The sequence below is a fragment of the Xyrauchen texanus genome, chromosome 7 (assembly GCF_025860055.1).
Source record: "Xyrauchen texanus isolate HMW12.3.18 chromosome 7, RBS_HiC_50CHRs, whole genome shotgun sequence".
In the NCBI taxonomy this organism is placed as follows: domain Eukaryota; kingdom Metazoa; phylum Chordata; class Actinopteri; order Cypriniformes; family Catostomidae; genus Xyrauchen; species Xyrauchen texanus.
In genome coordinates, this window is record NC_068282.1 from 19,328,205 (window position 1) to 19,450,100 (window position 121,896).

Sequence of the window (121,896 nt, forward strand, 5' to 3'; positions counted from 1 at the left end):
CAGAGAACAGAGTTTACAACAGCATCCATGATGTTTTTGTTTCTCATGAACTTTTGATTTCCTTAAAGATGGTAAAGAAGGATTTCCCAGAACTGCATTTATACTGCATTGAATAGTAATATTTAATAAAATGGCAGATTTACATCTTCAAAATAATTTTAACTCTAATTTTATAATTTTAACTTGCTGCTTTTAAATGTATGTAGAAAACTTATGTCTTCTGCACACAGTAGTGTAGTCTATGGCATACACAGACATATGGAGTTTGGTCACCTATCTTTCTTGGGATTTCGCGTATGCCCACCTAAAATAAGTGATGATACATATGGCCGCCAGAACAATGAGTAGGCTTTTGACCCAGAACATTTTCAATCAACTAACGTGATGCCACAGCACTGTTGAGTGAATTGTGTTTTTATTTTAAGTGTAGGCCTACAGAGATTCTCCCTAATTGCGCACTTAGCTGCGGGAGGCGGAATCGCAACTGATGGCACAGGCAAGACAGAGTCCGACAAAGCTGTTCCACCAATCAGAACGTTAATTTCAGACGTGATTGAATTTTTGCTAACCAATAATATTTTCTGTTTCAGCAGGACATGTACAGCATCTAATCCTGATGCTCAAGCATCCCTGGAGTCACCATAATTTGCACTGTAAAATTATTTCCCTGCTAAACGTAAATATAAATATAGGCTATACATTTAATTTAACTTATGCAATTAAACTTTTGTAAAATTACTGCATTTTATTTCAAACTTGCTAGTTTTTGATACCCTTTGCAGATGATGGACTTCATTTGCAACCGTGTCCCGTAATTAATTTTTTTTTGCCTTTTACTACTGTCAGTGGTGCCTTTCTCTCATGATATCAAATCATTTTTATTTATATTTCTAAGTAGGAAAACAATTTCACTATACACAGAATCACACATTATAGTAAAAAAATTAAGAAGAATATGAAGACTGGTAGGCTTAAACTGTATCCAAAAAAAAATCATGAGGAGAGGTGGTCATTGCCACATGAAGGGACCATGAAAGTGGTTTGGCTTTTAGCAGTGTTCATCGCCATAGTAACTAACGCTCCACAGTAACCTGGTCCGGGGCAGGTTATGTTCTGGATTCGAGTTTTCAGATTGAAGTTTGACCAATCAGCTATGAGCAAAGAAACATAGGTGACATAAATAATTCCCAGCTTCTGTTCTCTGTTGCAATGGCTTCACCTTTTCTTCCAAATCCTGTGGACATCTCCACGCAAATTGTTAGCTGAGCACTTCAGAGAGAAAGTTTTTAGGGACAGACAAAATCCCCTTGACTTTCCTGATACTTACTTGTATGAAAGATACAGATTTTCCATGGAAGGAATGTCTTATCTTTGCGAACTTCTTGAGCCGCACATAACAAATGTGACTCGAAGCCATGGACTTACTGTACCGCAAATGTTATGCATTGCGTTGCGTTTTTTTGCAAGTGGAACATACTTGTATGCAGTCGGTGATGCAGAGAATCTATGGAAAAACACAGTGTGTCGAATCATTCGCAAGGTGGTCCTCGCACTGCAGGGGTACATAAATAGCTTTATTGTGTTCTCTGGACATTTAACAACCATGTCCATAAAAGAGGGCTTTTGTAAAATTACCGGTAAGATATATTGATAGGGTGACATGAACAAATTTAACCTTTCACATTCAGTTGTTTTTTTTCTTCAAAAAGCAGATTTCACTTAGAGCACTTGTATTGTAACACAAATGTAATATACAATAGTCTACAGTAGCTACATGTTAAGAATGGTTTTAAATATGTAGCCTATTTTTTGGTTTTATTATTCCTATGATAGGATTCCCTAGAGTCATTGGAGCAATAGACTGCACACATGTTGCCATCTCCACAGCTCTAGGAGAACATGAGGTGGATTATGTGAACAGAAAGTCCTTTCACAGCCTTAATGTTCAGGTAGGGCTGTGAGATGATTTTTATTTGCAATTTAGATCAATCTTTAAATTAATAGTAACTAACAGATAGGACAATGATTTACTGTACATTTCATCTGCAGATGACTTCATGATCACAAGTCTATAATAAAGGTTTGTGGTAAATACCCACCACTTTGAATTATATTTTTATATTTTGTCTTGATCTGCTGCCAAGAACGTTTGGAGTTGGGGTTGCATCTAAAAAACAATGAATATCAATCTTTCTTAGGATGTCATGCCAATACATTCACATTTTACATACACACACACACACACACACACACACACATACATATATATATATATATATACACACACACACACACACACACACACACACACACACACACACACACACACACAAATGTTTTATATATTAACATGAATAAACACATTTTCATTTAATTTAAAACATTTTTAATATGATTATTTACATCATTTTACATTAATGGCCTATAGAATGTATTTGTTCAACTTACGCATTAACGCAATCAGCAATCTTCCTCCAAGATTGTTCTCTTGCTTTGGCAGCAGAGACGGTGTTACTGTGCGCTTGAAAGACATTTCTATATTCTTTGTATTTCTGAATAATAATCTCTGGCTCCTCCGCAGAAAAATATATAGCTCTCGCTCTATCCATATCGAACGCTATTGGTTGTTCGGTGCCGACGTCACTCTTTTATGTGCACGTGCCTGTGGAGTAATCATAGTTTAAGGATCAAAGCCTGAGTTGACAAAGTTGATGATCTGCGTCATGGTACCAATAAAGCCTGATTGCATCGGTTTGGTTTTGTGAACTCTAAACCAATCCTGCAACCCTGAGTTTGTTCAACTACCATCATGGTACAGGCCCCAGGACATGAGAATACACATACACCAGTCCCTTATTTATGTGAAATTCAATTGGCAGTAGCCAATGAGCTTCAGTCATTGATCAATCATTCAAATTAGTACAATTAGTCGCAAAACAGTGAGTACATCAATATCCACATAATACAATGATCAATCAACAACAATATATATTTACAAAAATTCCAAAAACACACTTTACACAAAAAGTATCATGCACTCAAATATTTTTATTTTATTTTTTGTCTAAATTAATACTGGGACAAGACAAACAAGTAAAAACTCACAAAATTACCCCAGATGATGCACAATATGTAGAGGGATTGAGTCCACTAAATTATCAAAAAACCTTGGTAAATCCTAAACAACTCATAAAAAGTTAAATCCATTTCACCATTTATACCCAGATAAACTGTGGCATGAAATGAGTGGATCCAAAAAGACTCCCTTTGTAGTAAATGTTTTAATCTAATTAACCATGATAAATTATTTTAATCAGACACGTTTAGTTTCAGGCAAGGGGGCCTTCAAATATTGTCTTGGTGGGGGGCCTTGGGGCCAAAAAGGTTCAGAACCATGGCAGTAACTTGCAACTTGCACTTGGCTATTCTCTAGCACATCTAGCAATGCACTACAGAAAGAAAATGGACAAGAATATAAACTTTAGGCAATTCCAAGGTCTAACAAAATGCCCCATACTGAATAATATCTACACAACTCAGAGTATTGCATTAAATTTAAAGGCTATACTTAGTTTCCGAGTAATTTCTCAATGTACACTGGACCTTCTATTATTAATGTATTTTTATTTATTTACTCCCCTTTACTCCCCAATTTGGAATTCCCAATGCGCTCTAAATCCTTGTGGTGGCGTAGTGACTCGCCTCAATCTAGGTGGCTGTATGTGAATCTCAGTTGCCTACATGTCTGAGACTGTCAATCCACACATCTTTTCACATGGCTTGTTGAGCACATTACCATGGAGACACAGCATGTGTGGAGGATTCACACTATTCTCCGTGGCATCCACGCACAACTCACCACACGCCCCATTGAGATCAATAACATCTCGGGTTACATGTGTAACCCTTGTTCCCTGAAAAAAGCGGAACGAGATGCTGCGCTGCTAAGCGCTATGGGGAACAATCCTAGTCATGACCGAGCTGTGAATAATGTGTGTAACACGTCAATGAACATTGACCGGAATTTATAGCCTCGGCTGAAGTAATCATTAGATGCACCTGAGGCCAGGCTATAAATGGATGAGTCACCAGGTGTCATCAGATACTTCTATTTGAGCTGAGATGTCGACTCAAGGGCATAAGAGCCCGGAGTGCAGAACATCCAAACTATAAAAGTCCAATGAATGTGTGCGGAGAGGACCACCTGCCGCATCACAAACTTGTTTAGGCATGGGCTGAGATGTCGACTCAAGGACATAAGAGTCTGGAGTAGCAAAGCATCTAACCCATAAAGTTCGATGAATGTGTGCGAAGAGAACCCTATCGCAACACAAACTCATAGAGGGGACTGGGCAACTCGGGGAGAAGTAGAGGAGACATTGCACTATCAACAGAAGAGCCAGACATGAAAGGTTTCACAATTCGGGCCAAGGATGAGAAGGTCCTCCCTGTTCAGAATCACCCAAGGCGAGCCGTCGAGGAGACGTATTAACTCCGAGAAACATATCCTGTTCGGCCAGCGCAGCGCCATTAAAAGGAGACAAGACCCTTGCTGGTGAACATTGCCAAGACTCCCGGGAGCAGAGAAACCGGGGAAAGAAATGCATACAGACGCATTCTGGGTCATGTATGTGTCTTAACGTCCAGACCCAAGGGCATTGTGCTATTGTCACAATTGACTGACATAAAGTGTTGAAGGTGGATCTAGAACCTGGGTCTCCCAGTTAGAGTAAGCTATTTCTCTAACTATTTCTCTAAAGCTATTTCTCGACAGTCTGTAGAAGACCCATGTGCAGAAGCAAAAAGCAAACTAGGAGGCTCAGATAACTCAAAAGTAGGCAGTATTTACTTGATTGCAGTTCTCAGATACAAACAGAAAAGCAGTCATAGCTTTACAAAACCAAACATAAAGTAAGCCCAATGGCAACATAAGAACAGCACTTAACTCTTCTAGAACTCAGGAAATCCATAGATGGTGGGCTCAAGACTGAACACAGCTCAATGAAAACTGCCAACTTAAATAGGGCAAAATACAGGTGGAACACATTAACCTGATTAGCAGTCATAACTAAAGAGTTCACAGCAGGTGGTGCCACCTAGTGGCTGGGAGTGTAATTTCAGGAGGGAGCAGACAGCTCACCCTAGTGGCTTGGAGTGTCATTGCAAGAGGGATCAGACAGTGTTTCCTAGTGGCTTGGAGAGTCATTGCAGGAGGAGTCTTACAGAAGCCCCTCTTCCGTTGGCTACGGTTGGAATCCAGACAGTGGAACTCTCTGATAAGGTCTGGATCTAAGATGTCCCCAGCTGGCACCCAAGACTGCTCTTCTGGGCCATAACCCTCCCAGTCCACTAGGTATTGGACTCTTCCATGGACCCGACGAGAATCCAGCAGTCGACGGACAGTGTACACTGGCTGCCCACCAACGATCTGGGGTAATGTGGGGGGCTTCTTGGCTGTGGACAGAGGAGAGCAAACAACAGGCTTCAAACGTGAGATGTGAAAAGTGGGGTGGATGCGCATAGACCTGGGTAGGAGTAGCCGGTATGACACAGGGTTGATCTTCCTAAGGATCTTAAAAGGACCAATGAATCGTGGGGCCAGTTTCCGAGACTCTAGGTGAAGTGGAAGATCCTTAGTTGACAACCACACCCTCTGACCCTAACGTAGGGATGGCCCGATTCTACGGCGCCGGTTGGTCTGTTTCTGTTGCCGTTGCGATGCTCGAACTAAGGCTGTACGCCAGGCCTGGCGGCACCTCTGGACTAATTGGTTTGCGGCTGGTACCTGGACGTCAAGTTCCTGCTCAGGAAACAAAGATGGGGAGAACCCAAATTGACATTCAAAAGGAGACATGCCCAAGGATGAATGGTGTAGAGTGTTCTGAGCAAACTCAGCCCAGATCAGGCGGGAACTCCAGGTGCTTTGGTTATTGGAGACCAGACACCTGAGAGTCTTCTCAATCTCCTGGTTGACCCGCTCTGTCTGCCCATTAGACTGAGGGTGGAACCCTGAAGACAGACTGATGGACGCTCCAATAAGACGGCCAAAAGCCTTCCAAAACCGAGAGGTAAATTGCGCCCCCCGGTCAGAGACCCGTGGATTCTGAAGACATGCTGCATCATGAGGTCTGCTGTCTGACAAGCTGTGGGGATCTTAGGCAGAGGTATGAGATGACATGCTTTTGAGAACCGGTCTACCACCACCAAGATGACTGTTACCTTGCAATTTAGGAAGTCCAGTAACAAAGTCCAAGGAGATGTGAGACCATGGACGTCGCGGGATGGGTAAAGGGTGAAGAAGACCCTGAGGGTGGGCCTTAGGTTCTTTATTTTGGGCACATACAAAACAGCCAGACACAAATTCTCTGACATCCGCTTGCATACTGGGCCACCAGAACCGTGTCTGGATACGCTTCAAAGTTCTTGTAACTCCAGGGTGACCCGAAAGAAGAGATGCATGTCCCCACTGCAACACATCAGATCGTACAACATTAGGAACAAAAAGGCGACCTGGGGGGCCATTACCTGGGTCGGGCTGTTGTCGTTGAGCCTTCTTTACCGCCACCTCTACTCCCCACTGAACACCTGCCAACACCTTGGAGCCTGGGATAATGGGCTCGGGTCTGTCCTCCACCTCTGGCGTATCAAACTGTCTCGAAAGGGCATCGGGCTTAGAATTCTTAGAGCCTGGTCGATAAGAGAGGATGAACTCGAAGCGATTAAAAAAGAGAGCCCATCGGGCCTGCCGTGGATTCAACCTTTAAGCCTCCCGGATGTATGTGAGGTTTTTGTGGTTGGTCCAAATGATGAATGGGTGTTTGGCCCCCTCCAGCCAGTGTCTCCATTCCTGGAGCGCTGACTTCACTGCCAGCAACTCCCGATCACCAATATCATAGTTCTTTTCTGCTGAGGTGAGTCGACGTGAAAAAAAGGCACAAGGATGAAGCTTACTGTCCCCTGTGGCCCTTTGGGACAGTAAGCTTCCAACAGCTCCCACTCCAAAATCTGATGCATCCACTCCCACTACAAAGGGCAACTCTGGATCGGGGAGGGTCAGAATGGGTGCAGAGGTGAATCTTTGCTTGAGCAGCTCAAATGCTTGATTAGCTCTTTCAGTCCATTCAAATTGCCTTGAGGTCTTTTTGGTAAGGGCTGTAAGGGGTTCTGCAATAGAGCTGAAATTCCATATAAATCTCCTATAAAAATTTGCAAAACCAAGAAAGCGCTGTACCTGTTTTACAGAGAATGGCTGGGGCCAGTTCAGGACCGCATAGGTCTTGCCAGGATCCATCTGAATGCTGCCATTGGAGACAATGAACCCAAGGAAGGAGACAGTTGGTACATGAAACATACATTTCTCCACCTTCACAAAGAGGTTGTTCTTTAACAGTTGAGACAAAACCTGCCGGACATGCTGGACATGATCTTGGTAACAACGGGAGAAGATTAAGATGTCATCAAGATAAACAAACACAAATTGGTCAAGCATCTCTCGTAGAACATCATTAATAAATGCCTGGAAGACAGCTGGGGCATTGACTAGGCCAAAGGGCACTACCTTATATTCATAGTGACCAGTTGGGGTGTTGAATGCAGTCTTCCACTCATCCCCGGCTCGGATCCTAACTAGGTGGTAGGCATTCCGAAGGTCCAGTTTGGTAAATATAGTTGCACCTTGAAGGAGCTCAAAGGTTGTAGTCATCAACAGCAGTGGGTAGCGATTATTTACGGTGATACAATTTAAACCCTGGTAATCAATACATGGCCGGAGACTGCCATCCTTCTTACCCACAAAGAAAAAACCGGCTCCTGCTGGTGAGGTTGAAGGGCAGATGAATCCACTGTCAAGTGCCTTGTTGATATATTCTTCCATAGATGCTCTCTCTGGGGCAGACAGAGAAAATAGTCTCCCTCGAGGTGGGCAAGTGCCAGGGTGCAGTTCAATGGCACAGTCATAGGGTCTATGGGGTGGAAGAGAAGCAGCACGTTCCTTGCTGAACACTTCACCGAGGTCTGCATAATCCTGGGGGACACGGGATGACTCAGGAGAGGCAGCAAGATCACTGGAAGCTACTTGTCTCAGCCCAGAAATAGCCAGCATCTCTGTGGATAGAACTGATGACTCAGGTATTGTAGTAAAGGTCATCTGTGGCTCAGGAGAATGACAGAGAGACAAGCCAGACACACAGCAGTTAGGACCCCACTAACTTATCTGGTTGGAAGACCAATCAATTTGTGGATTATGCAAAACTAGCCAAGGATATCCAAGGATCAAAGGGAATTCGGGAGAATTAATTAAAAAGAACTGTATCACTTCTCTATGAGAACCCACTTGTAAGTGGAGGAATGTGGTGCACTGGCTTACCTGGCCAGAACCTAGGGGCCTCCCATCCAATGCAGTAACAGTCAGAGGATCATTGAGAGGGACGGGCTGCATCTTTAACTGTGAGGCTAGTGTAAAGTCCATGAAATTCCCTGCAGCACCAGAGTCTATGAAAGCCATGAGATCATGAAGTTCATTGCCCCAGGACAGTTTGACATTAATGGAAAGACCCGAAGCTGCTGGTCGGGGGTAGGTGATTACTCTCGTCCCAGGCCCCCTCTTCTTTGGCAAGAGCTGCCTTTTCCCCGCCAGTCTAGGGCAGTTAGCTCGGAAGTGACCGGACTCACCGCAATACAGGCAGCAATTCTCTCTCATCCGTCTCTCCCTCTCTGCCTGTGACAACTGGGTTCTCCCCAGCTGCATTGGCTCCTCAGAACACCCGACCAGTGAAGGAGGCTCCATAGAACCAGTGAAGGTGTTAAACTCGGGCAGACGAGTCTCACAGCGACGTTCACCTTGTCGATCCCGGATGCGGTTGTCCAGTCTGATGGCAACATCGATCAGAGACTCCATATCAGGGGCTGGGTCTCTGTATGCAACTCATCCTTTAATTCATGTGATAGGGCACGGTGGAAAGCAGCTTTCAGGGCTCGCTGATCCCACTCACTCTCTGCAGCTATGGTGTGGAACTCTATAGCAAACTCTGCAGCACTGCGTCTTCCTTGTGAAAGTTGAAGCAGTCAATGATCAACCTCTGCTCCACTTACCGGGTGGTGGAATACTTTCCTCATCTCTGATATGAAGAGGTCACTGCTGGTCGTGAGAGGAGACTGCTGCTCCCAGAGAGCTGTAGCCCAATCCAACGCTTTTCCTATGAGAAGGGTTGTCATATATGCCACTCTGCTGCTCCCTGTAGGGAAACTGTTAGGTTGCAATTGGAAAGCAAGGGTAAAAGGTCCTCAGGAGAAAGCCATGTGTCCCTCAGTTGGTACCCTTAGGGGCCAAACATGAAAAATTCCACAATTCGGGACAGGGATGAAATATTGCCCTGTGCCTGAGATAGAAGATCCTTCCTGTTCGGAATCCCCCAAGGCAAGCCATCGAGGGAAGAGATTATCTCCGAGAACCAAGCCCTGTTTGGCCAGCGCGGTGCTATCAGTAAGAGGTAAAAACCCTTGCTGGCGAACTCTGGGCAACTACTACCTTTGGATGGAGTTCTTAACTCCCCCGTTGGTATTTTCTGTCTGGACAGTAAATCTGCTCCCACATACGGGCATCCAGGGATATAACTGACCTGAGTGACAGGAGCTTTCCCTGGGCCCTAAGGAGATTCCGACACATCAAAAATACAGCTGACAAGAACGTGGGTCTCCTTGATGATTTATGTAAGAGGCTACCGCTGTATTGTCCACCTGCACCAAGACATGGCAGCCTCAGGAGGAGGTATTTCAGGGCCAGAAATACAGCCATCAACCCGAGATAGTGACTGTGACAACCGAGCTGACGACCCTCCTATCCCCTTAAGCTGGATGACCACTTAAGGCCGCTACCCTGCCCGTCAGGGAGGAGTCTGTTATTAGCAGCCTGTGACAACAAGACGCACCTAGAGTGGGACCCAAGGCAGAAAACCGGTGTCTGAACCACATAGAAAGGGAACGAATCCTGAGGCACGTAACCCTTATTAGCCTAGTGGTTTTGGCCCTTGGAAGAAATCCCCTGGCTTTGGGCCACAACAAAAACAGTCTCATGAGCAGAAGGTCCAGAGGGATCACAGAGGACGCGGTCGCCCTGAGACCTGGAAATCGTTGATACTGATAACAGTGCAACCTTGACCTAGCCTGACTTTGATCAGGGTGATCTGAATGGACTCAATCCTAGCGGGAGACAGTTGTGCCCACATTGTGATTGAACTCCATACGATGCCCCGATAGACAGTGTTCTGAGTGGGAGAGAGGACCCTTTCCTTGGCATTGAGCCTCAACCCCAGAGAAACAGATGAGCTAAGACGATGTCCCTGTGCTGAACTGCCAGTTCCTGGAACTGCGCTAGAATCAGCCAGTCGTCTACATAATTCAGATTGCAGATGCCCCAGAGTCGCAAGGAGCCAGCGCTACATCATGCATTGTGAATGTGCGGGTAAAAAGGGCTAGGCCGAGTGAAAGAACCTGACACTGGAAGACTTCGCCCCTGGAAGCGAACCTCAGGAACTTTCCATGTTGTGGCACAACTTCTAAATGAAGTATAGAAGTGCATCATAAGATCGATGGTGACCAGCCAAACGAGTTGTAGAGCTTGAGACACGACCGTCTTGATAGGCATCATCTAGGACTTGAACACCCACAGGCAGTTCAAGCTTTAAGATCTAAGCCAGATGCCACCCCTCACCCTCCATGGGAAACGGGAAGTATTTAGTGTAATAACCTAACTCTCTCTCTGGAAGGGGAACACATACCATGGCCCCTTTAACCAGGAGATTTGAGGTTTTTGGGGGGTTTACATAAAAAAGAAATCCGGTTTACGGAAGTGAAAACACGCCGTTGAAACATGGAAAAGCGGTGAGTGAATTAAATCCTGATGCCCTTATAAGACCCACAGAAAATAATATATCTGGCAGAAGTGTCCACACTGCCAGGATCTCTGAGATGGGTATTAGATTTTAACACTTCCTGTTGAGGGGTTGTCGAGTGTTTCGTGTCCTGAATAAAATGCTGGAACAGCGAAAACACCCAATTTTGACGGAAGCCTCTGCAACCCGAAACACCAAGAGGTGGCAGGAATGGGGGGGCTTCGAGGGGGTACCGGGAGGGGTGAAGTGAAGCACGCGCCCTGTCCCGAGGGGAGCTACCCCCTAATCTAGGCGCAAGACCATCAGGGTTTTCTCTTACTAGAAATTATAGTCCTGAGGTCTTGCTTGTATTGGGGAGACTGTCCCCAATACCTTGGAGGAGGAGCACGACTTGCCACACTTTGCTTTTGAGCCTCCCTTCAGACAGGACCAAGGCAGGTCTGAGGCTTGCTCGTCAAGCGCAGAACCCACACTCAGGTCGTCAGCCTCGTACGCCTGTAAAACAGCATAGTGTGCAGAGCAGCACCAGCCTGACCTGCTACTTGATAAGCCCTTCCCACTAAAGTGGAGGTTGTCCTACAAGGCTTTGAGGGGAGAGAGGGCTTCTTAAGTGACGATGCCGAGCCCGGTGAGAGATAGCCAGCAAGCATCTCTCCGACCGGCGGCATCACTGAATACCCCCGTGCCTCAGCACCCACGATAGTTGAATATATTGACGTCGAGGGTATGTGAACACGGGAAGAATTTTTTTTTTTGGGGGGTTCCTCCATGAGCAAGAAAGCTCTTCATGGAGGTTATCAAAGAAGGGAAGGGACTCATGAGGCATTCCCTTTCTTAGACTGGAAGATAAAATCTATCCCCTAATTTGGAGGGTTTGGGGGTCTCTTTTTCACGTGGCCAGTCCAACTGGAGTCTGGCAACCGCATGAGTAACAACATCGACCAATTCCTCCATAGACTTTTTATCACGGATGGAAAGCTCGGAGGCAGGAAGAGAATCGAGATCATCCTCATGATGCAAAGAAGCATCAGACCAGCTTGGTTTGGGGAGAGAGAGCGAGAGAAAGGGTTAAACTCGTCTCTTGCTCCTCAGCCAAATCCATGCAAGAGCCCCACGAACCATCTATTTAGTCTTATTTTTTCGTGAGTTCTGACTCCCGGAAGCAAGCAAGCGAGTAAAAACTGATGCATCGTATGCGGCTTTCAGTCATTCTCTCTTTATATATATATATATATATATATATATATATATATATATATATATATATATATATATTCTAAACAGAAGAGAAAAGGTTCACTGCCTAACAAATTCTAACTCCTAACAGAGGAAAGAAAGTTTTGACAGGGTTTGTGAAACACACAGCCACAGAATTGCTCTGAAAAAAAAGAGTTTCTGACGACACCTGGTGACGCATCCATTTATAGCCTGGCCTCAGGTGCATCTAATGATTACATCAGCTGAGGCTATATATTCCGGTCAATGTTCATTGACATGTTACACACATTATTCACAGCTCGGTCACAACTAGGATTGTTCCCCATAGCGCTTAGCAGCGCAGCATCGTATTGAAGCTTTTTGTAAAGGGAACTACATTATAGTGACCACGAGGAGGTTACCCCATGTGACTCTACCCTCCCTTGCAACTGGGTCAATTTGGTTGCTTAGGAGAACTGGCTGGAGTCACTCCATATGCCCTGGATTCGAACTCACGACTCCAGGGGCAGTAGTCAGGTAGTCTTTACTCGCTGAGCTACCCAGGCCCCCTGGGAAGCTATTATTAAGCAGAAATATGCTATTTGATTTTAGGTGAAAAATAAAAGGACATTGGAATAACGTTTGCCAATGAAAGTGCCTCTCAATAGAAGAGATGGTTGAGAGAGGTAGAAGAGCTGCACAGTTCAATGGTTTGAAATGATTAATGAGTTCCCCTCTACAGTGGGCTCTGCTCGACAACACTATTTCCCTTGTGAAGACAAATTCCTGGATGTTTTTGCTGTGTCTGCTGGCTAATATATTCAATGTGTTAACCCATCATTTAGGTTCATTGTGAAACACATCACATTCAGTGTTGGGCCCACAGCTGTACGAGTGAGAGACTAATGTGGTTTCTTTGACTCCTATCTTTTCTTTTTTTTTTTTTTGTGTGAAGATAGTGATTTTACTGTCTCTAACCCACCTAGCATCACCCCACTTCAGTGCTCCCACAGGGAATATTGAACCATTCAGAGAGATGATTAGGATTCTATAGTTCATTAGAACTAGGGAATGTGAGCAATGTTTCAAAACCTAGTGAGCTGTCTCGCTGCCTACTTCCTACATAAGCAGCTGCCTAGTGTTAGCATGTTGCTAACCTTACAACACTACACCCAATTGGGTAAAATAATCTAATGGGAGTGTACCTATAATGCTTTGAAGCAGCTCACTAGTTTTTGACATCATGTAAACATGATGTTTAGTTCCATACCTGTAAAACCATTACCAGGTTAGAGAACTGAAGCCTATCAACCATATTTTTATTTATTTTTTGTCCCCTTGTAACCTCATAAAGCTGTCATCAGACGACAGAATACAAGTCATTGCAGCTCCAGGGATGGTCAAATCTGATTTTCATTGTATCTTTTTTATGGTTTGGACATGATATAATAAAAATTGTGTCTATAAATGACAGCAGATCCTAATCCATCTTACCTCTGTTTTCAGTAACTTTTTATCCATAAGTCTACACTTTGAAAAAGTGAAACACTTTGTTAGACTATACTAAGCTGCTCAATCATTAAGTCGTTGTTGATTTGTTCCAGAAGCTTTCCCTCTGCTTTCCCACTAAAAATGTAAAGAAAGCATATCCAAACCTATCTACCCGAAAAACCATGCATAACAATAAATCAGTGATAATCATTTACATTTCTTGTAGATCTCCCTCATGGTGGTGCTTTAAGTTTCTATGCAATGGTAAGTTAGACTTTAGCTACACCCATTATCTACTAGAACAAATGTCAAGCATTTAACAGCCAGTGGAACAGTAAACTTAATGGTAGCTCTGTGTTTGTATCCTTTAATTAAAACAATTGCACAGTGAAAAGTATATTTTAATGAATGCATGTGAACTCTCTTTGGCATGTAATAAATCCCCATTAAGGGCTTCTAGCCCTAAGGCTGACAATCATGCATTTGCAGCCACCACAATCAACCTCCACTGATTCTAAAACCTGCTCATTATTAAAATACATTACTTATGATAATCCCAATGGCTTCAAATTCAGTGAACACTCAGCATTAAACTTTAAGCTGTAATTTTTTTTAAAAATACAGTGGTTGCAGTCCCTTAGGGGAAAGATCTGTCTCCAATCCCATTGTAAATTAAGCACACCTAGCAGCTTGATTTGGTATAATAAGGAATTATAGGATGAATGTGCCAACTGTAAACACTGATAGGGTCACAGAGTGACTAGTATTCTGCAGTTTATAAAGCTCATGCTCAGGATTGTATCAATACAATCTGCACAGTGAATGTGGGCTTTAGACACATCAGAGAACCATGCTAAGAGCTGTTCTGTTATTTAAAACAGAATACTTTAGTCTCAAAGCAATTTCACTTGTTCAACTTGTTCAAAAGCAGATTACATCAGGAATACTGAGCAGTGCTATTCCACATGTTTGTACTGTTTGGGATTTTTAGCTTAGTTTTACAATTTAGTTTTGTTTTCATTAGTTTTAATTATATGACTGTTTCTGTGTAACTTTTTTTCTAGTTTTCTAGTTTAGTTTCAGATAAAATTTTAGAAAGGATTTTTGGGATGCCAAATTTAATGCCCTAACTGATAAGATTTAAATATGTTTAATGCTGTTAAATGTCTTTGTTAACACAGTTAGTATTTGTGGCAGCGGGGGCATGGCCATTCATCCGGAGAGAAAGTGGTAAGGGTACACACCTGAGCACTTTAATGTCTAACACCTGTTTCTGGTTGAAGTAAGCACTGGGGAGAGTGATAAAAGGAGAGGGAACGCAGGTAAAAGCCAAACCAGAAAGAGATGCAGCAGAGGGCAGTTGTGTGTGTGACCCTGATTTAAGGCTGAAAAGACCCGAGTTTTTAGTTCAAAGTACCCAAGTCCCACTTCCTCATTCCCTCGAATTTAACTTTGTTACACTGGTGCCAAAACCCGGGAGCTTGGAGGAAGTACACACCGGCATGGAGTCCTCGCTGTTGGTGGAAATCATTCAATCTCTCGCCAGCATGCATCATTCATATCATCAGGCCCTGCTTGAACTTCGCAAGGATTAGGATTGCCGGTTCAGGAGGTGCTCCAAGCTCAAGCAGAGGTCTGGAGCTTACTGTACAATGAGAAAGCCCCAGCTGCGACCCCAGACACAGCAGCCCCCATGCCTTCAGTCGCCATAATGAAAATGGGGGCAGAAGATGATCTGGAGGTATTACTGAACTTGTCTGAGAGAATAGCAGAGATCTGGAGGTGGCAGCCAGACTCATTTCATTGTTGTCCGGAAAAGCTTGGCTCGTGGCGTAACATCTACCAACGGCGAATCTCCTGGTGTATGATGATATGAAGAAGACCATCTTGCAGCAGGTCTGCTTCAGCCCCGAACAACACCAACAATGGTTTTACTCAATGAAGCTTGACGTTTGTGGCCACCCATTTGCCTTAACAGCTCTGTGACACCTGCTGAAAATGGCTGCTGACGGAGGACTGCAACACAAAGGAAGTCATCGATCTGGTGGTACAGGAACAGATTGTCCTTCATCTGCCAAAAGGAATGGAGTGGGTCCAGTGCCACCCACTCTCTCTTCCCTCGCTCCCTCTTTCCCCTCCTCTCTCTCCTCTCACACTCTCTCTCACTCTGGCCCTTTTCTCCATCCTATCCCGGTTCCCCAGAAATGCAGGAATGTCCCTCCAAAGCCGGCTCCCATTTCGCAGGGTGTTTCCCTGCCGTCAGTGCCCTCTGTATCTCTTCTCTCTCCCCCTCCAATGACTGAACCCGTGATTGCAGGTGCAGACGTAACACCTGGGCCGACCCCACTCCATGGGTTTCCCCGATTGAGCTGGAGCATATAGTACAGAATTACGCTGAGTGTCAAGAGGAGTAAATATCAAGCCTTGGTGGATACTGGCTGCAATCAGACCACTATGCACCAATGTTTGGTTCAAGACGAGGCTTTGGGAAAAAGTTAAAGGGTGAATGTGAGGTGTTTGCATGGGGATATTCACATTTATCATGTAGTGTCACTCATTAAATTTCGGGGGCAAAAAGCATAGAGTGGAAGCTGCGGTTAGTTTCAGACTCACCCATCCACTAATTCCGGGGAATTATTGGCCAGAATTTAAGACACTTTAAGACTATTAAAAGGAATATGTTTAAATGGGTCCTGTGAGAAAATTATTAGATGTGAGATGTGCAATGCCTTGGCGGGGGAGGCAGTGCCGGTGCGGTCTTTGTCAACTCCACGTCAAAATGACATAAGGGAGGGGGAGGCCCCTCTAGTCCATAGAGGATTCCCAGAAGGGGAATTCACTCTGGAGCAGTCAAGAGATGAAACCCTTAGATGGTCTACTGCTCCAGCCAAACATTGCAATTTCATATCTGTATTTTTCAATTATCAAGGATCGGTAGTATCAAATGATGTAGATCGTTCAGACAAAGGAGGATACAATCCAACTGTTTAATACCACAGAGCCGTCTGGAAATGTTTTTCCAGACGGCTCATTACAATCAGATATCGGGTCACATAGGGCAGGAAAAGACACTGAACCGACTAATGGCCCGTTTCTTTTGTCCAGGCATTCACAGGGATGTTCACAGTTGGTATGCGGCATGCCTTGAATTTTACCTGTTGAATCTTCCGGCTACACCAAGAGCGCCATTGCACCCTCTTCCATTAATTGAGGTCCCCTTCGAAAGAACTGGCATGGACCTCGTCGGGCTATTAGAGAGGACAGCATCAGTCTTTCTAGTGGATTATGCAACATAATATCTGGAAGCAGTGCCTCTGCATAACATCTTAGCATGTAGTATTGTGGAGGCACTCTTCAGAATAATATCCTGTCTAGGAATTCCGAAAGAAATCCTCATTAATTAGGGCACTACGCTCATGTCGTGTACACTACGCGAACAATACAATTTTTGGGGTATTAAATTGATTCATACCAGTATTTACCACCCACAGACAGATGGGTTGGTTGAGCGGTTTAATAAAACCATAAAAAATATAATTTGTAAGTTTGCTAGAAATTGGGACAATTTGCAGTTTGAGAGGTCCCATAAGTCTCCACAGGGTTTTCCCCATTCGAGCTGTTGTATGGGCATCGACCGTGCAGTGTGCTTGACATCATGCTGGAAGCTTAGGAGGAGGGACCTTCAATTTAATTCAGTACGATCTTGATCTTAGAGAAAAACTCCATACTTTTGGACAACTAACACAGGAGAATTTGCTCCAAGCTCAAGAATGTCAAAGCCAACTTTATGACAGGGCACCCAAACCTGAGTTATCTGTCCCTTGCGGTCACACGTCATGCACGTAGGAGAGATCTGCATTATTAGGTAAGTCAGACAGATAATCGTCATGTCATCGTGACAGAGAAAAACAAAGGGCAACAGTGAAACAAGACAAGGTAATAAAAGAAACTACAAAGGACTACAAAAACCAAAACAGGAAACAGGAGCTAAACTAAACTTAAACATAAAAGCACAAAACAAAAGACAACAGTGAACATGGCACAAAGGTTCTTTTAGTGACCATTAACTTGTAGACTGTTGGAGCCTGGCTAGTGATTTAGTGTGAAGGCAGCGAAAGGGGGGGATTTTATGACCAGATGAGCAGATCGAGCATCTTGATAATGTCCAAACATTATAGTGTAGCCTATCTGAAACTAAAATTATTCTGTCGTAATTTAATTTAATTTAGCTTGTTCAGGTATCATTCAAATCTATTTTAATGTACTTTTTTTTTTTTCATTTTTTTTTATTTCAATTATTTTTATTTTAGTGAATGAAAATGTTTTCATTTTAGTTTTTGTTAATGATAACGCTATATGATCATTTGTTTTACAATCTATTTTTATTAAACTGCTAGCTTTCAAACTCTTTCCATGTCAGTAAGAAGCATATATTTTTCTTGTTTGACATCATGTCCTCTCCTGTCCTCGGTCACATTTTCCTGAAGGCTGTAAGGCCGAGGGTGAAGAGTACTGACCCTGAGCAACCCATCCTCAATTCTCCTGACCTTCACTCAATGGACCTGATCCTATAGCAGCTCCTTGTTGTCATCATACTTCACTATATGGCATGAAAAAATTGTGTCAGGCCTTTGCTTGAGAAGATTACAAACTGGCTCAAAATGGTACTGGACATTTTTTTAATCTTGGCAGTGCTGCCAATTCCCTAGTTGCAGTAGCACAGAGCAGAGAACAAAAAGCATTCCTCTGCCAAACAGTGCAATTTCATCCTTCAGACTCTCCACTCTCCCAGAATGTGTACATAAGGAAATGAATGTACATAATTATGGTCAATAATAAAAGTACTCTGTGCTTTCTTAAAAGCAAGCAATGCCAAGGAAAAGAAACTGAATAAAAGGAAGGTGAAAAAAGCAATGCATACTTTCTAATTCAGGAGGGGGAATGGACACTATTACACCTCTGTTGGTCCAAGTGTTTAAACCCGAAAATAATTTGATTCCATCATCAATATTGAAGCTATTTTTGTAATAGGGTTTTACTCACATACTGATGGTAATAGTCCATATCTATCTAAAAGCTTTCACAGACCCAGCTCGGCAAAACACAGTGTACTTCCATTCACAAAGCATAATCATTAATGCAGCCCAGAGAAATGTGAGTGTGAGTTTGGTCCCTTGACTTTCTCTATGGTGTTGAATTGTTTATGACCTTTAGCTATAGTTGGAAAGTAGCACTTAAAGCATCCCATTTGATTAGGCATGTGTATGTCTCTCTTCCTTTTTTATTTACTACTCTTAAGTAGTCAAAAGCATAATGGCTTATTAATCAGGGCTAAAAGTTCTGAGAGGCAAGTAGTGCTGTATGTGTCAAAAGAGATGACAGGTAAGTGTAACTGAGTTTAAGCGTAATAGTAAATGCAGTATATGTCTCTTTAGGAGACTTGAGCAGGAGTGCAAAACAGGATGCATTTAAGAAGTGATACATGAAACAAACCAGCCCTATTTTGTGTTTATGTCGGCTAAAAGTCAATGAACTACATTATTAAAAGTGTCAGTCATAATGGAGGACCATGTATGATATACTGTACAGTATGTGCTATTATAATGTATATTTAGGTATTGTTGAGGGAACTAATGGTTTAGGTTTGTAACAATATTCTGTGAATGTCCAAATGGTTGAAGACCACTTCTGTAAGCATTCCCTCACTCACTCAACATTGTGTTGATATAGTGACACTAGGGGTTGCTCTTGAGATCCCCAAACACCTCTGATCTTTGAGAAATGGCCGATGGGATTTGGCGAGTGGAATTTGCAGACCACTCCCCCGGACATACGTGTATAAAAGGAGCTGGCTCGAAAAACAACTCATTTCGATTTTTTCTTCGGAGCTGAGCAGTGTTGAGAAGCGAGTTCCACTGCCGTACCATTCACCTCACAGACTGAAGAGTGTATGCTGTTGGATATACGCCGCATTTCAGCGGATTTCTCCCCCTCTGCAGGATTGATACAGAGTACACCCCTAGACGCTTCGACAACTAAGAGAGTATATATTCTTGCACACAAGATAGTATATTTCCTCTAAAAGAGTATGCACTGATGAACAGCATCTTTTTAAAGATGCCTTTCCGACTGTGTGTAATTCCTGGATGCGGTCACTATCTCTCCACCTCTGACGGCGACGAGCGCTGCCTCACGTGTCTGGGCCGTAGTTACGTTGAGGCAGCATTCATGGATGGCTCGTGTTCTCATTGCGGGAACATGACCATGGCAATGTTGTGGTTGCAGCTTTCCTTCTTTTGAGGGAAAGCCACTCCAGCCGCTCCCTGCCCCAGGACTTCAACCTACAGGTACAAGGCTGTATCAACTGCCTCGAGTTGCTGGTGGAATTGTTGGCCCTGTAGAGGCTTTTGCCATTGATCCAGTGCAAGCACGTGTTGGTCAAGATGGACAACATGGTGATGGTGGTGTATATAAACTGCCTTGGTGGCTTATGCTCACGCATTGCAACTCTCTCGTCACATGTTGATGCTATCAGGACAGTTGATGCTCAGGGGAGAATGGAGACTCCAATCCCAGGTGGTCCAGCTGATTTGGTGTCGATTCGGCAAAGCACAGGTAGACCTGTTTGCTTCCCGGGAATCCTTACTCTTCCCTCTCCAGTATTCTCTGAACAAGGCTCCCCTTGACACAGACACACTGGTGCACAGCTTGCAACAGTGGCTGCACAAGTATGCATTCCCCACAATGAGCCTACTTGCACATCATTTGTGTAAGGTCAGGGAGGACGAGGAACATGTCACCCTTGTGGTGCTGTACTGGCCCACCCAGACTTGGTTCTCACGCTCTTTGCGACAGCCCTCCCTGGCAAGTTCCCCTGAGGCAGGACCTCCTCTCTCAGAGATGGGGCGCCACCTGGCATCTGCACCCAGATCTCTGGAATCTCCATGTCTGACCCCTTGATGGGAGGTGGAACATCTAAGTGGCCTACCACCGGCGGTAGTACACACGATCACTCAGGCCAGGGCTCCCTCTATGAGGCAGCTATATACCTTGAAGTGGAGTTTGTTCGCAAGTTAGTGTTCTTCCCGATGTCCCCTCCACCTTGAAGATGTCTGTGGACCAATGAGGCGGTCTCATTGAAGGCTTCCCTCCTGACTGTGCTCATGTCTAATTTGGTGGGCAGCGACAAGGGAACATTGTCTCCAAAAGAGGCTTGCACACTAGTGCCCCTCTAGCAGACATCTGCAGGGTAGTGGGCTGGGCAACACCCATTACCTAACAAAAAGATTTTGTAATTTCCGGGTTGAGCACGTTTCGTCCATTGCATTGTTAGGTATGAACAGGTAAGTATGTGGGGCAGCTGGACAGGTGCACCACTTGCATAAAGTGCCTTTCCCCTCTGGGAGGGGAAGACATGCGCTTTTTTCCCCATGCGAGTCCACAAGTCGGTGGACCCTGAATTTCCTTCCTCCCTAGCCCTGTGGCTGGAGAATTCAGTGGAGGAATTCGTAGCCAGGCCAAATATGTGTGCCAGGATGCCCTGTAGTGGGGTGTGCTCCACATGTGCTTGGTACCTCTGGTAACCCCCTGTGATGTATTTTCCATGGTACGGTTTCTCTGTTGGTACATCTGCATCTCCCTTGGGAAGAGCTCCTTGACGATGAACTCATCATCACATGCAGGTGTAGTATGGCAATCTACAGTATATGTGCTTCGTCTTCACGTTTGTTCACTAACTGAAATGAGGAACTGTTGGACTTTATTTATTTGTTTGTTTATTTATAGTTTTTCACTGCTCATTTACCTGGTCCATTATTTAATCATATTAATAATCTCCTACTTCTGTACCAGCACTTATATGGTTTAGTAAACTGTAAATTGAATCCTCTAAAAAGAGTATAATTTTTCTCTAAAAGAGTAACACTTTTGGCATTGAATGTCTTTTTAAAGGCGAGTCTTTTTGAAGATGCCTTTCCGCCTGTGTGTATTTCCTGAATGCAGCAGATATCTCTCCGCCTCTGACGGTCATAGCCGCTGCCTCGTGTGTCTGGGTCGCGATCACACTGAGGCAACGTTTGTGGATGGTTCTTGTTCTCACTGCGAGAACTTGACCTTGGCAACGTTGTGGTCGCCCCCTGTGGCGCACCTTCCTCCCACGGGATGGAGGTCGACTGGGCTGGCGATGGAGGTGATTTGGAGAGTTCAGCGGGCATGGCCAGGTAAAACCCCACAAACCACCCACCCCCAGCATGTTCGTTTTTTTATGTCCAGGTCCGAGATGAGACCGGCTCGCCCCACGGCCAGTCTGATGTCTCCTTTGGACCCCCAGGGCTGGATGATGACATCTCTGCTGCATTGGAGAGCAACGCGGCTTCTGGCGTGGAGGACTCGACTGGGCTGCCACCTTTGAGGCCAACATGCAGGCCAACATACTTGCCCAGGCCGCCATGAGTGTGGGGCTGGACTGGAACCCTCCATCCTCCCCTCAACCCTTGCGGCTAGATGATTGGTTCATCGGGTCAGGGCGCAGCTCACTCTGCACTTGTCCTGATCCCAACGTGCTGCAGGAGCTGCGCTCAGCAACTGACCTCACCCTCCGGGCAACGAAGGTCACAGCGCAGGCACTCGTACAAGCAATGGCCACCCTCGTGGTCCAGGAACGACATCTGTGGCTGAACATGTGCTTTCTCAATGCACCCATCTCCCAGCTCAGACTTTTCGGTGACACCGTCAAGGTCTTCACCAAGCAGTTCTTGGTGGTAAAGAAGCAGACAGAGGCAATCCAGCATATCATGCCTCGGTGCCGTTCCAACTCGAGCCTACCCATGTCTGCTCGCCAAGGGTGTCCCCCTGTTGCTGCAAGGCAACAGGCAGTTCCGCCTCAACCTGGGCTCAGCTCTCAGCCCCCGCATAGAGCGCCCTGCAGGAGAAAGAAGTCCCCCGCCTCCCAAACCTCGTTGAGGACCCGCAAGGCTCCCAAACATTCCTGAGGCGGATGACCCAAGGAACGAGATGGTCATCTGGAGCTGGTGGTCTCTTTACTCCGGTGGAGCGCTGGGTGGAGAATCCTTGGTTTCCTTCTTTTTCTTTGCCGCAGCCCGATTCTTTCAATAAAAGAAAAATGTCCTCATTCCTTGGGTCACCTAGCCAGTACACACACATGCCGTTCTCACGGCAGTCCGGCACAAAACAAATACAGTCAAAGAATATGCGGCCACTTGGACACAGACCTCTCGCCTCCACGCCAGCAACTGTATCATGCGCAGACCCCTGGCCAGCCGGTTCTGACGAGTCCAGAGAATGTCTCCACAGGACCTCGTCCTCCGTCACAAACCCACACCATGCCGGGTACACAGAGCGAGGTAAGTGCTTTTGAGCTTTTTTCAGCACAGGCGCCCCGAGACGTGACTCTGCCTCCCGACACAACACTATCTGCTCCCCACTGCTGCAAAGCCCTACCAGGTACGTCAAACATAATAGTCCCCTTAGTGCCCCTCGCACTGTACCCTTACGCATGGCTTTCGCTTTCCATCCCATCACGCTGGCTGGCAAGGACCGTCCGACTCGGCTATGCGATTCAGTTTGCCAGGTGTGAGAAATATGAAATTGTACATGCTGTTCTGCTCCGTGTGTGTGTGTGCTTCTGACCTTCCATGTGTGTTCAGTTGACCCCAGATGCAGGCTGCAGTGAGCATGATAGTGAGTCAATATATTTAGCAACTGCTGACCGTTTTTTGTTTTCCTCTTTATCATGTTCTGCATACTTATTTCTGTGATCTGATTAAGGTCACACCCATCCACAGTCAACTGTAACGTAATCACGGCTGGAACATCTGAATATGGCCTCTACACCCACTTTCTCCCCCTTGACCCTAGGCCTTGTTACCGCTTTCCCATTGGCTGTTTATTGTCTCATGAAAATATAAATTACATGCCTGCTCTAATAAACATTGAGTAGATTGAATACAGACCGATTGTTTGCGTGTCATTCTTTCTACTTCCTTCGCAAAGTCTCCAGAGACTCAGACTCATGACTGCACCTCACTGGGCACGAACATAGAAAGACGGGACCGGGGAATTGGAGATCGAGACTAGATCCGAAATATTCCTAACACCAGGTGCCTGCCCCGCTTTAGTGGCATCCGTTTCACTTCGGTGCATGATGATAATCTTGTCAACACCCTGCGGGCAGAAATCACAACCCTGTTACACAAATGCGCGATAGAGCCTGTCCCTCCAACCGAGATGAAAAAGGGTTTCTACAGCCCTTACTTCATTGTACCTAAGAAAGGCGGTGGTTTGCGGCCAATCTTGGACCTGCGAGTTCTCAAATGGCCCTTACACAGATTTCCGTTCAAGATGCTCACGCAGAGACATATCCTAACATGTTTTCGGCGTCAAGATTGGTTCGCAGTGGTAGACCTGAAGGATGCGTACATCCACGTCTCGAATTTGCCCCGACACAGACCCTTCCTACAGTTTGCATTCAGGGCAGGGCGCACCAGTACAAGGTCCTCCCCTTTGGCTTGTCCCTTTCCCCTCGTGTCTTCACGAAGGTCGCAGAGACAGCCCTTTCCCCCACTCAGGGAAACGGGATTCTTGATACTCAATTACCTCGGTGACTAGCTCACTCTCGAGAGTCACTGTGCGCCAACAGGGACCAGGTGCTCAGGCACCTCAGCCGGTTAGGGCTTCAGGTCAACTGGGAAAAGAGCAAGCTCACCCCGGTTCAGAGCATCTCTTTTCTCTGCATGGAATTAAACTCAGTCTCAAAGACAGCGCGCCCCTCAAACCCTCCAAACTGGGGTTGGGGGCGCCAAACTGGGGTTGGGCACGCAGCCGCCGGTTCCTGGACAAGGCCCCAACTGCATTGGCACATCAACTGCCTGGAGTTGCTGACTGTAGTCCTTGTCATCTGCTGATTCAGGGCAAGCACCTTTTTATCCGTTCAGACAGCACCACAATGGTTGCATACATAAATCACATACCGCCTTTTCTTTTGGTTTAATTTGTCCAACTCACTGTATATCAGGCGGTATGTGCTCTCATCAAATGTCGCAACTCGCCTGCCATCTCCTGGCCATCTCCATCTCTGGAGTCAGCAGCGACTGGAGTCACGGCGCGGCGCGCCACTCATATCCCGGGCAGCCTCAACACGACAGCGGACGTGCTGTCACAACAGGCCGTGCTCAGTGAAGAGTGGAGGCTCCACCCCCAGGTGGTCCAGCTGATTTGGGACTGTTTTGGAAAAGCACATGTAGACCTGTTAGTTTCACAGGAGAACTCCCACTGCCCGCTCTGGTACTCCTTGTCGGAGTCTCCCCTCAGGACAGAGGTGCTGGCACTCAGCTGGCCCGGGGACTGCGTAAATATGCATTTCTCCCAGTGAGCCTACATGCACAGGTGCTGTGCAAGGTCAGGGAGGATGAAGAACAGGTCCTCATAGTGACCCCTTAGTGACAAACTTTGTTCTCAGACCTTACACTCCTCATGACAGCACCTCCCTGGCACATTCCTCTGAGGAAGGACCTCCTTTCTCAGGGACGGGGCACCCTCTGGAATCCAAGGCCAGACATCTGGAATCTCCATGTCTGGCCCTTGGACGAGTCGCGGAAGATCTAAAGTGTCCTACCACCTGGTGTCATAGGCACGATCAAACATGCCAGAGCTCCCTCTACCAGGCAGCTCTTAAATGGCGTCTGTTCACAGCTGGTGCTCTTCCTGATCAGAAGACCCACAGAAATGCGTTGTCAGGTCAGTGCACTCATTTCTGCACAGGAGGTTGGAGATGCGGTTGTTCCCCTCCACCATGAAGGTGTTGTAGCCTCCATACCGGCCCACCACGATGCAGTGGACCGTCCCCGATGCTTGTAATAGCGTTAGATGGCCCCATCCGCTTCTAACAGCCCTATGGTGAAAATAGAGAAAAAGCCACGGCTGACTCGGCTTGCTCAAATGCTTGGCATGTCGCTTTGCTCCCCCCTCAAGAGAAAGAGGGAGGCCGAGAACCTAAAAAATGTATGACGTTTTTATGGGGCGTTGGGTAAGGTTATGTGCAGCCTGGCAGTGGCTGCTCCTTTAGCACGCAACAGCTTGCTTGCACCCACATCAGGAGTTCACGTAACAAGGTTCAGTGTCATGGCGTTATTGGATAGGGATCCCAAGTGTCACTTCACCGATATAACATAGAGTGAGTGACAGAAGGGTAAAGTCTAGGTTACTGTCATAACCCCATTCCCTGATGGAGGGAACGAGATGTTGTGTCCCTCTTGCCACAACACCGTACCAACCACTGTAACGGCCGAACCTTATTCTCGGCTCCTCAGTGAAAAACCTGACTAAACAGATGCACGATTTCTTCCTTTTATACCCGTATGTCCAGGGGAGGAAAATGCAAATTCTGTTTGCCAATTCTCATTGGCCTTTTCTCAAAGCTCAGAGGAAACTGAGGCTCTCAGGAGAGACCCCTAGTGTCACTTCACCTACATATGTCTCATTCCCTCCATCAGGAAACGGGGGTTACAACAGAAACCTAGACATTTTCAATTGCAAAGATTTTATGTTTGAAAAAAAAGTCTTATTTGGGATATAAGATAGTAGCCACACAATTAACTGATAAGAAGGCACAATACACTGAGACATCAATGCAGGACATGAATTTAGCTGAACATGCATAAAACATTGAAAATACATTAACCCGGGCTCTGAACAATCTTATATGACTGCACTGTGATATATAGTGTGTTGCACAAAATAAACCAAAGAAAAAGTATACATAATAACACAATTTCTGACAAACTGTTTGTTATGGTCTCTGAGAACTTGGTCGCTTTTACAATCAGTTGTAAAATAGCAGTGTAGAGCAATACCCTACAACTCAAAGTTGTTTTAAAGGGTACCTATAGCCTATGCAGAATCCCAGACTCACTAAGATTATCTATTGCTTGTTTGGTTCCGGGAAGTAAATTTTCCTCCCGCCTGCTGCATGAACAGCTTACAGGAGGAGGAACACTGAGGCTGTGCCCCAAACACTCCACAATTCTAGACCTTTATGATCATCATTAAAGCATTTTCCATTTTGTCAGTTATCTCCTGTGCCCTTTGGCAAATCCTTGCAGATATATTTGCCAGTGTTGCTATCCCTAACTGGGTCACTGCGCTAAGACACTATTCTGCCATATTGCACTGAGCAGACACAACTTTACCAACCTTCACTCTGGATAGTACAAGGATGGTGTCAAATATGATTATTATTGTATGCCACAACTATGCCTATACTTCATGCAATGGAACACTGATAATTAGCATAATTTGTCCGTATAATGGCTCAGCTGTCGTAGTCACTGTCTTATGCGTTGATTGTCTCTGCTCCATGCAAAGGACTGTCAAAGCTCTTTTGGAAAATATAATTGGGTTTTTTGTGCTGGAAACAGACAATTCTCTTCCAATCTAAGTCTGTGAAAAAGCAGCTCAGCCTTTTATACAATTTCCTTACTCATTTTAAACAGTTTTTGAGGGTTCACAGACAAGCAAGAGTTTGAGTAAGTAATTCAGTGATAGACTAGTAGATAAAAGTCAGATATTTGGGCAGATTCCTGTTTTTTAGAGACAAGCAAAGGATAAAAGTGTAAAGAAAAAGTCTTATTTGGGATATAAGATAGTAGCCACACAATTAACTGATAAAAAGGCACGACACACTGAGACATCAAAGCAGGACATGAATTTAGCAGAACATGCATAAACCATTGACAATACATCAGGGCTGGACAGGGAAGAGAAATTGGCCCGGGATTTTACATGGCAACTGGCCCAACTGTTGAGTATCCTTTTCTGCATATCGCAGCTGCATTTTGTGGTCCGTTCTGCTTAACGCGGCGGTTCATTTTGGCTTATCGCTGCCCATTCAGGCACGTTTTGTGGCCGAACCACCAGCCCGCTTGGTTCTCCCGATGGCCATTACGCCCCTGATCGGCCCAAAAGTGCGTCAGCCCACAGGGAAAATGCCTGGTACGTCAGATTACCAGTCCAGCCCTGCAATACATGAACCTGGGCTCTGAACAATCTCATTGTCTGCACTGTGATATAGCCTACAGTGAGTTGCACAAATTAAACCAAAGAAAAAGATTATTCAATAACACGATTACAGACAAACAGTTTGTTATTGTTTAGGCAGACAAACACAATAAAGAAGCCCTATTATGCTTTTTGGGATTTTACCTTTCCTTTAGTGTATTACATAGCTCTTTGTGTATGTAAAAGGTCTGCAAAGTTGCAAAAGGGAGTTATTCTCTCCCACAGACAACACTGCTCAAGAACTACAAGAAACGGGCTGTTTGTAGTCCAGCCATTTCTTCCGTAAAGTATTTATGTCACAATGCATTTGCATTGTGCTCGTCTAAGTGCAACTTTGGCCTGCCCTCAAACAAATGTAGTTTTAGCTGAGTACAGGATGAGTTGGGTTAGTGTTGTCCCCATGTTGAGAAGACGCAGTTTTCTTCACTGCAAAAGCAGGCAGATGAATTAAAGTATCAGTGGTTCAAATTAATTTTAATAATTTAGCAGTACAACCAAACCAAAAGTAAAACAAGATTTTCAAGAGGGTTACTCCTAAAAGATTGTGCAGTTCCCACTTTGTTGGGACAGCTTCGGGATCTTCTTCTTTTTTGAAGAGCAGTCCTGGGACATCCCAGTGCGGCAAAGAAGCGCAGCATCTCGTTCCGCTTTTTTCAGGGAACAAGGGTTACACATGTAGCCCGAGACGTTCCCTTTACAAAAAGCTTCACTATGATGCTGCACTGCTAAGCGCTTTGGGGAACGCAATACCCTCGCCGCCGCACTGGGGACTGTCCGGACCCCTATGGTTGTGCAGTGTACTCAAAAAACTGAGGTCTCAGACATGAGCTTGAGATGTCGACACAAGGGCATAAGAGCCCGGAGTAGCATAAACATCTAAACCATAAAATTTTGATGAATGTGTGCAGAGAAGACCAGCCTGCCGCATCACAAACTTGTTCAGGCATGAGCTGAGATGTCGACTCAAGGGCATAAGAGCCCAGAGTGCAGAACATCCAAACTATAAAAGTTCAATGAATGTGTGCGGAGAGAACCACCTGCCGCATCACAAACTTGTTTAGGCATGGGCTGAGATGTCAAGAACGTGGGTCTCCTTGATGATTTATGTAGGAGGCTACCGCTGTATTGTCCACCCGCACCAAGACATGGCAGCCTCAGGAGGAGGTATTTCAGGGCCAGAAATACAGCCATCAACCCGAGACAGTGACTGTGACAACCGAGCTGATGACCCTCCTATCCCATTAAGCTGGACGACCACTTAAGGCCGCTACCCCGCCCGTCAAGGAGGCGTGTGTCGTTAACAGCCTGCGACTACAAAACGCACCTAGAGTGGGACCCAAAGCAGAAAACCGGGGTCTGAACCACACAGAAAGGGAACAAAGCCTGAGGCGTGTAACCCTTATTAGCCTAGGGGTTTTGGCCCTTGGAAGAATTTGGCCCTAGGGGTTTTGGCCCTTGTTTGGCCCTTTGGGCCACAACAAAAACGGTCTCATGAGCAGAAGGTCCAGAGGGATCACCGAGGATGCGGTCACCCTGAGACCCGGAAATCGTTGATACTGATAACAGTGCAACCTTGACCTAGCCTGACTTGTGACTGACTGGTGATCTGAATGGTCTCAATCCTAGCGGGAGACAGTTGTGCCCGCATTGTGATTGAACTCCATACGATGCCCCGATAGACAGTGTTCTGAGTGGGAGAGAGGATGCTTTTCTTGACGTTGAGCCTCAACCCCAGAGAAACAGATGAGCTAAGACGATGTCCCTGTGCTGAACTGCCAGTTCCTGTATAGAAGTATAGAAGTGCGTCATAAGATCGATGGTGACCAGCCAAACGAGTTGTAGGGCTTGAGACACGACCGTCTTGATAGGCATCATCTAGGACTTAAACACCCATGAGTAGTTCAAGCTTTAAGATCTAAGCTAGATGCCACCCCTGACCCTCCATGGGAAATGGGAAGTATTTAGTGTAATGACCTAACGCTCTCTATGGAAGGGGAACACATACCATGGCCCCTTTAACCAGGAGATTTGAGGGTTTTTTTTCATAAAAAAGAAATCTGGTTTACGGTAGTGAGAACACGCCGTTGAAACACGGAAAAGCGGCGAGATAATTAAATCCTGATGCCCTTATAAGACCCACAGAAAAGAATATATCTGGCACCCAAAATCTATATCTGGCACCAAAGAGATGGGTATTACATTTTAACACTTCCTGTTGAGGGGTTGTCGAATGTTTTGCATCCTGAATAAAATGCAGGAACAGCGAAAACATCCAATTTTGACGGAAGCCTCTGCAACCCGAAACACCAAGAGGTGGCGGGAATGGAGGGGCTTCGAGGGGGTACCGGGAGGGGTGAAGTGAAGCACCTGGTATGCCTGTAAAACAGCATAGTGTGCAGAGCAGCACCAGCCTGACCTGCTGCTTGATAGTAGCACCTATCCCACTAAAGTGGAGGTTGTCCTACAAAGCTTTGAGGGGAGAGAGGGCTTCTTAAATGAAGCCCGGCGAGAGATAGCCCGCAAGCGTCTCTCCGACCAGCGGTATCACTGAATCCCCCTGTGCCTCAGCACCCACAATAGTCGAATATAATGACGTCGAGGGTATTTTTTATTTTTTTTATGGGTTCTTCCATGAGCGAGAAAGCTTATCAAAGGTTATCAAAGAAGGGAAGGGACTCATGAGGCGTTCCCTTTCTTAGACTGGAAGATAAAATCTATCCCCTAATTTGGAGGGTTTGGGGGTCTCTTTTTCACGTGGCCAGTCAAACTGGAGTCTGACAACCGCACGAGTAACAACATCGAGCAATTCCTCGGTAGATTTTTTATCGCGGACGAAAAGCTTGGAGGCGGGAAGAGAATCGCGATCCTCCTCATGATCCGAAGAAGCATCGGAACGGGCTTCAGTGCTTCAGACTCCAGTTGGAAGTAAGCGAGGCGAGCGCGAAGCACTTTGCCTGAAAGAAAATCGCAGTGCTCGCACCCGCCCTGCTGCAACACAAGAGCAGCGTGCTCTTCTCCCAAACAAACCGAGCAAAAACTGATGCATGTCCTCTTCAGCTATAGAGCGAGAACAGGGGAACATGGTTTGCGGCTTTCAGTCATTCTCTCTTTTTTTTTTTTTAAATATATATATGATATTTTCTAAACAGAAGAGAAAAGAGAAAAGGTTCACTACACACTGCCTAACAAATTCTAACTCCTAACAGAGGAAAGAAAGTTTTGACAGGGTTTGTGAAACACACAGCCACAGAATCCTGGTGACGCATCCATTTATAGCCTGGCCTCAGGTGCATCTAATGATTACATCAGCCGAGGCTATAAATTCCGGTCATTGTTCATTGACGTGTTACACACATTATTCACAGCTCGGTCACAACTAGGATTGTTCCCCATAGCGCTTAGCAGCGCAGCATCATAGTGAAGCTTTTTGTAAAGGGAACAGTAATTTTATGTCTGCAATCCACGGTAGTGCTTGCTATGTAATGTTATTGTTTTGGTAAAGGTTTACTGTTCAGATGTGGGCCAGCTTTTACCTAAAACTGTGTAACAAAATGCTCGATCTCAATAGTCTTATATAATTATATAATTACAAGCTGTAATGTTACGCTGCTATCGGTAGTCTACAATAACTCTCTAATACACCCAGTAATGTCCGACCGGGAGTAAGCCTCTGTTCTCCATTGATATCTTGGGTGAGAAAAGTTTGGCTACAGCCATTCCAGTAAAATATAACTAACGTAGAAGCAATATATGTCTTTTACATGAAGCTTTGTAAGAAAGTTACAAAATTAAAACTTACCACTGTGAAACATCCTGCTCAAGTCGTGCTTGCAAAGGTGGTTCGGGTCGATCAGCTTGTTCTCCCAGACTTTAATTTTTTCATTCATTATTGGACTCAGGCTAGAGCTGGTATGGCAAAAACTGCTGGCACTGTACCAAAGTTACAGTAATGTTTACAGCTGCTCACGAAGACTTGGGAGCTGAAATGCGGTTATGGTAAGGGATGTTACATTTCCGGCACACACTCTACGCAGTTGACCAATCACAACAGAAAAGGCCAGCTGACCAATCAGAGCAGACTGGGCTTTTCGGAAAGGGGGGCTTTAAAGAGACAGGAGGTAAATCAGAGTGTTTGAGCCAGAGGAAGAAAAAAGGGGGAAAACATTTTCAGTATGAGAAAAATAATGTGTTTTTTGAACATTAAAGCATGTAAACCTATTCTAGTAGACCCCCAAAATAAAATTATTTTGTAAAAATTACCTGTAAATTTGCATAATATGGTCTCTTTAAAGGTATTAAACAGTAAGCAGTATTTACATATTTCAGAGCTATCACAGTTCATTTGCACCTTTCTCCCACACTACCTCCCAATGGACAATGCCTGACAGCCTGATTGCTTGCCCATTCATATTCATTTAATCTTTGTCTCAAACTTGACACATTACAATAAGTCAGGAGATGAGAGTGTGAGTGTCAAAACAATGAAAGCAAATTCAGTATTAGTATTGAATAATTTTGTCTTTGCTGATAAACTTAAAAATGGGATCAAACCATTGCGTAGATGAAAAACTGCAGTGGGTGTTTTTTACACTTTGATTGTACTTGTGAAAGTTGTTCTGACAATTCCATGATTCATAATTACACTTGCACAATGCAAATTATGTTTGATGCAAATTGGTTTTCGCATTAGAGAACTGTGAAAAGGCCAATCAGTGATGTGTCACACATCAACATGAGCATGTCATTAATAGATTAGAAGCAGTATGAATTTGAAACCACAATGGTTTTTTATGTGAGCATCTTTAAAAGCAAATTTTAAAATGCAAGATCATTTCATTTGAAGTAATATCACATATAAAAAAAAACATTAAAACACTTGACTCCAAGTGCAGAGTGTTGAAGTATTTCCTATTCAAACAGAAAGTTTGGGGCAGACATATCGCAGGGCTCATCTATGTTTTTAGGTTTGTCATAGACATGAACCAGAAGGAGAGGGACAAAAATGTGTTTATGCTAGATGAGTCATCCATATTTTTGGCCTGTTTTCACAAAAGATTGACTGTAAATTTTAAATGTGCACGTCTACTAAAAGTTACCTTTTTCAACTTTTAGGAATATATTAGCAAGTATAAAAATAAAAATTTCAAAACGAATACAGCTAAAAGCCACAACTAAAAAGGGTTGGGAACAAGGACAGTTCTACCTGAAATACTCTGAATACAGTATATGTGAATGATCATTACATGGGGATAGAATAGTTTCCTTTTGCGGAAGGCCATTCCTACCTTTCAGAGCTCAAATTCTTGCTCAAACTCTCAAATCCTGCCAGAAGATGACCACGACAGCTGGTGAGAGGAACTTACACCTACAGCAGGACAGGACCTAAACTATTGATGAAGGGGTGGATGGGGGCTGAAACCAATGCACATAACTAACGATGAACTACAGCTGCAGAGCTTTTAAAAAAGATTCTGGATTATGATTGGACGAGACACCATGATTTAAATGAGAGGAGTCTTCCTGACAGAAGTACAGCATAGTTCAATTTCTGTCAGGATCCTGCCATCCCTGTTTGGGCTTTCTTTTTCTGTTACTTTGTAATTTGTATCTCCCATGCATTTCACCTGCCTATTTTTGTTCTCTATCTCATTCCCTGGCCCCACCCACTTGTTTATTTATCCCTTCAGTTGCTACACCTGCCCTCCTCCTTTGCCTCTGGTTTTTTCCTTCTTTATATTCTCCTTGTTTTTCTTGTCATGTGCTGGATTCTTCCTCTTGGTGTCCTATAGTTTCATTATGATTTTCTCCTGTCTGGTTAGTTCTAGTTTTCTTTGTTTTGGTAAATTATTTATTAGGTCACGTCTAGTTTTTGTTTCTTTGTTCTATTTTTGCCCTCACGTTGGATAGTTTTGGTGTAGGGTAGACTGATTACAGTTGAAACACTGTGAATATTTCCCTTAATGCAAGGTAATTTTCTTACTGATCAGAAGGGGAAAGATGTAAAACTGTGTTACAGTAGAACTGTATCTGCTACATAAGAAACATTGTCAATGCTCCATCTAGAGTATTGTTAGCTTTTATTCAGTCAGAAAGCATAGATAAGTAAGCCAAATGGATTAATGATATAGATAGAAACATACAGTAGATATATAGAATTATGCAGAGTATATGATTTTTTAAAGTAGATTTAGTTAAAAAATATTATTGTAAAGTAGCATTTTGGTTTACTTGCTTGTGCGTGCATGTCACAGGATGCCTCCTATCAGGGTGAGGAAAACTAAGGGAGTTGTTCCAGCTGATGTGTTAGAAATGATATATATGCATGCATTAGAAATATTTGAAAACATTCACAGAGTATAAAAATGTGTCAGTATATTTCACTTAAGTTAGGCATAATGCCTTATTTACACATTACAACTGTCCTGGGGTGCTGTACCTGCACCTGGTATGGGGAGAGTTGCATTACACTTTGTTTGTGCACTGATTTACAGCAAAAAGACAAAAAAGAAGAAGAAAAGACTATGGGGAGGGAATTATTGGGGAGATGTGGGCAGCAAGGATTGTCTGTTCTGCAGAGAGTCTTGGAGGTAAATAAGAAATGTTGCAATGAATGCAGGTAACTGCTTGCTGTTATTTGTTTAGTTTTTTCGATTGAAATTATTGAACATTATTGCATGAATGTTGCAGGAACATCAGGACTCCACCCACTGAAACTTTCCGTGCCCCGTTTCTTGTGCTCTCATTGGCTGTAGTTCAACGCTGCATTTGTATTCAGTCAAAACACATTTCACATTGCGCAATTTGGAATCGCAGACAGGTCCAGATATTTAAGATATCTCACTGGCATCGGCAAAGCTCCTGCGCTTCTCTCAGATCGTGTCTTTGATAATTTGTACATTGCGTTCATCGCCCATGGGAGCAAGCTCTGATTTGCCTATGATTTCAGGCTTTTGTCTGTGATTTCCACAAAACTGTCGGTGAGTGAAAATTGGGCCTAATATTGTGTAGTGTAAACCCGGCATAAGCAACCAATTGGCCTGTTTTCTTGGGTGGGTAGAGTCAAGTTGGGTTAACCTCGTGGCTGCTATACTTTGGTTTTCACTCTCGGTGGGGACACTGAGGCAACTGGTCCTCCGCCACCCGGATTGAGGCAAGTCTCTACGCCACCATGAGGACCTAGAGTACATTGGGAATTGTGCAATCCAAAACAAAAGACAAATAATAGTGAAAAGTTGGCCCTTTTAGTGTACTCCATTGAGAATACTGTATACTTCACCCTTATCAAATTAAGACAGATTTTATTAGAACATTTCTTGCATCTCATACTTTGTTTAAATTTCTAACTGACTAAAATAATGTTTTCATAGCTAACACTGGGGTGAAGTTGTAACCCTTGTTCCCTGAAAAAAGCGGAACGAGATGCTGCTCTGAGAAAAGCACTTTGGGAACAATCCTACATTGTGACCAGCTGTGAATATGTGTGTCACACGTCAATTAACATTGACTGGAATTTATAGCCTCGGCTGGTGAGATCATTGGATGCACCTGTGGCCAGGCTATAAATAGACGCGTCACCAAAATTTTTTCTGAAGAGCGGCCCTGGGACATCCCAGTGCAGCAAAATAAGCGCAGCATCTCGTTCCACTTTTTTCAGGGAACAAGGGTTACACTACGTAACCCGAGACGTTCCCTTTACAAAAAGCTTCACTAGGATGCTGCGCTGAGAAAAGCGCTTTGGGAACGAGAATACCCACGCCGCCACACTGAGGTTGAATGCGAGAGGTCTCAGACATGAGCTTGAGATGTCAACTCAAGGACATAAGAGCCTGGAGTAGCATGAACATCCAAACTATAACATTTTATGAATGTGTGCTGAGAGGACCAGCCTGCCGCATCACAAACTTGCTGCAGAGGGACCCTTCTAGCCAAGGCTTTAGAGGAGGCGACCCCTCTGGAGTGAGTCCTGATACCTACTGGCGAAGCTTGACCATGCGCCTCATAGGCCAGGGCAATAACATCCCTCACCCAATGTGACATAGTCTGCTTGGAGGTGGCCGCCCCCTGGTTGCGGCTCCCATGGCAAATGAATAGTTTCCCTGACTTATGCCACTGGCAAGTGCAGTGGACATAAGTCTAAAGGGCACAGACTGGACACAGTCTGTAAAGTCCTTGCTGCCCCGGCGTTGCAAACGGCGGGGAGCAAAAGGCTTAGAGAGTGACCTGATGTAGGGTCGTGAAAGGCACCTTAGGCAGGTAGTCAGGATGAGGGTGAAAAATTGCTTTGGTCATTCCTGGGGCAAACTCTAAACAGGCTGGCAAAACAGACAGAGCCTGTAGGTCCCCAATTCTCTCTAGAGATAATCGCAATAACAAAAACCATCTTGAGAGTCAGAAGTCTGTCAGACGCTGACTCTATAGGTTCAAAGGAGGTCTCAACCAGACCCTCAAGGACTATTGCCAAGTCCTATGAATAGGTCATGGTCCTAACAGGAGGCCACAGTCGCATGGCTCCACGAATGAAGCGAGAGAGTAGAGGGTGCCTCTGAAGGGCACTCCGTCCATCAAGGCGTGGCAAGCCGAAGTGGAGGCCACATAGACCCTGAGAGTGGCGTGGCATAAGCCTGCTGACAGTTCTTCCTACAGAGAGTCCAGAACTGAAGCAATCTGGCAGTTAACTGGTTCTGCAATATTAACTTTTAATAAAGAGAAACGCATACAGACGCATTCTAGGCCATGTATGCGCCACCGTGTTCAGCCCCAGAGGGGGGGACTGGGTGACTCGGGGAGAAGTAGAGGAGACATTGCACTGTTCATAGAGGTTCATAGAGGTCCTCTTCCCCCTGAAAAAAATCTACGCAGATTTGTTCAAAGTGGAGGGAGCCCTAGCACTTAAAATGGTGTTGATAACCTCAGGAGAAAGCCCTGTGTACCTCAGTTGGTACCCAACAGGGGCCAAGCATGAGAAGGTTCCATAATTTGGGCCGGGGATGAAATACAGTCACCAGTGCCTGAGAAAGAAGATCCTTCTTGTTGCCAATCGCCCAAGGTGAGCCGTCGAGGGGAGAATTTAGCTCAGAGAACCATACCCTGTTTGGCCAACGCGGTGCTATCAGTAGGAGGCAAGTCCCTTGCTGGCGAACCTTAGCCAAGACTCCCGGTAGCAGAAAAACCGGGGAAAGAAACACATACAGACGCATTCCGGGTCATGTATGTGCCTTTGCGTCCAGACCCAAGGGGGCTGGGTGACTCGGGGAGAAGTAGAGGAGACATTGCACTGTTCATAGAGGCGAAGAGGTCCTCTTCTGCCCGGGAAAAATCTCACCCACTACCTCAGGGTGGAGTAAATCTGCTTGCATATACGGGCATCCAGGGATATAAACTGCCCTGAGTGACAGGAGCTGCCCTGGGCCACAAGGAGAATCTGACGTGCCAGAAATTCAGCTGACATGAATGTGGATCTCCCTGATGGTTTATATAAGAGACTACTGCTGTTTTGCCTACCCGCACCAAGACATGGCAGCCTCAGGAGGAAGTATTTCAGGGCCAGAAATACAGCCATCAACTCGAGACAACCGAGCTGATGACCCTCCTATTCCCTTTAAGCTGGACGACCACTTAAGGCTGCTACCCAGCCCATCAGGGAGACGTCTGTCCTTAGCAGCCTGCAACAACGAGACACACCTAGAGTGGGACCCAAGGTAAAAACCGGGGTCTGAACCACATAGAAAGGGAACGAAGCCTGCGGCGCATAACCCTTATTAGCCTAGGGGATTTGGCCCTTGGAAGAAACCCCCCTGGCTTTGAGCCACAACAAAAACAGTCTCATGAGCAGAAGGTCCAGAGGGATCATCGAGGACGGCCTGAGACCTAGTACAACCTTGACCTAGCCTGACTTAACTCAGGGAATTCTTAGTGGACTTGATTCTAGCGGGAGACAGTTTTGCCCGCATTGTGATCAAACTCCATACGGTCCCCCGAAAGACAGTGTTCAGAGTGGGAGAGAGGACGCTTTTCGGCGAGCTAATTTAATTCTGTAGCTCTTTTCTACTGATCTTAGGACCCACGTAAAATATCTGGCAGAAGTTTCTACGCTGCCATGTTCTCAGAGATGGGTAATAATTTTTTAACTCTTCCTGGTGAGGGGGTGTCGAGTGTTCCGCATCCTGAATAAATGCAGAAAGCAGCGAAACACCCAACTTTTTGATGGGAACCTCTACCTCCCGAAACACCAAAGGTGGCGGGAATGAAGAGGTTTCGTGGGGGTACCGGGAGGGGTGAAGTGCTGCACGTGCCCCGTCCCGAGGGGAGCAACCCCAAGACTAGGTGCAAGACCATCAGGGTTTCTTTCTTTTTGAAATTAGGGTTCTGAGGTCTTGCTTTGGGGGCTGTTGAGGGCGACAAAACTGTCCCCAGTCACCACGAGGGGGAGCACGACTCACCACACTTTGCTAGGTCTGGGTGGCCGACGGACCTGAGTGCGGCGAGGGTGGAACTGCCTGAAGGCCTCCTCATGGCTTTTCGCCTCTTGGAACCTGGAGATAACCGTGCTCATGGCGTCTCCGAATAGGCCAGTAGGCGAAACCGGGGCATCAAGGAGGAAAACGTTATCCTTGTCCTTGATGCCCGAAGGGTTGAGCCAAAGGTGCCTCTTTGCACTGACCAAGGCAGACATAGACCGGCCAATATATTTGCTTGGTCGCGCGGAGAGAAAGATCGGTGGCTCGACGAAGCACAGCACCCACACTCAGGTTGTCTAGCAGGTCAGCCTGGTAAGCCATTGTGTGCAGAGCAGCACCAGCCTGACCTGCTGCTTGATAATCCCTCCCCACTAAAGTGGAGGTCATCCTGCAAGGCTTTGTTGGGAGAGAGGGCTTTTTAAATGACGATGCCGAGCCCGGCGAGAGATAGCCCGCAAGTGTCTCTTCGACCGGCGGCATCATTGAAGGTCATCAAAGAAAGGTCATCTTATAGTTTGGAGTGGAGTTGGGGGGTGCTCTTGTTCACGTGGCCAGTGTAGCTGTAGTCTGGCCACAGCCCGAGTAACCACCTCGAGTAATTTCTAAGCCGCTTTATTATTATGCGTGGAATGTACAGAGGTTCAGCGCCCCCCTCGTGAAACGAAGAGGCGCCGAGGCATGCTTCAGGCTTACGAGAAGGATCAGCTGTATCTGGGGAGAGAGCGAGTGATAGGGACGAACTTGTCTCTCGCTCCTCAACCAGATATATGCGAGAGCCCCACGATGAAAGAGTGGGCGCTGACTCCCGGAAGTAAGTGAGGCGAGCATGAAACATTTTGCCCGAAAGCAGATCGCAATGCTCACAACACGAGAGCAGCATGCTCTTCCCCAAACAAACAAAGCAAAACTGACACATCGTTTGCTCTGATTCTCAGTCATTCTCTCTATTTATATATATATATATATATATATATATATATATATATATATATATATATATTTATAGAAAGCAGAGAAAGGAGAAAAGGTTCACTGCGCACTGCCTAACCAAATTCTAACTCCTAGCAGAGGAAATAAAGTTTTGACAGGCTTGTGAAACACACACACAGAGAAAAAAATGGATCTGACGAAACACTGGTGACGTGTCTATTTATAGCCTGGCCACAGGTGCATCCAATGATCTCATCAGCCGAGGTTATAAATTCCGGTCAATGTTCATTGACGTGTTACACACATATTCACCGCTGGTCACAATGTAGGATTGTTCCCAAAGCGCTTTTCTCAGCGCAGCATCCTAGTGAAGCTTTTTGTAAAGGAAACTATTGTATTTTTAATGAATGAAACATCAGAAACAGTGAGCACTCTGCATGCACATGTGCCATGAGAAGCCCTGCGCTTATGGGCAGCAGAGCGCCTCTGCATACACAGCGAATTAGATATGCACATCAACTAATTTTCTTTGTCTATTTTCTAAATATAATCAAGTGTGTTTCTTCAAACATGCAGCCTTGTGTTGGACAGCATTTCTATTCATATTTGGTGGGTGCTAATTTTAAACTCAACAAAATTAAAAACACAGAATTTACTAATTTCATTAACCAGAGGTTACATTACCTCAATAAACCATCTGAAACTGAACATAAATGCCAAAAAACTGAAACCTGCTTAACATTAATAATAGTTCAATGCGACGGAAACAATGCAACAGTTATTACATCTAATATATATATATCCTTGGACCTGTCCATGTAGTCTGTACGTGAGAGAAACTTTACTGTGGGAATGTATGTTCATGGAAATTGTGTCACCCGTGTGTGGCGTTCGCTGATACGCATGACCAGAGCCGGCCCAAGGCATAAGCGAACTAAGCGGCTGCTTAGGGCCCCGGTGGCCACCAGGGGGCCCCCAAGAGCACATGAAATGACAGCTTGATTTTTTTTATTTTATTTTATTTTATTATACTGCCAATGGACAATGGTAATTATACAAAAACGCAATATTAAACTCAATATTATGTTAACGGGCTGCAGGATGCAAGCACATTCAGACAGCAAAACAGCAATGTCACAAAAAAGGACATATCCTCTGGTGCAGAGAAAAGGAAAAAGAGGAAAACAGAGGAAGAGAAAAAAACAGCACGATTAAGGTATGTTAAGTAGCTAGTCTACGTTACAAGCTAACATTAGCTGGCTATTTAGTTAACATAGCCTATGTAGCATAGCTTCTTTTTTAGGAAAGTTTGATTAAACATCCGTAAATAGCCTTGACATCTTAATATATTATTAGTACAACATATTACTTAGCAAGTTTTAGATTAAAGTTTTTGTCTTCTGTGTAAAAATAACTTTCCTGGGTATATATTTTTTGTAATAAAACTTGGTACTGATAACAATTTAACATTATTTACATTAGTCTACCATTTTGGGGTCTTTGCTATTATATTCCAATATCATTATGCCTTAGTTAGCTAGTTATAGATTAAGAGTTGTTGTTTTGGGAGTACAGATGACTTGCTGCTGTGTATAATAATTTGTTGAGAAAATAACATTCTGTTCTGTCAAATATGTACTCTTATGAAACTTCCCTAGGAGCACTGTTGAAATATTTTTGAGGTGGGGTACAACCAACGCCATCTGCCCCAAGTGCCAGTGCTATAGCTGATTATGATTTTTCAGCAATCCCAGATCAATATATTTATATGGATAAACCATGCCTTTGTTTTTGACAGTTGCATTACCTTCTAATATGACATCTAACATGGCTAGCTTTTATTATTATTATTTTCATCTTTCATCCGGTCCATCCTCTGCAGGCGAGGAGCACTTCCCAGCACATACATCCACTGATCCTACTGTTCCTTCCATGTCTGTTTCAACCTCAGCAGATGTGGCAAATTAATTGCACAGCAGCCTTTGTATTTGCTCAGTTTACTGTAGAATATCCTGATATTAATATTTCTAATTATAATTATTAATGTAATTTCCTTATATATCCTTCTACTTCTGTGATCATTGGGATCGATGTCACATCTACCCTCTTAGCAACTTCCAGCCTACACCATGGATCAGCAGCTCCTCCAGTTGACCCAGCTGAGTGGACATCTATCCTGTCTGACTCAGAAAGGACTGATCTGGTAAGCAGAGGGCCACTGCCTATAAATGAAAACTTCACATTCCCTGAAAAACCTGATGGCCGAAGCTTCCACTACACCTACAGAAAATTAATTCAGGGGGAAAAAATGTAAGTGGAGCTGCTCACTTATTAAAAAAAAATGATGCAGTCTACAGCTTCTGCTGCAAATTGTTCTCTAGGAGGTCCACAAAATTGGTAACAGAGGGATAACAAGATTGTGTAAATATAGGTGTGCTACTGTTACAATTAAAACCATAGAAGGGTAAAATTGGAATGTTGTAAGCAACACAGCTATAACTAATATAATTGACAAGGGGTGTGTTAGATTTATAGTGTGAAAATAATCAAACATTGACAATAATCAATCATATTGGTGGCACCGAGGGGCCCCCAAATCAAATTCGGCTTAGGGCCCCATAAAGGCTTGGGCTGGCCCTGCGCATGACTCAAGCGCTGAATGTCCCGCATACCACTGATCATGCAAACTATAACATAGCTACATGCAACACCACATATTTAAATGTTTATCTGTTCTGTTGTTGCTAATAAAATAATAGTATGAATATATCCGCAAATCATCCCGCAGGCCAGAGATGACTCCTTGGTGGGCCGGATTCAGCCTGTAGGCTGTATGTTTGACACCTCTGCACTAAGCCCTTGATCACTTGGAGCACGTTGAGGGCTGATGTCATTTTGTAGCATTATTTAATGGTGTTTGCACCTGAGAAGACAAAGTTTTCAGAGACTGATGCTGTCACAGATACATTTTAGTTGTCATTTCAGAAGCTTATGTATAAATCTTGTCTGTTAAGAAAATAAATTTTATTAGAATGAATTGCTGTGCTCAATGCATCATATCATGAACAAGATGAACAATCTATTCATATATGAATAAAACTCACTCACAATGCCAACAATTTCTGATACATCATCCAATTTTATAAGAAATCGATTTTCTTGCCACTAAAAAAAAGCATTCTCAGCAGGAAAGTGTTGTAAACTGCAGCAATGCTCAATCATATCAATGAACAAACTTTCAATGTATCAATCAAGCTCACTCAGAAAGGCATCAGTTTCTGACACGGCTTTCCACACATCATTGTTTCATGTATGTGGTAACAGACAAATTAAACAGAACAGTGAAATCAACGAAAGCAACAACTCCTTTGTCTTTCCCTCCCTTGGCTCCTTTATCTCACAGGAGACAGATGATGTGAACTCCACTGTCTTCTCTTATTGCTTGCTGCACTATAGCGCTCTGCATTTGAATAAAGTGAAAATTTTCACAACTGTCACATCTCTTGACACGCAAAAAAAATTAGCTGACAGTGTGAACAGGCTTTAACGAAGTGTAATGGGCTCCTAAAATTGCAGCAGGGGAAGTTAGCGAGTGGATATTTAAAGGTGAAGTACGTAACTTTTTTTTATGTCAAAATATGTTCTACTATCCCAGTGTATTTTTCACTGTCAACTTTAAATAATCCATTTGTGGGTTTGCCTCCCCCAAAAGAATAAATCATTGATGTTTATATTTTGAGTGGACCGCTCAGCTCCACCCATCCCTTTATAGCTTAATCTACAGTGTGAGTTTGGGGTGTGGCTACTTGAACTAGCTATTCAGCCGGTAGAGTATGAACAGTCATGGCAGATGTGTACAGAGAAGAAATTTAGCAGATGTTAAAACCAAAATTAAAATAATTTTTAAAAGACACAGAGACAAAGAAAAGGTAAAACCAGGGTGAATATTGGTGTCACATTTACAAGATGAAGGACTTTGAGGGAATTTTGGGGGTTTGATGGAGATGCCAAACTTGTCGAGTTGCTTCCCCTCTGTGGGAGGAGTGGCAGGGGGGAGCTCGACATTAATAAGCTAACCTATGTGGCAAAACCTTGAGTGTAGCTTATTACTGTCGAGCACCCCCCGCTACCCCTCCCACACACAAAAATCAATGATGAGATCATCGTTCAAGTCTCTATTACATATCCGCCATCTCCACTAATCAACAATAGCGTTCTCGACTAGAGCGCCAATGAGGTCAGAAATGATGCTGGCTTTATGCTAACTAGTTAACAGAATATATATCCTACCTCATGTGTTGGATCTCCCGCACACCTAACTGCCATTCAATTCGGCAATGTAATCAGACGACACGATTCTTCAGCTACGCTTTCTGTCCAGTGTGTATGTTATAGTGTTTTTTTTTTTTTATTGCAACGTTAAACATTTATCACCTTTTATTTAGTATTAACTATTTGTTCACATAGGGAATCAGAGAGTGGTGTGTATGAGGGGTGTTTTTTTCCCCTTTTCTCCCAATTTGGAATGCCCAATTCCAAACTGGCAAACTCCAGAGGTGGTAGCCAGTGTCTTTACCACTGAGCTACACAGGCCCCCGAGCTTCCCCTGCAGTGCCCCCTGAAATTAATTATTTTTGCATGTGACACTGCACAGCCAGTAGTGCTGGGCAGAGTGTAGAGGAGTATATATAGATTTTTTTTAATTTAGATTTCTTGTAATAAAAATAATAATAAAATACTGTATTTGATATAGTAAACGTGAAAAAATGGGTTATGTATGCTGTACTGTATTTGTTTTATTTATTTAGTTTTTCTAGCAGTAAAAAATCAAATGAACAAATAATATCAGCTGTCCGGTTTGCCTATATGCACTGTTTGACTTTTCAGACATTGTGCGTGTGTGCACGTGTGATGTGTGTGTGTGTGTGTGTGTGTGTGTGTGTGTGTGTGTGTGTGTGTGCGTGAGTCAAACACTAATGTTAACAGACTTGGCTGCATGCATTTGATTATGACACTTGATCAATATGTTTCATTATGAGTATATGAGTTTTAAACTGTTATCGTTGTGCTTTTGTGATTATTTTCTGAAACAGACAGACAAACTAAGTATTATATGCCTGAAAAGATTGTATGAGTTGCTCTTTGTGTGAATGTAAACAGCATCTGCACCTAATAAGTAAATGTGGCTGCATGCATGGGAAGATCATGTTTAGATATGATGGCTGTGCATTTACAAGCTGTGAACTGTTAACTTGGTGAGAATTAGACAATTGGTGTCATATGCTTTGGCCCCTGGCAGACAGCCACGGCTGCTCCCCTGGCCCAAACTTAACTTAAAACAAACACAGACACACATGCAACGAGGCCGTGTGCGTCTCTCTCCTGAACTGGCACCTCCAGCTTCCCTTTATCTCGCTCTCCTGCTGATCAGCTGATTTAGCGCCAGCTGTGCACATCACAACCTGGCCACGCCCTCCAGTTCATCACACAGGTTAAAACTGTATTGTAGACTATCACACAAAGTTACATGGCTTGCATGATATTCAGTTATTTCTTCTTCCTACAGTGTGTTTCTTCTTGCACTTTAAATATTCAGATTCTTCATACTGAATGTAAATCACACTGACTCTCTCTCCAATGCTTCATGCATTGGCAAATGTCACTTATTCATGTGCACAAGCTTCAGGGTTAAGCATAAACTCAGGATCCAACTCTGAGTTGATAGAGAACATTTATAGCGAGTGTCTTGAGATCACTGAACCTGATATAAACCTGTTTGTCTCTATCTGGTTTTGTCAATTTGAAACTTTGATATTCTGAGTTCCCTATCTGTCACTAGGCTTCCGGATGAGTGCGCCGGCTCGTCTCAGAGTGAATTTGACCTCTTGTTCGGTGCCCGCGAAGGTGATGAGTGGGCTCATCCAGTCAGATGCGAAAGCCTCGGCCGGGCTTTCACCTTCAGTTGAGATACCCCAGGCAAATGCTGATGCAGAAATGATGGACATGCTTTCCCAGGCAGTCACGAACATCGTGCTAGAGTGGAACTCTCCGCTCTCCCCTGAAGCCTCGCGGCTTGATGGTTGGTATCTGGGCTTGCGGCACCGCTCACAGCTACGCCCCGCCCCAGTGCCTTTCTTCCCGGAAGTGCACGAGGAGCTGACGAGTTCGTGGGAGGCACCTTTCACTGACCGGTCCCAATCCGGTCCCAATCTCTCGGCTCGGTTACTCTGCGATGCCCCCAGTGGATAAGGCGCTCGCGGAGCACCTGTGCCCGCCAAGTGCCACCACCAGGCATGAGGACCTGAAGCTCCTATCCAAGGCCTGTAGGCTCACATCTTCCCTGATGGCCAGAGCCTGCGGCGCCGCCGGATAAGCCGCCTCGCCCTGCATGCCATGGCTCTCCTGCAAGTCCACCAAGCCAAGGCGCTGAAGGAACTGCACGAGGGTAGTTCCACTCCGGGATTGATGCAGGAGCTGACCTTGCCCTCTGGGCAATGAAGGTCACGGCGCAGTCTCTCGGGCAGACAATGTCCACACTGTTGGCCAGGAGCACAACCTGCAAGGCCGACAAGACACTCTTCTTGAATGCCCCCCTCTCCCAGGTTGGCCTTGTTGGCGACACTGTCAAGGACTTTGCCCAGCAGTTCTCAACAGTGAAGCAGCAGACAGAGACCATCCTGCCCAAAAAGCGCCTTGGTTCAAGACCCAACACTAAAAAACTGCCACAAGACCAACACATCTTATCCTTTAAAGAGTATGACTACATTTATAAAACATTTTTCTTTAGTCATGTCTACACTGAACAGCACAATACAAATACATTCTAAACTAAGCCTAAACTAGGCCTTGCTTTATTGATTGGTACACTAAACACTTTCAAATTTTGTCCAGAAGAGGCACATTTATCAATCAGCAAATCTATTACTGTTCAAAAGAAATCAAAAACAAGTAGAACTGCACTTTGAGACAATTTATCAGCACTCATTTCTCAAAAGTCCAATCTTATAATTCTGCTTCACTGAGTGGGCTTCAGCAGTTATTGCAAGAATACATGTGGAGAAACATTCTGTTGAGATGATTCACCCTTACAGCAGGAGAAAATAAACAAATAAATAAGAGTACAACATTAATTTTGAGTATGCAGCAGTACATTCTTGAAAAAAACAAAACTCATGCATGTTCTAACAGATATGCTAAAATACTTCTGAAATTGTACTGGCACTGTATTCATAATAATACATAGGAAAAAATAATCTTACCCATCTAATAATTATTTAATCAGAACACCTTGTTTTATTGTCTATCATTAAAGCATTTTGTGTTTGTGGTTGGTTTGTGAAATGCTCATATCTAAATAGCTCATCAGGGCAGATTGGGCTGAGGTGGAATGAAAAATGCATAACTTACCTTCAGGGTTATTACATATCACCAGCATGCACTTTCCTCATATACTGTACTGCCACCTTTCCTTGTAAGCACATGGAGGGGGTGAGCCAAAAAGTTTGAGCTGGGGATTCAGGGATTGGCCACTGGCAAGCTCCAAGGCAGTACCTGTCACCCTGATCCATGTTCATGCATCATCGTGGTGGCCACAGTTTCACAAAATTTGAAGGGGTTACTGCACACAGACAAATGGTTCTAGTTTAATCTAATCTAAGTCTTAAGTCTAATCAGAGTCTGGAAACTACAAAAATGTACATTTACATTTAAAGTGGGGGCATTACTGTAGTGCAAGGTGGATGTAACTGGTGGACGGATAAGAAGAAGAATGCAGCTTTCAGTTAAATCAGTTAAAGCATCAACAATCATGATAGTCAAAGCTGGTAAAAACACGAGTAAAGACGCTTACTACCACCCCTGGAGTCGTGAGTTCGAATCCAGGGTGTGCTGAGTGACTCCAGCCAGATCTCCTAAGCAACCAAATTGGCCCAGTTGCTAAGGAGGGTAGAGTCACATGGGGTAACCTCCTTGTGGTTGCTATAATGTGGTTGGCTCTCGGTGGGGTGCATGGTGAGATGTGCGTGGATGCTGCGGAGAATAGCGTGAAGCCTCCACACGCACTATGTCTCTGCTGTAACGCGCTCAACAAGCCACATGATAAGATGCGTGGATTAACTGTCTCAGATGTGGAGGCAACTGAGATTCATCCTCCGCCATACGGATTGAGGCGAGTCACTATGCCACCACGAGGACCTAAAGCGCATTGGGAGTTGGACATGCCAAATTGGGAAAAAAAAGGGGAGAAAATAAAATAAACAAAGAACAATGCAAATCTTTGCAGAAAGTTTTGGATGAAAATTACAGTTTTTAATGGCTTTACAGAAGTCCTTTTTTTTACACTATGAAACAATACAAAATCAGTTTAAAAAGAATTTCTGCATATATACATTTACATTTACGATTCGGCAGACGCTTTTATCCAAAGTGACTTAAAGTGCTCTTATTACAGGGACAATCCCCCCCAGAGCCACCTGTAGTTAAGTGCCTTGCTCAAGGACACATTGGTGGCGGCTGTGGGGCTCGAACCAGCGACCTTCTGATTAACAGTTATATGCTTTAGCCCACTACGCCACCACCGTATATATATATATATATATATATATATATATATATATATATATAAATTTCTCTAGGACATCCACTCATAGTCGAGGTGCACTGCATTGTATATAAAAAAAAGATGATTAGCTTTTTGGCTAACCATTTAGTGTTGCCATGTAGCATACACCTTTACAACTACCTGTTGATCCACATTGTTTGTTGTTGTTGTTGTTTGTTTGTTTGTTTTTAGGGTTGTAAGAAGGTGAAGAAAAAAATGTTGAGCTGAAAACTGCTGACAAATCCTTCTGTGAAAGTTCTGAGCAGTAAACTTAGAAATTTTGTTAGACAAGTTTGACATTTTATTTCAGTTGATATATAGATAGATAACAAAATGGGAAATGTTTTCAGAGAGGTTGAGGTCACAGCACTACAGTGTCAACTGTAGTTTATTACTTTTCCACTGTGAAAATAAATTAAATAAATACAAATAAAATAAAGACAAGCCTTCATTGAAAATTTGACCCAGTATAATAACAGAGGGCTGCAACATAATAACAATGTTATTCAATATTGCTCTTCTTGTCTCCAAAGATTAAAATAGAAGACTGGCCTTATTAAATTGCGATATATAGAGCAGACATATATTTGTAATTGTTCCTGTAACCACAACACTGCATATGTGTGTACATGCATAAATGAACACATACTTCCAGCATTTGAACACTTAATGGTAACTGAAGCAATTAACAAATAAACAATTATAAAACATTGAGTGTAACAACATCACAACATCAGAAATATCATGGCAGTACCATATTATTTCTACATTTACCATAGTAATTCCACTGTATTCTTTGAATGGTCAGGGTACCATGTAAATACTATGGTATAATACAGTATGAATGTGGATATCATCATTGTACCGTGATATCACTACAGTTTTTTTTTTTTCTAAGAATCATTTTATAAAAGAAAAAATATGTTAATTATTAAAGAAGGATTACACGTTAATGTGTTTTATTAAGAGTGGTCACATTAAGAGTGGTCTGATACAATCTGTGCAATAGATTTGAACAAAACTCAGACAGGCCCTCAAAAAAAATTAAGATGGCAAATTGGAATTCCCATGGAATGTCTGTGCAAAGGACAAACTTGAGACTTGGAAATGGAAAAGAGATTCAGGTCACATCTATTTTGAAAAATTAGCACCTGGAGTTATAATAGCTGGTGTGATTTGATTTTGTGGTCCCATTTTGCAGCTAAAACACACCATTAGATTGGGTATAATACCGTTTCTTTCCATGTCACAGTGTAAGTGAAAAAGAACACTGACCTAATGAAACAGAAAGAGTAAACAAGCCATTGCGCACTGGAGCCTGGACCTCCGTGCTGTTGTTGTTGTATTCTGCACAATAAAATGCTCCATTCACACCATATAAATATACAACTTATTGAATAGAGAATAAAAACAAAATCAAATAAATAATACAATTGGAACTGAATTTGAATTGAGATAGAAAACAAGATGCAGAAAAGTACTTCAAATTTGATGGAATGGAATATCAAGAAATGGACAACTGTGAACTGGAAATTCCATAAAAGTGGAATTTGTCATTTTTTGCAGTATTAAGTGGACATCAACATGTTTCATATGCACAGCATATGGGTTATATCCAGAAACATTAGATAATATTAATAATCAATGTTGGAAATGGTATTTACTACCTATAGATATTTTAATTTATTTCATAATATTTATAAATAAATTAATTAATTTCAATATGTGCGAGGGATAAAATACTTAATTTTTCAGAATGCCAAAACTTTTGTTGAATTTCTTTAAAAAAAATCATTGCAATTCCGTAAATTCCTCTTCCTGTCATCACAATTAAAATTCCAGTCTAACATCCTGTGGGACATGGCCAAACAAATAGAAATTTCCTCTAATGGAATAAAAAGGAGCCAATTCATAAATTCTAAATTTGCTAAACCTTTTTATGTAACAATGAGCAAAGTATGGTGATTAGATAATACATACGGTTGATTTGTACTGCATCAAAGACCATATTTGGTTACTAAACTATTGTTTTTTACTCTCTCAACATATTCATTTCCCTGCAGTGTCCCTTTGGCATTCAGTAACAATAGGCCTCCATCGACTGGAATACTAAAAACTAGATAAGAAAATGCCAAGCATGGCAAATGATGTCTAAACGACTGTCTGACATAACTAATAATGAAGAGAACAGATGCAAACCCTCTTCAGAAGTACTCCATCACAGAAACTCACATCAAGAATGCAACCTGCTCTGCAAAGATAACTGAAGCCAAGAGCAGAGGCACATTCAACAGACTTTTCCCAGAAACCTACAGCCAAAAGGAGGAGAAGCAGAGGTGTGTGAGAGGACGAGAGAGAGAGAGAGAGAGAGAGAGAGAGATCAATTTGTGCAGTAGGACAGCAGATTTGAAAGACTGTGCATAATGCACTCATCATTTTCACACCACATGTCTAAGTAAATATCTACAACAGTCCCAATGGCACTCCAACAGTGTGCACTCACCTTCTTGTAAGCTCAGCACAGAATACATAAAATGACACATGTGCAAAGAGCTCTGTGTGTGTGCGTGTCACACATGGTCGAAACTGTCACACATGGTCGAAACTGCATTGTTGAGCAAAAAAAACAAAAAACAGATAAGTGGCATCAGTATATAAAGGTGCACTGAATGACGTTGAATCTCCCAAAAGTGTAAACAGTATCAAAACATTGCTTTGTTTGTATTAGCATTCCAACCAATCCCACAAAGCAATCCTGGCTCGTTAAGGGGAGCGTATTATTTTTGCAATTCTTTTTGGTGGCACAGTAATTAAATACTCCACCTTTAAAGATGAAATGCAAAGATGACAGTAACCTTCGGCACCAAATCTCATCAGTCACTTAGCACTGTCATGCAGCTTGACAACGGCACAGCATTTCTAACACGTTCTTTTAAAGACCTTCAAGAGGCAATCCTAAGTGTAGGTTCTAAAGAGTGCTGACAGAAACATTAAAATTGGCCCACAAACAAGAAACAGTATTTTTAGTAAGTAATGGTTTTGGATGACTTAACATACAGTACACCTACATTGCCAATAAGAAATTAAAAAGGCCAACAGAACATACTGCAAATGTGTAAGCAGGGTCCAATATTAACACTCGCCTAAAGCTAAATGCGAGCAAAAATTGGATGTGGTCAAGGACGGATAAAGCCTCAGGGCCTCTGACCGTCAGGAGCCTCCTGCTGAGAGACCTGTGGTGGCCCAACACCTGGAAATAAGCCACTGCAGCTGTAAAGCTGACATAGACAGACAATGTGAGAATAAACAAAGAAATATTATCTGTTCTAGGCCCCTCCTCAGCACTAGTAGTGTCTTTGGAGCACCTTTTTCTAGTTTTTGATGTTGTATAGTTGTGGTATAATTGTTGTCTCTTTTTCAATTTTGCATGCTCATTCTCATAATTGAAACTATATTTGACTCACAGTTGTGACTTTATTTTCCTTAATGAAAATGTTCTGTCTCATTATTATTATTATTATTATTATATGTCCTCCTAAAAACACAATCAGTCCTTAGATTTGGTGAATAAATAAAAAATTATAAAAGAAATTACATTCTCTAATCATTTACTCACCCTCATACCACCCCAGGTGTGTATGACTTATTTTCTTCTGCAGAACATAAACAAAGATTGTTAGAATAATATTTCAGCTCAGTTTGTTCATACAATGCAAGTGAACGATTACCAAAATTTTGAAGCTCCAAAAAGCACATAAAAGCAGCACACGCATAATCCATAAAACTCCAGTGTTTTAATCCATGTCTTCTGAAGCGATCCAATCAGTTTTGGTTGAGAACAGACCAAAATATAACTGCAGTCTCCTTGTCGATCATAATTTCAAGCTTGGTGACACTTCCTAGCACCATATAGAGCTCTGTGCATGTGTAAAGCACTAGGGAGTGTAATCAAGTTTGAGACACTGCCTTGAGACAGCAATGTCAAGATGAGAGGTACAGTGATAAAGGAGTTACATTGTAAACTGTTCTCACCCAAACTCAATTCGATCAATTCAGAAGGCATGGACTGAACCACTGGAGTTTGCTTTTTGAAGCTTTAACATTCTGGTCACCATTCACTTGCATTATATGGACCTACAGGGCAGAGATATTTTTCTGAAAATCTTTGTTTGTGTTCTGCAGATGAAAGAAAGTCATACACATATGGGATATATTGAGAGCATTAACTTTTTGGGGTGAATTATTAGTTTAATTTTCTCAATTCACCCACCATTGGTTTGTGTGACAAAATAAAAATGTTGGACCCTGTGCAGGATTATAAGGCAAAATGTGTGGAAAGCAAAGCCACACAATGCTTGAAAAGCAGTGATTTTAAGCAATTGAATATTATATGAACCTGTCTTCAAGCAACATTTCATGAACGATAACAGCTTACTTACTAAAGCATGACACTTTAATCATATGTGTTGGTTTAAGGAGCACTTGGGTCTAGGAGGGACACACAATCAGAGACTTTTTCTGGCTGAGCACAGCAGTCTACAGTGATGGCTGGGGAGGCCTAAGAACGCTCACTGTTTCCAAATCCCTTAAATATTTCACTCCTCTGACAGAGCTGAACACTGACTCCTCTGTTTGCTCTCTTTGTGCTCAGCATTTGCACCTGTTCCGCTCTAAGTCCTGATCTGTTCCTCTGTTCCTTCTCACCGCAGCCCTTCCCTTTCAGAAAAATCCTCGCCAGGCCAGCATTATGCTAATTTCCCCCACAATAGTTTAGGTGAAGAAAACATATTGCATGCTATCCTTACATTGACGTCTATCCCTGTGTCTCACTTCCATGCTAATGTACCCTGCAACTAAATACATCTTCCTTCACTGTGTGGTGCTCTAAGCAAAGATGATTACGGGAATCAGGGAAATGCTTAAAAACAAACACACACACGTACACAGGGGAGAAGAATTCCTCCTCATTTGTGCCGAGTTGGCATATTTGTTAAAATTTGTTGCAATAAAGATATTTTTGCACTGCAGTAAGGAGCTGGCAAGAGGTCATGAACAATAAAAGACAAATAAAGAGAGTAACAGTCCTAATCATGCATGAAAGGAGTCTAGTGTCTCTTCAGAGAAAGAATGGGAGTTGTATGTATTTGTGGTTGAGAGGGAGTGGGAGCTAGACAGAGAGTTGGAAAAAGAGATGCAAAAGGCATTGAAGGGTGTCAATATATTTGAAATTGAATTAAAGTGTAATTAGGGAAATCATTACCTGATACTTCAGCAGTGGGATTTGGTTAATTTACTTCGCCATTGTACAGTGAATGAAGTATGTCCTTTAAGACTTCTCCTTTTGCCAAAGGTGATGGGCACATTAGATGAAAGCTTAATTGAAATATGCAGGCTTGAAATCTGTCCTTGATGCTGCCACAGACACCATTCCAAGTTAAACTGTTGTGATTGATTGTAATCAAAGTGAACTGATCTCGTTTACAAAGCAAATTGTTCTATCCAGAAATACCTATTGCAGAAAATACTGAATATCTCAAACAACTTTGACAGAAACTGAAGCATATAATAAATAAGTAAATAGAAACAGTTTCAAGACCTTGGCCTTGTTTCAGTAAGTCATTTGAACACTTCCTTGTTTACTCTCCCTTGGCTGTTTCCCTTGGGTGATTCCCCACCGTTATCCTGACTGCTATTCCATTACTCTGATTTCTCAGTAAGTATGTGAGATGAACCTTTCGATTAAAGGTGAGTTAACAGAGCTCTAGACATCAAGAGTATTTACTGCCATGAAAGCATTGTAAACATTTGAAGTACTTGTTTAAAAATCTATCAAATAGATGGATAAAGGATAATTTCCTATACAGGAAACAGAAATCACTAATTATATTTATTTAGTGTGTCGTGTCAACTGTTTCTACTAGTCAATGAGATTAAATGGAGACTTTTGCTTAAAGGTGCTGTAAGCGATTTTAGCCATTCTACTTCCATAAGACTGAGTCATTGGATTAGCAATGCCCCCATACTCCAAAGATACCGAATGAGCTTTATTGAGACCTACAGTATGCAGGAATGGTTGTTAAAAACAATAGCAGCAAATTAGTGCCCTCAACTAACAACTGTTATGAACAATGTGGCTTAATAATGGCAGTAAGTCTCAATAATTTGCTGCAACTACAATACTGTGAGAACATGCTAAATGATTGACAGGTCGAAAACGCCAATGTCCACGGTCGGCAAAAACTATTTTGTTTGCTGTATAAAGAATCTAGAGCTATCACAGAGACAGGTGAGATATCTTACAACACTTATTTCAAAAATATCTCTCAAGGAGTAAAAACATTTTTTGCATACCCTTCCATGAAAAAATCGCTTACAGCATCTTTATGTCTGGATGGGATGTGCAATTGACATCATGCTGACAATAAAACTATTTAAGTTTTTATATTGAAACATACTGTACTGTATAGCATGATGACGATTAGAATGTAAAGAAGAAAAAAATGTCCTGTCAAAATAACTGTTAAGGTAATCAACTTATTATTGCTAATGCTATTGGCATCTTAAGTAACGAAGATTTTTTTAGAAGAATATTTCAGCTCTGCATTTCCTCACAATGCAATTGAATTGGCATCAATATTCTGAATCTCCAAAATGCACATAAAGGCATAATATTAATCCATTAGACCATAATGGTTATAAGTGTGGGTGAAAAAAATATATTTTTACTTAAGTTAGTTTTTACCATAAATTCTACTCCCTGCCCATGTATGTAGTGATATGCAAAAATAATGCAAATTGCCAAAAACAAAAGAAAACTAATGTGAAAGTAAGGCTGTGTCTCGTTTCAAAGGCTGTATGCTAGGTAGGACGCTTCCTTTGAAGGCTGCAGTATACAGAGTGTCCTCCTTTAAACAAGTCTCATTTAAACTAGACGGCCTTCGGAGGACGAGCGGAAACAAAACGTAACCTAGTTGCTATGACAGAACGCAACTCTTTAACAAGTGCAAGCACTTCAAGTGAGAAGGTAACAATTTCCTTTGTAAGGGAATGTATGAGGTACATTTTAGGAGAGTTATAATGATGTAGAGAAAACATCATAGATTTTAAAGGTGTACTTTTAGTCTAATACTAATTATATATTAATATAGTTATACATTTATACACTGAACCATCTACTGATGTATTTCAACTTGGGAATTAACATTACTTGCGTTGGAACATTATATTGATGGGCAAATTGGCTTTATTGTTTTTAGAATTTTCCGTTGAAGCAAAGAATTGTTAGTGCCCACTGTAGCGAACACAAGTTGAGACAGTCACAATGTCGGGGAAAAACTGCTTTATTCACAAAGCAAAGCAACAGTACAAAACAAGGGCAAATCCAGTAAAGAGTAGTCAAGGGGAGCGTGAGGTCGAGAGCCGGGGAATCAAAGTATCGTAAGGGGCAAATCCAGGAGAGAGTGGTAAACGAGAGCGGGAGGTCGAAGCCGGGAAAACAGTTAATAATTAGGGCGAAGAACTAGACGGGACTAGCGGGATCAAAGACAGGGGAACAAGGGGAGCTGGCAAGCTAAGGGGTAAACAAGAGGAGGTCAGAACTAGACGAGACTAGCGGGGGCAAAGATACGGGAAACTAAACACAATAACCAACACCCGTGAAACGGATGTGCTGTGGTATTTATAGGGGAAGGTGCAGGTGTAAACAATGAAAGGTGATGAGACGAGTGCAGGTGAAACTAATGTGCAGGAGGATTGGAAGCGTGTGAGAAACTCGAGGAAGGGAGATAACCTACGAGCATGTGAGCGAGTAGGAGCAAAGTGGGCGTGAGGGCTCGAGCGAGCAAAAAGAGCGTGAAAAGCTGGAGGGGGCGGAGCGAGGGAGTGAGGTCGAGGGAGTGAGTGTGTGTGCGACGAAGTGGGGATGGGGCAGAGGAGCGGGGTTCGTGACAGTACTCGCCCCTCTGAATAGGACGGCTCCTGACGGCCGCGGGAGGCGGTGCAGGATGATCGGGGGACAGACAAAGGGAAGTGACACAGTCCATGGGCAGTTCAAGGTAAGGTCAGGGGGAACATAGTGGACAGGCGGGTGGTCGGGAGATCTAGGGGGCAGCCATAGGGCAGAGACTGGGTCAGGGGGTCTGGAAAGTGACTGGAGGACAGGGACTGGGTCCAGGGGTCTGGAAGGTGACAAACGGACAGGAACAAGAGGCCAGGGAAGAGGCCACAGGACAGGGAGAGTGTCAGGGGGCCACCGGACAGGGTCAGGGGGCCAGGGAAGAGCCGTGAATGGCGGAGCCGTGGAGGACTTAGGAGACGGAGCCTTGGAAGATGGAGCCATGAGAGACTCGGCAGGCGGGGTACTGAGAGGCTGAGGAGGCGGCGCCATGGGGAGCCCAAGAGACAGGGCAGAGGGAGGTGGTGCCGCAGGAGGCTCTAGAGGCAGAGGCCTGGAAGGCTCTGGAGGTGGAGCCGAAGGAGGCTTTAGGGGCGAAGGCCTGGAAGGCTCAGGAGGTGGAGCCAATGACGGTGGCACCGTGGGCGGCTCTAGCGAGGTAGGCCTGGAAGGCTCTGGAGGTGGAGCCGAAGGAGGCTTTAGGGGTGAAGGCCTGGAAGGCTCAGGAGGTGGAGCCGATGACGGTGGTGCCGTGGGAGGCTCTAGCGAAGTAGGCCTGGAAGGCTCTGGAGGTGGAGCCAAGGGAGGTGGCGCCGTGGGAGGTCCCCGAGGCGACGACCTGGCAGGCTCTGTAGTCTCGGGGGGTAGAGCCGTAGCAGGCTCGAGGGGCGGAGCTCTAGAAAGCTCTGGAGTCTTTGGGATCAGAGCCGTGAGAGGCTCGGGAGGTGGAGCCGTGGGAGGCTCTGGAGGGGGAGCCGTAGGAGGCCCGAGAGGCGGAGCCGTAGAAAGCTCTGGAGTCTTTGGGAGCAGAGCCATGAGAGGCTCGGGAGGTGGAGCCGTGGGAGGCTCTGGAGGGGGAGCCGTAGGAGGCTCGAGAGGCGGAGCCATAGGAGGCTCGAGAGGCGGAGCCGTAGGAAGCTCTGGAGTCTCTGGGAGTAGAGCCTTGAGAGGCTCGGGGAAAAAGGTCGTGGAAGACTCGAGAGGCTCTAGAGGTGGGGCCCTGGAAGGCTCGAGAGGCTCGAGGAGGGGAGCCATGAAAGACTCAAGAGACGAAGCCCTGAGAGGCTTGGAAGGTGGTGGAGCTCTGAAAGACTCGAGAGGAGAAGCCCTGAGAGACTCGAGAGGGGAAGCCCTGAGAGGCTTGAGAGGGGGAGGAGCCCTGAGAGACTCGAGAGGCGAAGCCGTGAGAGGCTTGAGGGGTGGAGCCATGAAAGACTCGAGGGATGGAGCCCTGAGAGGCTCGAGGGGAGGAGGAGCCCTGAGAGGCTCGAGAGGGGAGGAGGAAGCCCTGAGAGGAGAGCTTGAGAGAGGCAAAGCCGTGAGAGGCTTGAGGGGTGGAGCCATGAAAGACTCATGAAGAGAAGCCCTGGGAGGCTTGAGGGGAGGAGGAGCCCTGAAAGACTCGAGAGGGGAAGCCGTGAGAGGCTTGAGGGGTGGAGCCATGAAAGACTCGAGGGGTGGAGCCCTGAGAGGCTCGAGGGGAGGAGGAGCCCTGAAAGACTCGAGAGGCGAAGCCGTGAGAGGCTTGAGGGATGGAGCCATGAAAGACTCGTGAGGCGAAGCCGTGAGAGGCTTGAGGGGTGGAGCCATGAAAGACTCGTGAGGAGAAGCCCTGGGAGGCTTGAGGGTTGGAGCCATGAAAGACTTGAGGGACGGAGCCCTGAGAGGCTCGAGGGGAGGAGGAGCCCTGAAAGACTCGAGAGGCGAAGCCGTGAGAGGCTTGAGGGATGGAGCCATGAAAGACTCTAGAGGAGAAGCCCTGAGAGGCTTAGAAGGAGGCAGAGCTCTGGGAGGCTCGTGAGGCGGAGGCCGCGAGGGCTCTGAGGGGCGAGCAGAGGCTGGCAGAGCCGTGGAAGACTCTGGGGGCGGAGCAGAACCCGGCAGAGCCGTGGAAGACTCTGGGGGCGGAGCAGAACCCGGCAGAGCCGTGGAAGACTCTGGGGCGGAGCAGAACCCGGCAGAGCCATGGAAGACTCTGGGGGCGGAGCAGAACCCGGCAGAGCCGTGGAAAACTCTGGGGGCGGAGCAGAAGGGGGAGAAGGGGCCCTCTTCCTTCTCTTACATCTTCGGCCAACAGGGGACGTGGCCATGGGGATGGTCGAGGCTACAGGCGCTGGCTCTGGGGCGGTCAAGGCAACAGGCGCTGGCTCGCTGACCGTGGCGAACATGGGCGCTGGCTCGCCGGCCGTGGCGGGCATGGGCGCTGGCTCGTTGGCCGTGGCGGGCATGGGCGCTGGCTCATTGGCCGTGGCGGGCATGGGCGCTGGCTCGTGGGCCGTGGGCGCTGGCTCGTGGGCGTGGGCTGGCTCGTTGGCCGTGGCAGGCATGGGCGTTGACTCGCTGGCCGTGCCAGGCTTCGAGGCTGGGGCCATGACAGGCTTCGGGACTGGGGCCGTGTCCGGCTTCGGGACTGGGGCCGTGACAGGCCTCGGGACTGGGGCCGTGACAGGCCTCAGGACTGGGGCCTTGACAGGCCTCGGGACTGGGGCCGTGACAGGCCTCAGGACTGGGGCCGTGACAGGCTTCGGGACTGGGGCCGTGTAAGGCTTTGAGACGGGGGCCGTGGTAGGCCTCGAGACGGGGGCCGTGGTGTGGAGCGCTGGTTCAGTATCTGCCTCCCCCACAGTAAACGAGGAACCAACGCACAGCAGGGCGAGGTCAATACTCCCCTGACGCAACCCCAAGAGTCGGGCTGCTGGCTCCTTAATGTCGAGGGCGGGGTTATGAGTTACACAACCGCTGCCTCGCATGAAAACCCCTTGGTCAGCATCCAAAGAGCCATAAAACCTCTCCGGGGGTGGAGAGTGCACGGCGCTCAGAAATGCACTGGAGGCATAAACGGACTCAGGGGCAGACACAGGTGAAATAGGGTGAAACAAATCAGAAATAGCGCATACCTGCTGCCCCTGGGCCGTGAGCTCCACACTGTAGCTCCTCGCGCCAAATGTGACGTGCTTCTCCGCTCTAGTGAGCTGCGCGAATCCTTAGCGCGGGGCATTGTGACTGTCAACGGTGAGGTTGGTTATTCTGTAGCGAACACAAGTTGAGACAGTCACAATGTCGGGGAAAAACTGCTTTATTCACAAAGCAAAGCAACAGTACAAAACAAGGGCAAATCCAGTGAAGAGTAGTCAAGGGGAGCGTGAGGTCAAGAGCCGGGGAATCAAAGTATCGTAAGGGGCAAATCCGGGAGAGAGTGGTAAACGAGAGCGGGAGGTCGAAGCCGGGAAAACAGTTAACAATTAGGGCGAAGAACTAGACGGGACTAGCGGGATCAAAGACAGGGGAACAAGGGAGCTGGCAAGCTAAGGGGTAAACAAGAGGAGGTCAGAACTAGAGCGAGACTAGCGGGGGCAAAGATACGGGAAACTAAACACAATAACCAACACCCGTGAAACGGATGTGCTGTGGTATTTATACGGGAAGGTGCAGGTGTAAACAATGAAAGGTGATGAGACGAGTGCAGGTGAAACTAATGTGCAGGAGGATTGGAAGCGCGTGAGAAACTCGAGGAAGGGAGATAACCTACGAGCATGTGAGCGAGTAGGAGCAAAGTGGGCGTGAGGGCTCGTGCGAGCAAAAAGAGCGTGAAAAGCTGGAGGGGGCGGAGCGAGGGAGTGAGGTCGAGGGAGTGAGTGTGTGTGCGACGAAGCGGGGATGGGGCAGAGGAGCGGGGTTCGTGACACCCACAAAGGATACACCTCATGCATCCTCCGAATTCCTGTGAAAGAAGGTCACATTCTGAGGCTGCATTCAAAGTTTCCTACTCGCTTTTCTGAAATGAGACTATGGGAGCCTTGATGCCGTATGCGGCTGACAAATGCGACCTCCAGAGGATGCATCCTTCCAAACAAGACACAGCCAAAAGTGAAGGTTGAAAGTAAAAAGGACATAAATATTGATCTGTTTCTCACCCACACATATCATATAGATTCTGAAGATATGGAATTAATTACGGGAGTCTTGTGGATTACTTTTATGCTGCCTTTTTTTGTCCTTTTGGAGCTTCACAATTTTGGTACCCATTCACTTTGCATTGTATGGACCAACAGAGCTGAAATATTCTTCTACAAATTGTGTTTTGTGTTGAGCAGAAGAATGAAATAATACACATCTGGGATGGCATGAGGGTGAGTAAATGATGAGAGAATTTTCATTTCCATGTGAACTTCTGTGTGTTGGGTGCCTCAAACATATAGCTAACTAAGCTCAGAAAACAAAATAGCTTAACAAATGCAGCATTTTAGAGAAAGTAGCAAGTAGTTACACTACAAGCTACATGGCAAAAGTAGATTGCTACATTTAAGCTACTTCCAGCCATACATTTTCGATAGCTGGTTGTCCTGTGTAGGGTAACAGGTAATGCTGGAGCCTATCCCAGCTGTCTTGGGCTGAAGGCAGGGAAACACCCTGGATAGGGCAATTACAAAAATTCACTCACACATATGGACAATTTAGAGACTCCAATTCTCTTAATCTTCATGTTTTGTGACTGTGGGGGAAACTGGAGAACATGCAAACTCCACACAGATATGCACTGGGTGAGCCAGGAACTTGAACTGGGGACCTTCTTGCTGTGAGGTAAGCTGTGCTACCCACTGCGCCATCGTGCTGCTACTTATGTCCAAAAGAAATGCAATGAAATTCCTCATTTTAAAATGAAGCCTACTTTAACAAGGAAGGACACCATGAGCTGGAGTCTTCAAACACAGGTATGGAACTTTTAATTGACAACTTCTCTGGTTTACAGCTTCACAATAACTCATCAGCTTCACAATAACACATCAGCTTCACAACAAATCTCAATTCAATTAGAGACAGGTGTTAGTCATAATTTGGCTCAGCTGTATACACCCTTACCACTCTCTCTCTCTCCTGACAGATGCTCGGGCAGTGATACCATGGTACATTGATGGTATCGGATGATAATACTGTACAAACTGTATGGTAATTTGATATTGATAATTATTAATTAGCATATATTCAATATTTTCATGGTACTCCAAGGTGCCACAAAGAATCCAATAAATAGGTCATGATATAGTAACTTCATGGAATGTTTTTGTGTACTGTTTTTATAATCTTTTGTGTTGGAAATGTGTTTAACTGCAGTATACAAGCTGCACACCCTGAGTCATTTACAAGCTGCACATGCTGGCGTTAAACTTTTAATTTTTTTTTGCTTGTGAATAAGTTGCAGGTTGGTTTCAATTGTTTAAGGGTAAATATTCCACTTCATCCAGCTTTTGTGTTGTAAAGTATACCGTTAATATTTTGTGGAGTAAGAAACAGCTACAAACAATTCAGTGTGCGAATTAGCCATCCCAGATGGCTTTCTTTCAAGCTTTCTTTCTTCTGCTGAACACAAACAAAGATTTTTAGAAAAATATCTAATCTGTATGTCCATACCATGCAAGTGAATGGTGACCTCCAAAAGCTCCAAAATGGAGATAATGTCAGCATAAAAGTTATCCATAAGATCCCAGTGGTTTAAGCAATGTCTTTTGAAGTGATCCAGTTGGTTTTGGGAGAGAACAGACCAAAATATAACTCCTTTCTCACTGTAGCCTACATCTTGCCATTACAGTCCCTTGGCACTATCATGATTTCAAGCTCGATTAAACTTCCTAGTGATTGACACACACAAGATGGCGCTATAGGAAGTGTAATCTAGCTTGAAATCATGATCTCCAAGGTGACTGATGTCAAGATATATTGTGAAAAAGTTATATTTTGGTCTCTTTCTCACCCAAAACTAACTGATTGCTTCAGAAAACATTGGTTAAACCACTATCTTATGGATTGCTTTTATGCTGACATTATCCCTTTTTGGAGTTTTTGGAGTTCTGGTCACCATTTACTTGCACTGGACCTACAGAGCTGAGATATTGATCTACAAATCTTTGTTTATGTTCAGCAGAACAAAAAAAGTCATACACATCTGAGATGGCATAAGGGTGAGTAAATGATGAGACATTTTTTTGGGGGGGTGAACTAACCGTTTAACTTGCTCTCCAACCTCATGTATATCATTATGTTTTTACCTGAAGAGCGATGAAATATATTGTTACACAAAAACAGTATTTAAACAATGATTGTTGTACAATGGTTTTATGAGTGTTTTACAACCTTTGGATTACCCATGCAATATTTTGTGTTGTAAAATTACAATATGCATAGTCTGTTAAATATTAAATTGTTTTGTTTTGTTTTGTTTTGTTTTTTTGGCTCCATGATACACAGTGTTGAGCCACATATTAAAGTGAATGCTGGCAGACGTTTTATTGACAGACATTTTTTAAGACAGATGGCAAAGACAAACCATTGTTCAAACTGAGACCTCTATTAAACTTTCCTTTAATAGATAAGGCAGTCTTTTGCAACAATTGTTTGAGAAGATTATGGTATTTACATTGTGATCATTGTTTTAAAAGTAACATTGCATATTTTTTTGACTCCATTGCTTCATTAACCTATGAATAATACATTAAAAACCACATAATCATTTTTATTTATTTATTTAGCAGATGATAAGATTAATCAAAGGGTCATTGTTTTAGAGAGCATATCAACTGAGTTTTGAATGGCAAAATTAAATAACAATGAAAGACCGGTCTGCAGTCAAAGGCTGCCTGGACACTGGTCACAGAAACACAGAAGTACAGTAGGTCACGCTTCAACCGACACTCGCAGTGTCATTTTCAATTATTATTATTTTCATGGTAATAATTAAGCTGTTATGTGGTAGTATAAATGAAACAAAAAGTTAAATATTGAGTTATTTTATATTTTCAGACTGCTGTTTGGCAGGTTCACTGCTTAGACTGTGCCATTCATCAACCAACTACTACAATCCATTGTGCTTTGATATGCCATGTTCTATCAATGACCTGTAAAATCTCTTCATTCCCCAGACAAATGCCTCAAAGTCCTTTAGTCCACCTTATTCAAGCAAATAGTCACGCCATGGGGGGGTTGTACCGTTGCCTCTGAACCATGACAGAATCTAATATCAAGATGGGTCTATTTTGAGGGCAAAAAACATTACACAAATAATGCATCTCCTCATTGGTTTTAAAAACATGCCATTAGCAAATGACCTGCTGTCTGGAATAACAATGCTCCCAATTTAATTTTTATTTCATTTCTATTTATTTTTCCCCCACAAGAGATTGGCTTGTTAAATGTGAATTTAATACTACTGTTATTTAAATTGAGCTATCTTATTCAACATTTGTGAGATATCATATAATGTTACACAAAAAAGGCAGATGGGAGCAAACCATAAAAATAAATAAATAATAAAAACACACAATAATAAATATGATCTAGTAAACTATTCTTTAGCATGAGAAAATGAAGTTGTTTGTGCATTAAAGAACAATATCATGTAATGAATTAGAATCAATTAGACATCTTGGAGGGTTACCGCAATCTGAGAGACAACATGATTGGATTTATGGTTTTTGTTCTTTTCCAGCGCTCCATTAAAATGTAAAGTATCCTACGCACTAAATTAATCGTATGTGTTTTCGGTAAAAAACATATTCATGCAACTCATAAAGGGATTTAACCCAAATAACATAATTAAATTGAAAATATTAAACTATTAATAAATAATAAAGCTGTTATTGTTCATTTTACACTCAGCTAAATGAGATACTGTATAATATGTAATAAAAACAAGGAAGAAAACCTTTATGCTTGCCACCCATTTTGGGAAATGTATAGGAATCGAATGTTTGCAAGCTAGTTGTTAAACAAAGCCACTTGCAAACTCACAATCTTGTGGATTGATTTATGAGCCTGCACACTGACCACGTGGCATTGAGGAAGGGAGAGTTAATGTTTTTTTCAGACATCATCATTAGACATTTCTAGCTGTAGCAATGGTGCTTGTTACTGCAGAACAAAGCTCATATGTCAGAGTCATTAGAGAAGGATAGCATGACAATGGCTTGACCTCATCACTATTTGTGTAATTCATACAGGTGGTAGAGAGTTTGACATGTCAGCTACACATGCAGTAGCTAAGACAAAACCCTCACCCGCTGCTTATGACACTTAAAGGTGGAGTATGCGATTCCTGAGAAAATCTGTTGATGTTTGAACTCAACAGACTAACAAACACACCCCTCTCTTCACTGCTCCTTCAGAAGCTCCACACCCCAAAATTCATGCACACTGGAATAGTGTTGTGCTCGGTCCGATCCACTTTGCTTATTTTCCCATTTACAGAGACAGAGCTGTGTACAAACACCAGATTTCTTTTCAGCGCGCACACAGTACGAACAGCTAGCTGACTGTGAAAAGATATTCTCGGAATTTGACAAAAAGTGTATTGGATTAAAATTACTTACAGTCCTTGAACACTCTTTGTGCCAACATGCTACATTTATAAAATAAACATCAGTTTTTACCTGGTTTCACAAACGCTAATGACGTAGTAAATATGTAATGCCCGTCTACAAGCAAATTATGCACGTAAATACAGAACTGTTTGCTGGAGTGTATTTCTCTTTCACCTGCAAATACATTGTCCAAAGACTTCTCATGTTTTCACAATCTAACCTATTTACAGGATCCACATTGTAGGAGAGTGAGTAGGAGTGGGGGAGAGAGCGAGAGAAATGGGGAAAGTAGGAATAAGCATAATGCATTCAACCATATGGATATGGACTGCGTGAGAAAAATAAAAAAATACCCTGCCCCGGCTGTCAAGATCCGGTCTAATTAAAATATTATCTCTAGTTTCCTTCCTAGATTACTCTTCAACACAACGACACATAATTGACACCATCCAGTCTGCGTTAAAAGTGAATATTTACCTGTTGTAATGACTTTCTGTCTTTGCATTGATAAATGCGATTTCACACACTACCACAATCTAGATCTCAGATCCACCTACAGCAGACTGGTTGTAAAGAGTGCTGTCTCAGCCTTGTCAGGCAGCTGTTTTCTGCACGATCCACTGATCTGATGCTGGTCCTGTGGATATCACTTCACCATCCACACCATCTGAAAACATCTCACCAACAATGGTGCTGAGACTTCTCTCACCCTGTTATTGAGAGGCTTTGTTTTGCTTTCGACTTTGATTTCTTGCACTTTCTTTCCGAGATTTCACATTTCCTCACAAGGTCGATCACACATAATCAGTGCTGTTTTGGGGGTCCGTTTTTTTATATGTCCCTGTTTTGCGCAACATTAGGTTTTATTATGACGTTTTGAAAAGACAATAGTGTAAAAAATCATACAAAGATTTAAAATGTGGTTCTTTATATAAGATTTTTTTTTGCATCTTTTGTCAAATAGACAGAGAGCTTTAACCAGTGTCAGAAATAAGCATTCAGTTTGATGACTTTTCACATCCGTTGTTTGTCAATAAATGTTTATCTGTAATAATTGCATTTGGTTACATTTTATGAGGTGGAGATGTGTGTCTTCAGGTGGTTTTCACTTTTCTTTTTTGCGATATTGCTGCTTCGACTGCCTTTCTCCTATAAAAAAAATATGGAACCACTTGATACTGGGGAACCATGTAAAACCTAATTTTGTTACTTAAAGCTGAAATAAGATAATAATATGCTTCTTTCTTTAAACATGAAGAAAAGACGGTGTAAAGACACCACAAAAAACTGTCAAATGCATTTCAGCACCAAAGTAAATGACTGTTCCCGCATAGATCAGACATAGCTTGCAAACATTAACTGCACTGAAGTTGATGCAATTAATTTGTCTTTGTTACCATAACACAACAATTTTTTCTTGGTGCTCAACATTCCCTGTAATAATAATTTAATTTAATTATCGAAGGTACAAATACATTTTTGGAAGTTCAAATAATCCATTAAACATCTTTTTGGCTCAAAAATCTAAGGGGGCACGTGCCCTCTCAGTCTAAATGGCATGACGCATCTGTTTTAAATGATTTTCAGTGGCATTTTTTATATGAGGGCATATGTTTTCATGAAGGTAAATATGCTCTATAACTCACAAAATGTTCTTAGTTTGTGTCAAATACTTTTCAAAAACAAATTTATATGAAACATATCAAATGTTAACGAAAACCAATAACAACATTTGAAATATCTGGAGCATTTTTGGTCATTTTGATTGGCATTTTGCCCCAAGCAAGGTTCATTGTTGACCCTGCTTTTAACCATAATATGATGATCAACATAATAATGATCAAGTTAAGCAGTGGTCCTGGAGTGCTTTTAGAGTTTTCATATAGTTAACCAATTATATTAGTGTCAAATACGTGCCTCATATTCCAGCTCTAATGCTATTTCTGTGTCATAAAGATACTGCTCTGTTCATATCATCTTTATTTAAGTTTCAAGATAAAAATAACATAATTTTCATCAAAAGCACATCACGTTCTAACAGATTTTAACCCTGACAAAGTATAGTGTCTCAGCACCAAAAAACCCGCCCCCTCTCGTTCTCGAACATCCAATGAGGACGGGAGGAGGCTTGTCACTGAAATAAATTGGATATTTTTATAGCGTATTGGAAGCATCGGGGTTGAGCACCAGACGTACACTCTGTTTCACAGAGAGGAGTCTACATTTATGTTGTGTTTCTTGGACACCAGATTAAGTGATATTCCGACAGAGGGGGAAAACAGATTTAAATCGCGCCGTTAAATGGTTATGGGATTACTTCACCGTAACTTCCAATTCATAAGAGACATACCTGCCTGGGGAGAGAGAAGTGTGAAGATAGAAGATCGTGTTAGCTGATTTTCTTCTATACACCGGGATTATACGGCACGAGGTTATTTGGACATATCCTCGATAGTGGAGACAGAGAGTTGGATGCTGTGCTTCCATATGCTGTTCTCGCTTCTGCAATGATGTTTGAAACGAGTTGAACTGAACCAAACCAAACCCTCAAAGGTCACCCTCACACATATCAACCTATGGTTCGGGTTTGCAATCATTTGTCTTTAATTGTAAAACAGCCAACTTTGTTGACCGACGTGGTTCAAACATCGGACACCTGGACAAGGTAAACTAATGATAATTCAAATACAAATAGTCAACCCCCATCTCTACATGTTACTTTGGAAAAACCGCATGTAACTTAACTGTAGTGATAAGAAGAACGTGTTCGTTATCAGTTTGGAAAGAGAATTGAAGGAAAATTACAGTATATTACAGTATATTGTCTTACATTGTAAAATATGTGACTTGTCTATATATATATATATATATATATATATATATATATATATATATATATATATATATGTATGGCAAAATAAGACCAAAATAATTCAAATATATAATAAGATTTAGACATTGTCTATGTAGAACATGTTTTAACCTAGTGAAATGAAATGCAATGTGCTTCATGGCAACATTTAAATAAACTTGTTTTATTGAAGTCAGAAATATTATATGGCTGAATCAACACAACTTTAGATTACACCAACAAAGACATTTTCTTATAATCTTTCATACCTGACCTTTAAAATTACTTTGTTGTTGTTGCCATGAAGCACATTTCATTTCATTTCACTAGGTTAATATATTTTCTACTTTGTACAATGTCTAAATCTAATAATATATTTGAATTATTTTGGAGTTTTTCCCAATAAATTAAACCATTAATTGCGTTTACAGCTGTGTTAGCCAAAAAAAAAAAAAAAAAACAGTGACTTCTTTGTCAGGAAGCAGTCTCACACTTTTCTATTCATTGTTGTCTTTGCTGTTGCAGAAGGCAAGAGAAGTTTGGAGAGAATGTCGAGTCGCAGGGTGAAGCATGAGCTGCCAGTGTACTGATTTAAGACTGGCGTATCTGATGAGTCTATGGGTGTGTGTTGTACTTAGTCTTCACTGCTGGATTGTAGCCCCTGTGGCAGCCTCTCACGATGCTGCTGGTCCATTTGGGTGGCTCCTTTCAGATAAAGGGCCTTTTCATCACTCACAGGAATTCGCTGAATTCGTGGAGCGCTATCAACAAGGCTTCACAACCAAATACAAGATTTACAGGTGAGTCGCTTAATTATGTTATTCATTACCATTGATGTGCGGAATGTGATGTACATTTTCATGGTGTGCATAATGATGCTTTTTCATTTACGTGAACACAGGAACCCGTGTGACAAGAAGTTGATGATTAACTTTAATGAAGGCTGGTTGATTTGTGTTCTGGTGTAATGACAGTCACAAGGAATACAATATGTAGAATAGAATAGCTTAATTGTCACATGGCTGGACTTGTGGATATTGTTATAGCTACAGCTATGTAACATACACGAGACAGTGTGTGAATGTACAAATTTGTAGATACACAGTATGTGTATTATGTTATGTGTACTATATTATATTAGGGGTGTAACGGTTAAAATTTTTTCACGGTTCGGTTTGCTTCACAGTTTTAGGGTCACGGTGTCGGTACAGTTCGGTATTTTCTTTGTTCAGAAAAAAATATTACTGCCAAATCCCAAAAATTATCTATTTGGTAAACACTTCAACAGATTTGCCCTTAAAATAACAATCATGGTTTTACAACAGTAACCATAGTTTAACCATGTTATTTTTAGTAAAATCATAGTAACCACAATATAAAGTTAAACATGGTTAATTGTATCAAAACAATGATTTCTGCTCAGAAAGCCATGGTGAGAGTAGTCATGGTTACTACAATATTACTATAGTTAAACCATGGTTCATTTTCATCAGGGTCCTTAACTAAAATAACTAAATTTTCTCTAATTACTAACTCAACATTTTAACTTAATACCTGCACTAATACGCTACATGCATCAACATAAAGTGCACTTAAAATTCATCTCAACATACATTCAATATTCGGAAGCTGTACATCACTATAAAAGGAATAACCTTGCTATTAAATGCATACGAGAAGGGATGTTGTGATAATGCTGCTTGACTTTTTAATAACATGTGGAAATCCCACTTGAACACCCCAAGTGCTTTAGTTATTGTTGATTACACGGAGTGCCTGCTTAAAAATGGAAGGGAGTGTGTGCAGTTTTGGCTCACCTGCGGCTCTTTCCCTGGGTGATGTCGGAGTAAAAGATAAATCATGCATCACTATAACGGCATCTTAATGCCATTAATAAAAGCACATTATTGACGCTCGTGATAGATTACAGCCACGCGAGGAAACAGGAAGAACTTGCATGTGCGTTTAAATAAACCCTCACGCGCATTATTTACATATATTACCAGTGTACGGCACTCGTGTCGAGCGATGTCTGCAAACAGTGCCTGTTCTGGTTGTAACTGACTGCAAAAATAAAATGCTCCCAGAAAGGAGAAATGCAGGGGACATCTCTATCAGCATTTCGGTTTCTTCATTTGCCATTTTCAACTACTCTCAACGCTTGTAGAACTGTGATGTCATCAAGTTGACCCACATGAATCACAGTTGGAGCCTATCCATCTACATATCCATACAGGAGCATTAGCGGAAGTTGTAACTGTACCTGTTTGTTTGACGCTTTGTTTTCTTGACCAAAACTTGTGGTCCAGATGTGTCATTAAACTTGAGGTGATGTTTCCTGAAACGTGGGTGGCAAAATGTATGTTCATTTTTTTATTGAGAAAATTTACACTCCTAATATATATATATATTTGTAATGTATATTGCAATTTACATTAGAATATACACTACAATAAAGCAATATATAATTCAGTATTGCAATACAATACAGCAATAAACAATACAGCACTCAAACTGCAATGTTTCTAATATGCTAGCATGTTACTGATGTGCTGCTTAAACATGGACAATATATACCAACCTGGTCTAATAGAAACACATGGTTACACTGTATTTTATTGGCCTTGTTACAGTGTAATTACACTGCTATATGAGTTAACAACATGTACTTACTATAAGTTTATGGGTTAGAGTTATAATTTGCTTGTTATTATGCAGAATTTACTGTTATTACTATACTATGTGTAACTGGACACTGTAAAATAAAGTGTTACTAAACACATTACTATTTTTAAATTTTTCCAAAATTATATTTGTGCAGTTCGTTTAACGTATCACAGCAGTTTCCTTGTAAAAAATAAACACTAGAGGCGCTACAACAACAATAACTTGTATCCCTATTACGCAAATCGCGTAGTGCATGACTTTTAAGGAAATACATTTCAAGGTTTGCATTACATAATCAATCAACTACATTTACAAGCTTGTTCAAGTGTGATAAATTGTACGGTAGCTCAACTGATAGAGCGGTGCATTTGCAATGCAAAGGACCGTGGTATGAGTCCCGAAGAGCACGCCAGTTGACATGGGAACCGAAAGAAGCAACACGGAATGATGTGGTTGCTTTAGCAAATGCGTTTTTCATGTCACTTTTAAATTTTATGACACTATTGGTTAGGTTTAGAGTTAAAGTTTTGGGTAGGGAGGGAGATTTTGTTGATTTAAAACTTGATAGAGCGTTAGATCTATTTAGAAGAAAATTTAATTCTCTTTTCACTTTTGTTACTTAGGAACTGCCTAATAAGTTTAAGGAAACACGTAATATCATATTGCAAAAATGTCACCACAGTCACGTAATTTGACAGCCTGTTAGCTTTTGGAAAGAAGTAACAAGTTCAAAGTGTACAAACTTTTAATGCCAGGTTATTATTTGGAGCTCATGTGAGGTGAGGTGTTGAGGCGAGTTGTGCTGAGTTAGAGCTGAGGATTAGATGAAGTGATAAACAGCCCAAAAGGGGAGGAGAGAAAACAGAGGAAGGAGTTGGCTGAACTGAGCCTGACTGACATGCTCATTTGGCAGGGCGTTTTGACCATGCAGCTAGGCACAGATGGAGATGGCAACATTGGGGTTAGAACGTGTGTATCTGTGAATGCTCCAATGGCTCTATTTTTTTTTTTGAGAGAGACAAATAGAGCATAGGATTCAAAAAGAAGTACAGTTGTGCTTTGTCAATGTCATATCTCCCCCTGCTGGTGGAGTATGGCTGCCTGCATGCATGTGTGTTTGTGCACTGATGTGTGTGTGTAGGTACATGGTTTCACTTTGCATGCTAGGCAGGAATGCTCTTCCAACATCCCTTGTGCCTGAATGACTTTTAAGTGCCTTGCTCTCACACTGGCATTACAGAGAGGGACAGGTTTGCATCAGCCACATATCTGATTTGAGAATAAATTCTGCATCCTGAATTCTGCATTCTCTTGACACACTTTGCCTTGTAAGAGAGACATTTGAGTAAAGATTATGATGTGTGATATTAGAACAGATATATATTTGTGTATATGTCAGGTGTCAGACAGACATCATCTCTGCTTTGGTCTTTTTATAGACTTCCTTGAAAACAATAATGCAGTGTGGTATAGGTTTGTACCATTTGCTTTCATATTCAATAACTCAAACTTGTGCATTAGGTTTTCTATTGGGTGAATCTACTTGATTTGTCGTATACCAGCCATACACATTAAGCTGCTGTCCCACCTACTGTGTGGTTATACAAATTGTCAGGGTAATACATCTTGCAAAAATTATTATTGCAGTGTTTCTTACTGCAAAATTGGACAAAATCATAACCTGCTAAAGGTGTTCTTGTAGCTCAGCTGTAGAGCTTGACACTATACCAATGCCTAGGTTGTGGGTTTGATTTCCATACTGTATATGCAAAAATGCATTTTTGGAAACAAACCTCTTTTTTTAAGAATACATAACTTTAAATACTTGTGGTAATAGGTTGTGCAGTGACATACTGTATATTGAAGGTAAATTTGTGTCAGATGTAATATTGTCATTCTCCCCATTTACCTTCGGCCAAAGGTTGAACAGAGCCCAAGGGTGATGTGAAAACTGAGTAGTGTCTATCCTCCCTGTCAGATTCATGAAAAGAATCTCATAAAACACTAGACATATTCTGCTTGACAAGTGTGACAGGAGGGTTCTGCACGGGAGGATGGGTGGGTGAGGTGGACAAGTCCATGGCAGCAGAAAGGTTGCCAAAGCAGAGACGTGTTCACTTACAAGTGGTGCTGTTCCTCTCGGAGATGCTAATGGGAAAGCTCCTCGAGCACTAGGTGACAGCAATTGTCGGCTTAGCTAGAGCTGTGTGAGTAACAATAAGGATAAGCAGTAATTCTCCCACATAAACTTTGTCTTGCTTACGTTGTCCTGTGCTCTTGTATAGTGATGTATAAACGTGTAATTCAGTGGGTCTGTGATTCTTTTCACCACAGAATTTGGCAGGACATGTGTACTTTCATGCGTTCACTAGAATTAAAAGTATTATGCAAATATAAATATGTCTTACTTTTACTAGCTGCACACATGTCATTACACTGAAAAATACAATTGGAAAAAACAACATATTCCACCTTCTTCCAATGGGTAATTGTGTTTAAACTATTTGCCTTTTGTTTCATACTGAATTGACCTCTATAATTATATAAGTTATGTAAAAAAAAGTATTTTTATTTTATTAAAAAAATTATAGGATATTTGAAGCATATTTTTTATGTGAAATTTAGTTTTCAATCAGTTCTCATAAGATTTGGAAAAGTCATGAAGTATCAACCTGATACTTCAGTGTTAAGGATGTTTTTCAAGCTATTAAAATGGTAATGATGTATCTCTGACCTTAAACAGAACATGAGGGTGAACCGCAGTTTTTATGTGATCTTTATGCGATCATGTTGATTATAGTGCTAGAACTATAGTATATTTTGCTTTATCAGTGCTCAATGGACAAGTTTGTACGTATATGGACTATAAAAAGAAGACCTTCTTTTTATAAACCAATGATAAAAGATCTGATCGTACAAATGAAAAACTGCTTTTTGTATCAAACATATATAAACCATAGCCCATACCCAGGCCATTCTTGTAACACCTTTTAAAACTGAGGATGATGTGGAATAAATCAAAATTCTAAATTGAAAGCTTTCAAAAAAAATTATAATAATGATAATTATAATAATAATAATAATAAAACAACAACTATTACATGTAAAAAGTGTTTTTTTATGCCTAAATCAGCTATTAGCCTCCTGACACTCCAGCTTTCTAATAGCATTAGACAGAGAACGTTAAAATGTTTAGCATAATGACAATAATGTCTGAAGATTTACCATTAAAGCCTCATACCATTGATTGCTCAATTAGTGACACTAATTTTTGCAATTTAAGAGGGATATTTAACTTAATGCAGTCATGTGTGTACTGTGTACAGGACATTGCTGACAGCTGGGTTCTGTATAAATTCTTTGAACTGCTCTTATCAAACGAATATATCTCAGCGTTGGCCTGGAAATCAAACCGGAGCAAAGACTGTGATGTTCACTGGTGTGGAATTTCAAATTAAACACATGAAGGGCTTCTGGTATGGCATATCTGACAAGTTTTCTCATTCATGGCATGAAAGGGTTGCATTGCACACTTCTTTTTTGTATTCCTTTTGCCCTCATTGTATTTTTCCTTACCTCCCATATGCTATAAATGTTCAGGACAATTTGCTGCATAAAATAAATAGCTCATCCAAAAGTTAGTCTCACCATTGTGTCATTCCAAGCCCAAATGCTGATGAAGGATCTTCACAAAGATCTTTTCAATACAACAACAGCTATATGAATCTATGGCTTCATTTGGCTTAAAAAAATACATTGTATGGAATACTTTTATGTTTATTTTATAGTGCTTTTTATCCTTTTTTGGACCTAGCCATCTTGTGGTATTTATAACAGCATACAACTGTGGACTGATATTAGGATGAGCAAATAATGACATAATTGTTTGGGTGAACTTTTCTTTTAAATTGCCCATTCTAACACCTTTACCGGTAAAGTAAAAAAAAAATTTAATCTTCTGACCTTCAGTTGACATCCAAATTAAGAAAAGTTTTGACTGTACAATAAATAATTCTAATAAAATATATGTTGTTTTAATATCACTGGGCTACTTTTACCATACACTGCACTGAACCATCTTTATTGTCTTAAACTTATGCATTTAGAACTAACCTAAGGCAAAACCAGGCCAGTTCACACATAGTGTAATAAATGAGTTAGAGAAGGTGGGAAAGAGAGAGAGAGAGAGAGAGAGAGAGAGAGAGAGAGAGAGAGATCGGCGGAGGGAAAGGGGGAAAGAGATATCAGGGTAGTGGCGTCAGGCCCTAGCTAATCGTCTCATTATTTATGTTTCAAGACATGCATATCCCCAGAGTATGCTTGCACTTGCATTGGAAACAAAACCAAGGACAAAACACCTACTGGCTGCTCGGTCATTGCTATGGTAGATTGTTTTCCCTGTTCAGTTTATCAGGGCCAGGGCTCGACTCTGAGAGATGAGCTGTTTGACATTCCTTATGGGAATTGAATGATGAAAGCATGCAGAAGTGCTTGTGTTCAGTCATATCTCACAACTGGCAGGAGTGATGATGGCTTGAACTCTGATGACTTAATATTTCAATAAGAATAAATAGTCTTTAAATAAATAGGAAGTGCCCTCTGTTGACCAATTATCTCTAATTTTATGCCATGAAAGTTCCTCATAGTCCTACAGTAAATAACTCCTGCAGTGGAATGAGTGAGACCCTAATGAGCAGGTTTTTTTGTTGTTGATCAAATTACTTTTAGCATGAAGATGTGTTTGATAAACATGTCTAATGAGGTCTATCCTGAGCTCTCAATTTGCCTCAGGTTAGTCCTGAATTGATAATCAAGTTAAGACCACAATATAAACACAGCTGGTTGCTGTCAGTATCACCCTGAGTAAAGCCAGACTGGATTCAGTAGATAAATATATATATATATATATATATATATATATATATATATATATATATATATATATATATATATATATATATATATATATTAGTATTTATTTATTTACTTTTACAAAGATTCTTTGAAAATCTTCTTTCTAAAAACGACTAGTTTAAAATAACAAAATTTTTATTCCATTTAAAGGTAATACATTCTTACTAAACTCATATAACTTCTGTTGTTCCAGACAAACATGACTTGAAATCAAAGGAATGGAATGAAAGAAATGTTTGGCAGAATGTCAGTCACCATTCACTTTCATGGTATCTTTTTCCATAGTGAATAGAGTTGATTTTGCCGAACCTCCTTTTGTGTTCTATGGAAGAAAGAAAGTTATAAGGGTCTGGAACAACATGAGGGTGAGTAAATGATGACAGAATTTTAAATTTTGGTTGAACGGTTTATTTAAGGAAGATTGAATGTAACAGTAACCTGAATGTTGTAACCTGGATAGTGTTACCTCCTACAGTATAATGTAAATGGTCTCATTTGCTTGAAGAGTAAAACTCTTGGTCTCCCTTTGGCCTCAGATTATTCAACTGGAGCATGTTTTCACTGTTTACTCGGTGTAGCTATAGGTCTCTATGGAGAAGCCTGGCAGGTAGTTCTTCAATATGTCTTGTCTTGCTGTGAGGCTCCAGCGTAGGCCCAGAGGTGGATTAGCCTACAGCTTCATCCATTACTGTCCATCAAGAACCTATGCTCTGACACAATGTCGATCATAACTTCTCTCTCCATCTCTGCTCTCTCTGTCTCTTTTTTTCTCAATTTCTCTTTCTCTGTCTCGTTGTCTTTGCTGTTCTTCCCATCCTGTGGCCAATAAATGCTATCCTTTATTATTTTCTGTTGATACAGTATATACATATTTAACATAATCTGCTTTAGATATTTTATATAATTTATTGACATATATCTAATGCTAATGTCAATCAATTACAGATTTTAGCGCATAAACTTTTTGTAGTTTATACTTTTTAAGGAAAGAACACAAAATAATATTCACAGATTTATATATATAGGGGTGTAAAGGTTAAAATTTCTCACAGTTCTGATTGTATCACTGTTACAATCAGTGTCATGGTTTTGGGATGGTTCGATATTTGTTAAGTTCAGGGGAAAGAAATATTACTACCAAATCCAAAGTAAAAACATTATATTTGGTAACAGACACTTCAAGAGATTTGCCCTCACTACAAATTACCATGGTTTTAATACAGTAACCATACTTTAAACATTGTATTTGTAGTAAAATCATAGTAACAACAAAATTAGCATGGTTACTGACATTGTTACAATACTATTGTAAAATCATGGTTACTATATGGAAACTATAGTTTTACTGTTGTAAAACAATGGTTAATTGTATCATAACCATGATTTCCGCTAAGAAAACCATGGTGACAACAGTCCTTGTTATTACAGTCATGGTTACTACAATACTAATATAGTAAAACCATGGTTAAGGGTCCTTAACTTAAAAAAAAAAAAAAAAGTTCTCTAATTTCTAACTCAATATTTTAACTTAATAACTGCATTATTACGCTACACGCATCAACATAAAGTGCATTTCAAACTCAACTCAACATACAGTATATTCAACGTTTAGAATCTGTATGTCACTATAGAAGAAATAAATTTGCTATTAGAATGAATACGAGAATGGATGTCGTAATGTGATGAGTATTTCAGTCATAAGGGCAACATAACTTTGGCAACATAACTTTGAACACCATACGTGCTTTAGTTCTTGTTTCATGATGTCCGAACTAGCACAGAGTGCCTGACGGAAGGGAGTGTGTCTGTTTTCAGTTTTGGGATCACCTGTGGCTCTGTGCGCACCTTGTGCAATATATCCTCTGGAGATGTCAGTGTAAATAGCTAGTGTGTCCATCTACAGAGCCATACAGGTACATCAGCGGAGGTTACAACTGCATGTCTATTTGGCGATTTATTTCTTTGCCAAACTGTATGATCCAGATGTGTTATTAAACTAGAGATGAACTGCGGAGCAAATGTTTACCGAACCGTGGTTTGCGAATCGTACTGTTCATATTTTTTACAGAGAACCGTTACACCTCTAATACACTGGCTGCCAAACATTTGGAATAATGTACAGATTTTGCTCTTGTGGTAAGAAATTGGTACTTTTATTCACCAAAACGGCATTCGACTGATCACAATGTATAGTCAGGACATTAAAAACTAGAAAAATTACTATTACAATTTGAAAAAGAAATCTACCCATTCTGGCAATTCTCTGTTGACCTCTCTCATCAACAAGGCATTTCCATCCGCAGAACTTCCGCTCACTGTTTTTTTTTTGTGGCTCCATTCTGAGTAAATTCTAGAGACCATTGTGTGTAAAAATCCCAGGAGATCAGCAGTTACAGGAATACTCAAACCAGCCCATCTGGCACCAACAATAATGCCACAGTCCTGATCACATTTATTCGTCCATTCTGATGGCTGATGTGAATATTAACTGAAGCTCCTAACCCGTATCTGCATGATTTTATGCACTGCACTGCTGCCACACGATTGGCTGATTAGATAATTGCATGGATGATGGTTGAGTATTTTTGTAACTGCTGATCTCCTAGGATTTTCTCCTAGCACAACAGTCTCTAGAATTTACTCCGAATGGTGCCAAAAACAAAAAACATCCATTGAGTGGCAGTTCTGTTTACGGAAATGCCTTGTTGATGAGAGAGGTCAACAGAGAATAGACAGACTAGTTCAAACTGACAGACTGTACAGTAACTCAGATAACCACGCTCTACAATTGTGGAGAGAAGAATACCTTCTCAGAATGCTATTCTGAGATGTGGGTCGGCACTTTTATAGTGGCACAAAGAGGACCTAAAAAATATTAGGAAGGTGGTTTTAATGTTGTGGCTGATCAGTGCATATATATATAGAGAGAACTTTATTAGGAATGCCTGTGCACCTACTTATTTGTGCAATTATCTAATCAGACAATTATTTGGCAGCAGTGCTTTGCATAAAATCATGCAGATACAGGTCAGGAGCTTCAGGTAGTTAGATAGACACACAGATAGATAGATAGATAGATAGATAGATAGATAGATAGATAGATAGATAGATAGATAGATAGATAGATAGATAGATAGATAGATAGATAGAGATAGTATACAGTACACTATCTATCTATCTGCAAATAAAAGAGTATATGGATTAGCCTGTTTGACTGGTCTTTAATAATCACACAGAATAAACACTAATATATATATATATATATATATATATATATATATATATATATATATATATATATAGATATATATATATATATACACATGAGTAAACGAGTTCAAGCTCGGAGATGGAAGGGAGGAGATGGAGAGCAATGATGCAGTCAAGTAAGGCTCTTTATTTCTCTGCCTTCAACACTCTGCATGCACTCTTCTCAGTGCTTTTCTCAGTTCAATCAGATCAGTGTAACACAAATTTGTCAACGTAAACTTCTCTGAGTCTTCAGCTTCACAACAAGTACTTTGTCAACATAAACTTCTCTGAGTCTTCAGGTGCACAATAAAATAAAACACTCAGTAAGACACGGCAGTCACTGGTCACTCGTGTCATTCTCTCTCTCCTGTCTGGCGGTGGCGTGGCTGTTTATATACCGCTCTCCCCGTGCTCACTGGAATTAGAGACAGGTGTTAGACATAATTTAGTGTTAGTCAATCTCTCTCTCCATATGGGTGCTCGACTATGTCCCCACTGCCACAATATATATATGTATATATATATATATATATATATATATATATATATATATATATATATATATATATATATATATATATATATATCTGTTACTATTCATGGTATAAAATAATAAATGAATTGATCAATTGTCACACATTATACATACGTTTCTGCTAAGCTGGGGTCAGAGTGCAGGGTCAGCCATGATACGGCACCCCTGGAGCAGATAGGTTCAAGGGCCTTGCTCAAGGGCCCAACAGTGGTGTCTTGGTGGTGTTGGGGCTTGAACCCCTGACCTTCTGATCAGTAACCCAGAGCCACCACTGTACTGTATACAGTAGTTCAGTTAGAATGTTAAAGGTTAAACAAGGAACATATCATTGCACTGTGCTGAGCAGCTTTTACTGTAAATGGGAGATAGAAAAGGGATACTGAAATCTAGATTTCCTCAAACAAAATTCCAGCTGTTCTCATCTAACAGATGCCTCTTTCCTTTTATCCATGAAAGAAGCTTGCTATTGTCCCTGATTACTCCCAGTCAACCGTTTGTCAATGCAAAATTCTCTTAAAATAACCTTAGATTGTGCCATTATGCAGGGCACAACAGCTTTTACATCAGGCCAGTGAGATTCATAAAGCTGAAGTTAAAACTGTGAAAAAATAAAGGGGATGCATAAAATGATTTGAATTGCAGGCACAGAGGTCATGCAGTCATCACATTTTCTCCTCAGCAGGTCTTAACTGAATGTGCGCCTTCCTCGTGCACTCAAGCTGCGTGAAGGTTTCACAGACCTCTCTTTAAACTGTTTTTTTTTTTTTTTTTGTGTTTTTCGTTTGAGAAATACAGAATACCAATTTCAGATAGGCTTTTCAACTTGCATTGGACAAGAATTTGATACTAACTCTCCCAGCAGTTGAAAAAAATGTCTCCCTCCTGTGCCCAGTGTGGCTCAGACAAAGGACATTTCCAAATAGAGTGAATGTGTGTTTTTTTTGTGACCTTGCAGAGAGTTTGGGCGCTGGAAGGTGAACAGTCTGGCTCTGGAGAGAGAGGACAATGGTGTGGCTCTACCCCTCGATCCAGAGTTCATGCAGACCATCAGACAGCTGGGCCGGCGACCCACCCTCAGTGCCATTACCGAGAACATCATCAGGAAATATGGCACACACTTTCTGCTTACAGCTACACTTGGAGGTACTTGAGAAGACCTGCTTGTTCATTTCTAAGAATGACATTTCCATAGTATAGAGAAAGAGTTCTGGTTATTTGAATTAATGTTAGTGTCTTCAAATGGGAATGCTGCTTTGATAATTTTTGACATGAGATGCTAGTGTGATAAAACAAAGATTTACTATAAAGGATCAGATTCCAGTTTAAATGGTTTATTTGGGGTACAAATATGAAAATGTCTATTTATATAAGCTTACAGCAGACAATAATATATATGATACTGAATATATATATATATATATATATATATATATATATATCATATATTAGGCTGTCAATCGATTAAAATTTTAATCAAAATAATTACATGGTCTCCGATTAATTAATCGCGATTAATCGCATATACAAATATTTGCTGAGAAAGCCCCTCATATAACAATAATTCAATATATAAAGATTATACATATTTATATCAATATATAATTATACATAGTTATCATATTTTAAATATTATATATATAATATATATATATATATATATATATATATATATATATATATATAAATATTCAGATAATTAAAATGCTTTACATTCTTGTAGCAGAAGAGTTAATCATTGATGAGACAATACAAAAAGTGGCTTTAGAATACAATGTATTGTTTACTACCATATTATTGATCATAATCCAATCATTGGCATACAGTTCACAGCAATCCATTTCACAAGTGAATTTGTCAATCAGTTGGAGATTTATTATGATTTTTTTTAAATTAATGCTTACAAAACTTTTAAATCTAGAGCCAAGAGGTATATTAAAACAAACAACAACAAAAAGGAAAAAATAAACAGTTTAAATAAAAATATCAAATTGTTTACATATTTCAATATACTTTACAGCTTTCTTGTTACTCAAATTGGAAATTGTTCTTGGGTATTGCTGAACCTCTGAATTAAAAATTAAAAAAAATATTTCTTATGAAGAGACATGTCGTAGCAAAAAAAAAATAAATAAAACATTTTCAAAACAAAGTTGAAAGCTGGGAATGATATGATCTCTAACAATCTTGCAGAAATCAGACAAAAGCAAGTCGAGTAAGGACAACTCGAAAATAAATGAAAAAATGTTTCCGCCTGCAGACCACAAAATGTACAGAATATATCGACATCAAAATTAAATCTATCTACAAGAAAACAATTAGTGGGGTATTTATGAGGTAATTTCCGAATTTTCCGAATCTCAATCCAGCCACACCCTGCGTCAGACATGTTTGTGTAGCGTCTCGGGTGCGTTGCATCATAAAAATAAAATGTTTAGGTCACTGTGTCAAGTAAAATATATTTTTAATATTCAATCTTTAAACACATCTTGAGATCTCTTCATGTGTTTTGAACGCTACTGTGGTGTTTTCTTCACTGTATAAACTGTGAGTTGCTCACACAGCTGAAGTTTCACTTACTGTCCTCTAGAGTAAACAGGTGGTACTACAAGCTTGCATTTTTCAGGAATCTTGGTCCGAATTATGGTCCGTGGGCATGCGATTAAATGCGTTAATTATTTTTAACGCGTTATTTTTGTAAAATTAATCACACTGAATTAACGCGTTAAATGGACAGCCCTAATATATATATATTAATAATATATATAAATTTAAACATATATATATATATATATATATATATATATATATATATATATATATATATATATATATATGTGTGTGTGTGTGTGAGTGTGTTTCTCTGGCCAATATGGAGGCTTCTTATTGTATGTGAGTGATTTTAAACATATTTTTCAAAAGTACTCTTCATTCTTCAGGAACGTTGTACATTCATGTAGTTCAAAACTTTGTGAAACTATCTTTGATGCATATATTGTGATTTTAATATATTAATGGATATGTACTATCTGTTAAGCATTATGTAAAGTTTGTTAATAACCTATTAATCTCACTTTTTAACACTTTGGTAACACTTTGCAATAAGGTTCTATTTGTTAATATTAGGTATCACGAACTAACAATTAACAATACCTTTTTACAGCATTTATGTTAATTTGTTAATATTAATTTAAACATTTACAATTGTTCATTATTAGTTAATGTTAGTTCATAATACATTAACTTTTGTTAACAGATACAACATTCAACATTAAAAGTATATTAGTATAGGTTGTAATTAATATTAGCCAGGATAATAAGGTGATATACAAGTTTTGTTCTGTGTTAGTTCATGTTAACTAATGTATTTAACCAATGTTAATGAATACAATCTTATTGTAAAATGTTACCATTTTAAGTGATAATATAATGATAGAATATTAAAAAATAATGATGATCCTTTATTTTTTAAATAAGTCCTTCTATTCACACAATTTATTCTGTTTTACAGAGATCTACTGTGTAAATAATCCCCTTGCTTCAGTCATCTTAACATAAACACAAAGAGCTCTGCTGTATTCCTGAGCATTCCTCCCCCTCCCCCTGTTATGTTGCATTGCCCTTGTTGCAGGTGAAGAGGCTTTGACTATATTTGTGGACAAGAGGAGGCTAAGCCGGACGGCAGACCTGACTGACTCAAATGGCACGGCTGTGACTCTGGAGGCCCTCCACCAGCTGGCTGCCTCCTACTTCATAGACAGAGAGAGCACTCTGCGAAAACTGCACCACCTCCAGATCGCTTCCACTGCCATCAAGGTAACCCTGTGGCCTAGATGCACACAGACCTGGGGACCTGACCCCATGTTTGAGTGCTTATTTTTGGAAAGGAGCTTTAGTGGAGCTTGGTTGTTTCTATTGTTTTACAGCTGCATGTTTTGTAGATAAAAAGAAGCTGAGTTAAATGCCAGAGGCAAAGCCTTTTTTTCCATTTCCATTTGTTCATGTATGTTTGGCCATGTGAATATGAGGTATTAATGAATAGCAGGTTTGAATAGTGGGTATGTCGTGTACATTGGGGGCCAAAAGTTGAGGCCACTTTTTTTTATACATATTTTTAATTACAAATTATATTATCAGCATAACAATTTTAGTGACAAATTGATTCTTAATATGGTTTGTCCTCTTTTGCTTTAATAACAGCATGAACTCAATCTGGTATGGACTCTCTAAGTTAAAACCTTGATGATCCATGTTGTCTAAGAATGAAAGGAGAATGTTTCAAAGAGCATTGTGTGCTCTTCAATGGATGTAAATCTGTCCTTTCTTACATGGTCAATGTCACAAACATACTTATTTCATTAGTAACCTATAAATAATGGAAAATCTAAAATATATCTTATTCATTCACACATTAACATTTCATGTCTTAAAACAATTTAAAATTTTCAAAATCCTAAAAGCAAGAATAACCCAGAATGAATCCCTGATTTTCAATGTGAAACCAACTGTATATTCTCTTGATTACAGATTAGTTGTGTTCGAAAGGCGCTGTTCTTGCACACATAATCAGCTTTAAGCAAACATGACACATCATACATCAGTTAATCCATAGCAAGTTACCCATAGCAAGCAATGTGTGTCAGGTCAATGATTGTACTCAAAACAGTAACCAAATATTCTGCACTAAACAAGTAAACAAAACAGTGCACAATGCACAATTTATCTTCATCCTCCAAAATGTGTGTTTGTTTGTTTATGTGGAGTTAAAAGGTTTGGATTTTTTTTTTAGATTCAGTTGATTTTTGGTTCAGTTGATATATCTGTAAAATCCGTAGCAAAGCAAAATCAGAAAGGATTTATCTTTCATATCTCAGTTTCTCCTAGACAGCATTGAGATAAAATGGACACTTTCATTAAAGTCTTCAGCTTCTCTGGTGTTTCTCCTAAGATAAAGACCCTAGTAATCTCACATGTCTTTTGTATAGTTTCATAAGATATCTCATCAGTATGTCAAACTGTGATTTACAAAGATGCTGTCAACAATCAATTGTGTCAATTTTTATTTCTCCTAAAGAATGTTAAGAGAAACATATGAGAATCTAATACAAATAAGATCTCACATAAACTGTAGTCATGCCTCACTGTGAGTTTTAAATGATTTCTGTTTAAGAAAAGAATCACAGTTAACTGGTGTTATAATCATTTGCAAATAAAATAGAAAATCATAGCACAATTTAATGTATTAGTGAATGTGTTTCTTAGGTATATGTGGACGCTAAGTGCAGCCTTACAATAAGAAAACTGATGAATACATTACAAATAAATAGGAGGTATGTAATAAGAGATGCTCCAGCATAGGGCACAGCACCACTTATGCACAATGATATTGATTAAAATGAAAATGTATGGTTGAATGCAGTGAATTTGTACACAAGCAAAGCTTTAAATAATGAGGACCCAAACTAAGTTAATAATGCTAATAGTAAGTGCACGCAAATGCACTGTGCATGCTTAATCATTCCAAAAAGTTGCTTCATACAAACATTCATCATTTAAAAAAGTTGTTGGAAAATGCGGAATGTGATGTGCTATACGATAATACTTTGATGACGTCATTGTAGTGTGTGAAACATTGGAACCCCGACCGCCCAAATAAACTGAAGTTTATTGGAATAAAAAAGAACCATCTATTCTTGAGATCACAAACATGCATTTTGTTCCACATTGCATGTAGACTGTATAATATACAGTTCATTACCAGAAGCTATGTAGCAGATATTAAAAATAATTTTAAATTATTATTTTTATTGTAAAAAGTATATAAATATAAATAAATTTCACCATATTGTGGGATATCCTAACATCTGTGTTGTAAAACATTTTATTTCATTTATTTTATTCCATGTTTTATTCCTGGCCACATACTCTTTTGTCTGTTGTGTTTCATGTCTGGAGTATGGTGTCCGGTTCCGGTCTTTGTCGGGACCCGGACATTCATACTCTTTGTCTGTTTGTTACTGACGTGGGTGCATCGCACTTGTGTCATTTTGGCTGCATGCACTCACATCAATAATCTATGTCTGTCATTGTGTCTGTCTCTCACATCCGCGGATGCTCACTGCACTCGCTTGCGCTGCGTGCCTGGGTCGCGAGCTGTCTTCATGTTTGTGCTGAGGTTCGGTCACATCTGTAAGGTGCCGGATGTGTCTTATTGTGAGAAAACGTGGCTTTGTTAGTTACATTTAAACTCAGTTTTTCACAATTCCTGACATTTAATCGTAGAAAACATTCCCTGTCTTAGGTCAGTTAGGATCACTACTTTGTTTTATGAATGTGAAATGTCAGAATAATAGTAGAGAGAATTTTTATTTCAGCTTTTATTTCTTTCATCATATTCCCAGTGTGTCAGAAGTTTACATATATTGTGTTAGTATTTGGTAGCACTGCCTTTAAATTGTTTAATTTGGGTAAGATATTTTGGGAAGCCTTCTACACAATAAGTTGCTGGAATTTTGGCCCATTTGTCCATACATAACTGGTGTAACTGAGTCAGGTTTGCAGGCCTCCTTGCTCGCACATGCTTTTTCAGTTCTGCCCACTAATTTTATATCAGATTGAGGTCAGGGCTTTGTGGTGACCACTCCAATACCATGATTTTGTTGTGCTTAAGCCATTTTGCCACAACTTTGTAGGAATGCTTGGAGTCATTGTCCATTTGGAAGACCCATCTGGATCAAGCCAACTTCTTGGCTAATGTCTTGAGATGTTGCTTCAATAGTTTATACACATCATTGTCCTTCCTCATGATGCCCTCCTCAACATCTATGTTGTGAAGTGCACCAATCCCTCCGGCAGCAAAGCACCCCACAACAGGATGCTGCCACCACCATGCTTCACGTTTGGGATGGTGTTCTTTGGCTTGCAAAAGTTCTTTCCTTGCTGAGCAGCCTTTCAGGTCATGTCGATATAGGACTCGTTTTACTATGGATATAGATACTTGTCTTCCTGTTTCCCCAGCATCTTCATAAGGTCCTTTGCTGATGTTCTGGGATTGATTTGCACATTTCGCAACAAACTATGGTCTTCTCTAAGAGACAGAATGCATCTCCTTCCTGAGTGGTATGATGGCCGCGTGGTCCCATAGTGTTTATACTTGCATACTGTTGTTTGTACAGATGAATGTGGTACCTTTAGGCATTTGGAAATTGCTCCCATGGATGAACCAGACTTGTGGATGTCAACAAATCTTTTTTTCTGAGGTCTTGACTGATTTCTTTTGATTTTCCCTTGGTGTCAAGCAAAAAGGCACTGAGTTTGAAGGTAGGCCTTATAATACATCCACAGGTACACCTCCAATTGACTCCAATTAGCCTATGAGAAGCTAATTGGCTAATTGTCAAAAGGCTTAACATCATTTTCCAAGCTGCTTAAATGCACAGTTAACTTAGTGTATTTAAACCTCTGACCCACTGGATTTGTGATATAGTCAATTAAAAGTGAAACTATCTGTCTGTAAACAATTTTTGTAAAAATTACTGATGTCATATACAAAGTAGATGTCCTAAACCACTTGCCAAATCTATAGTTTGCTAATAGGAAATCTGTGGAGAGGTTAAAAAATTAGTTTTCATGACTTCAACCTTAGTGTATGTACATTTCTGACTGCAACTATATCGACTCAGACCAAAGCAGCCAATAAACAAGTCAAGTTTGAGTTTGTATAACTAGTGTCTTGTGTCATTATTATTATCTGCACACAACGCAGAGTGAAAACTAACATGGACAATGCCGGTGACAGCTACATATGCACAAATTGTGATGCGCTCTATCATTTGAGTCAGCGCCTATGCACATTGCACACACACAATAAGTGAAAATCCAGCGTCCAGTCTGTTCTCTTGCTATCTGCGTCGCCTTGGACATAACTGTATTAAACTCGTTCCATCATGCAAGCCCTTGCGATATGCATTTTGCGATATGTACATTTGCGATATTTTTATAAATTATATATAATTTGCAGCTTCATTTTAAAAGCACCTCAGCTAAAATCATTAAACTCACTCGTTTTTTTGTTGGGTGACTAGTGGAATATCCTGTCCCATTTGTAGGATGTGTACCTTTATATGATGTCTGTCTGCATGTTTTACATCTGTCATCTTCAGTAACCCTTAGTCATTCAAATGCTTCCAAACCAGTGTTATTATAGTATTGATTTTTTTTTATTACATTTTGTAACACAGTTAAGGATGGGCAAGGAGGAGGCGAGAACCAGCTTGTCAGCATAAATCATAATATTTAATGAAACTCAAAACCAAAAGCATAAACAAACACACACCCGTAATTCTCTCTCTCTCTAACCATTGTCACCGGCCGCCTTTATCCCTCACCGGGCGCGTGATATTCTGAAACTCAAAACCGGCCCCGCCCCCCTCCGCTCCACACTCCTCCCGGCGTTATCTCAGGCCGGGGTGCCACCTTGGAGGAGACAGGAGGGGAAGAAAACAACAACAAAAAAATAGGAAAAGGCCAACACGGTGCGAAAGAGAGAGAGAGAGGAGAGAGAGAAAAAGCTCACTCACCGGTTCTCTGATGTACAGTCGCGTGGTCCTCGAACACTCCTCCACACTCAGGCGGACGACAGCCGCTCCAACCCCGGGCGAACCGGAGTGAAACCTTCGACCCCCAGCGGGCAGAACGCGCCTCCGCTTTTCTGGCAGCAAATGGGTACACTCCTCCGCCCCTGGCAGCGGCTCTACCGCTCCGAGTGGTCAGGGAGTTTCTTCCCTCCTCCCCTCGCGGACGGCAGTCTCCCTCGACCCCTCCGCGTCTCTGGGGAAGGCAGGGCACTCCTCCGCCCCCGGCAGCGGCTCCCTCGCTCCAGGCAGTTGGGGTATCCAGTCCCCACTTGCCCCGCGGACGACGGCCGTTCCCCGCATCCGGGCGGTCGGGTTACTCCGTCACCCGGCAGATGGCAGCGGCGCTCCCCAGGGTGGATGGCAGTGTCGAGGACTCTGCGACGGCATCCCTCCTCCCTCCCGGGTTTAGGCACCAATGTAACACAGTTAAGGATGGGCAAGGAGGAGGCGAAAACCGGCTTGTCAACATAAATAAATAATATGTAATGAAACCCAAAACCAAAAGCATAAACAAACACACGCGACGGACATGCCCGTAATTCTCTCTCTCTCGAACCATCGTCACCGGCCGCCTTTATCCCTCGCGCGCCTCATCAGGCCGATTGGGGACCGGGAGTGCGATATTCTGACCCGGCCCCGCCCCCCTCCGCTCCACACATTTTTATATTATTTTCAATTTTATGTTGAATTTCAGTTTTAGTATTTTTCTTAAAAACATTTTTTTATGTTTTTGTTTTTATTTTAAAAAAAAACATTACTATTTAGTTATTATTAATTTTTATTTTAGTTTTAGCTTTAGTAATTTTAGTTTTAGGGATTGACCACTTTAGGAAGTACTTCAGCTGATGATAGATGAAGATTCGATTTATGGCACACAAGTTCTGGTGGAACTGTTAAACTTACAAACAGACAAACATACTAACAGAGATAGTGTATTAATTGTTCAAAACAATATACAGATTTAACCAAGATATTATTTATTGTATAAAGCAATGCAACATGCTCACATTCTACTGAGATTAAAGAATTACATTAAATAACATGTCAATTTAGAATAAACAGGGAGAAAAGAAAATGACCACTAATGGTTCTAAATGTCTACTTGTACTTTTTTAAATGTGTTACAGTTATATAAAACTGATATGCACTATCATTATAGCATTTTGGAACATAAACAGAGAATGTGATGTACATATGATTTAAAGTACAACACTGAAGGTCTGTGCATTCAAGGTAGTGAAAGTGTGGCCAACAATGTGAAGAACAGGAAGAGGGAGTGTGTGTCAAAAGCCTTCTGCTTGTTTTTAATTGACAACTTTTCGCAGATCCTCAAAAATGTCAACATGAACAGGAAGAACAGAAATGGTGATGCTCACGTTTCAAATAGAATGAGTATATCTATTTTATAATGTGTATGTTACATGCATAAGTACAAAATATAAAGTAGATATTAATAATATTTCTGAACTGTTACTGTATAAATGTGTTTGAAATATTTTTAATTGCTCAACTTTTTGTTAACCTTCAAGAAGACCCTGTTCCAAAGATGTGGTTGTTAAGGTTCGCCCTCTGGATGACAGCTGTCCGCATAGAGAGAAAATGCGTTAAATTTGTTAAACTTTAAATGAATGCTTGTGAGGAAGGTGAACAAATCAAATCTAATGCCACTGAGGAAATCTGTAGATTGACACAGTATACTGTCGCTCCCTATACACATATTATGCAGTCTGCATAGGGCACCAACTTACCTTAGGGTGGCACCACAGACTCCACCAGCTGCTCTTACAATCTACATTATATGTTATTGCGAAATACAGGTGAAACTCGAAAAATTAGAATATCGTGCAAAAGTTCATTAATTTCAGTAATTCAACTTAAAAGGTGAAACTAATATATTATATAGACTCATTACAAGCAAAGTAAGATATTTCAAGCCTTTATTTGATATAATTTTGATGATTATGGCTTACAGCTTACGAAAACCCCAAATTCAGAATCTCAGAAAATTAGAATATTGTGAAAAGGTCAGTATTGTAGGCTCAAAGTGTCACACTCTAATCAGCTAAACACCTGCAAAGGGTTCCTGAGCCTTTAAATGGTCTCTCAGTCTGGTTCAGTTGAATTCACAATCATGGGGAAGACTGCTGACCTGACAGTTGTGCAGAAAACCATCATTGACACCCTCCACAAGGAGGGAAAGCCTCAAAAGGTAATTGCAAAAGAAGTTGGATGTTCTCAAAGTGCTGTATCAAAGCACATTAATAGAAAGTTAAGTGGAAGGGAAACGTGTGGAAGAAAAAGGTGCACAAGCAGCAGGGATGACAGTAGCCTGGAGGGGATTGTCAGGAAAAGGCCATTCAAATGTGTGGGGGAGCTTCACAAGGAGTGGACTGAGGCTGGAGTTACTGCATCAAGAGCCACCACACACAGACGGGTCCTGGACATGGGCTTCAAATGTCAAACGTCTTACCTGGGCTAAAGAAAAAAAGAACTGGTCTGTTGCTCAGTGGTCCAAAGTCCTCTTTTCTGATGAGAGCAAATTTTGCATCTCATTTGGAAACCAAGGTCCCAGAGTCTGGAGGAAGAATGGAGAGGCACACAATCCAAGATGCTTGAAGTCCAGTGTGAAGTTTCCACAGTCTGTGTTGGTTTGGGGAGCCATGTCATCGGCTGGTGTTGGTCCACTGTGCTTTATTAAGTCCAGAGTCAACGCAGCCGTCTACCGGACATTTTAGAGCACTTCATGCTTCCTTCAGCAGACAAGCTTTATGGAGATGCTGACTTCATTTTACAGCAGGACTTGGCACCTGCCCACACTGCCAAAAGTACCAAAACCTGGTTCAATGACCATGGTATTACTGTGCTTGATTGGCCAGCAAACTCGCCTGACCTGAACCCCATAGAGAATATATGGGGCATTGCCGAGAGAAAGATGAGAGACATGAGACCAAACAATGCAGAAGAGCTGAAGGCCGCTATTGAAGCATCTTGGTCTTCCATAACACCTCAGCAGTGCCACAGGCCGATAGCATCCATGCCACGCCGCATTGAGGCAGTAATTAATGCAAAAGGGGCCCAAACCAAGTACTGAGTACATATGCATGATTATACTTTTCAGAGGACCGACATTTCTGTATTTAAAATCCTTTTTTTTTTATTGATTTCATGTAATATTCTAATTTTCTGAGATTCTGAATTTGGGGTTTTCATAAGCCATAATAATCAAAATTATATCAAATAAAGGCTTGAAATATCTTACTTTGCTTGTAATGAGTCTATATAATATATTAGTTTCACCTTTTAAGTTGAATTACTGAAATTAATGAACTTTTGCACGATATTCTAATTTTTCGAGTTTCACCTGTAGATGATTGCCTCACGCTCGCACTTTCGCTCCATGCCTCGTGCACCTATTTATGCTCATTTGAACTTTTGGCGAAGGCGTGTGACCTTTCAAGACACGATGATGATGTAATTTCTTTAGTTTGTTTAATGCTGCTCGTCATTACCTTGTTTCTGCTGTCTATGCCATTGTCAAGGAATGCCTAGTAATGCACAGCTCTCTTTTGCTTTCTGCCAACTGCCATTACATCAATGTACCCCAAAACACAGCTCGCACATTTTGCTGATTACGCGTAGGCGTGGCTCCGGACACCTCCACCCACTGGTGTGGTGCTATCTGACCGTTCAAAACCACAAATGAGTTCTTATTGCCCCTTGATATTGACATAAATGAAACAAAAATGAAAAATATGAAAACTGTGTTTTTTAATTTTATTTCAGTTAGTTTTAAAGGAAAGAGTTCCAATTTTTTTGTTTGTTTTAGTTTTAGTTTTCATTTACTGTAATAACATTGCTCCGAACAGCCAATTTAAGTTGTTATTTTGGTGGATATGAGTCTGGTAGATTGAATTCCACTGTTGTATTTTGGAGTTTGTTTGTAGCCCCAGTTTCAAATGAATTGAAAGTTCATGTTCAGTCTGTGATACCTAGCCAAGCACCACATGGACACTGTCCGTAACCATAGTAATAGCTCCACTAACCACCCAAGCATAACAGATTTTCACATTTAGGCTTACACCAAAAAACACATTTATATTTAATATTTATATATTATATATAACATTTTTTCCACGTGCATATAAAACATTTAAAGGTTTTTAAACATAGATGGTTTTTTTTACGTCTAAATAAACCGTGATATTTGTTATCAGGTTAATAGTGAATCTGTGTGATCACAACATCCCTACTCACTTATGTCTTCAGAGCTTTGAAAGAGCAATACAATTCTGGGTCTCTTGACTCAATTGATTTGTAGCTACAGGGAGCCAGACACTCACTTTCAGACAGCAAGTGTCTTAGCCAAAGAGCTTGCTAGCCATTTTATAGAAATGAGTAGATGAAGCTTCTTTTATGTAGATGCCTTTATTTGCCTGCCATTTCAGGTGATTGATGTGAAAAATTATTAGCATCAGCAGTCTTTAATTCAGCCCATGGATTTTTATCTCACCTGGATCAAGAAGGATGTGAATGCTCTCTATACCGAATTGGTGATTCTCTCTGAATTAAACATGCAACATTGATTTAGAGAGAGTGGTTTGACAAATGGAAGAGATATCTTTATTGGGGGTTGGGTATAAAAGGAATATATAAAATAAATAAATAGGAAGGTGATGGTTGAATAATGCATCAGTGTGACAAATTATCTGTTCCATTTCAATAATTTCTTTGAGAGCCCAGCCCATTTGTCAGCCATTTTGAATATAAGTGAAGTGTCAGGCTCTAATGAATAAGAGACTTATGAGGAGAATTTTCTGCACTGCCAAAAATAAATGGATCTTTAACCTCCAGAGTGAGGCACAGCGATGGACAGGAAATGCAGAAAGTGCCAGTTGACATCAATCATTGCGTTTACATTTGATTTACAGGTGGGAGGAGTGAGGGCTGAGGTTTATAACAATCAGGGCATATTTAAATTTGTCTGGACAGTCAGGGGAGTGCATTTTAATGCCTGAACGATATGTAGCCTAACATAATGTCTACAATCAGGCATGAGTTCTCAAGGTGATATATTTGCAAGCCATCATGGTAAGTGCTCAGAATTTATGATGAACATCAGGCAATGGGTCAAGGACTCTTTGAAACTGTCATTTTCTACTGAAAAAATACATTTAGGAGAAGTTTTCACCTATATGTTCTATATACTAGGGCAAACATATGTCCTCTTTTTCCCAGACATGTCCTCTTTTTTGGACCTGATAAAAACATCAGGTCGGGATTTAAAAATTGGCAAAAATATGTCCGATATTTGGCAAATAAAACATTTTGCATACTATGAATACTCTAGCTGACTCTGGCAGAAATCTGTGAACTGTGGAAAACTTTCTAAAAGATTATTATAGAAAGAAAGAGTTGAGCATTTTGCCACTGGTGGTGCTTTGACGTTTGCTTGGGTCATCAGTCAAGCATCTCGAACACAAGATGGGAGGCTTGAAATCTCTGCCAGCACCTCTACATCTCCCCAGTCTGTGCCTCTTAACTGCCATAAACCAGAGCGAGAACTTCCGAATCCGGCTGGGAGGAAAGAACGCTTAAAAAAAAAACATTCCAGTTAATGCTTGCAGATTAAGCTCTCTTGTAAAGAGCATGCCTTTGTGTTCCATTCTAAGATTTCACAAGCTAAAGCTGAGAGTATTAACCACGACTAGCTGCGCTGAGGATTCCTGCTACTTTCAATAAGGTCCCATTTCCAATAGAGAATAATTCCATTCTAATGCTCACACTTTCCTCCGATGATAAGCTTTCCCATAGTGCACACTGACACGAGTGGGTAAGCTAACCCTTTAGAAAGGGACATTTTATAAAAACACAGCTGCGTGAAATCTCAAAGCTTGTTTCACTTTGGTAAAAAACATGCCTGATGCAAATAGGAATATGCCTAGGTCCCATTTTATCCGGTACTTTGTAAAAACCAATAAGTGCCATTTTATAAAAAGTGCCAATCCTTATGAAACATTAATGACATTTCTGACGTATTAAAAAGCTTGGATCGGCAATTTAAAATCCATTATTATTCAAATATGTGACTGCACGTCTCGCTCAGTGATATTTTCCACAGCTTTTTACCGTATTCTGTGCTAGATGCAATGGATGACACATATTGGTTTATTTAGTAAGACTTTCCAATCCTAATTTCAGTGCAATGTTTCTACTACATTTTAGAATGGAAAATTAGATATAAAAATGACACAAGTTTAACAACTGGGATCATGGGTAGCAGGTCTTCTTTAATAAAGATGGAAGGGATAGTCTTATGAACTGCGGGACTAATTAAGAAAGAATGACACAACTGACCCATTTCCTTTAATTCATCCCATATACAGTACCTAGACATTGGAAGTGACCCTTATACTGGTTACTGATCTCATTAAAGCTGCTTCTGGAAGTTCTTATGTAGCCAGCACATGTAAAACAAAAGCAAATAATTTGTGGGGGGTACACATTATTCATTTCACATAGTTTTAGCTTGCCTTGTATTCAGCATCTATAATGAATATCACATAGTGCATAGTCAGGTAAATTCATATTTTCCATATACAGTAGCATCAGCAACAGTTCTCAATTTTTCTCTATTTAATAATACAAAAAGCCCAAGTTCTGCACATGCTCCGCTCCATCGGGCCTTGTTGCAGGCTCATTGTTATGCATAGAAAAAAAAAACAGCTTTATATTTGCATTTGGTCAATTTTCCGTTTAAGTCAGACATCTGTCTTAGGACATCTTTCTGTTAGAAATTAATCTGCTGATCTCTGTAGAGTCTCCTTGGATTTTAATTAATTGCGTGGACGCATCAATAAGAGGAATGGAAATGCCAGCAGTAGGCTTGCTGAACTTGTACTTTTCCAACATGCTCTCACTTGCTTGAAAGTTATTTCAACACATTGAATGGAAATTAAATAAAGTAGCTTTCGATAATGGGTATTTGCTGCTTGTGTAACACATACTAAATGCTTCCTTGGTTTTTGCAGGTCTCCAGTCATTTCCAGAGTTTCACTGGCATGACAATGCATTCTGCTCAGAGAGTTCACTGTAGTGTTTACTTCATCTAATTTTATCCACCTAGATTGTGTCTGGTGATCCTTGAATATATGTTGAACAAAGGAAACTTTCTTACATGGAAGAGGTAAAGTTAGCAGTGTTTTGCCTGACAAAAACCTTGGTTCACCATTAATCTACAAATACGATGTGGATACCTTTATTCCCTCACTGGGGAAATATTAAAAAAGACAGTTTAGATCAGAGAAAGATTTGTAAGTGACAGGTAGAGAGATATATTTGCCCACAGGCAGTGAGTATTCTTCACATGTGTCAGTGGAGCTTTGATATACAGTGACTTCAAATCAAGCTTGTCAGAAGTGATTGAGCTGTGATTGTACACCAAACTCTTGGACAGGAACAAAGATCCAGTGTCAATATTGTTTTGTCAGCAAGATGTCATTGAGTGATATGGCTGTGATGTTTACTTGTGTTGCGCTATTTGAAAACAAATAAGTTAGATTTTTGGTGATTGATTATTTTGTCTTATAAAATGCACATTCTACTATAGATTCTATCTTTGTCTGAATATTTTTTTTGCATTCATCTTTCATCTCATCCCTGCAAATATTTTATATTGTACCTTTCAATAAACATTACATAGTTGCTTTTAACTCTTTTGCAGTTTGGTTTGTTGGTTTTAAAATTTCTGTGTCAACCCATTTAATCCCAAATTTGTTCCTAAATGGGCACATATATTAATCTCCTTAAATAGCCTAATGAAACAAACTGTATGCCTTTTCAAATGTTCTTTTTTTTTAGTTAGTGTATGTGTAATGAACTGGCCATGGAGGTGTTAGGATCCATGTTCAGGAGGTTTGTTAGAGAACACAAGCAAACAATCCAAAATCGGCAGGCAGATTGACGTAGTACATCCAATATGCCAAACAATCAGTCCAATCAGGCTAACAAAACAAAGGGTTATCCAAAAAGCAGTAAATCCAGTCAAACAGGCAATGGTCATAACATGAGAACAACCAGTAAAGGCAAATGGAAAAATGCTTGGTAAGGCAGGGTAGACTGGAAATACTTAGCAAAGAAACAATGGAGGTGAATGGCTAGTTATACATGGTGAAAACAGGAAATGAGCAGAGAAGAAATGGGAGACTATCAGTATTTGGGAGAGGGCTCCCTCTGGTGGGTGGTAGAAGGGGTAACAACTTCAGATGTTATAGACCCCCTCCAAACAACTCCTGGTGTTTAGGATGAGCTTGATGAAATTCTTGGATCAGGGACAGGTCCAATATGTCTTTTCCGGCTACCCAGGATCTCTCATCCGGTTCGTAGCCTTCCCAGTCCACCAAGTATTGCATCTGGCTCCCTCGTCGTCTTGAGTCCATGATCTCTCTGACCCTATATACTCTGAATCAGTGTTTCCAGAGCCATACGCCAGGTGGATGGGTTTCAGCAAGGACACATGGAAGGAAGGAGAGATGCGGTAGTTAGAAGGAAGCTCTGAACGGTAAGTAACTGGGTTTATTTGACAGATAATTCTGAAAGGACCACATACCTTTGACTGAGCTTCCTGCAGGGTAGCCGTAACTTGAGATCCATTGTGGAAAACCAGACCCTGTCCTGGCTGATAGTTGGGATGGGGGCGCCTCCATCAGTCAGTCTGGAAGTGTTGTGCTCAGACCGCTCACTGTAGCCGGACATGTGCACTCTCCCATACCCTCTCGCTTCACCTAATCCAATCGTCCAATGCTGGCACAGAAGAAGGTTCTCCTGACCAAGGGAACATCAAGGGTTGGTAGCTCAGCACACATTGGAAGGGGTTTAGTCCTGTAGAGGTATGAGTGAGGGAAATCTGCATATTCAGCCCAGGAAGTCGCTCCACATCTCCCGTTCATGGCTACAATAGCTCTGAAGATATCTGTCAATCTCCTGGTTAAAATGTTTGACCTGTCTGTTGGCTTGAGGGTGATGTCAACTGGACATCATTTACATTGATGTCCAGTTGATTGCAGAACGCCTGCCAGACTTGGGATGGGAAATGTGTACCTCAATCGAAAACAATGTCCTCTGGTAATCCATAGACTCTAAATACTTGGTGGAACAAAGCATTAGCAGTTTCCATGGCTGTGAGTAAACCCTTGAGAGGGACAAGTCTACATGATTTTGAAAATCGATCAATTATTATCAGAATGGTAGTGTATCTGTTGGAGTTTGGCAGGTCTGTGACGAAGTCGACGGACAGGTGTGAACATAGTTTTTGATGTATTGGTTAGAGCAACCCTGTGGTTCTCTGGGGGTTTTAGATTGGGCACACACACCTGACAAGATCTCACATAGTTAGTGACATCATGAACCAAAGATTGCCACCAGAAGGAATTACATACAAGGGTAATAGTTCTTTGGATGCCAGAGTGTCCTGTGCTCAAGGAAGTGGGGACCCATAGGATAGTTCTCTGGATAGACATATCCTACATGAAATCCCAACTAATTGGTGCAATGACATATGGTGGTCGGATGGATCCAGGATGAGGGTGGACGTGGGGTGAAACATGTCTATGTGAAAGTGCATCCGTCTTGCTGTTCTTGCTGCCAGGGCAGTGGCTGTGAGCAGTGCCACGAGCCCAGATACCAATCGTCAACCGCAAAGATTCAAGGGAGAGCGGAGGGTTCCACTCTAGCCCGACGCTCGCGCCGGCCCGGGAAAGCATATCCGTCATCTCAGCGTCTGCCGGTGACTGGGTGACCACACCTGAGGGCGGAAGCCCAGTGGAGGTTTCCGCATCAGTCAGGACAGGCCTGCACTCCGATGCTGCGCTCAAGAGCTCATCGCCTTCATGGGCACCGAATAGGAGGACGAACTCGCCCTGGGACGAGCTGGCGCACTCATTCGAGTACCCAACCGGAGCAAACGAGCGTGCCGGGGAATGGGAGGTCTGCGGGCATTTAACCGGCAGAGGTAGTCCCATTGTGGTCCCCAAATCGCATGGAACGCAACCAGGAATAACATACAATCGGAAGGGCATCTTTAGAAAGACACGTCTTCAAAAAGACATTCTGATGTTTGCTACTCATTCAGAATATACTCTGTTGATCTGCTGAAGCGCCCAGGGAAGATCTCTGCAGTGTACATGCAGAAAGGGGAGAAAGCGAGTGCTGCCTTCATAGAAGGTCCTTGTTTCCCACATCATAGTTTCGTTCTGCAGAGTTTAACTTTCTGGAGAAGAAGGCACATGGTAAAAAAATTGCCAGGGGTACCATGACATTGTGACAAAACTGCTCAAATCCCACAATCTGAATAGTCTACAACGACGAAGGGAAGATTGGGGTCGTGACGTTTCAGTATAAGAGCAGGCGTGAAGCTTGATTTGAGGGAGACAAAGGCTTGGTACACAGCGTCTTTCAATGGCTACTTGTTTGGCTTACCCTTGAGCAAAGACGTGAGTGGTGCGGCGATGATACTGTAGTTTCTGATGAAATGGCGATAGAAGTTTGCAAAGCCCAGGAACCGCTGTAGTTAATTGAGTGTGGAAGGTCGAGGTAATTCGGTAACTGCAGTTATCTTAGAGACATCCATCTCTACACCTTGGTGGCTGATATTGTAGCCTAGGAAATGTGGTATGAAACTCACATTTCTCTGTCTTAACAAAAAGCTGGTGTTTCTGGAGACATGATGGAACCATCTTGACATGCTTTGTATGCGGTGTCTTGTCAAGAGTAGATACGGATGATGTCAATGTAGGCCACCACACAATAATTCAATAAGTCTCTGAAAATCTCATTGATAAATGACTGGAAAACAGAAAGGCGCGTTAGCAAGTCCACACGCCATGACCAAATATTCATAGTGCCCCCTGGTGGTGATTAATGCAGTTTTCCTCTCATCTCCCTCTTGATCCCTCTGAGATTATAAGCATTTCTTAGATCAAGCTTGATGTAGATCTTTGCCTCATGGAGTTGTTCAAGGGGATAAGTGGCAGTGGGTAATGGTACTTAGTGGTGAAAAGAGTTCAGGCCTCGATAATCAATACATGGATGGAAACCCCCATCTTCCTTCTCCATGAAAAGAAGCCATCAGCTGCTGGGGAGGTAGAGGGATGGATGTAACCAGAGGAAAGGTTCTCCTCTATGTAATTTTTCATGGCGAGGGTCTCAGGGCATGACAATGGGCAGGCCTTGCTACTCGGTGGGGCCATATTGGAAGTTGAGTAGCTTTGACCTTACTAAACTGTATATTCCTCAGGTATCATGGTTTTTCTTTGTGACACAGGACTTTCCTCACTGGTAGTAAGACAAAGAAACAACAGCATGGAGACAATGTTCAAGGCAGTAACTTGACCTTTGCGTGAGCTCACCTTGGTTCCAGGATTTCGATGGGTTGTGGATGGCCAGACAAGGATGACCCAGGATAAGATCGTGATTTGGTTAGTTGATGACATATTGTGAAATGTTCTCCACATTAAATAGTCCAATCTTAATGGTTATAGGAACAGTCTGTTGGGTTATACCAGTACCAATAGGAGTGTTGTCAATAGTGGTGATGTTGATTGTTGGGAAGCATTGAATGGTGGGTATATTGAGCTCTTGGATGATCTCTTGTTTAATGAGATTCACAGAATCCACTAATGCTGAAAAACATCTCACAATATCACCAATGGAAACCTCTACTGGCAACAAAAACCTGTGACTGGTGAGCGATACAAACTTCAGGGTACTCACATGCTGCCTTGATTTCTTGTGTGGGCATGCAGCATTGAGATGACCTGGTAAACCACAGTAGTAGCAAAGCTTTTTGTTCTGTCAACGTTGGCATTCTTCCATAGAGACACAAGCATAAGCAACTTGCATGGGTTAAGGTGATACAGTGGATGCATTTCGAAGCAGGTTATCCATATTTATATTATTCAGAGCGACATTGTTCCACCCACTCGGAAACAGATTTAAGAACTTGGCATAGATGAAGCAGCTGAACAGAGATATCTTGACCACCTGCTTGATACTCAAAAACTTTGTGGATTTGTTGAACAAAGTAGTCAAATGAGACCTGGATTTGAGGATCTTTGTTCCTAACAGTTGCAGCCCAATCGAGTGCTTTACCGGTAAGCAGTGACACCATAAAAGGCACATTTCTTGGTATCATGCTTAAATGATTCAGTTTGACTGGAAAAGTAGACTTTGCATTGTGGTAAAAAACCCCAGCACTTTTCAGCAGAACCACCAAACGTATCAGGGAGAGCAAAGCTTACCGGTTCAGCATGGGGAGCTGGCAGTGAGTGAATGTAATGAGTCAAACATTCGTTGGTAGCTCGCAAGTTGTTCAGCTGGTCTTGATAATCCTTTAAAACCTTGCACTAGTGTGCAAATGCCTGGAAAGCCTGGAGCTGTGACACTTCCGCTGGATACATGCTAGGCGTAGTATTCTGTAATGAACTGGCCATGGAGACAGCCTTAGTATCCATGTGCATGAAGTTTATTAGAGAACACAAGCAAACAATCCAAATCAGCAGGCAGATAGACCGCAGTAAGCTGGCAGTTAAATCCAATATACCAAACAATCAGTCCAATCAGGCAAACAAAACAAAGGGTTATCCAAAAAACAGTAAATCCAGTAAAACAGGCAATGGTTATAACATGAAACAAACAGTAAGGGCAATGGGGAAGAGAAGAAGAAGAAGAGAAAGAGGAGAGAAAAAAAAAAAGGCTTGATAAGGCAGGGTAAACTGTCAATACCTCACAAAGAAACAATGGAGAAGAATGGCTATTTATACATGGTGAAAACAGGAAATGAGCAGAGAAGAAATGGGAGATGAGCAGTATTCGTGAGAGGGCTCCCTCTGGTGGTTGGTAGGAGGGGTAACAACCTTGGCTGTTACAGTTTGAGATTTATTCTTGGTCACAATTAACCAGTGGGAAACAACAGTATTTATTTATTTTATTTTTTTTTCTCAGTTGCTCAATAGGACCCAATAGAAAATGGCAAAAAATAAAGTAAACATAATTTTGTAGAATGCAATTGTAAGGGAAAAGGCAATGATAAACCAAAAATAACAGCATATTTCTTTTGTAATTTTACTTTGATTCCTTTATCGCAACAATACTGAAATCTGCAATTTTATAATCAGTCGCCCAATCAAAAATGATCCTCTGCGACTGCTTACATGTTTACGTGTCTTGTGAGCATCTTATTACTAAATCAATAATAGACCCTTTAAACATTATATGTACAAAATATGGTAGTTGTATGTGTATTAGGTTTTACTTGCTTCCTTTTCTAAAACTTTGACACAGACATCTAAACTTTCTGAGGTCTTTCAGAGGAGTATAGTGGAATTAAATGTTTCTGCTAATGTGACTATTTGAACCACCCATGTAAAAATATTCACACAAAATCAAGACAGTTTGCACTTTCATATATAATTGATAATTCTGGATAAAATAAATAAACAACTCTTTATAAACCCTCAAAAAAATAAAAAAAATGATCTCAATTGCAACCGGTTGGATTAAAAGGGGTAGTTCACCAAAAAATTACAAATCTGCCATAATTTACTCACCTTCACATTGTTCCAACCCCATATGACTTTCTGTCCTCCATGGAATACAAAATGAGATGTTTGCCAGAATGCTAGCCTCAGTCACCATTCACTTTCATTATTGAAAAAAAAAAAGGTGGATTGTAAGTGAATAGTCACTGTCTAACATCTTTTTTGTGTTCTATAGAAAAAGAAAGTCATACAGGTTTGGACGAACATGAGGGTTAGTAAATGATGACAAAATATGTATTCTCTTTAATGCAAAAATGTATTTGGTAATTTATGTACAACATTGATTGTAAAATTCAAATCGCATTCAGCCATTCACTTCCACAACAGGTCAGTTAACCTTCATCATAGCTACAGTTACATTTTCTTTCAGTGGAATTGTATTACTGTAAAATATTGTCCTTCACTATTCACTATACATTATTACTGTCATTACTTCAACACTTCACAGTTGAACATTCACTAGTGAATTTGTTCAAAATGATAGCTTTCTCATGCCCTTGGCATAACAGTAAAAACATAAAATTGCTCTGTACAGAAAAGTTTGAGACATTTTTTTATTTTTTACAACCACTTTTACAACTTATATTCTAAAGGCAGTTCTGTGTAGATTTGTTTTAAATGGATGTCTAAAACAATATGCCTGTTTGTGAGCTTGTAGAAGCAGTGCATACATATTTTCTTAGTCTGATTTCACATGTCATCTGTCAGTTGTGCATATTTAATGACCTTAGTGTCATTTCTGCCTCTTTTTTGCATAGAGTATTGTCATGTGCCTTATCTTGTCTTCCCTTAAGGTGACCGAAACAAGGACAGGCCCTCTTGGTTGCAGTAACTATGACAACCTCGATTCTGTCAGTTCCGTTTTGGTTCAGAGTCCCGAGAACAAGATTCATCTTCAAGGTAGCGTATTCATAATTGAACCATATCCCAAACTTTCCAATTAAATTGTCACTTGTATAATTGTGTTTTTTCATGTTGATATTGTAAGAGGCAGCAGCATGTTCACAAAAAATAAAGTAATAATAAATAAATAAAATCCACAGCAATCTTTTGTCTTTTATAAGCCTGCCTTAAAAATATTCTGCTTGCCTTAAAAAATATTCCACTCAGACTGTAAAGGCTACTAGGAAATGTATTTCTAAGAATTGAGCTTATGAAAAGCCATTCAAATTTAGCATTTTAAGTAAAGTAGATAATTCCTTTAAAACTACTTATTTTTCAACCATTTTGTATATATTATATTTGTATGAAAGTGTTTTTTTGTATTCCTTTAGGGCTTCAGGTCATTCTCCCAGAGTACCTAAGGAGCCGCTTTGTGGAAGCAGCTCTTAGTTATATTGGCTGCCACTCAGAGGGCGAGTTTGTGTGCAGGGATAACGACTGCTGGTGCAAATGCACTGTTGATTATCCCCAGTGCAACTGTCCCAGTGAAGACCTGAAGGCTATGCAGGAAAGCCTCAAACTCATCAGACAATCTTGGGTGCAAGCCAATCAAGAGTTTGAAGAATCTGGTAAGATTTTGCAATTCCTCTCTTTTTATGGAATATGGTGAATAGGTAAAGTTTAAAAACAAAATGTTTAAAAACAGTGGTTGTCTTGCTTGAGTTTTCATTGTTGGTTAAATTAGTCAACAGGGTTCCCACGGTCATATCGGGGAATCGTAAAATTGTGATTTCAAGGCCTGCCTTAGTGTCATTTCTGCCTCTTTTTTGCATAGAGTGTTGTCATGTAATAAATGTTTATTTTGTATTGGAAACTTGGCAACATTTCTTGTCGTCATTATTTGTAAATATTTTAAATCTGGAACACTCCACACCCAGATTCCACAGCGCTTCGCCACTTAATATAGATAGTTGGTTGCAATACAATTAATATTGTGAAGGTCTTTTTAAGTTGCTTTTGGTTTGTTAATATACATTTTATTCAATGCATTTATTTATTGCCGGGCATTTTATGTTTTATTTTTTTATTTATTTTGTATATACAAAACACCCATAGCATGATAACATCGGTGTGTCAGTTTAGGGTCTTATTGGAGACATTTGTTTACTAATAAGTATAATTATTTATCTATAGTTTCAGTTTGTTAACATTAGTTAATGCATTAGGTATCATGAACTAACAATGAAAAATATTTTTAAACTGCATTTATTAATCGTAGCCAAGATGTTCACAAAAAAATCTTAGCTGATGAAGATGATCGACCAGCATAGGTTTCTGACCAGGTTGACCTGCTGGTCATATAGTTAAAAGAATAGGTCACCCAAAAGTAAAAATTTGTCATCATTTACTTTCATTCATTTCAATCAACATCCATATGACTTTTTTCTGTCTGCATAACACAAAGGAAGGAATTTATTGAATATTCCAGTCTGTCTTTTCAAAACAATGGCAGTTGATAGGGATTCATTCTAAAGCTTAAAAAAGGACTGAAAAGTATCATAAAAGTAGTCAGTGTGACTCATGGTTCATATTCCAAGTCTTTTGAAGTCATAGGATAGGTTTTGGTGAGGAAAAAAAACAAGAAATTTAAGTAATTTTACAGTGAAAATCACTGTCTGAAAACAAGAAATATTGTTTGTTAATATTCATGTTAACAATTCTTGTTAACTAATATTAACAAATTGAACCTTATTGTAAAGTGTTACTATTAATTCCAAAGTTTGGTACCTGACATACAAATGGATATCCCAGCAATCCTTTAAAAATTATTAAAATAGAAAATAAAAATCCTTCCACATTATTCATGAACAACTGGAAAGGTCATGGAAATCCATTGGTCAAAATGTGATCTAATTTTAAGCAAGGTTTATTTAATTCCATCATGCTGCTCAGATCTGTGAATATCCCTGACACATAGCGAGGTGACATTAAACAGTGATTGTTGTCACCTTGTTACATTTGATGCCTGACAAGTAAATAGTGGGAAGTGCTTCCTGGGATCGAGTGTCATTGTCATAGTGGTAAAGCAGCGTTTTGGACTTGGCAGGTTTACTTATCCCCGAGCTAGGCATGGAGCCAGCATTGAGCAGGTTTTTGTATGCATCGTAGCCATGTTGGAGATCTTAAATACTGCAGCATCAGTGGGGAGAGAAAACCTCTGCCTAATGACTGTAAACCAAATAAATAAACAACAATCAACTGCTGGAGCAAGATAATCTACTAATCAGTTTCTCTATTCAGTTGGGTTTCATGCTTTTTTAGTTTGGTCATCAAATGGGTAATCAAAACAAAACTTGATGGCTTGTAGAGATCAATGAATGTCTAAAAATGGAAATGTTAATATTTTCAATTACCTAATGTCTCATGACATAAAAAATCCAATTCTGTGTAGACTCGTATTGTCAGGTTATGATGAGGATCTGTGTTGTTAATTATTGAAACTGAGATCATTTCTTGTTAGATATTAGGTAGCATTGATTAAAGTGTTCAGTGCCATAACACGCCTATTGATTTTTCTTGCCACGAATGAAAATGAACCTCCTTTGCTGAAAGACATTTGTGTGGCCAAGATGATCCTGCTTTTCTTTAGCAAGTTGCCATCCTGTCAGAAACAAATTTTTTGTTGTCGTTGAAGCTGAACTCTCTGAGCTCCTTCAAAATCAGCCTTTCCTTCTTAGAAACGGCTTAGTGTTAGGCAATTTATTGAAAATACCCTTCTGTCCTCGCTTATCAGTGTTCAATCACACTGGACAATTTTCAATTTTCATTAAAGGAATGAAAATAACGTTCCACCTGCTCCCCATCCACCCCCACTTTCACTGTTGACTCATTTTATCAGACATGACTGATTTCTTTTAAATAGTAATAGCAAAGTAATTCAAGTAATTTATTCTCACCACTTGTCTGCTTTCTAGATGAGTTCCAAAATTTTGTGAGGAGATTACCAGCATTCTATGCTTTGAACACATCTGCTGTGCTTTACTTCTGGAAGATGGATGCTGGCGTTCAGCAACGCTTTCAGCTCTTGGAAACTAGCACTCAACAGATGCTCAGCAAAGCACAGAGGATTGTCAGCAAACTCTTCAAACTCAGCAAAAGATGTCGAACACAACCCAAAATATCCGTGCCCAGGCAGAGGTAAGAGTGACACCATTTTCCTAGTAAGTTATGCATGTAAATGTGCACTTATGTATAATTGATTTTGAGATAATGAGTGGTATTAATTAGTTATGGCATGCCAAAAGAATTCTTTTTTTTCTTTCCACAACCCTGCTAAAAAGACCAGCTTAGACCAGAATGAATTTCCTTGCTGGTCCAGATGGGTCTATGGATGTTTTGTGCTGTCCTAGCTGGTGGAGCAACATAGCCAAATGCTCACCAGAAAATCTTAACTGATGAAGATGACTGACCAGTATGAACTTTCTGACAAGGTTGACCTGCTGGTCATATAGTTTAACAAATAGGTAATCCAAAAGTGAAAATATATTATATATCATATACTCACTCTCACATCATTCCGCACCCGAACTACTTTAATCACAAAGTTAGGAATTTTAATAAATATTTCGATCCATCTTTTCAAAACAATGTCAGTTGAATGGGATTCATTCTAAAGCTTAAAACAAGAACCGAAATGTATCATAAAAGTAGTCCATGTGACTTACTGGTCATATTCCAAATCTTTTGAAGGCATACGATAGGTTTTAGTGAGAAACAACAAGATATTTAAGTCATATTACAGTAAAAATCATAGTGCTATTTAGTGCTAAAAACAGCACAAGATTTCGCAAAAATATGCAAGCCACTGTGACCGAGTTTCTCTCTTAGAATTCCCCTACTGATAGTTGATTTGAAATGCATGTCTCCTGAACTAATTAATTAAGAAATGCCTTTAACACACTACTCAGTCCATATCTGAGGGCAGTTGTGACAAGCATAATTGTGTTAAGTCTTATGTGTTGGCTGAAGTCCCAGTCGCACTAAAATGATAGAGACTGCCCTATCTAATCATTTTAGGAGGTAGTGGATGAATAGGTTTTATCTTCCCATCTATAGGCTAAAGTGCAGGATGTGTTTTAATGGGAGACACGAGAAACAGGTAATTTATGGGCTCTGATCTTGCATGATAATGCATTGCCTTTGATTAGGATTGTGGAAGGAGAAAGTTCAGAACTAAGGGCTGAAAACGAGTGTTCAAAGATTGTAGAGGGTCAAGGCTGTGCGAAAAATAAAATTATGCAAACCACGTAGGCAACCAACTCAAGTGGAAACTACTTGAGTCAGATGGGGTGAATGCAAAGCCTAAAGTGATGATCAGCTTCACAGTTGACAGTTCTTGGTTCATTAATATTCATATTGACTTCTCAAAGACACATTATTCGGATATTCTCATATTATCACTTAAGCTAGTGTGGTGCTCTGCGATGTCGTGTAATACAGATGGTAGCTATAACCATCAGCAGCTACATATACATAGATACCTCTAGAAATCTTCTATTATATACTTTATTTCTTGGAGTTTCAGACTTGCTCTAGAAATGACATAGATCTAGGTCATGAGAACAATAAAAGCATGTTTAGAGATGGTTCTGCAATCCTCCTTGATCTGACTACAAGAGCATCCTTCCTCTTTGAGATTGTGATTCAAGTTGCACCAAGAAAGATGAAAGCAGGCAAATAGAAAAGCCTTATTTTATTAGACTGCTTCCGATTTCCCGATTTACTGTTTTGTTTTCTCTGTCATTTCATCATTCACCCTTGATTGATTTGAATTTCCTACCTCTTGGAATATTCTTTTTTCATTCCTTTCATTTGTCAAGCAGATGCAAAAACTGCAGCTTGATAAATACATCAATGAAATACATTCCCACATATGTCAAGGTTTGTTTTGCTTTGTTTGTGCTTTTACAGTATATGTGCTCTTATCTTGTCTTTCACTATACAATAGAATCTGTGCTCTAATGTAATAATCATATACATGTATTGTTTAAATTTGATATGTGGCTTTGAGGGCAGATGCCAGACAAATACATATTCTTTCATGGGTGTAATTTTAGTTAAAAGAGCAAAAATGCTTATTTATGCTTATTATTGTTCATTAATCAGATGTGTTTACAGTATAGAAATATGGAAATTCTCAAGTTTTCTTTTCTTTTTCTTTTTTTATTCTTCTTTTGGAATAAATGGGCATGAGCATGTTTCATCTCTGGTGTGAATTTCCGTTTCGCTGTCAGTGAAATACGGTATGCTGACAGGCTGCTGAGATTTCCTCCATTGCCAACCACCTGCATACTGACTGTCTCTTAGGCAGTCTGGCACCATGAATATTTATACATTCTGTTGCCATCACTTATGTTTTAATCCAGAGTAAACTGTTTTTCTCTGAGCAAGTGGAAATTTCATGGCAGAGAAAATCTTCAGCTATCTAGTAGGATAGCGTTGACAAAAAGCATTGGGAAATTGCTAAAATAGATTTGTTAAAGGAAAGCATTACCATACACAGCAAAAGCCTTGCAACAGCTCTATTGAGTTTATGAGAATGTAGTAGCCATAAGGCAATTCAGAGGGAAATTAAGAATGGTAAGACTTACAGTACTGTACAGTGAGGTTGTATACATTAAGATAATTTAACACAGTAGCTAACATGAACTAATTATGAACAATATTTATACAGCATTTATTTTGGTTGGTTAATGTTAATTTCACACATACTAATACATTATTAACCTTAAAAGTTGTATACATTAACTTACAATAAACAATAGTGTATTTTTTCATAAGGCATTATGAACATTCATAAGGCATTATAAGGCATTATAGGCATTATTCATAAGGCATTATGAACAAACATGAACTTACAATAAACAATAGTGTATTTATAAATGAACATGAATGAAGATTAAATAAATGATGTAAAATATATTGTTAATATATTAACTAACATTAAAGGTGTAGTTTGCCACAAAATTTTAATTCTGACATCATTTGATCAACTTCATGTTGTTTCAAACCCATTTGACTTTTTTATGTGGTACACAAAAGGAAATGTTAGTCAGAATGTAAGCCTCAGTCACCATTCACATTCATTATATCTTTTTTTTGTTTTGTTTTTTACAATGAATGTGTATGGTGGCTCAGGCTAACATTTTGCATCTCTTTTTTTATGTTCCATGTGAGAGAGAAAGTCATAAGGTTTGGAACAACTTTTGGGTGTGTAAATGGTGAAAGTTTCATGTTTGGATGAAGTATCCCTTTAATGTTTACAACTTTATTGTAGCATGTTACTATAAAAATGTATTTGGCCATACTTGTCAAGCATTGAGACTGAGGCTCAGTACCCAAGCACAGAATTTAAAACAAAGGATTTACCTACACAAAAAGGGCAAAAACAAACCAAAACTCCCACAAGGGTGAAAAAAAAAAGCAAAAATTATCCCGTTGGGGTAAAAGGTAATCCAGGGCTGGGGCAGAAGGCAGTAGGGAACAGGAAGACCGGAACGGGTAGGAATGAACAGGACAGGAAACTAAACCAATCGACAGACTGACTGGAATAAACAAACAAACACACGAGCGACTGGAAAACATGACTAGAAACAAGACAAACTGGCACTGGAGGAGACTAGAGCAAACACGAATAGACTAAAATAGGGAAAGAAATCAACAGATTAACAAGACAGGGCATGTGTGACTGATAAACTAATGGGCAAACAAGTAGGTGGGGTTTGACATAAGACAGAGAGACACGTGGCGATACAGAAACGAAACAGAGCCACGTGCACTCACAAGACAACAAAATACCCCAATGGCATGAGCTCACATCGCCAAGACAATAAGGCAATATACAACATATAACCAAACAAAGTGATGCCATGCATTCTCACACTAAACGAAACATGAGCATACATCAGGTGCACGCAACAGGTTAAAAAAAAAAACGGACACATGTGCGAGTGTTCGGCCATACACACCCGAAATCTCAGACCGAAGTGACCGAACCTCAGCACAACCTGAAGACAGCTCATGACCTGGGCACTAAACGTGAGCGCAACGTGAGGTGAACCGTGTTCGCGAGAAACATACATAAAATATTGACACGAGTGCATGCTGTTAAGATGACTTAAGCTCATTGCACCCACATCAATAACAGACAGACATGGAGCATGAGTGTCTGGATCCTGATACAGACTAAACCCAAACCAGACAGAAAGTCAGGACCCAGAGACCATAATCCAGATATGAAACAAGACAGACCGAAGAACGCAAGGCAGGGTATACAACCGAAACCATGCGCTCACACAAAGACAGACAAGAGACGATAATGCCATGATCCTATCAAACAAAACCCCAGACTGAGTGACAAGACCATGACAGTACTGATATTTAAACTACAAAAATATTCACAAATATTATTCCGTTCAGGTCGAATATGATTTGTCTCCTAGTGAGGATTGATTATCAATGGCATTAATACTTGTCAATAATTACGTTAAACATGGTTCATATATTTCATTGACATTTTGTACTTGGTCATGGGTAGACACGCTATTACTTTAAAATTAGATTTTAATCTAGAATCAATTTTACCTCGCAGCTGTATGAAATACATTTTACCCTGTTATTGTAATTTGACAGATCGTTCTGATCCACTCCAATGGGTTCATTTGTTAGTGGCTGCAGAGAGAATCATAACAGAATCTGAATATGCATGTTATGTTAATTTCTGCTAGATAGGCTTTTTAATGCCCATAAAATGGATGTAATTATTTGGAAATAATACTCACTCTTTTTTAAGTATAGATTTTTCGACATTTTCTAGTTAGCATCATCTAAAATTATGATGAAAACCTTGTATTTTGTATTAAGAATATTGTTTTATAACACCTACACGTTTCAAGCTAAATTCTAATAGCCTTAGGCTGAAAGCTAATGTAGAAGGATAAACAGAGCATGTTACCATGAGCTTTCAGTACCTTGATTAATTCTTGTAACATTTTAATATAAATACTTTATTTATCTTCAGACAAAATCTACAAATTATGAAATACCGTGTCATTTACAACTTTCATTCCTTCACCATAGGCCTCTCAGCTATTGGCTGAGGTATGTCCTTTCCATCATGTATTGCAGTGAGAACAATCAGATAGGCTCCTACATGGAGGAAACACGGACCTGCTCCTGTCATTACGAACACCCAACCTGTCAGGGCATTATCCCATGCTCTGTCGGCGATGGTCCTTACTGTGCCTCCTGTTCCTATGAGAATCGCTCCCGCTGTGCTAGCTGTAATCCCGGCTTCATGCTGAGCCAAGGGACTTGTAGAAACACCATCCCAGATTCTACTGACAACTACATTGGTTTTGAAACAGACCTCCAAGACCTAGAGTTGCGCTACCTCCTGCAAAAGAAAGACGGGCGAATTAGTATTCATGCCATGTTCATAAGCAATGACGTCAGACTCAATAACTGGTTTGATCCCAGCTGGAGAAAGAGAATGCTGTTGACACTCAAGAGCAACAAGTTTAAGTCTACCCATGTTCACATGCTCCTAGGGATCTCCCTGCAGATATGCCTTACTAAGAACAGCACCCTGGAACCTGTGCTGTCCATCTACATCAACCCATTTGGAGGTAGTCATTCAGAGAGCTGGATCATGCCCATTGACCAAAACAGTTACCCTGACTGGGAAAGGACCAAGTTAGACATCCCGCTTGACTGTTATAATTGGACCCTGACTCTGGGTAACAAGTGGAAGACCTTTTTTGAGACTGTGCACATTTACCTGAGGAGCCGTGTTAAATCGGCTCAGGAGAATGGCACTTCCCATTTTGAGCCATTGGAATACATGGACTCATCTCGGAACCTCGGCTACATGAAAATCAACAGCATGCAGGTGTTTGGTTACAGTATGCACTTTGATCCAGATGCCATCCAGGACTTGATCCTGCAGCTGGACTATCCATACACGCAGGGCTCACAGGACTCGGCCTTGCTACAGCTGCTGGAAATCAGAGACCGTGTGAACAGACTGTCTCCACCGGGCCAGCAGCCTTTGGATCTGTTCTCTTGCTTATTGCGCCACCGTCTCAAACTCTCGACCACTGATGTGGTCCGCATCCAGGCTGCTCTTCAGGCCTTCAGCGCCAAGCAGCCCAATTCAATGGATTATGAAACTACCAAACTATGTAGCTAGTAAGGTACTTCAAGATAGCAGTACATTTGTAGCTGTTTCATTAACTGTAGTTAATGGCCTGGTATTCTTTCTGAAAAAAATAACAGACTGCTGCTTGGATACAGTGTTGATGGTCCAGGTTTGTTTTGCAACAGTTGATGTTAGTTTGAAGCACTGATGTAATGAGCCAATTCAGAAGAAGGGCCAATACCATGCCTTTTCTTTTCTTAACTACAGTGAGTTTTATAATGACTCACTAGCTTGAGGACCCTTCATTTTTTATTTCATTTTCATGTCACACTGCTGAAATTAGAATCAGCACCAGTCCTGATTAACAATGCATTGAAAACATGAACATTGTCTGGAAAAAAGTTTCCTGTTCTATTTTGGCGTGACTTTTATTTTTCACCTCTTCATTCTGTGCTGAGCTGAACAGAGGCAGTAATTACGTGGTGAGCCAACCCTTGTTAGTGTAATCAGGCATCCCCACTGTGTCTGGGCAAAATTCTGACATGTTTATTGTCATTTCTTTTATTATAATTTTTTATGCCTGTCAACACTGTAACTAGAAAATATAAGTTTCCTAATTATCAATAGATAGTTTTGTTGATTCTTAAAGGTATTTTTAATGTGTTTGTTGAAATATGAATGTAGGAGGAAATCACACACAACACACAAGGTCTTATTATATATTCTGTTCCATGTACATTTATTTTTATAAAACCTATTATTTGTGACAGGCTACGGAGGTAATGTCCATAAAATGTATAGAACATGAATTTGTTAATACTCTAAATAAAAGTCATTTTTATGTGCCATCTCTAAATACCTCTGATTACTTGAATTGCAGATCTCTTAACTGATTTGTTTTATTTAGAGGCTCTCTATGATTTTCTTAAATTATACAGAGAATATACTCTTTTTTTATTCTAAGACTCTTTACTTAGCATATATGTACTATGTTTTTGTCTGTCTATTTTGCAGGCAATGCTAGAGTTGATAGAATTTATTTTGACATATGTTTTATTTAATGCCAGTTCATCTCACCCGACAAACATATTATTGTATGTTTTAAAGAGCTGGAAGACAAGTCTCTTTAAGAAACAATTACATCAAAAGAGCCATCATAATTCATCTATGAGAAATGCTTTGACAACTTGCATCATGTCAGAAGAAAAACACATTTAAACTAAGGCCTACGCAGGAATCTATTTGGCTGCTTTTTTGAAACATCAATGTTTCTTAACTTTTCTCCTTGTGTCACCTTGAGGCAAAGTGAGCCATATAATTAGGCAACAAACTTGTGAAATTTCCACAATGGAAAAAAGTTAGGCAGCATTTTTTCAACTTCATAGAAAGCAAAAAGATAAACAAGTTATTGATTGTTCGGGTGTGGTATGTTTCAAATAAGGGCCCCGCAAATACATCTATTTAAAAGGGCCATACTAATCAGCATTATGGGGAGCAGTAGCAGTAGTACAGTTCATAGATATAATTACTTAATTTTGGTGATCAACGACTGGGACACACTACACATCAGGCTCTGCATTTGGAGTGACATTGTTTTCTGCATTAGCAGCTCTAATTCTAGTTCACAGTGACAGGAGAATAATGTCCGCCCAGCCAAATGTCTTATACATTTAAACTGATGCATGTCAACTGAGAGGAACAAACAGACATCAAAGTCCATTATCTTAGATGGTTCTCTTACCATCTGTACCATTCTGTTACCATCAAGACTGCAATCTGCTAGACGGTTATATCTCACTGACTTCCTTGAAATGAATGGATTTTGTATCACAATGATTCACTCTAGAGAACATTGCATATTAAACAGAAAAGGGGTGTGTGATTAGTGTGGTTTAAGGCTGGTATCACACCAGTTCTATAAGACTTTCTTTGAATTAATTTAATGAATCAGATCCACTATATTCACTTTATATAACTTTAGTTGTAATTTCTACACAGTTTGCAATAATAATAATTGCATGAAAATTTTAAGACATAAGAGATAAAATAGGCTTAACATGATTTTTTTTTTTTTTTTTTACCCATTGGCAAATAAGCACTGAATGAGGGACACTATGGTCCTAATAAATTTCCCAACGTGGTCCTCTGCTGTTGTAGCCCATCCACCTCAAGGTTCTAAGTGTTGTGCTTTCTGAGATGCTGTTCTGCTCACCAGGCCCAGACTGGCCATCGGGAGCACCGGGACAATTCCCGCTGGCCTGGCGACTAAGTTGGCCTGCTGCCAGCCAGCTTTTTAAAAAATATATATATATATTTTAATTATTATTATTTTATATTACTGCCTTAAGCAGTGATCATTTTTGAATTCGTCATTCAATAAAATTATTACTAATATTAATAACAATAAAAAAATAAAAATCATCTGTTAGTCTTGACTGGCAAGGCTACGATTCGACTTTACGCCTCAGACAAACGGTTAAACAGAAAATGCGAGCAGCACCTGTCTAACGTTACATTCGTGGAGAAATCAAAACAAATGAGTGCACACAGAAAACTCACAGAAGCAATGTACTGAGGTAAAAATTCTAATTGTTGTTTTTTTATTTATAACATATGATTTAGTTTAAGATAACACAACTAAGGGAGCTGTTTTGCTGAATATTATCACGATTGAAAATGTTACATTGAATTTATTGTTCAATAAACAAGTAGCATAGTTAATATTTATTATTAAGTTGCTTACATTTTAGACACAAACCATATTAACTGTTCTTGTTCTATTTCACCGACTAAAATAGATCCAAAGGAAAGCTACAGCAGCGCGGTGTTTTGTTACTGAATGATTCAGCGTTTTGAACGAATCTTTTGTATGAATTACTCACTAATTAAGACGGTCACTTGCCGCAACCTATTGGCGGTTTAGTTTAAGTATTGCATTTTTTTTATATTCAAAAATTTTTTTAAAACATCAATTTCATAACATTATTTATTGCAGTTGTAATTGCAGTGCACAGGACGTTATGTGCAGACCCATTTGATATTAGGACTGCTTTACTTCTAGGTTGGTTGTTTATGTTTTTATGTTATGGTCATACTGTGAAATAAATGTAATTTAGGGGGGAAAAAAAACAAGGTTGTCCGTGTTTCTAAATGTTATTTGGGTGCATAGGATGGCCTGGATGGGTGTAGGATTTTCCGGCCTGAAATTGTGTCCCAGTCTGGACCTGCTGCTCAATACAGTTGTACAGAGTGGTTATCTGAGTTAGCGTAGCCTTTCTGTCAGCTCGAACTAGTCTAGCCATTCTCCATTGACTTCTCTTATCAACAAGGTGTTTCTTTCTGCAGGACTGCCTCTCACTTGATGTTTTTTATTGTTTTTGGCAACATTCTGAGTGAACTCTAGAGACTGTTGTGAGTGAAAATCCCAGGAGATCAGCAGTTACAGAGAAACTCAAACCAGCCCGTCTGGCACAACAATCATGCCACGGTCAAAATCACAGATATCAAAAATTTCCCCCATTCTGATGGTTGATGTGAACATTAATTGAATCTCCTGACCAGTATCTGTATGATTGCATTCATTGCACTGCTGCCACATGATTGGCTGGTTAAATAATCGCATGAATAAGTATGTGTTCCTAATAAAGTGCTCACTGCTCAGTGAGCGTAATTGTTCATGTTGTAAGTATAAACCACACCGAATTTTTTAATTTATGATAAACATTTTTTTTTATTAGTTGAAGATCAATTCTCTGAATACAAGTATTAATATCTTGCTATTTTGCTTCTCAAGTACATTTTTATCTTGTATTAAGAATGCTTTGATATATTACTGGAAAAAAAATACTGATTAAGATTATCATCTGTGCAGTGAGATAGGGGTTAGAAAAAAGGGTTGATCTTGCTGCATCACTTCTGAGGCAAATTGGTGTTAAATGCACAATGGAAGTGAGAAAAGCAGTTTTATTGAGTTTGTGCTCACTCACAACTGTACAGTCACCAACACCCCCAATTAGCACTTAAGCATATTGTTAATAGGATGTTTTCTATTTTATTGTGTTATAATGTGTTTTGCATAGTCTTCCTTTCCCCAAAATAACAAATTTTACACATTACAACTGTCATCTCAAAGTTGTGGTCTAATATACACAAAATATGAATATGCGTCCGAAATCACATACTGTCACTGTGTGAACTGTTTTTGATGAAGGGCGCTCTTCACTCTGCTGGTAAAACAGTACGTTCTTTAGATATGCATGCAAGTAGTATGATTAGATTCCATACATACTTCATGTACATACGTGGGTATTAACCTGTATCAAAATATACAACGTAAAACAACAACTGAGAAAATAATCTACTCTGGTTTTGTTAAACAAGCAAGCAAAAGGAACAACACACATATATATATATATATACATATATATATATATATATATATATATATATATATATATATATATATATATATATATATATATATTAGAGCCGGGACTTTAACGCGTTAATTTAGATTAATTAATTACAGACATTAACGCGTTAATTAAGATTAATTAATTACACAAAAAATAACACGTTTTACGCATTTTAATTTTTGCACCGCGGAACGTTTCTCACTGGATGAGTTTCGGCGGACCGATTATACTGGAGCACCAACTAGCGTTCTTGACTTCAGACAACAACAAACCACAGTGAACATGAACGAAGAAGCTGACGAGACCGCTTTGGTTGGCCCCGTGGATGGGAAATTTTGTTATAAAAAACGAACGGATGGAAGGGCGATAAGAGCATGGTTGTGTGCAAGCTATGCAACAAGGAATTCGCCGCAGCACATCGAGCCTCAAGTATCACCTCAACGCAAAACATAATACAAAAATAAACAATATTTTGTTGCTTAAGCTTATGTATTCGGTCATTATTCAATGGTATACTAAAAATCCATGTGAAAAAAATTACTTCTCACTGTTCTCAGGTCAAATATTTATGCAATTAAAATGTGATTAATTTCAATTAATTAATTACAAAGCCTCTAATTAATTAGATTATTTTTTTTAATCGAGTCCCGGCCCTAATATATATATATATATATATATATATATATATATATATATATATATATATATATAAATACTCCTGCACAAGCAGCGCTCCAAGCACGGCTTCAGTTCATCCAACATCTACAGTACATGGTACATACTGTATTATAAAATATTTCTAGATTATAACTCACTGATTTATAGTGTGATATTTTTTTACCTTTTACTTTACTTTAGCGGCATCTTTCTCTACACATTTGCAACTGCATCGCACGGTGGTGCTGAAAGCCCTTATATGGAGATGGTTTGGGTGTGTTTTATGCAAATTATTAACTTCAGGCACATGCTCATTCATATAGAATAATCAGAATAATCCGGATTCATTAACATTAGACAGAGGGTAGGAACAAATTCACGTGTGTACTCACCTGTTGTGAATTTGGCGAAAAGTTTTCGTGAAAACTATCCTGCGTGCTTAAGTATGCAAAATCCACACAATTATTGGTGAATGACACCTGTTGTTGTCACAAGGGAAAGCTGTCAAGGGTTATATCTCAGTCCAAAATTCCAAATGTACAAATGTGTTCCCTTTACAAAAAGCTTCACTACGATGTTGCGCTGCTAAGCGCTACGGGGAACAGCTTTAGCTGTGAGCCGAGCTGAATAATGTGTGGAACACGTCAATGAACATTGACCGGAATTTATAGCCTCGGCTGATGTAATCATTAGATGCACCTGAGGCCAGGCTATAAATGGATACGTCACCAGGTTCGTCAAAACTCTTTTTTCAGAGCGATTCTGTTTCTGTGTGTTTCACAAACCCTGTCAAAACTTTCTTTCCTCTGTTAGAAGTTAGAATCAGTTAGGCAGTGTGCAGTGAACGTTGTTCTCTTCTGTTTAGAAAAGAGAGAATGACTGAAAGCCATAAGCGGTGCGTGTTCCCCGCTTCCGCTCTATAGCTGAAGACGACACACATCAGTTTTTGCTCTGTTTGTTTGGGGGTAAGAGCACGCTGCTCTCGCGTTGCAGCAGGGCGGGTGCGAGCACTGCGATTTGCCTTAACAGGCAGAGTGCTTCGTGCTCGCCTCGCTTGCTTCCGGGAGTCAGCACTCACGAAAAAAAAATAACAATCGTTCGTGGGGCTCTTGCGTGGATGTGGCTGAGGAGCAAGAGACGGGTTGATCCCTTTCTCTCACTCTCTCCCCAAACCCAGCTGGTCCTTCACACATGATCTCGACGCTTCTTCGGGTCATGAGGTGGATCGCGATTCTCTTCCGCCTCGAGCTTTCCGTCCGCGATAAAAAAATCTACGGAGGAAATTGCTCGATGTTGTTACTCGTCGCGGTTGCCAGATTGGACTGGCCACGTGAAAAGAGACCCCAAACGCTCCAAACGCTTCAAATTAGGGGATATATTTTATCTTCCAGTCTAAGAAATGGAACGCCTCATGGGTCCCTCCCTTCTTTGATAACCTCCATGAAGAGCTTTTTCGCTCATGGAGAACCCCAAAAAAAAAAAAAAAAATATATATATATATATATATATATATATATATATATATATATATATATATTTCCTTCCGTGTTAGCATACCCTCGGCGTCATTATATTCGACTATCGTGGGTGCTGAGGCACGGCGGTATTCAGTGATGCCGCCGGTCGAAGAGACGCTGCGGGCTATCTCTCGCCGGGCTCGGCATCGTCACTTAAAGCCCTCTCTCCCCTCAAAGCCTTGTAGGACAACCTCCACTTTAGTGGGAAGGGCTTATCAAGCAGCAGGTCAGGCTGGTGCTGCTCTGCACACTATGCTGTTTTACAGGCGTACCAGGCTGACCCCTGGGCGACCTGAGTGTGGGTTCTGCGCTGGCGAGCAAGCCGCAGACCCGCCTCGGTCCTGACTGAAGGGAGGCTCAAAAACAAAGCGTGGCGAGTCGTGCTCCTCCTCCCAGGGATTGGGGACAGTCTCGCCGCCCTCGCCAGCCCCGAAGCAAGACCCAAGAGAAAACACTGACGGTCTTGCACCTAGATTAGGGGGTAGCTCCCCTCAGGACGGGGCGCGTGCTTCACTTCACCCCTCCCGGTACCCCCTCGAAGCCCCCCATTCCCGCCACCTCTTGGTGTTTCGGGTTGCAGAGGCTTCCATCAAAATTGGGTGTTTTCGCTGTTCCTGCATCTTATTCAGGACGCGAAACACCCGACAACCCCTCAACAGGAAGTGTTAAAATATAATACCCATCTCAGAGATCCTGGCAGTGTGGAAACTCCTGCCGGATATATTCTTTTCTGTGGGTCTTATAAGGGCGTCAGGATTTAATTCACTCGCCGCTTTTCCGTGTTTCAACGGCGTGTTCTCACTACCGTAAACCGGATTTCTTTTTGTAAAAACAAAAACTCATTCTCCTGGTTAAAGGGGCCATGGTATGTGTTCCCCTTCCAGAGAGAGAGTTAGGTTATTACACTAAATACTTTCCGTTACCCATGGAGGGTGAGGGGTGGCGTCTGACTTAGATCTTAAAGCTTGAACTACCCGTGGGTGTTCAAGTCCAAGATGATGCCTGTCAAGACGGTCGTGTCTCAAGCCCTACAACTCGTTTGGCTGGTCACCATCAATCTTATGACACACTTCTATACTTCATTTAGAAGTTCTGCCACAACATGGAAAGTTCCTGAGGTTCACTTCCGGAGGCGAAGTCTTCCAGGGTCAGGTTCTTTCACTCAGCCTAGCCCTTTTTACACGCACATTCACAATGCATGATGTAGCGCTGGCTCCTTGCGACTCGGGGCATCTGCATTCTGAATTATGTAGGCGACTGGCTGATCCTAAGCGCAGTTCCAGGAACTGGCAGTTCAGCACAGGGACATCGTCTTAGCTCATCTGTTTCTCTGGGGTTGAGGCTCAACGCCAAGAAAAGCGTCCTCTCTCCCACTCAGAACACTGTCTATCGGGGCATCGTATGGAGTTCAATCTCAATCGCGGGCACAACTGTCTCCCGCTAGGATTGAGTCCATTTAGATCACCCTGAGCAAAGTCAGGCTAGGTCAAGGTTGCACTGTTATCAGTATCAATGATTTCCAGGTCTCAGGGCGAATGCGTCCACAGTGATCCCTCTGGACCTTCTGCTCATGAGACCGTTTTTGTTGTGGCCAAAAGCCAGGGGATTCTTCCAAGGGCCAAAACCCCTAGGCTAAATCGGGTTACGCGCCTCAGGCTTCATTCCCTTTCTATGTGGTTCAGACCCCGGTTTTCTGCCTTGGGTCCCACTCTAGGTGCGTCTTGTTGTCGCAGGCTGCTAACGACAGACGCTGATTGCCGGTGTAGCGGCCTTAAGTGGTCGTCCAGCTTAAGGGGATAGGAGGGTCGTCAGCTCGGTTGTCATAGTCACTGTCTCGGGTTGATGTCTTTTGGTAGCATCTTACATAAATCAAGCTGTATTTCTGACACACTGGGTTCTCCTTAGGGCCCAGGGTAAGCTCCTGTCACTCAGGTCAGTTATATCCCTGGATGCCCGTATATGGGAGCAGATTTACGGTCCAGACAGAAAATACCAACGGGGGAGTTAAGAACTCCACCCTAAGGTAGTAGTTGCCCAGAGTTCGGCCAGCAAGGGTTATTGCCTCTTACTGATAGCACCGGCTGGCTGAACAGGGCTTGGTTCTCGGAGCTAATCTCTTCCCTCGACGGCTCGCCTTTGGCGATGCCGAACAGGAAGGATCTTCTGTCTCAGGCACAGGGCAATATTTCATCCCTGCCCCAAATTGTGGAATATTTCATGTTTGGCCCCTAAGGGTACCAACTGAGGGACACAGGGCTCTCTCCTGAGGTTATCGAGACCTTTTTAAATGCCGGGCTTTTTCCACTTGGAACAAGTTTGGGTGAGATCTTAGGGCAGAAGAGGACCTCTTAGCCTCTATGAATAGCGCAATGTCTCCTCTGCTTCTCCCTGAAATCACCCAGCCCCTTGGGTCTGGACGTTAAGACACATACATGACCCAGAATGCGTCTGTATGCGTTTCTTTCCCGGTTTCTCTGCTCCGGGAGTCTTGGCAATGTTCACCAGCAAGGGTCTTGCCTCCTATTAATGGCTGCGCTGGCTGAACAGGATATGGTTCTCGGAGTTAATATCTCTCCTCGACGGCTCGCCTTGGGCGATTCCGAACAGGTAGGACCTTCTTTCTCAGGCTCAGGGGACATATTCATCCCTGGCCCGAATTGTGAAACCTTTCATGCTTGGCCCCTGTAGGGTACCAACTGAGGTTCACAGGGCTTTCTCCTGAAGTTATCGAGACCATTGCAAGTGCTAGGGCTCCCTCCATTGGAACTGATCTGGGTAGATTTTACAGGGCAGAAGAGGACCTCTTCGCCTCTGTTGATAGCGCAATGTCTCCTCTACTTCTCCCCGAGTCACCCAGTCCCCCCCCTCGGGGGTGCTGGCGGTTTGCCACGCCTTGGTGGGCGGGGTGCCCTCTAAGAGGCATCCTTGCTGGGACCTCTTCATAGGGTAAGACCCCCCCCCTTTTTAAAACCTCTAGAGTCAGCGTTTGGTAGACTTCTGACTCTCAAGATGTTTTTTCTTATGGCAATTACGTCTCTGAGGAGACTTGGGTACCGACAGGCTCTGTCTCTCTTGCCGGCCTGTTTTGAGTTGCCCCAGGTAGGACCAAAAGCATTCTTTGCACCCTCACCCTGACTACCTGCCCAAGGTGTCTTTCGCGACCCTTGGCCGGTTATTCTCTAAGCCTTCTGCTCCCTGCCGTTTGTAACGCCGGAGCAGCTAAGACTTCTCAGACTTTGTCCAGTCTGTACCCGTCAGAATTATGTCCACCGCATTTGCTAGTGGCGTAAAATCAGGGCAGCAATTCTTCATTTGGAAGCCGTGACTGGGTGGCGGTCACGTCCTGACAGACTATGTCACTTTGGGTGAGGGACATTACTGCCCGGGCCTACGAGGCGCGCGATCAAGCTTCGCCAGTAGGTTTTAGGGCGCACTCTACCAGAGGGCTCTCCTCCTCTAAAGCCTTGGCTAGAGGTCCCCCTCTGCAGCAAGTTTGTGGTGCGACAGGTTGGTCCTCTCCGCTCACATTCATAGAACTTTATGGGTTAGATGCTTTGCTACTCTGGGCTCTTATGCCCTTGAGTCGGCATCTCAGCTCATGCCTGAACAAGTTTGTGATGCGGCAGGCTGGTCCTCTCCGCTCACATTCATCAGTTTTTATGACAAGTTTGTGTTGCGATAGGGTTCTCTTCGCACACATTCATCGAACTTTATGGGTTAGATGCTTTGCTACTCCGGGCTCTTATGCCCTTGAGTCGACATCTCAGCTCATGCCTGAACAAGTTTGTGATGTGGCAGGCTGGTCCTCTCCGCTCACATTCATCAGTTTTTATGACAAGTTTGTGTTGCGATAGGGTTCTCTTCGCACAAATTCATCGAACTTTATGGGTTAGATGCTTTGCTACTCTTATGCCCTTGAGTCGACATCTGAAGCTCATGTCTGAGACCTCTTGCGTTTTTGTGAGTACACTGCACAACCGTAGGGGTCCGGACAGCCCCAAGTGCGGCGGCGTGGGTATTGCGTTCCCCGTAGCGCTTAGCAGCGCAACATCGTAGTGAAGCTTTTTGTAAAGGGAACGTCTCGGGTTACTTATGTAACCCTTGTTCCCTGAAAAAAGCGGAACGAGATGTTGCGCTGCTTTGCCGCACTGGGACGTCCCAGGACTGCTCTTCAAAAAGAAGTATCTGATGACACCTGGTGACGTATCCATTTATAGCCTGGCCTCAGGTGCATCTAATGATTACATCAGCCGAGGCTATAAACGCAATGTTCATTGACGTTTTCCACACATTATTCAGCTCGGCTCACAGCTAAAGCTGTTCCCCGTAGCGCTTAGCAGCGCAACATCTCGTTCCGCTTTTTTCAGGGTACAAGGGTTACACATGTAACCCGAGACATTTTGTCTAGTAGAGGTGGTGCCAGAGAGGGCTCAGCTGGTGCATAAGCACCTCCATGTATTAGCATAGCACCCCCTTAACACAACCTCAAATTTCACAGAGGTGGTGCCATAGGGGGCTCAGCTGGTGCATAAGCACCCCCAAAACACCCTCTCAAATTTCATAGTCCTACAAGTGTTTATTGATAACACACAAACACTTCACAAACTCTTAATAAATCTGACTTAAAACATTTATTAATTAGTCAGAATGTGATGTTAATGTCAGTGCAGAAGCAACTTCAA

General features: G+C 41.4%; 1 protein-coding gene across 1 annotated transcript; it reads left to right on the forward strand.

Annotated features, from left to right (window-relative positions):
• Nucleotides 1–66,276: 66,276 nt before the first annotated feature.
• Nucleotides 66,277–111,399, forward strand: brinp3a.1 (bone morphogenetic protein/retinoic acid inducible neural-specific 3a, tandem duplicate 1). The gene is made up of 8 exons (XM_052130804.1): nucleotides 66,277–66,765; nucleotides 67,477–67,751; nucleotides 79,275–79,462; nucleotides 81,948–82,132; nucleotides 101,339–101,444; nucleotides 101,819–102,055; nucleotides 104,402–104,624; nucleotides 109,566–111,399. The coding sequence occupies exons 2-8, from the start codon at nucleotides 67,522–67,524 to the stop codon at nucleotides 110,674–110,676; spliced, it is 2,280 nt and encodes a 759-aa protein (XP_051986764.1). The 5' UTR covers nucleotides 66,277–66,765; nucleotides 67,477–67,521; the 3' UTR covers nucleotides 110,677–111,399.
• The last annotated feature ends 10,497 nt before the right edge of the window (nucleotides 111,400–121,896 follow it).

Coding starts and splice junctions, on each gene's coding strand:
- brinp3a.1 (XM_052130804.1), top strand. CDS start 67,522: ATGAGCTGCCAGTGTACTGATTTAAGACTGGCGTATCTGATGAGTCTA. Junction 79,463..81,947: donor GCTTACAGCTACACTTGGAG/GTACTTGAGAAG, acceptor CCCTTGTTGCAG/GTGAAGAGGCTTTGACTATA. Junction 104,625..109,565: donor ATATCCGTGCCCAGGCAGAG/GTAAGAGTGACA, acceptor CCTTCACCATAG/GCCTCTCAGCTATTGGCTGA.